The following is a 144,179-nucleotide window of genomic DNA, read 5'->3' as shown; positions in this document are numbered from 1 at the left end:
TGGAATAAAGACTGCAGGGAGAAATATCAGTAACCTCAGATATGCAGATGATATACCACTCTAATGACAAAAAGTGAAGAAGAATTAAAGAGTCTCTTGATGATGGTGAAAGACGAAAGTGAGAAAGCTGACTTAAAACTCAACATTCAGAAGACTAAGATTCTAGCATCCAGTCCCATCACTTAACGGCAAATAGAAGGGAAAGTGGAAGCAGTGACAGATTTTATATTCTTGGGCTTCGAAATCACTGCAGACAGTACCTTCAACCAAGAAATTAAAAGACGCTTTCTCCTTGGAAGGAAAGCTGTGACAAACCTAGATAGTATAAAACTGAACCTAGAAAACTGCAGCCGCTGCGCTTTAGATTCCAACACTAAACTAAAGAGCAGTTCGCCCCCTGCTGGCCATATTAGAATTGTTCGGTTCAGTTCAGTCACAGCCGTGTCCGACTCTGCGACCCCACGGTCTGCAGCACGCCAGGTTTTCCTGTCTTTCATCATCTTCCGGAGTTTGCTCAAACTCATGGCCATTGAGCCGGTGATGTCATCCAACATCTCATCCTCTGTCGTCCCCTTCTCCTCCCTTCTCCTCTCTTCAGTCTTTCCCGGCATCAGGGTCTTTTCAAATGAGTCAGTTCTTTGCATCAGGAGGCCAAAATATTGGAGTTTCAGCTTCAGCATCAGTCCTTCCAATGAATATTCAGGACAGATTCCTTTAGGATTGACTGGTTGGATCTCCTTGCAGTCCAAGGGACTCTCAGCAGCCTTCTCCGACACCACAGTTCACAAGCATCCATTCTTTGGCTCTCAGCTTGCTTTATAGTCCAATTCTCACATCCATACATGACTACTGGAAAAATCATAGCTTTGACTAGATGGACTTTTGTTGGCAAAGTGATGTCGTGGAATAAGCTGGTCATGGAATAAACGCGTTCCATGTAAGATTTGCTGTTGTTCAGTTGCTCAGGCCTGTCTGACTCTTTTGTGACCTCATGGACTGTAACCCACCAGGCTACTCTGTTCATGAGATTTCCCAGCAAGAATACTGGAGTAGATTGCCATTCCCTCTTCCAGGGAATCTTCCCACCAAGGGAATGAACTTATGTCTCCTGAATTGCAGGCAGATTCTTTACTGCTGAGCCACCAGGAAATCTCCATGTAAGATTAAGTGGTTTTATTTACCAAGATATTTTCTATAGAGACACTCAACTCCCAGAGCCACTATGTATAATTATTAACTTATCATTTTTCCATTTCTTAACGTGAATATACAGTTCATTTGGGGATAGCTTGCTCATCCTCCAACTTTTATTTAACCCTAACAGGTGCCAGGAACTGTGCTAAACAATTTTCAAAGATGACATTGGTGTGGATCTAAGTTTGACATCTAATAGAGTAACATAGACATGTAAATTATTAAATGAAATTTAATATCTAGTGAGCCTAGAAAACTGCGGCCGCTGCACTTGTTAGATTCCAACACTAAACTAAAGAGCAGTTAAAGTTTACACCAAAAAGCAGTTGAGTTTACATCAGTAAAGTGTTATCAATGTGGTGGAAGTTGTCTGTGTCCTAGAGAATAAGAATGAAGACATAAAGAGGTTCAGCAGAAGTGTAATTAGTAAATTGGATTCCTATCCTTAGAGTTCTCTAAGACGAAGTGATATGACCGTACAGATACATTAGTTATATATTTTAATATATTCTCCATTTTGTCTCTAGTTGGATTTTCCAAGAAGAGCTTTTATTTAGAAATAATTGCAGAGTCGCAGGAAGTTGCATAAATAGTATAGCTAGTACCCTGCCTCTGTCACCCGTTTTCCCAGTGATTGGGGCTCCAAGACAGAAAGCTGATAATGATATAAAGTGTGTGCATAATTCTGTGTCAGTTGTCACATGTTTAGATTTGGTAAGCATTGCTGCAATCAAAATCGGGAAGTATTCCATCACCACAGACCTCCCAGTGCGGTACAGTCTCAGAGAGCCACACCCACCTCCTCCAGCATCCCTCACACCTGACAATTGCTAATCTGTATAAGATGGCATTACCCCTACATCATGTCTAATAGCAAGACACAGACATGGAAATCATGGAAATCAAGTGAAGGAAATATACTAAGGTATTTTGTCATTTCAAGAATGTTATAAATGAATTCATATAGTATGTAATTTTTTGATGTTACCTTTTTTCCCCCACACAGTACAATATCCTTGAGATCCATCCAAGTTGTTCAAGTTGTTGCATAAATCACTAGTTTGTCCTTTTTAATTGCTGACTGGTGTTCTTATTATGAATGTTCAGATCTACTTACTCATCTATTATAGGACATTTGGTCATTTCCAATTTTTAGCTGGTACATGTAAAACTGCTATGAAGAATCATGCGTGGGTTTTTGTTTAGACATAAGTTTTGATTTCTCTGGGATAAATGTCTAGGAAGACAATTGTTGGGTTATATTGTAAGTGTATGTTTAGTGGTTTTTTTGTTTTTTTTTGAGAAATTGCCAAAATATTTTCCAGGGTGGCCATATCATTTTACATCACCACCTGTGATGTATGAAAGATCCAGTTTTCCTTCATCCTTGCCAACAATCTGGGTGTTACTATTTCTTTTGTCCTGTTTTGACAGATGTGCAATATCTCATAGTGATCTTAATTTGCATTCCCTTATTTGCTAATATGTTTAATGTGTTTTAATGTCCTTATTTGCCACCTGTAAGTCCTCTAGTGCAATATAGTTCATGTCTTTTGCTTATCTTTTGATTGAATGGTTTTGTTTTTTTTTACTATTGTATTTTGAGAATTCTTTTAAAATTCTGGATATGAACTCTTCATCAGATATGTAAGTTTGGAAATATTTTCTCTCAGTCTGTAGATTGTCTTTTTCACCTTAACAGGGATTTGTTAAGAACTTTTGATGCATTTACTTAGCAAAGTTAAAATGCTTTTAATTTCAATCAAATCTGATTTATCCTTTTTAATGAATCATGCTTTTGGTGTCAAGTCTAAGACCCCTTCACTAAACATTTAGGTCCTGAAGATTTTCTCCTGCGATTTCTTTGAAAAAGCATTACCATTTCATGTTTTACATATAAACCTATGATCCAAAACTTTGAATTAGCTTTTGTACAAAACGTGAGTTTAGGTTAAGGTTAATATTTTTGCCTACAAGTATTTAGTTGCTCCAGCATTATATGTAGAAAACTGTGTCCTTCTTCCATTGCATTCCCTTCATACCTTTGTCAAAAACCAATCCGGTGGATTTTTGTGACTTTATTTCTGGGTTCTCTGTTCTCTCCCATTGATCTAGGTGTCTAGCTCTCCATCAACACAGCGCAGTTTGTTTACTGTACCTATACAATAAGACTTAAAATCAGGTAGGGTGAGTCCTCCCATGTGATTATGTTTTTTCTTCAAAATTGTTTTAACTACCCTAATTACTTTACTTTTCCAAATAATTTTAAAATAACCTTGACCTTACTAAGAAAATATCTCCTGGAACTTTTACAGAAATTGCAATGAACGCATGGTAGCACTGGCGGTAAAGAACCTGTCTGCCAATGCAGGAGACATAAGAGATGGGGGTTCAATTACTGGGTCAGGATGAGCCTCTGGAGTAGGAAATGGCCATCTGCTCCAATATTCTTGCCTGGAAAATTCTATAGACAGAGGAGCCTGGTGGATTACTGTGTGTGGGGTTACAGAGAGTAGGAGGCTGGTGAACACACACACATACACGCACACAAATCAATCTGGAGAGAATCGACATATTTTCCAATCCATGACCACGATATGCCTCTTCATTTATTTATATCTTCTGGGTTTTTTCTAACATATTTAGTTTTCATCATGTCCTTTGTAGCTCATTCGGTAAAGAATCTGCTGCAGTGCAGGAGACCTCAGTTCGATCCCTGGGTTGAGAATATCCCCTGGAGAAGGAAATGGCAACCCACTTCAGTATCCTTGCCTGGAAAATCTCATGAACAGAGGAGCCTGGTGGGCTGCAGTCCATGGGGTCGCAGAGTCGGGCATGACTGAGTGAATAACACTTACTTACTTATTAGATTTACACTCAGATTTTTTTCTACCATCTGTAAATAGTATTGTGTTTAAGATTTTGATCTACAAATGTTCATTGCTAATGTATAGAAACACAATTCGTTTTTGTATATTGATCTTGTATCATGCAATTTTTCTGAACTTTTTAACTAGTTCTAGGATTTTTTCAGATAGATTTCTTGGAATTTTTTATGTAGATAATCATACCATCTATAAAAGAGAACAGTTATATTTCTTCCTTTCCAACCTGTACTCTTTTTAATTTCCTTTTTTGCTTTATGTGTCTGACTAGAACTTAACAGTATTATGTTGAATAGCAGTGGTGAATGGGTATCCTTACCATGTTCCCAATTCTAACAAGGGAACATTACTTTTTCACCCTTAAAAATAACGCTAACTGCAGGTTTTTTGACAAATATTGGTTGATAGAAATGCCATTTTGTTTGATTTTTCTCAGTCAAATTAAATCTGAACCTTAGTTGCTATGTTTATGATGAGGATCCGTTTTGTGTGTGTGTAAAAACAGTAGGTTTATATAAAACAATTAGAAAAATAATAAACAATACTGTTATGAAAAATTTTCCTTTACTCTTCAAAGTTTCTTTTAGCTCATCTAATAGTCAAATTAACATGAAAAACAGGATAAACAGGAGAAAAAGTGGAACGTGAAGTAGCTCAGTCATGTCTGACTCTTTGTTGACCCCATGGACTGTGGCCTACCAGGTTCTTCCATCCATGGGATTTTCCAGGCAGGAGGACTGGAGTGGGTTGCCATTTTCTTCTGCAGGGGATTTTTCCGATCCAGGATCGAACCCAGGTCTCCCGCATTGTAGGGAGATAGTTCAGCATCTGAGCCACCAGGGAAGTCCTAAAACAGGAGAAAAGCAAAATTTAATTTTAAACTTATGGGGGCTCCATGAACATGAGCAATTCAAAGACAGAAAGGTAAAATGAAATCTGTATGCCATTCCGAGTTAGGGGTCTGGGGCTTCCAAGGACAGGATGGTCATTACAGGACAATAAGAAGAAAAGCAGATGTGGGGTAATTGGATGTTTGCCCTGCCACATATATGGGCCACTTAAATAAAATTGATCCCTTGCCGGGGTCCAGCCTAGGCAGGATCCAGGGGATACCCTCAGGATGAATGGCGTCGGCCAGGGAGAGAGAGAAGACACGTGAGACCAGCCTTGATAAGGCTAAGTCTGCGAGGGAGAGAGAGAGAAAGAGAGAGAGAATGACCAGACGGGGGTGTTTGCAGGGTCTGGCAGAGTCTGGCAATGCTTTATTTTTTACCGTGGCTTTTATACCCTAAATTAGTACATTTCTAAGAGGAAGATAGTTTAACATTACATCAGCTTGTTCTTCAGGAAACCAGGGTGTTTTCTGCATACTTCTTTGTTTATTAGGGTCTTGTACATTATCTTCTGGCCTGGGGCCTATTGACATTTTATGACCTAGGTGAATGCAAAGCTGTTTTCCGTAATCTATTCTTTCATTAACACAAAGGTCAGTCCTTTTGCAGAAGTTATCAGTTAAATTTATCTAAAAGGTTTACCACACAAAGACCCTGCAGCTCTGGTGAGGCAGCCACTGTTTAGCATTCCTGGTTAAAATTAACAATTCTAAACTCTTATTTTTCTAAATCTTTAACTATAACCACTTTTAGAGTAATATTTTTATGTTCTCTAATAGGGCTTCCTCACCCCCGAAGGGCTCTGTGCCTATTAGGGCCTTTATGTGATCAGGTTCTTTATGCTGTTTTATGATTAGGGTATTATAAGCAATCATGCATATTAGTACCAAGGGCATAAATGCATTTGCCAAACAAACTAAAATACCAGCAAAGGAGCTTAAATTAAAACACTCCTTTCACCCTGGATAATCTCATAAAATACCACCACCTGGGAAACTTTTTGATTAAAGTTCTAAATTGATTCTTATTTGGAAAGAGATTGGGGAAGGCCTTCTGCCTGTGTCACAGAAATTAGGGAGTAGTCTATTGAAGCAGGCATCAGAAAGACAGATATCATCTTTAAGGTGAGTGCTGGGGGCAGCTTTTCGGAATCCCTGAAAACCTGATCCACTTTACCCGTCAGGTTTTCTCCTCATGACCTTGTCATGGGTGGGATCTCGTGTGCCGGCTTCTGGCAACACCTGGCAATAATTCTAATTCTGGGAAAGACTTCTAATTTAAATGCTTCTAACCTACAGAAGAGGCAAAATTTCTCCTGAATCCACAGAGTCTCCATTGCTTTTAGTACAAAATAATCTACCCACTAGAGTGGGGGGATTCACTGTGGGGACAATCATTGTGAACCCCTTCAGTACAAAGAAAACACACTCCTGTGTTTTCTCATATAGTGACTATATGAAAAGTAGTGATCACATTAACAATGACTTGACCAATTGCTTTAAAAACATCTTTTGTATTTTCTCTTGGTTATTGTCTTTCTTCTTATCACTAAGTCTTCATCCTTATGAATTAGAGTAAGAAAAAAAACCAAATCACCAACTATAGTTGGCTCTTGCCATCGTGTTTATGTAGAATTGATAAGCTGTAATCACTTTGCCAAAAAAAATGAGGTGACTGGCACTTTATTGATAGGATGAAGTGGAAAATCAAAACTTTTAAAATATTATTAGATCTCTTAGTGAAACAGAGTGAAATATCATCATAGGACCTCTTCACTTTAGGAAATATTAGGGGCATGGGATGCACATGAACTAGATATACAGAGGCCATGGGAATTCCCTGGGGAGCATTGCCTGGCATTTCGAGTATCCATAAGAGCTCTGAACACTGAGAGGAGCTGTTTGCCAGAGTATCCTGAAGAGACGCCTTCTCCAGCATCGCAAGAGTCACTGAAGCCTCGGCCAATCAGTGGAGACCTTCCCCAGGCACGTGGAAGCTCTCGGAACGGCCAGCGATGGCTGCCGATCCCACTGGCACATCTCTCTGAACGGTTTGTACTATCTTTTTTCTACTGGCGTTTGCTTTAACAACAGTGATAAACAGAGGACAAACAGCCCAGAAACGCTAGCTACATAGAGTTTATTTGGTTCTTGATATAGTTTGTCCAGCAGCAGTGCTTCTCTTCATCCAGCAGGTGGCGCTAAGTGATTATGAGAAGTACTATAATCGCCCTGACGAACCTAGTACCTTGGGCTGTTTGGAAAAGTAATTCTAAGGGTGTATTGGACATCGTGCTTTTCTGAAGTTATCTTTTAATTTGAATATCTCCTGAAATATTTTTACTTGGTGCCTCTAAACTAGTAAAGTGGTACCTTCAAAGCATAAAGCGGATTTTCAGTCGAGCTACTTTAGTTGAAGGGGGGGCATGATGCCACTCTCCCGTAGATGCAGCAGAAATTTGTGGCTTCGAAGACCCTGCTTTGGCTTAGCTTCTCATTGGAACAACTGACCAGTAATTCTAATGACTAGGTGACTAACCTCCATCTGAGATGTCTGACAGTCATCTCAAATTTAGTATGTTCAAACCAAGCAGTTATGCCCTGGGTCCAGCCTCAATAGCCTCATAAAAGCTGATTAATCATTTGTCAGAGATTTGGCGTTGACTTTACATTGGTAACTTGAAATTGACTATCATGGAAACAATTACAATAGAAACTTTCTATTGCTATAAGCCAGTGCCTTCCAGCTGGTTGCTAAATATTCACCAATATCACACTTCTCCAAACATGCTTGCTTTGTTCCTTAACCACACCTCTTCTCTTGCTTACACATCCTATCAATTCCCAAACCTCTGATTATTTCAGTCTCCAAAGTCCAGTTTAAATTCACTTCCTCCTATGCTCAACTAATATTTGACAAGGAAGCTAAAACTACCCAATGGAGAAAAGATATTCTCTTCAATTAATGGTGCTGGGAAAATTGGGTATTCATATTTTTAAAAAATGAAACTGGACCCCTATCCTACACTACTCACAAAAATTAACTCAATATGGATTAAAGACTTAAATATAAGACATGACACCATAAAACTCCTATAAGAAAACATGGAAAAAGAGCTTCTTAACATTGGTCTTCACAATGATTTTTATTAGATGTGATTTCTAAAGCGCAAAATAACAAAAGCAAAAATAAGTCAGTAGGACTCTATGAAATTAAAAAGCTTTGGCACAGCAAGAGAAATAGTCAGCAGAATGAACCAACCTACAGAATGGGAGAAAATATTTGCAAACCACATATATGATAAGGGTTAAATAGTCAACATGTACAAGGAACATGTACAATTCAATAGTGATAATAATGAATAATAAAATAGTAAAATCCAATTTTTAAAATAGGCCAAGGACCTGAATAGACATATTCCAGTGATCAACAGGTACATGAGAAGGCGCTCAATATCACTAATTATCAGGGAAACGCAAGTCAAAAACACAATGAGCATCACTGTCATCAAAGAGACAAGAGATAACAAGTGTTGATGATGTACAGCTTTTAGCAGCTGTATAGAAAACAGTATGGAAGTTCCTCAAAATAAAACTATTGCATGATCCAGATATCCCACTTTTGGGTATGTATGCAAATGAAATGAAACAACAGTCTGGAAGAGTTATCTGCATCCTCATGATGGTTACAGCATTATCTACCATGGTCAAAACACTGAAACAATCTTTGCAGTGGATTGATGGATAACGTGGTGTAAATGTACAATAGAATGTTATTTGACCACAAAAAAGGAGGAAATCTTACCGCCTGCAATAACATAGAAGGACTTTGAGGGCATCGTGTTAAGTGAAGCACTTCAGACAGAAAAAGACAAACACTGTATGAATTTTAAAAAAAACTGACCTTACAGAAAAAGAACAGATTGGTGGTTGCCAGAGTTAGGAACTAGGGGAAATAGGTGAACAGGGTCAAAAGCTAAAACCAGAAAAAAAGAATTCACCTCCTCCGCCAATGACACTGAGCTTGCTTCTCCACCCGTATCTCTCCCCTTCACCCCTAACCCCATGCCTCTGGCTTCCACCCCTATCACTCCCCTTCACCCCTAACCCCATGCCTTTGGAAGATTCTGACTTGGTTTATGCCACAGGGTAAAATACCCTTATTTTATAATAGGTGTTTCTCAGGAGTCTAGCGAGTAGATATTACACTGTGGGTTTCTAGTGGGGACTTTGAGCCCGCGTCTGAGACATCATGGTATCCTCACTGGCTATGGTCGAACTTGGCACATAGTATATACTCATATGGCTGTGGTTTTGGTTATTGCCACAGAGTAAGTTTGCTTAAAAGAAAAGTTGGCTTAAAGCTCAACATTCAGAAAACTAAGATCATGGCATCTGGTCCCATCACTTAGTGGGAAATAGATGGGGAAACAGTGGAAGCAGTGTCAGACTTTATTTTGGGGGCTCCAAAATCACTGCAGATGGTGATTCCAGCCATGAAATTAAAAGACGCTTACTCCTTGGAAGGAAAGTTATGACCAACCTAGATAGCATATTAAAAAGCAGAGACATTACTTTGCCAACAAAGGTCTGTCTGGTCAAGGCTATCTATGGTTTTTCCAGTGGTCATGTATGATGTGAGAGTTGGACTATAAAGAAAGCTGAGCACCGGAGAATTGATGCTTTTGAACTGTGGTGTTGGAGAAGACTCTTGAGAGTCCCTTGGACTGCAAGGAGATCCAACCAGTCCATCCTAAAGGAGATCAGTCCTGAATATTCACTGGAAGGACTGACGCTGAAGCTGAAACTCCAATACTTTGGCCACCTCATGCGAAGAGCTGACTCATTGGAAAAGACCCTGATGCTGGGAGGGATTGGGGGCAGGAGGAGAAGGGGACGACAGAGGATGAGATGGCTGGATGGCATCACCGACTCGATGGACATGGGTTTGAGTAAACTCCGGGAGTTGGTGATGGACAAGGAGGCCTGGCGTGCTGTGATTCATGGCGTCGCAGAGTCTGACATGACTGAGTGGCTGAACTGAACTGAAGTTTGCAATTCTTTTACACTGATCATTTCACCCCAACCAAACTATTAACATCACTTTTTATTTCTCGTCTTCATTCACCCTGTATATTTGCTACATTTTACTCAAACCAGGTCCCACGATGCACCCCCACGGCCGCCCCCCACCACCCCATCTTTGTGTGTGCTCTGCCCCGTCCCCCTGGGATGTCTTCCCCTCAAGGTTTTACTCAGATGCTGCGTTTCTTCTGTGGTGCTTTCTTCTCTCCTTGTTCTTTCAATTCCGCCACTCTAAGTAATCTGATCTCTCCACAGCATGTCTCCAAACTTGTCCACTAATTCCTAAAATTCCGTGAAAAGGGGAAACTGAATTAATCCACTGTGGTTGACTGGACCACATAGAGGGATGCCAGAGTTCATGAAGAATATTCTGAGAGCCTTGCCAAAGTCACTCCCTTGTCCAGACCAAACCGGCGTGTGAGTGATGGATAGAGATTTCGGATGTGGGGTATAATGCAGGGGAGGAGGGCAAGGCTGGCAGGACGTGAGTTCTGTCTATTTAAAGCAGCTGCCTGTTTGGCAGCCCTCCCTGAGGCGAGAAGGCCTTTTGGGCTCTCATCCATATCAAAGGTACGGTTAACACCCTCCGGCCAGGTCTGTTAGCCTTCCTCATAAAAGCGTGTTTGGAGAGCTATCTCTGGGGAGGGAATTTGGGGTGGAAACTGGAAGAAAGCAAGCCTGAAACTGAATTGGGAAGTAAGAGATATATCAAGGGGGAAAAGGCAACAATTTTGAAGTGGAAAATATCTCCTGGAGTAAAAATAGTAGCTTTTAGGTGGCATATGAGGCAGCTGGGTTGCTAACGCTCTCATTAGTCGACTTCTTGTGCCCCCGGGACTGTGCTCTGAAGGCCGATTGCTGTCTTCAGCACTTCTACCCAGCGGGTATCACTATTCTGACCTTGGATTCTGACATTCCAGCAAGACAGGTAGCTTAGCAGAGTTAAAGAAGCTTTGTTTTGAAAAAGCTGATTTAGCAATCATTTTTCAAGAATTTGTTGGGTATCTGCTAAGAACAGATACTAAGTATCTGTCAAGAGCATCTGCTGAGTGTCTGCCAAGAACAGTGACAGGTGCTAGGAGAGCCAGAGATACAAAAATAAACACGTGATTCAAATTCTGTTTTGCTTTTTTTTCCCTTTGGTGCTTTGGATAGAGTGAATGATTTTCATCTGGAAAGACAACATAAAGAATGAAGTGGTTGCTTATGCTAAAAATGATCCTACCTAGTGATTTTTTTCCTGGCCTCACTGTGAGGCATGTGGGATCTTAGTTCCCCAACCAGGGATTGAACGCGTGCCCCCTGCACTGGGAGGATGGAGTCTTACCCACTGGACCACGAGGGAAGTCCGTACCTTGCGGCTGATGACCTCCGAGCTCACTCCTCTTCTTCATTTCAACCTAGCACACTTTTAGTAAACTTGTACCCTGTGCTAAATACTTTGATGGGTCCTAGGAGTATACATTTGAGTCAAGCATCATCTATTTGTTCTGTAAGAAGTTCACTGCCTAGTGCTGGAGGCAGATTTGTAAACTTCTAACATTATCCCTAGATCAGTTATAATTGATGGAGGTACAAACTGCAGGGGAGACATGTCAGAGAGAGTAAGCTGAAGGAGGCATTATGGAGGACTTACAACAGTTTGCTGCTATTTTTCTCTCTTTCACTCGTATGCTTTTTCATCACACACTTGCTAGGCCCTGGCATCCCTGATTCAGAGAATAAATAGAAAGAATTTTCCAGTAGGAAGAGAACACTTCCTGTGACAATTAGGCTTTTCCACTGAGCCTCCAGAGTCCTCTGAACACAAAGCCCGGGGAGCTATTCAGAGCCATTGCCGTTTGCACAGGACAGAGACCGATTTTTCCCCTTGGTCTCCCTCCTGAAATGATGCTCTGCTCCTCCGTTCCTTTAATTCTTACCGGTCTAAAATTCCTGTTTTTGTGCCTAACATTTCGTGATGAAAGATTATTTCAGGCTTTGTAATTTTAAATTGTGAACTTATCTTCATCCATGGAAATTCTCCACAGCCTGGCTTGGGAATGCACCATTCCAAACAGGTTTCCAATTTGCTTTAGTCAGGCACACTGAAGATATTAGCATTTGGGGACTAACTTTTGTGTTAATCTCCTAGCTTAAGGGTTCCCAGATTAAATAATTTCAAACCTGTTTCAAACCTCGAACTACTTATGAAAAGACCCACAACTTTCAATGTCAGAAGAGAGGTTTTTTCCTATCCAGGCAGACAAAGCCATTTATCCTGTGCTAGTAGTTTGATTTTTTTTTTTTTTTGTAGACCATCCTTTCAAGTGTTCTTGCTTTACTGGGTGGGGAGCTTAGGGTGGTGATCTTATTTTCATTTCTACCTCTTGGCTTTGCGCTCTGTGTTCACGTGGATGCTAAGACCCCAGACTTATGTTTTCTGGGACCAGAAACCCTCCTGGACAGCCCCAGTGTTATTTTATATTTATAGCTTTAGTTTTTAATATCTTATTATTTGAAGACAGTATAGAATTCCTTTTTTTCCCCTTGAGAGCGCAACCATGCATTTTAAAGATTTTTGGTTGCATTTTACCCAGAATTTCTTGGTTTAGACATGGTAGGAGAATGTTTAAGTTGTCTATCGCCCAGAAAGAGAAACTATCCAGCAAACACTTAATACCTAACATCAGTCAAGCCATCCTTAGCATCCATAGACACACATGAAAACAGAGTGGGGCCTGTGACAATGTCTGATTATTTCGGCCTCTACAGGTTCTAGATATAGAAGGCTGTGTCCTGCCTTCTACTCCTTATGGCAGAAACAAATAATATATTAATAGTTCAGGCATGAATCAAATCAACAATTTTTAGTGTACAAATATGGTCACATTTCTTTATTTTTTATAGAATCACTTTAAATCCAACTGCCTTTACTGAAAGAGTCTAGTATCTCTCTGTCAAGGCTTCACCCTCTCCAGAAAATGATTCAAGAACTCCTAGGTATTATCCACTACGAAGGGAGTCAGCCTCTTTAAGACCCAGACAGAGAACTGCCCAGCCCCTCCGCGCGGCTATGCCGGTCTCTGACACGCGGGGTCGCTGTTGAGCCGGCGTCCCGCTGCGTCCGGGGCTGGTCGGGTTACTGCTCCACGTTCTTCCCTGCTGGTACCCTCTTTTGGACAGCAAGGTTACTCTACAGCTCCTTTAGTTCATTCCCAGATCTTCAGCAGCTGTTTCCTAAAGTTGTGACTGAGCGGCTGGGCCTGAGGGCCTTTTTGCGTCAGCCAACCGCTCTCCCCCGCGGCTCACCTCACTCATTCTTGCCTCCTGTTTTGCAACCGTGCTTATACTGTGTATATTTTTCTCAAGGGCATTAATTAAGCTCCCATTCTTTTAGCTTCCCTCTTATACTAAAAAAAAAAAAAATCAAATTTTATTAGTATGGTGATTTGCAATCTCATAATTTACCAATACTCAAAACTCACCTTATGCAGGTAATACTGAGACCCAGAAAGAAAAAAAAAAAGTCTTTCCCAAGAGAATTCTACCAATTAATGGAAAAACTGGAGCGCCGCTGTTCTCTGTACAAATAGCATATCTTTCAGACACTAACTCTTGCCACACAGTAAGCGGTTTGAGGTAAAAATCAAGCAACCCCTGTATATCTTCAGAAATCTTTTCTTATTTAAGTATGCATGCTAAGTCGCTTGTCATGTCAGACTCCGTGATTCTGTGAACTCTAGCCCACCAGGATCCTCAGTCCATGGGATTTTCCAGGCGAGAATACCGGGGTGGGTCGCCACGCCCTCCTCCAGGGGATCTTCTCAACCCAGGGATGGAAACTGTGTCTTCTGCCGCTCCTGCATTGCAGGTGGATTCTTTACTGCTGAGCGACCAGGGAAGCCCTGTCTGTTCGTTCCTCTCACTAACTGTCTGTTCTTCATTGCCGTTAGTGCAGGAGTTGCAAAGTGAAAGTGAAAGGCACCCAGTCGTGTCCGACTCTCTGCGACCCCATGACCAAACAGTCCATGAAACTGTCTGGGCCAGAATACTGGAGTGGGTAGCCATTCCCTTCTCCAGGGGATCTTCCCAACCCAGGGATCGAACCCAGGTCTCCTGCACTGCAGGCAGATTCTTTACCAGCTGAGCTACAAAGGAAGCCACAGCACTAATATTTCTCAAAGTGTGGTCCTCAGACTAATAGGATCAGCATCACCAGGAGACTTGTCAGAAAAGCAAATTCCGAGATCTCACCCAGACATGCTGAGTCAAAAACTCTGGGTGTGGGGACCGACAGTCTGTTTCACTGCCTTATAAGAAACTCTGTCAAACAACACATATGGTCTTTTATCTGTTAGATACTCTGATACAGTGCTTGACCAGGTACCTAAGATTTTGAAGGTCTTGAAAAATGTTTGCAATTTGAAAAACAAAGTAATCTCCAAGTCACAGAAAGAAAATACCCAACTGTAAATCAAAATTAACAAATAGGTCACTATCTACAACACAAACAGTATTGCAGTCAACTAAACCTAAATTCTTAAAACTACTTATATGTTTAATTAGAAATGTAGGTGCCTTTTAATATGGTATGTGTATCTTCAAAATAGGTGCATACTTTGGTCTTGTTTTGTTGTTTAATTCTTGAACGTAGAGATTCAGTTTCTCATATGGCATCTTTGTAGATGAACATTAAATAGGCAGGAGGGACATCATCAATTTCCAGACATGTGTTCAGATGACCACAAATATTGGCGTAATTAAAGGAAAGAGAAAATTACTATGCTGCAGTGAACTCCCACTGAAATGGCTTCTTAAACTAAATTGTTATAGACAAATGAAATGAGAAAGAAAAGACAAACCCAAACTATATAGCCCTAAAGGTTTGTTACGGGAGGGTATCATGCTTGATTTCTATTTTCTTCTTCTCTCTGCTCATTTACCTGTATATTCTTTAATGTAATGACATGAGATATTTAAGTAACATGAGGTGGAAAAGAAGGAATATTTATTGATTGCTTACCGTACATCAGCTTTTGTTGCCTGCGTGCTCAGTCATGTCCAACTCTGCAACGCCGTGGACTGTAGCCCACCGGGCTCTTCTGTCCATGGGATTTCCTAGGCAGGAGAACTGGGGTGGGGTGCTATTTCTTCCTCTGAGGGATCTTTCCAACCCTGGGATGGAAACTGTGTCTCATGTATCTCTTACATGGTAGGTGGATTCTTTACCGCTGAGCCATGGGTGAAGCCCATGTATCAACTACTATGCGCCTCCTACATAACAAATGATTGGGAGAACTCACTGAATGCAATACCAAATTCAGTATTCACATTAAAGAAGAAGGCATTGACTATTGTTTATTTTTACAGATGGGAAATCTGAAGTTTAGGAAGTTTAAATTACCTTCTAAGGCTGCACAACCATAAATGTGGATCCAGGATTTAAATATCTTTGAGACACTAGACACTCATGATTTTTCCACCTAGCATACTACCTCTCTGAAGAGTAGTGTTAATAGTGAATATCAACTCTGGACAATTTTTACTATACAAGACATATGGGTGCCATTTATTATTGTTTCAGGATCTGGAAATTTGTGAAGTAACTAAGCCTTTCTATGCCAGCATATGTAGGCATATGTACAAAATAACTATTCTTTATGTATGAGAAGTCCATATTTGCTATATTTGAATTGAACTTCAGAAGTTGACATTTAGGGGAAAAGTTTGTTATAATAAAGTCTATTTTGAGACTTTATTACTCCCCATTCTCTTATAAGACTTTAAACACACCAAGTTCCATCAATCTGTTTTGTACTGGTTGCTTAGAGGCAGCCTGTGGCTACATCATGATTTGTCAGCTCTACAGAGTCATCTCCTAAAAATAGTGCTATTGCCTGGCTATGAGGTTGTAAGAGAATAGCCCATGGCTACTATTGACAGACAATATGGTGTTATTGTTACTGGGACCACGGCAAGTGTAATATGAAAGGCTTAGCTCACAAACACTCCTTTCATCCAAGTCTCTACTCTGGTTCCTAAAAAACATATCTCATTGAATGCTCAGAGCTCCCCCGCCTGCTAGCTCTCTGTCATCAATAGTTTAAGAAAGAAGTCTAATTAAGGAATGGAGATTCAACTCGTATAATTTGCTCAGCAATAAGCTCACCCAGCAAACAAAGATCTCATTTATTTTAGTCCCGATGAGATTGTAGATGAACATCTATTCATATGACAAAATGTTCTTGACATTGAGAAGTGGAAAAAACGTTATTAAAAAGTTTACATAATATTTGATCATTAAAAATTATGTTTATTCAACAATCCAGAGCAGGGGTCCCCAGCCTCTGGAATCTAATTTATGATCTGAGGTGGGGCTTATGTAATAATAATAGAAATAAAGTGTACATAAATGTAAAGTGCTTGAATCATTTGGAAGGCCCCACACCCCACCTGCAACCCTGGTCCATGGAAAAATTGTCTTCTATGAAACCGGACCTGGATGCCAAATAACAAGTCATACACAAAAGTTTTCCAAAAGTGAATTGTGAATGTCAATTTTAAACTTAATTAAAATTAAAATGAAGTTCAGGAAGTAGTTCCTCTGTTACACTAGACTCATCTCAACTGCTCAGTGGCCTCGTGTGGCTAGTGGCTGGTATGGTTGTGATGTTTTCTTATGAAGTCTCAAATTGCATGATCACATCCAGACTCAGAGGATGATCTTCCTGTTCTGAAACTCAGGACAGTTGAGGCTGCCTTTATGTTTCGTAATGAAGAAGAGATGAGATTAGACCTGGGAGTCAAACTCAAAATCTTGGTCCTCATCAACCAATGTACTGAAGGTGAAAAAACATTTTTATAAATATATGAAGCAGTGGCTAGATTCCAGAAGTTTTCTTGCTGGAATTAGGGGAAGAATCACCTGATTTATCATTAAGGAGAAACCATGGAAACAATTGTACTAATTGTATACTAATTATTTTTGCTTAAGAAATCAAGTGGAAACCTAGTGATATCTACTTCAGGCTGGAAACATGAATTCAGTGGGAAATAAAATATATCAGAGGGCCTAGGTGCTCCATCATAGTCCCAGAGAAATCCATTCATCATTGAGGTCACATGGCTCTAAGAGTAATAGAGTTTATGTTGCAGAGTAATACAGTGAGAGCAGGATATGAAAATCACTGAATCTTGAGAGCAGACGTGCAGCTTTACCCCTGAAGGAAATTACCTCAACAACTGAACAGTTTCCATTAGACAAGTTAAATTGAGAGGAATCAAGACAAGTTAAGTCAAGAAGAGGAAATAGGCTTTTCAGGGATCAGAATCAGTGACCCTTCACTGAAAGTTCAGGACAGCCAAATGCCCAAGGGAGGAACCCTGGGGACCATTCAGGCAGAGTTTTGCAAGGAGCCCAGAAAGGCAGCCACGGACCTTTTGGAAAAACAGACAGGCTGAGGATGGTGTCAGTTCAGGAGTTCTGGGCCTGGGAGGGGGCAGTCATCTGGGGCCAGAAAGTTGAAGGCACATTTTTGCCCTGGGTCAACCACAAAAATGTGCTAAACTTAAAAGCCAGTTTTTCAGCAGCTCCCATCTCCCCAGAGGCCAGCGTCTGCAGCCATCAAACTGTGAAGGCCTCTCTTTCCAGGCTTCTCCCACTCAATCCTGTTCCTCAGGTTTAATCTCAAGTCTCTGGCTTTTGTCCTGCTGTCTTACACATAGTTCTCTTCTTTGATCTTTGGACATTATCTGACTTTTAATTTCTTCTCAAAACTGTCTCTGGACTCCATGTTTTGAGGTTGTGTTTTCCCTCACCCAGAATAGCTTTAGGATAAAGCATTTAATCCATTGGGTAGTATATGCACAAATCCTGGAATCTATGAACATTTTAGAGATTACCCGCACCCCTAGCCCAGCAGAATATTTTAGTCCTGGAAAAAACACTTATGGCTCAGAATAATATAAGACTGCAAAGTTGAAAGTATTAAGTGCCCAGGGAGCTCAGCTCAGTGCTCTGTGATGACCTAGAAGGGTGGATAGGGAAGGTGGATGTGGATGGAGGATGCGAGGGAGGCCCAACAGGGAGTTATGTTCTTGTACAACAGAAGCTAACACAATATTGTAAAGCAATTATATTTCAATGAAATAAATTTTAAAAATAAGATTTACAAATATAACACTATGTCAATTGTATTGTCAAATTTAGTATTTATACCAATTTTCACTACCTTTGAGTATAATTTTAGAAGTTGGAATTTCTTACTCTAAAACATCCCCTACATATACACAGTGATAACTGACAGACCGTAGTCAACCACAAATCAAATGCTATCTGTAGCAAAATGGTTTCAAAGGTAGAATTATAAGCATCGTTTCAAAAACTGTTTGCCTGCAAATTGTCTTTGGTGTGGGATGGGGGTTTGTTTTGATATGTTTTATATGATGCAGAGTGAAAGAACTCAGCATCTATCAAGGCCTTAAAATGATCTTGAGAACCCATCTCCATCCAACCTATTCCTGGCCTTTCCTGTTCCTGGATAAGGCAAGTCCATATAGCAGGTAACACGATGTGTCCACAGGGTCACAAAGAGTCAGACGCGACTGAGCGACTGAACGACTGATGCTGTATCAGAAATTCTGTAAAATTCACATCCTGGACACATCAATTTCTAGCAGTGAGAAGGTTGACAACTTCTTTAGCCTCTCAGACCTTCCATTTATGTGAATATTCAGAGATTTCTGGGAGAATTATAGAAAATGACAATTGGGCTCAGTATCTAGTAGGTCAGTAGGACAGTGTAGAAAGAGAGAAGATGGATTAAATCCCTGTGTCCTATAGGGAACAGAAATAGAGGGATAAAATTGAACTCAGGAACAAGGACTTAACTTAGGAGTTAAAAACTACAGGTTTCAGAACTGCAAACCTTACAAAATTCAGCATTATTTATTGGGAGAAAGAGAGACTTAAGGTAAGAGCGCTAAGTGGCTCTTGTGGTCATTGCATCATTTGTTCCCGTGACTCATCCCCTTCCCTGTAGGATAATTAGCATTCTCACCCATTTTCATGGAACTTGTTGAGCTACCCTAGAGGCTGAATACTCTTGGCCACCTGGTCAACTTGGTCACCTGGCTTGTTTCAGCCAATGCAGTGCAAATGCCACATGCAGATAATAGCTTTAGGGGCAGTGGAATGATTTGGCTCTCCCTCTTGGCTGTTTCCATTGTCCACCATAATGATGCAGTGTCCCAGAGAAGGGCTGCTCTTCTTGATTTGTTCCTGGTATGAGAAAGCACATGGAGCAAAGCCACAGCCCATAGCCATGGTGGAGCAGCTATCCTGGGACTCTGGGAGAAATAAACATTTGTTGTTATAAGTCACTGAGATTTGGGACTGCTTTCTCACCACAGGAAAGCTGACTGATATAGGAATTTAGGAGGCAGACACCCCCAAGTAAGAGCATTACTCTCCTCCATCTTATTACTCTCCTTCATCTTTTATGAATCTAATTTGAAAAAGACAATTTTTGCATTAACCAGCAGTAAAGAAAACCAGCAGGTTTCACTCTTCCCAGAATAATGCTGTGCATACTTATGATAATTAGCACTTTAACAGAATTAGTACATTAACATTAAAGGTATAATCCCTGCACCACCCATGTCAGAGACCACACGGTCACATGAGGAGTTTGGGAGTGGAGTCGCAGAGAGATTTGAACACCAGAAAAGTTACTTATTTGTCCCTAATGACATCTTCTGGGATTTACTGATGTAGGTATTTTATATCTTTCAGTTATAAGTGTGAACTATTCTTTCTTGCCAATTTTGCTAGTGTTAGGAGTACTTCTCAAGATTCTTTCTGTACTTAGAAAATCAGCATTAATTAAATCAACTCATTTCCTAAGAGCTTAATATAGCACACTACTTTTTCCTTTGTAGTGTGAATCTGTTGTTTTTTCTCTGAGTTCTAGATAAATAAAAGTACCTTGACTCAGGAGAACATAACCTTTCATTAATTAAAGCAGTCTTGGGGGAGTGTGTAATTTCCTCTGTTCTGTCTTGCTGCAAAAAAAATTTGAAGTGATGGATGCATCACTGTCTCAATGGACATGAGTTTGAGTCAACTCCAAGAGTTGATGATGGACAGGGAGGTTTGGTGTGCTGCCGTCCACGGGGTCACAAAGAGTAGGACTCGACTGAGTAACTGAACTGAACTTGAAGAAGGAATTCATAGGGCCTGGACTCCATCTTAGGCCTATTCATGCTGATCATGCTCGGCCACCACTCCAATGGACTCTGAACTCTGGGTTTAGTGTCTATGGAAACGACAACAGAAGGATAAGACCTCCTCTGGACAGGGGAATCTTGAAGATGGTATCCAGGTCACTCATCACCTAAGAGAACACATACACTAATCACCCCTTCCTCCAGACAGGCCATAAATTTTTCTGTACCTATCAGGAGTGTAACCTCGGGCTTATTGATTATTGGCTAATTGTTTAACTGTCTGAGCACATGGCACATGAGTTTTGGGATTGTATTTACCCTTCCTTTGTTTATGTAAGTTTCAAGGAATTTGGGGTGGTGGGCTTGGACACGTACACATGGGGTATAAAAGATTCTCACAAATGCTGGTCGGGGTCGTTGGCTAAGAGGAGACTCTGCCTTGGGCCCGCCAGTGTAATAAACTGCACTCCACTATCTGCATTGTCCTTCTGAGTGAGTTTGTTTCCCGGAGAGCGTGGCTACAACATTTGGTGCATGGGCCGGGAAACTCCTCACTTTGAGGAGACAGGTCTCATTTGAGGCCACCCGGAGGCTTTGTGGCTTGAATCTCCTAGAGGGGGGCAGGTGCCTGGCCCTTCTGGAAGAATTCGGCCTTTCAACGCCCGGTTTCTTCGCTCTGGCAGGTAGTGAACGGCAGCAAGGGAACTGAGCGCTCAGGTGGGGAGGAGCCCACCGGAAGGGTGGAAGAGGGGGCCTGATCACCCCCCGGGAGGGACCAGAGGGAGCCGCGTAGGACACTGGTTTAGGTTGGCGACAACAGCTGCTCGGCACTCAGGTCGACGGCCGTGCCAGGGATGAAGAGAGGGAACTTAGGGTTTAAGAAAGCCAGCCAGGAGGTGTGTCCACGCCGTCCTAGAGAACTTGTGGAGCTGTCGCCACAGGGTTTTTACAAAGAGGATATCGAATTCCGCACGCTCATATTCTGCCCTCCCGCAGGAGGCACCCATCTGCTGTGTGACCCATCATCTCCCCTGCCAGTGGAAACAGGTAGATTGGCTTCTCGGGAAGGCCCCGGAACGTGGGAGTCCAGAGGTGAGAAAACGGGAGAAAGCGAATCTAAAACTAAGGCCACTGTATTGGAGAATATGATTAAGAATTTTAAGAAAGGATTCGATGGAGACTACAGGAGGAAAATGCCACCCAGCTGGCTCCGGACCCTTTGTGAAGTTGAATGGCCTTCAGTGTGGGTTGGCTGGCCACGAGAGGGAACTATGGACTTACACCTGATAAAGACAGTCTATGCTATAGTTACGGGAAAGCCAGACACCGTGAACAGTTCCCGTACATAGACTCTTGGCTGGGAATAGCCCAGGAGCCCCCTAGATGGGCCCGTTTCTTCGCCCATGGTGGGGGAGGAAAAATCTTGATGGCCCAAAAGGTAACCAAGGACAAGAAGGAAATTTTACAGGACCCTGAAGGAGATGAACTTCCCCCACCACCGTATTGAATGATGATCCCGCCAGTTAGTATCACCGCGGCCACTGGAGGCCCAACCGGAGGAACCAGCTGGAGACCCGTAAGCCTCCGGACTCCTCAGCGGCCCCGACAGCTCCAGAGGTTGTAGAGCCACCCCCACCCCGGCAGGCTGCAGCCTCGGCTGGAGGGACTGTGGGCTCACGAACTCTATCACCCTGGCTGCTGCCACTACATTCCCTAAACTCTACCCTCCACTCCCGGTAAGTACTCCCAGACAAGCGGGAGGAACCACTGGAATTAAACAAAGGCTCTGCTCTGCCAAAGAGCAAGAAGAAAGAATACCCTTGCAGATGCCTCCTGGAGAAGTCCAGCAACCTCCAATGACAGGGGAAGATGATAATTATCACCAAGTTCCTGTAGCCTATTACTATCAGCCCTTTTCATCAACCGATATACTGAACTGGCAAAAACACACCCCCTCTTGCTTGGTGGAACGCCAGGGCATGACTAGACTAATGGAGACTATTTTCCGCACCCATCGACCAACCTGGGACGATATAATGCAATTACTAGCATCCCTCTTCAGTACAGAAGAGAGATCTAGGATCAACACTGAGGCGAGGAAGTGGTTACAGGAGCTGGTTCCTGAGAACACTGCTAACCCAGAGACATGGATAGAGCAAGCCTTTCCCACTGACAGGCCTAGTTGGGACTATAATACAGAGGAAGAAAAAATCCAATTAGACAGATACCGGACAGCGATTATACAAGGACTTAAAAGGGGAGCCCGGAGGCCGATGGACATGTCAAAACCGGCCGGAATAGTTCAGAAGGAGAACGAGTCACCTTCTGAATTTTACGAGAACCTTTGTGAGGCCTACAGACTCTACACCCATAGATCCAGAAGCTACGGGCTCCCAGATTGTTATCAACTCGGCATTTATCTCGCGAGCATTTCCTGACATAAAAGGAAAGCTTCAAAAGACTGAGGGAGTTCTAGCCATGTCTAGTTTTTGGCTGATTCAAATAGCAGATAAGGTGTTCTGGAATAGGGACACAGAAATAGAAAAGAAATACAAGAATAGGTATAAAGACGAGCAGAGGAGAACAGACGAAAGGTTTGCAATGTTGGCTGCTGCGCTTGGAAAATCTTACGAAGACTTTTCCACCGCCGAAGGAAAGACCCCCCCCCCCCCAGCTTCGAGGTCAGGACAGCCCTCCAACCAGCCCCAACGGAGGCCCCGGGCCCCATTGCAGCCAAACCAGTGTGCCCTATGCCGAGTTTTGGGCCGCTGGAAGAATGAATGTCCTAAGGCAAGGAAGGAAGAGGAAGCTCCCACAATTGTGGGCCTTGCTGACTTGGAAATTAAATAGGGCTGCCGGGGCTCAGAGGTATCAGGTCCCCGAGAGCCCATGGTAACTGTAAAAGTGGGGGACCAAAACATTGACTTCATGGTGGATACAGGAGCAGAACTGTCGGTCGTAACAAAACCTGCGGCACCACTGTCCAAAAAGATTACCGATGTAACTGGGGTATAGGGAGAAGAGATGATTAAATCATTTTGTCAGCCCAGAAAATGTCAGATGGGACATGAATCACCAAGTGATTCATGGATTCCTCTACGTTCCTGAGTGCCCAGTACCTCTGTTGGGAAGAGACTTGCTCTCCAAACTAGGAGCACAAGTGACTTTCTCCCCGGAGGAGAGGCCCACCTTCCGGATGGGCACTATGACTTATTTGCTCTCTCTCAATAACCATCAAGATGAGTGAAAGTTGCATGAGCCTCTGAAGGAAGAACTGGGTGGGTCAGAAGAGCATGAAAGAGAGCTAACTCAATTATTCCCTGAGGTCTGCGTGGAAGACAACCCCCCCTCCCCCCAGGATGGCTAAACATCCCGCCCCAGTGATAACAGAACTCAAACCAGGCACCATCCTGGTTAGAAAGCGCCAGTACCCGCTACCAATAGAGGCCTGGGCCAGCATGCTGCCCCACAGCAATAGACTGAAACAAGCGGGCATTCTAGTAGAGTCCAGTCGGCTTGGAATACGCCGATCCTGCCAGTCAAAAAGGAAGGAGGACAGGACTATAGGCCTGTATAAGATCTCAGGCTAGTCAACCAGGCTACTGTGACTTTACACCCCACTGTTCCAAACCTCTATACCTTACTCAGCCTCCTCCCACCGAGGACTAAAGTTTATACTCGCCTAGATCTCAAGGATGCCCCTTCTGTGTACGCCTCGCCCCAGCGTCACAGCCCATCTTTGCCTTTGAATGGGAAGATCCAGTCGGGAGCACCAAACAACAGCTCATCTGGCCTCCCCACAAGGGTTTAAGAACTCCCCAGCCATCTTTGGGGAAGCCTTGGCTTCTGAACTGAACTCATTCCATCCGGAAGAGTATGGATGTCGGCTCCTACAATACAGGGATGACCTGCTGCTGCCTGCTGAGACCAAGGGAAAATGCTGGAAAGGGACAAATGCACTGCTCCAGCTGTTGATGGAAGCAGGTTACCGGGTGTCGAAGAAGAAGGCACCGATCTGCAAGAAGGAGGTGAGGTATCTGGGGTTTGTTTTAAAGAAGGGCTCAAGGTTCCAGATCCTAATTGGGTCCTATATACTGATGGCACTAACCTGATAAAACAAGGACAATGGCTGTCAGGTTAGCCAAAGCAGAAGGGGCCATCAAGACTTAAAAGGGATGGTGGGAATTGCCAAGTGGCAAATTATTGGTACCGGAGGAGCTGGCACACACTCTGGTAAGCCACACACACCAAGAGACCCACCAAGGCCATGCTGCCTGCTCACAGGTTAATGCTGCCTCTCAGGTATTCAGACAAAAACCTCCAGGTATTCAGCTGAAAGGCATGCTGCCCTTTAAACACCTGGGAGTGGACTTCACTGAAATGAAACCTCACCTTCACTACCATTACTTGCTGGTCGTGGTATGTACGTTCTCGGGATGGGTAGAAGCTTTTCCTACTGGACTGAAAGAGCATCAGAAGTAGCCCAGTGCCTGCTTAGGGAAATAGTTCCCAGATTTGGACTTCCTACCAGCACTGGTTCAGACAATGGCCTGGCTTTTGTAGCTGGTTTAGTACAACAAGTAAGCAAAACTTTAAACATCAAATGGAAACTGCACACTGCATATAGGCCCAGAGTTCTGAGATGGTGGAATGAACCAACTGGACACTTAAGGAGACTCTCCAAGTGGATCAGAGAGACTGACTGCTCCTGGGTGGACTTGCTTCCGATGGCTCTGCTCAGACTCAGGATGACCCCACAGTCCCAAGGCTATTCTCCATATGAAATTGTGTATGGGAGGCCCCATAATAAACAGGTGTCAACAAATTTGCCTCAGGTAAGGGGGGATAGGATTTCACAGCAGATGGAACTGGGTAAGGTAAAAAATCAGGTAACTAAATTTGTACAAGAAAGGGTGCCACTCCCCTTTCGGGAACACATTCATGAATTTACACTTGGTGACCAAGTATGGGTCAAAGATTGGAAACATGATTTGCTAGCCCCTTGGTGAAAGGGCCCTTATGTTATTCTAACTACCCCTGCTGCAGTGAAGGTTGCAGGTATTGTCCCTTGGATCCATCATACGAGGGTGAAGAGAGCATACCACACAGATCCAGAAAACGCTGAGTGGACTGCACAGAGGGACCCCACTGACCCTCGAGAGACTAAGACCATCCTTAAGAAGAAGGAAAAGAAGATCCCGGACGAGCCCCTTCAGGATGAAGCCGCACAATCAACTCCTGCTGCTTGGCCTCATCAACGTGATTTTGAATTTCACTTCTGTTTCAACTCAGGACAATATTTTCATCTCATGGGCACATTCCTACGTGGACTTTCACAACACCTCCGACTGCTGGGCATGTGCGGCTATGCCTCTGTCAGTGATGGATGGACTTCCCTGGTGGGTGTCACTGCTTTGCCAAGGAGATTTTAAACCTCTCTGCTCTTTTCTGGGATGACAAAAACAGACTTTCCTCTCTCCTGTCAATTATAACCTCTCCTTGCTCTCTTGGTGTAAGACCTACAGTCAATAGACTCGGGTCATGGGGTTACATTTGATATAAAAGCCAGTGTAACAAAAGCCTAACCTACAACAAGCCCTGGTAAATCTACCTTATTTACATGCTAGGTGGACAAGGTCTGTGTTTCAATGGTATGAGTATATTGCTGCCTTATTCATACCCTCTAGAGGCACAACAGATATTATGATGAACGTAGAGGCCTTGACTAATTTCACAAAACAGGTCCCCCTAGATAGAACAAAAGCCATCCAAGCCTTAAATGAAGAGAAAATCCATATGAGAAAAGTAGTAATTCATAATAGAATGGCTTTGGACATGCTCACAGCTGCTCAAGGAGGGACCTGTGCTATAATTAAGGTTGAATGTTGTGTATATATTCCTGATGTATCTGGCAATGGATCAGTTGCTTTAGATGACATGAAAACCAGGTAAAAGCAATGTCAAGTGAAAACATTCCTTTCTGGACTTTGGTCCTATCTCGGGTGAAGTGTGATTGGTGGAAAACTATATTTACCACTGTTATAGTTGCCTTGATAGTTCTGCTCTGTGGACCCTGAGTTTTACAATGTTATGAACTTTGTAACCCAGAGGTTACAAACGCTATCGCGTTCTCTAATGTGGGTGGCCGGAGGGCTAGGGTACAATATATCACAATAAATGATGCTCATTACAGTAACTAGGAACATCAAGAGCGGGGAATGAAGAAGGAATTTATAGGGCCTGGACTCCAAATTAGGCCTGTTCATGCTGACCACGCTTGGCCACCTCTCCAATGGACTCTGAACTCTGGGTTTAGTGCCTATGGAAACAACAACAGAAGGATAAGACCGCCTCTCGACAGGGGAATCTTGAAGATCTTATCCAGGTTACTCATCGCCTAAGAGAAGATGTACACTAATCACCCCTTCCTCCAGACAGACCATAAATTTTTCTGTACCTGTCGGAGTGTAACCTCATGCTTATTGATTATTGGCTAATTGTTTAACTGTCTGAGCACATGGCACATGAGCGATGGGGTTATTGGGATTGTATTTATCCTTCCTTTGTTTATGTCAGTCTCAAGGAATTTGGGGTGGTGGGTTCGGACATGTACACATGGGATATAAAAGATGTTCACAAATGCTGGTCAGGGTCCTTGGCTAAGAGGAGACTCTGCCTTGGGCCGACTGGTGTAATAAACTGCACTCCACTATCTGCATTGTCCTTCTGAGTGAGTTTGTTTCCAGAACGTGTGGCTGCAACAAACTGAACTGACGGACCATTGGGATCACAAAGAATCAGAAATGATTGAAAGACTATCACTCATAGACAAAAATAATCCCAAAGCTCTGGGATCTACCCAAAATGTAAAGAAATAGAGTACAAAATACCTTCCAAAAATGTCTAATGGCTAGGGGTTGGAGCATGGGTGAGAAATTAAACTAAATCCTAAGTGTATTCTTCTGAATTCAATCCATTCCATAAGCTATTTGCACATTTCATGGTTGATTTGTTTTGCATTGTAGCTTTGGGATTTAAATGCAAAATATCAACTCTTTAAAAAGATATTTAATTTTTAAATATTATCTACAAATAAACATTAAATCTGATTAATTTATTTTAAAGATATAACCCAGAAAAACATCTATTTCTGCTTTATTGACTATGCCAAAGCCTTTGACTGTGTGGATCACAATAAACTGTGGAAAATTCTGAAAGAGATGGGAATACCATATCACCTAACCTGCTTCTTGAGAAACGTATATGCAGATCAGGAAGCAACAGTTAGAACTGGGCATGGAACAACAGACTGGTTCCAAATAGGAAAAGGAGTACGTCAAGGCTGTATATCGTCACCCTGCTTATATGGCTTATATGCCGAGTACATCATGAGAAACGCTGGGCTGGAAGAAGCACAAGCTGGAATCAAGATTGCCAGGAGAAATATCAATAACCTCAGATAATGCAGATGACACCACCCTTATGGCAGAAAGTGAAGAGGAACTAAAAAGCCTCTTGATGAAAGTGAACGAGGAGAGTGAAAAAGTTGGCTTAAGGCTCAACATTCAGAAAACTAAGATCATGGTATCTAGTCCCATCATTTCATGGCAAATAGATGGGAAAACAGTGGAAACAGTGGCTGATTTTATTTTGGGGGGCGGGGGGGCTCCAAAATCACTGCAGATGGTGATTGCAGCCATGCAATTAAAAGATGCTTACTCCTTGGAAGGAAAGTTATGACCAACCTGTCAGGGAATGTTTAAGGAATTGCATATGTTGTTTTCTGTTTCTCAAGGGCCCTCTGTTCCTTATCAGTTCCTGGAAAACAGGAATGAGCAGAGCTGCACACAGTTCTCAGGACTGAGGCCATGAGGCGGAACACATACTTGGATTCCTTTCAGTAACCTTTTTACTTTTCTGTAAAGTTACTTAGTCATGTTCCTATTTCCAATGCATGGATTGTCTTTTGGCTCTGTGACCATTGTTATTCCCTAGTTACAGTTGTTAGGGACCTATGACTGTTGTTATCCCCTTAGCTACTGTTGCTATGCGTCTGGTTTCGGTGTTTTATACTCAACTCTATTTTTCTGCCTAAAGCTTCCTTGTATAACAATATATAAACCATGAGTTTGGTTTATATATATAAATATATATAACAATATATAAACCATAAAATATGCCATGAGTAAAGCATCCTTGTTCCGCTAGAGACTTGGGTCCCCCGCATCCTTCTTTTCATTGACTCCTGTCCCCAGGTTCTGGTCTGTCAAGAAGACCATAACACCAACCTAGACAGCATATTTAAAAGGAAAGATATTACTTTGCCAACAAAGGTCTGTCTAGTCAAGTCTATGGTTTTTCCAGTAGTCATGTATGGATATGAGAGTTGGACTATGAAGAAAGCTGAGTGCTGAAGAATTGATGCTTTTGAACTGTGGTGTTGGAGAAGACTCTTGAGAGTCCCTTGGACTGCAAGGAGATCCAACCAGTCCATCCTAAAGGAAATCAGTCCTGAGTGTTCATTGGAAGGACTGATCCTGAAGCTGAAACTCCAATACTTTGGCCACCTGATTTGAAGAGTTCACTCCTTGGAAAAGACCCTGATACTGGGAAAGATAGAGGACAGGAGGAGAAGGGGATGACAGAGGATGAGATGGTTGGATGGTATCACTGACTCAATGGACATGAGTTTGGGTAAACTCTTGGAGTTGGTGATGGACAGGGAGGCCTGACGTGCTACAATTCATGGGGTTACAAAGAGTCAGACACAACTGAGCAACTGAACTGAACTAATAATTAAATAACCCACTTAATTCAACCCATGTTTACTAAAACTCTTCCATGTCAAAGTTGAACCTCTGAACTCAAGAACTTTGAAGCAGATAGGATCTACTAGTATCCTGTAAAGCAAATCTAAAGTACACAATTAGAATGGTGCTTTTAAGTATAACTTTCTGTGATGATGAAAGTGTTCCACATCTATGCTGTCCAATATAGAATCCATGAGCTTCTGATCATTTGAAATAACGCTCGAGTGAAAGAAAAGTTGAATTTTGCACATTATTTAATTTTTCATGCAAATTTAATAGCTACACTTGTCTATTGGTTTCCATCTGGACAGCAAAGAACTAGAAAATGGGTAAAACTGACATAAGTGACATAAGAGGTTATAAACAGTATGCTTGCTAGAATGTTTTAGGAAAAAATAACACTACTGACTGGTCAGGGGAATTAGGAAACCATTTGTGCAAGTGACTTCTGGGAAGAGTTTAAAGATGTGTAGTATTGGTTTATATATAAATGTGTGTATGCACACACACACATACACATTATGAAAGGATCAGGGGAAGAATTTTGCAGGGAGAGGGACTAGAGTGAATAAAACAATGTGTGGAAACTATTTGGAAACTGGTAAGGCCAGCTTGGTTTTGGCATAAAAGTATGTACAATAGTAATATGAAATTATTCTGGGTAGATTCTTTGATGTTATTTTGTAGATCTTGATTACCATTCTGAAAAGATGGCATTTACCTTGGTAATAACTTTTGCATCTTTTCTGGAGCACCAAATTTATGTGACCAGAGATGACAATCTGATGGCAGTAATTAAGAAGAATTGTGGAGGGACAGGAAAACGAAAACTTGTACTAGCAGACTCATACAAGTATTGCTGGCAAAATAATGAAATATGTAACAAGAATGACAGAAATGGAAATTTTGAGATGGTTTAGAAGTTTCTGTGTTTGGAGGCATGTGAATAGAAATTGGTACCTACCATTTTTCTTTGGAGATTTGTGATGATAGGATAGCATGCAGTGGTACCTTTCACCGTCAAAGTGAGAAGGGATTTTGGCACCTGGGAATGAGATGGAGGGAACTGAGACCTGATAACAGCTTTATGAAGCTTTCAAAGAGAAAGGAGAGGGGACTTCAGTTTCCACTGGTCACCAAAGCATCTGAGAGTTTAAAGAAGGTGCAAAAGTAATAGAACTGCCCAGAGATTGCTTTGGCCCCCTTAGGAAGCCCTACTTACAGAACCATCCTGTTGAAAATATTTAAAAATTTCTCTTGAGTGTCCTTCTTTGACTCATGTGTTACTGAGAAATGTGTTATTTAATCTCCAGGTATTTGGGGATTTTCCAGCTATCTTTCTGGTTTTGATTTCTAGTTTAATTCTATTGTAGAGCAGACATGATATGATTTCAACTCTTTTAAACTTGTTAAATTACATTTTGTGGCCTAGCATGTGAATATATACTGGTGGATGTCCCACATGAGCTTGAGAATAAGGTTTAATATACCGTTGTTGGATCAAGCAGCTTATAGATATCAATTATGTCCTATTGATCAATGGTACTTCAAGTTCATTTGTGCCCTTACTGATTTTCTCCCTGTCTGTCCAATTCTGGTAGAGAGGTATCAAAATCTCCCTCCAAGAATAACAGTGGGTTCATTTATTTATTTTTATTGTTCTGTAAGCTTTTGCCTCATATATTTCAATGTTCTATTGTTTAGGTGCCTGCACATTAAAGATGGTTATGCCTTCTTGGACTACTGACCCCTTTATTACATACATACACAATGCCCCTCTATATCCTTAACTTACCTTATTCTAAAGTCTGCTCTTTCCAAAATTAATATGGTTACTCCCGCTTTCATTTGATTAGTGTTACCACGGCATACCTTTCTCCACCTCTTTCCTTTTAATGTACATATGTCTTTATAGATAAAGTGGGAGAATTTTAGACAACCTATAGTTGAGTCTTGTTTTTTATTCATTCTAATAATCTGTGTCCTTTAATTGGTTAGAACACAGACTTTTAAAGTGTGTGATCTATACTATGTGATTCCATTTTTTGTCCTTTCTTAGCTCATCAGTTATATTTCTTTTTAAACATTTTTTAGTAGTTGCCCTAGAGTACACTACACATTTAAAAAAAATTCAAGTCTGTTTTCATATAACACTCCATTACTTCATGGGTGAAAGTGTGTTAGTCACTCACTTTGTGTGACTCTTTGTGACCCCCTGGACTGTAGCCCACCATGTTCCTTTGTCCATGAAATTCTCCAGGCAAGAATACAAGAGTGAGTGGCCATTCTCTTCTCCAAGGGACCTACTCAACCCAGAGATCGAACCTGGGTCTCCTGCATTGTAGGAAGATTCTTTACCATCTGAACCACCAGAGAAGACTTTCATGGGAGTACTTTAATAATAGCAGAAGAAATCCAAATTCCACCCTCAATCTTTTGGTGAGCTTGTATCCCTGTGAACATCACCAGTCCTTCTCAGTGTCCTCAACTTTGGTGTGACCACATAGCTAGAGGGAGCTGAAATTAAGTCTCTTCCTTCCTCCAGACAGGCTGTTCTCAGTCACTCAGTCACGTCTGACTCTCTGTGGCCCCAAGGACTATAGCCCATCAGGCTCCTCTGTCCTTGGGATTTTGCAGGCAAGGATACTGGAGCAGGTTGCCATTTCCTGCTGCAAGGGATCTTCCCGCCCCAGGGATTGAACCAGCATCTCTTTCTTCTCCTGCATTGGCAGGCGGATTCTTTACCACTAGCACCACCTAGGAAACCCTCCAGACAGGTTAGGCTCTAAAAAAACCCCAATAGGTTAGGCTCTAGTGAAATAACTTCTCCTTGGGCTTGGCCTTGTTAAGAACAGAGTGCTCTGGTATATTTTTAAATGGTCACTTTGCCTTTCCCCTGCTTGAAGCAAGAGATAATTTTCCTCCAATATACATAGAGGTCCTGGAGATGAATCACAAAAGCATGGGACCCCCCTTAGGATTGGGTCTGGGGCTACTTTCTCTGTAAATGAATCTCTAAGTTGAAGTTAAAATATTTGAGGGTGGGTAAAAAGAAAGTGGAGGATTCCATGACAATGGAGAGTTCCCACCTGGGTAACACTTAGATTAACAGTGCTATTAATAGAAATGCAGAGTCACATGGAAAAGCTGATTTTGAGGGAAATTGTGATGTTCTCTTAGTGAGGAGCATAATAAGACCAATAGTATTTCTCTTTTTTTCCTAACATCAAGGATGATTCACCAAACCATGTTTATACAAAACAACCACCTCCCTCAAAAAAATCTTCAAGTAGATGATCCCCAGACCTAGCTCTCTATTAAATACACCCAACGGTGCCTCCAGTCAACATCTCCCAGGGGAGCCTCTTGGCTGTTGTTCTTGGCAATGACCCCTTCTTGGCCACTACTTCCAACAGTGGTCAGCATGAATTTCCATAGCTGCACCTTCCAGTGGCCACCCATATTGTCACTGATCCTAGCCGGCGGCAACATCTCCGGGTAGGTCTTCTATCTGGTGAATAAGACTGCCAGAGATTGGCAGCAGCTCTTGACCCCTGTATCCCTGGAATCCCTTTAAATTCCAAAAGGTTTAATTTTAAAGGAACTCAATCCCAAACATCTTAAAAGGCTTATGGTTTCCCTCAGTGACTAATGGGCACATTAGACTTCCAGCATCACTCCCCAAGGCCAGCTCTCAATAGGCTCCATATTAAGCCCTTAAGGGGCTGTTAAGATGCCACATTATTCTTTTAAAGTTCTTTATATCTCCATTGGCTACTCTACATACCTCTAGCAGAAAAGTCCCATGGGCAGAGATGTTGGGATTCTGGCTTGAAAGACTGATGGGTGTTTTCTCACTGTGGGATCCTCTGGGTACTCCAGAGAGCTGAGCAACCTGCGTGTGGGAAGGAGGTCACTGGACAATCATGCTTTGAGCAGGGCAGCAGAAAGACTACCACAAAAAGATTGTTAGAAAATTGACAACGACTCGAACCCAGAAGAATGAAAGCCGTCAGAAACTGTATGGGTGAACTGAGAATGTGCATAATATTCTCAGGAAACCATTTTAGTTGCTTTTCCCACTCTCTCTCACTGTTCACTAACACAGATCCATGAATTGGCTTCTCTGCAGCTTGAGCAAAGCTCCTGTCTTCTTTAAAAGGTATCTCTCTGGGTCGGGAAGATTCCCTGGGGAAGAGAATGGCTACCCACTCCCGTATTCTTGCCTGGAGAATCCCATGGACAGAGGGGCCTGGGGGACCACAGTTTGTGGGGTCACACAGAGTTGAACGGGACTGAGTGACTAGCACTTTCACTTTCACTCTTACCAGCGGCCTCCTGGTAAAAACCCACAACTCCCTCCCCACATCCAGGGAATTCTAGTGTTTGGCTCATGGCCCACATGGCTCCCTTCTCTCTCCACAACCCTCTATCAAGATGTCTATGCAAATGGACTTCTGAGAATTGCCTCAAACTTTTCAGAGCTCCTTAATGTAAACATGGAAATGCCTTGAATTACAAATGATCATGACATGAAATAAATTTCACACTGAGAGTCATCAGCTCAAACTACGGGTAAAGGTTAAAAATCAGCAAATAAGTAAAATACAAAACAAACAACAACTTCAAACTCAGTCATGTAGAAAATATTTCCCAAATCCCTGCTTTTAATGTCATTTTCAGCACTCTATAATAGCTCACTACAGAGGATACAACAAATACTGACCACAGATCAGAATGAATTTAGGTAGAGAGAATTCAGATTGAGGAGAAAAATAAGGAGTTGAATCTATTCTTATTAAAAACAAAACAAAAATCCCTCTGGAATGGTATAAAAGAACATTTGAAAAAAGAGTAAAACTACCTTTTTTTTTTTTTTTTAATGCTAAGGGTTTTCATATTAGAGGATTTCAATCACAAACCTAGAATAAATCAATACACATTGGATTGAAAAATAGTCGATATTGTTAGCAGTGCATGCAGAAGTATAAATTTAAATTTTGATCTCAATTTCCCAATTTAAATAGCTCTACAGATGGTAAAGAATGTGCCTGCAGTGTGGGAGACCCCGGTTTGATTCCTGGGTCGGGAAGAACCCCTGTAGAAGGAACTGGCAACTCATTCTTTCACTCTTGCCTGGAGAATCCCCTGGACAGAGGAGCCTGATGGGCTACAGTCCTTGGGGACGCAAAGAGCTGGACGTGACTAATAGACCCTGATTCTTGGATTTCATATGGTTTGTTTTAAAACGACCTGTGTTTCCTAAGCTGTGTAATGACCTCTTTGTGCAGAGGTCATCGTATCAGCTCCAGGTTTGGGCACTTTCTGTGCTTTCCATATTGTTTTCATAAACATGATGATTGACAGGACGTCACTTGAAAATATAAGATAATAAATATAAGATATTCTTAAACCAATTGGATTCATGGGTCTATTATTATTATTCTCTTGGTCTTTATTATATTTAGGACTAAAATGTAATCACTATAGTATTTATTTATAGCCCAGCCTTTTCAGGGAAAAGACCCAAGGTACCATAAGTGATGTTCATGAAGCCTGGTTGAAAATGAAAATGAGCATGAAAATGAGTCTGTACGTAGCAACTACTTTTTAAAGATCAGACAGCTGAGTTTAGTTTGAAATTTGCATTTATTCACACTGAGTAAACATGATTGAAATTATTACCTCCTCTCTTCTCTTAGTCCCTTCTGCTGTGTCCCTGGATGCTTTATTAGGTCATCTCTAGCTTTTGTTTTGTTGTTGGTTTTAATTAGATAAAGGAAATTATTGTTTTTCATAAAATAGTATTTGCCATTCATTTGTTTGTCTGTATCCTGTTGAAATGTACCACACATAATAAAGTGTTGATAGATAAGACCAATACAGTATGCTAACGCATATATATGGAATTTAGAAAGATGGTAATGATAACCCTATATGCAAAATAGAAAAAGAGACACAGATGTACAGAACAGACTTTGGGACTCTGTGGGAGAAGGCGAGGGTGGGATGTTCTGAAAGAATAGCATTGAAACAAGTATACTATCAAGGGTGAAACAGATCACCAGCCCAGGTTGGATGCATGAGACAAGTGCTCAGGGCTGGTGCACTGGGAAGACCCAGAGGGATCGGGATGGAGAGGGAGGTGGGAGGGGGGATTGGGATGGGGAATACATGTAAATCCATGGCTGATTCATGTCAATGTATGACAAAACCCACTACAATATGGTAAAGTAATTAGCCTCCAACTAATAAAAATAAATGAAAAAAAACCAAAACCCCTCTTAATGGAAAAATTTCCATTCCTTGAACAAGTATAAAAGGTACATGGAACAGTTCTTTCCTCAAGAAGATAAAAAGTTGGGGGAAGATGAAATTATGAAGTTGCTTGAAAAATGGCAGAAGATAGTGAAACAAGATGGTGAATACATTGTCTAATAAAGATCTTAGTGAAAATGAAAAAAAAATAAATAAAATGTTGATAAACCTTACTGCTGAAGTAGAACTTACAGAATGAGAAGTTATTTTCCACAAGGGACTTTAGACACCTTAAAACTTGTTGTGCACTCTAATTAAATGGTATTTATCAAGTCCCATTAAGTATATGTCAAATATATAGTTCCATGATTTCTAATAGTTAGCTTCATTTTGGAATTATGTTTTAATGAAAGAGCCTACTGATAACTTAATAAAAAATGTTGGAAAAGATCAATCTGTCCTCTGAGATTAAATAAAAGTTGGCATGAATACATTTGATATTGAAAGAGAAATCCAATGCCTCCCTAATATCTTTGTGCAGTTTGAGAAATACTTACAAATAATTCTAGCTTTGAGTTTCTATCTCTACTAATTTCTCAATTTCATTTCCCATACATATCAAAGGGGCTGTAGTAGTTTTGTTACACTGGACTTGTTATATGCACTATGCATTATCTTTCAGGAGCTCATTATCTGAAATATTAAAATGAAGGCTTTTCCCCCTACTATATAGTGATGACTGTTTTTTGTAGACAATTTGGAAAGTCTAAAATATTATGAAGATAGAAAAAAAAAACCCCAAATAATCCCTTTTAATGTCTTGGTAGTATTCTTTTTAAAAAATTGCCTAAATCCATTTACTTATTTTAAAAAATTTCAATTGAGATATCATGTACATATTAAAAATGTATGTGAAGTTTTCTCATGCTCCCACCTCCAAAATGACCACTATTCTGAATCCCATCACTGTTGATTAGTTTTGCCTATTATTCAATGTCATTGTAAGTAGAAATATGTAGTGTATGTGATTTGTATGTATTGGTCTCTTTCATTTAGTATAATATCAGCAGTTTTTTTTATTGATATATACTATTCTATTGCATGAATATTCTATATTTTACTCATTCTCCTGTTAATATATATATATGGATCATTTTCAGCTTTGGGGATGGATAAAACTGCTTTCAGAATTTTGCATGCGTGTATCGATCATTTCTTTGGATCTATACTAGGAGTAAAAGTTTTCTATGTAAAATGTTTAGGTTTAGCAGATTCTGCCAGACTGTTTTTTATTGTTATTATGCTTATCTAAGTTATACTATTAACAGTGCTGACAAAGATTGTGTTAGAATTTGTTAACCTAATGCAAGTGTAAATTTATTTTACCTTCTTGAGACATAAATTCTAATTAATAGATGATATTCCACATTTCTTATTAATTTTTGTCTTTTAAATATCAAAGGAGATCAAACCAGTCAATCCAAAGGAAATCAACCCCAAATATTCATTTGAAGGACTGATGCTGAAGCTGAAGTTCCAATACTTTGGCCACCTGATACAAAGAGCTGATTCATTGGAAAAGACCCTGATGCTGGGAAAAATTGAGGGCAGGAGGAGAAGGGGGCGACAGAGAATGAGATGGTTGAATGGCATCACCAACTCAATGAACATGAGTTTGAGCAAACTCTGGGAGATAGTGAAGGACAGGGAAGTCTGGCATGCTGCAGTCCTTGGGGTCACAAAGAGTCAGACACAAAAAGTCTAGCAACTGAACAACGACAGTGTAGAAGAGTGTCTCTATGTCTATTGCTTTGTATCCTGTATTTAGATTTGGAATCTGATAGTATTTTAAGAATATATTTTATGTTTGCCTTATTCTTAGTCTTAGCAACAGTCTATATATAATCAGTGTGATTCATGAGATAAAAAATAGCTATTGTAAACTTACCAAAGAAAAATCTTGCATGAGTTTATTTATGGAATTGGAAAATGAAGTAAGAATATACATTGAATTTACATGAATACATGAATTCCATAGAGTCTCTATGTGTGTTGCACATGCTCCTAGGCACTTGGCAAATTAAGGAATAGTGACTTGAATGGCTTAGTCATCTGTTTCTTTTTTTAATAGAAATATACTTGATTTATTACAATATTATATTAATTCCTGTTGTACAGCAAAGTGATTGAGTTATACATATACATACATTCTTTTTTATATTCTTTTCCATTATGGTTTATCATAGGCTATTTAGTCATCTGTTTATATACTGTGAACTGTTTATCTAAATCTGAAATTATGAAAAACTTGAACACTTTGGCATATCCTTTGCTACTTTTTTAAAATGAGTTAAAAGATTTGTTTTTAAACTCTTTTTCTGATTATAAAATATTGCATATTCATTTCTGGAAATTTGGAAAATTACAGAAAATTATTTTAAAAGAATATAAAATTGTTTTAAATTGAGTATCATGTGATGAATATTAGAGATTAATTTCTTTTAAAAGTCATCTATGGATTATGTCTGGGGTTGGTACAGATTGGACCAATCTCTTCTGAGGCACTGTTAGTTATGGAGAACAAGGATATGACACAGAAGTCATCATGGAAATATTACATTTAGTGTATAATGAATAGATTCCCTATGATTATCAGGTGACCAATTGGGTTTTTTTTTTTTTTATTTAATTGTCATAATGAGGTAATGAATTTAAGTATAGGTGATAGGCTTAATACACTGATTTTTATTGTCCTAAGAAATTCAAATTGCCTCATCTTTAGTAGGAGTCTCTTCAGTTTGGCTCTTGAATGATTTCAAAATGGTTTTAATCATCCTTGTGAACTTCATTATTACCTAATATATAAAGGTATTCCCTGCATAATTGTTTTTAACTTACACAATTTTTGCTCCAGTCCTGGAATCAGCTATTCTTCAAGAAGCTCTGGCTGTTTTGGTTGAAAGTAACATTACAAGGGTACAGTTTGGGCCTAGGGATGCTCATTGTTTTTGAGTTGTCATTGTAGTTTTTTCAGTGAGCAGATGTAGCAAAATATATGTGTGTGTGTGTGTGTGTGTGTGTGTGTGTGTGTATATATATATATATATAAATATATAATTGTGTGTGTTTTACAAAGATGATTTTACTTATTCATTTATTTTTGACTGTGCCAGGTCCTCACTGTTGCACGGGCTTTTCTCTAGTTGTGGAGAGGGGGGATACTCTCTAGTTGCAGTGAACAGACTTCTTATTGCCGCGGTTTCTCTGGTGAAACATGGGCTCTAGGGTGCATGTGCTTCACTAGTTGTGGCATGTAGGCTCATAGTTGTGGCTCCTGGACTTCAGAGCACAGGCTCAATTATTGTGGTACACAGTGGGCTTAGTTATTCTGCAGCATGTGGGATCTTCCTGGATCAGGGATCGAACCCATGTCTCCTGCATTGGCAGGCAGATCTTTTATCACTGAGTGACGAGGGAAGCCTTGTGTGTGTGTTTTAAAAGATAAAATGCATCATAAGTTTATGCTGATATTTCTAATCCAAATTCAGGACTACAGAATCTAACTTAACCACTTTAAAAAAAAAAAAATTTAGTTGAAGGATAATTGCTTTACATTATTGCATTGGTTTCTACCAAGCATCAACATGAAAGAGCCATAGGAACTTAACCACTTTTATATTAAATCTGTATTTTCTGACTTTCTTACTAAGAATCCCAGTATTTCACCACCGCTAAGGATAGTATTAGAATGTCTATAGCAGTTAATTTTCTTTAACCTGCATTATACACTCCATTATCTCAGAATAACAATACCATCCCTGCTACAACCAATGAGAGCGTGCATGTGTGCATGTGTGCGTGCATGCTCAGCGGCTTCAGTTGATTCTGACTGTAGCCTGCCAGTCTTCTCTGTCCATGGGATAATCCAGGCAAGAACCCTAGAGTGGGTTGCTGTGCCCTCCTCTAGAGAATCTTCCTGACTCAGGGATGGAACCTGAGTCTCCTACGTCTCCTACATTGGCAGGTGGGTTCTTTACCACTAGTGGGGAAGACCCTACCACCGAAAAAGTAGTGAAGTGTGTGTGTAAGAGTGTGTGTGTGTGTGTGTGTGTGTGTGTGTTGGGGGATGAGTGTCATATGCTACTTTTATTCTCTCCCCAAAACTTTATGGTTGCATTCTACACTGTCAGAGTGTAGGGCTGCTGTATACTGCACTTTCTCCTCTTTCGTCTTTACTTAGTCTTACTTCTAAAGATAAGCTATGTTTAATGCCCACCACCAGTCCTTAATATTAACATTTCTCAGACATTTTTGTTTTTTGAGCCTGTCCAGTAGGCTCTTTCGAAAGGGTTCATAAGAATATTATGTCCTGAGATCTTATATGCTTTTTTTTTTTTTTTAAATATTATTTTATTAGTTGGAGGCCAATCACTTCACAACATTTCAGTGGGTTTTGTCATACATTGACATGAATCAGCCATATAGTTACACGTATTCCCCATCCCGATCCCCCCTCCCACCCTCCCTCTCCACCCGACTCCTCAGGGTCCTCCCAGTGCACCAGGCCCGAGCACCTGACTCATGTATCCCACCTGGGCTGGTGGTCTGTTTCACCATAGATAGTATACATGCTGTTCTTTCAAAACATCCCACCCTCACGTTCTCCCCCAGAGTTCAAAAGTCTGTTCTGTACTTCTGTGTCTCTTTTTCTGTTTTGCATATAGGGTTATCGCCACCATCTATCTAAATTCCGTATATATGTGTTAGTATGCTGTAATGTTCTTTATCTTTCTGGCTTACTTCACTCTGTATAATGGGCTCCAGTTTCATCCATCTCATTAGAACTGATTCAAATGAATTCTTTTTAACGGCTGAGTAATATTCCATGGTGTATATGTACCACAGCTTCCTTATCCATTCATCTGTTGATGGGCATCTGGGTTGCTTCCATGTCCTGGCTATTATAAATCTTATATGTAAATCTTATATATAAATCTTATATGCTTTTAATGATTTCTCTGTGGCCTTTATTCTTGAGTATCAGTTTTGAAGGATAAAAATTCTTTGGCTCACATTTTCTTTCTTTCAGTACCTTAAATATGTTATTGTAATTTTTCTGATATGAAGTGTTGTGGTCATTATCAGAATGATGAATTACTTTTCTTTTACTTACAAGGTTCATGTTCTTTTTGCCTAGATGTTCTAACAATTTTTTCTTTTTCTTTATATTCCGTCAGTTTTACTAGAATATGTCTCAGTGTTGGTTGATTTTATTAGTACCTTCCTGTATCACTTTCAAATCACTTTTTATTTCAGTTTTTTTTTAATTGATAGTTTTTGGGTTTTTTCTTCATCAGGAATTCCTGCTATCCATATGTTGGACCTTCTTTGCCTATCTATAATATTTACCACCTCTGAAACTTTTAAATTTTTTATTTAAAAATATTTTCCTCCTCCTCATCAACTACTCTTCTTAAGGAATTATCTGTTGTGTTTGTTCACCCTTGTGTCCCATGTAGTTTTCTAACATTTCTTTAATTTCTAATTTCTTCTTGAAATTATTTCCAAGTTTTACTAACTCATTTATGTTGCTATTTAATGTCATTAGTCATTTCCTTTTAATTATTTATTTCTAGTGTTATTTTCTTAATGTTCTCTCGAAACAGTAGATTATAGTTTTGGCATGTTTTCTGGACATGTATTTCTGGCAATCTCCTTTTATCCGTAGAAATGCTATTCTATCCCCTATTACTATTTTTTCATATAATATCTTCGTATGGATTTGGCTGTGATGACTTTGTTTTTCTATTTTTTATACAAAATTATTTTTCCTGAACTTTATTTAGGAAGACAGCTTGGTTTAAATAGCTTTTCTAACTACACAGAGTTCCCTCTTTTATTGTTTTCATGTGTTAAAAATATGGCCATCTGCTTCTTGAGCTTTTGAACCTGTTTTCTTCTCATTTTTATCTGGACCTTCTCTCAGAATGTCTTTGTTGTCTCTGACTTAATTTTGATTTTACTCCTAAGAATGTGGAGTCCTCCCTTGGGAGACAGGCTTGGTTTGTAACTTTTGTTGGAATGGGCAAAACAAAACTCTTACCAGTTTCACAAGTTATCCTCAGATTGATCTGTATTTCACTGTTAGCTATTTTGAAGCTCTCCTCTTCTCAGATGCATCAAATACTGTTATATTCCTTTGCTTTTTCTCACATTTTATTCTGACATAGTAAAAGTCTTGTGGTTGATTTCCCCCAACTCGCATCTTAGGGTGCAAAGGATGTTTTGCCAACTAATTTTGTTATATGTCTCATGGTGTTTTGATTTCGCAATCTAATTTCTGTTTTTATGTGGAAATTTGGAAAATCTTAAAATCTATGCTTCCATTCTTACTTCTGTCTTTCCAGAATTCTCAAATTCCTTTTAAAACAGTCAGGTTCATTTACCATGGCCCTTCATCTTTGCAGCTAGGAGTCAAGTGACAGAAAGGAAATGTGCTCTGTGTTGTGCGTGTGCGTGTGTGTGTGTGTTTGCACGTGGATTTATTTGGGGAAGTGGGGCACAGCTACTGGCTGTGTTGCTATATACGTATGTGGGTGTTTCTAAAAGTCCAATGTTTTGACCAGAAATACTTTTCACATTTTGAACACGGGAAGTTTTCCCTTTGGTTTGTGGCATGGGCTCTGTTTGTAGAACTAGCCTTTATTTTCGGATGTATTTTTGTCTCTTAGAATGACTCTGGCACTACGACATTGCTAATTACCTTGTGATGGCTTAGTCTGTCTGCAGCTATTTTTTTCCCTAGAATCCATAGCTATTCTTATCTAGAAAAAATGGGCTTCCAGTTGTCTCGGGAGTATTCCTTTTGTCTGCCACTTATGTTAGTTGATTTTTCAGTGGAGACCTGGAGAGATCCAGTATCATTTCCATGCAGGGCTTCTTGAACAATTTCATTTTGTCAAATTACTTAATGAACTATTGATCTTGAGATCTGATATAGTGAAAACTTGGGCAAATGGGAGTTGGTTTTAAGGCAAATTTCTGTAATACAAATGAATGGAAGGTTGATTTATCCTTCTTTTCGTACTTATCCCATCATCTATTTGTGATTGGTTATCATGGTAACTGAAAGCAGAATTATGCAAAATAACTTATTTTTACAGATTTAATAGTAAGATACTGAAGCTCAGAAATAGATCTACAGTAAAGCATACAAATTCAAAAAATAGTTAAAAATCTTCTATGTGCAAGGCACATGTAGGCTAGTTTATGATGATTGGTTGGAAACTAAATGCCTACAACAGCAGAGTGATATTAAATATAAACAGAATCAAGCATAGTAACAGGGATTGGTGGAAACAAATAATCTGAAGAGAACTGAAGTATTTATAAAGTACTGTGAAGACATTGAAAAATGCCTGTATGCTCAACAGTGTGTGTGCCTGTAAATTTGTGACACCTGATTCACTGTGAAATGTTTATGTAAAAATCCTATTGAAAGGATCAACCAATTGATAAGAAAAGATGAGAAAAGATATTTAGAAAATTATAAGTGCATAGTTCTAAGACAAAAACTTCCCGTTTAATAAATGAAAAACCAAGCCCTTTATAGAAAAAATATATACTTTATTTTCAACTAGAAAGGTGCAAACATGTAACTTTTGGTCACACTCTCAACAAATAAACTGTCCAAAAAACAGTCATAGTCAAAGTAAAGACAAATGCTTCCAGGTGGAAAAACCAATCAGCTATACAGAGCCACTCGTTTTTAATAAAGCTCATTTGTTCGTTAAAAGTGAGGCTACCGTGTTTCCAACCTACAGATCAGACTTTGAAGGACATCACTGCCTCACCTTCAGCAAACAACCTGTTTGGATGGACTGTTGCTCCAACTGCCCAGAATTTCTATTTGAATATCCATTTCATGCTTTGAATTATCAGACAAGCTTTCCATCCTACCTATGGTGTTCAGAATTGAGGCTAACACTTGAAATATCAAAGCATTAAAAACATAAACAAAAAGGCACAAACAACTTTAAATTAACTTAGATAACTGTACAAATATATATATATACACACACAATATTTACAGTATCAATAAAAAATTCTGGCTTGTTACAGGCAAATTAGCTTGCCACAAGCTGTCCAGTCTAATAGAATTCTGACTCCTGAACAATGTCATCAAATCAGAATGTCATAGCTGAATCTGCTGTTCTGACTTAAAAGACGAACTTGACTCAGCCTCATGATGGCTGGAGAACGCACATCCAAGCTGTCGCTGGAGCTATAGGCAGGTCAGTGAGCATGCTAAAGTTTTCCTTTTCAGTGACACTCCAAATAGCAGTCACATCACTACCCCTAAAGATGACAAGGCTTTCTACTGGCCTCCTCCCACTGCTCCTAGCATACATGCTGGCGCTGTGCACTAATACAGTCCTATGGTCAAGTGTCAATTTCTTCAAACCAGTGTCTGGGGTTGACGGACTATTCGTTTGAGTATCACATGGCACAGTATTTTGAATTTGGTGGGAATTTTTCTTTTCCCCAGTTAGAAGCACAGATTTAAATAACTCGTGCCACTGAAATCATGTGTACACAAAAATGAGATGTGAATCGATTCAAGTGCCGGCCTAAAATGGTCAGGTGTCTCACTTTCTCTGGCTTTAGGCCATGTCTCCGTACATCTTCCTGTAATACAGTGACTCGAAGATGTCATTGTCTCCGGGGCAGTTGTAATGGCAGGCACAGGTCTTGATGAACATCATGCTCTTCTTCATGACCTCCCCATCAGGACACTTGAAGTCCACGGGAAGGGTGGTGGTTCTGTGCGGGGTGCAACACCGCCCGTCTGTGCACACTCCGCAGAACTTGGCTCGGTATGTCTTCACGCTGGTGCAGCCAGAGAGCTCAAACTTGATAGGCTTGGAGATTTTGGGGGTCCGGATGCACTTTTTGCCTTTCTGAGGAAGACAAGGGAGGAGAGAGAAATCAATGACTCTGCAAGGGGTGTGACTTTCTGCAACCTCTGTGTGTTCTAGTCTCCGCGGCATCCAACTTCTGTTTATATTTTGAGGAGGGAAAGTTTGAGTCTCATTTGCCAGTTTTCCAAAAATAGACACGGCCTCTTTGGAGGTGTCTTGAATGAAACAGGGCTGTGGAGGATTTCCTGGTGGAAAACTGGAGGTTTCTATTAGGGAAGGTCTCATCCCAGTAAAACAGCTCAATGGTGTTTTTGGAGATAAGAGGCCTCTGTAACAAGGGTGATAAGAGAGCTAGCTCTGGGCCAGTCCACTCTTATTCCATGACCAGGAGTCAACAGAAACAGAACAGCATACCTTAATGTTCTCCTCCAGGTCAGCTTCGCAAGGCCTGACCATGCAGAGGCGGCTCTGCTTCTCCAGCCTGCACAAGGCGTTGTCATTGGTAACGCGGGTGGAGATGCCCATTCCGCAGGTCTTGGAACAGGCACTCCACTCTGTGGTCTGGACCAGGCAGTTGGCTCGGAGCATGGTTGGGTCTGGGCCAAACGTGTCTTCCGGCCGGTAAGCTATGAGAGCAGGGCACACGAACACAAGTTGAGACGCCAGGCTGAGACACTTCCCCCTGCCCTCGGCCAAGTCAGGACTCGGCCCCTGGGGGAGAACCACGGGCTGACTTAGGGGAGGCTCAGCTCACCTGCGAGGGCAGGGCCGACCACCGTGTGCTCCTTGGGCTCGTCACACACCCACTCCTCGCAGCACTTCCCGGGCAGCTTGACCCTCCGCGTGAAGGGGCAGTTGGGGCTGGGCAGGCGGACGTCCATGCCGCACAGGGGCACGCAGCCCACCGCCCCGTCCAGGCACGTGCACCGGTATTTGCAGCTGCTCTGGAAGGACTCTCCGCTCCGGTACACAGTTCCTCCGAAGACGCAGGGGGCACCATCTTTAGCTGAAGGAGAGGAAGGGAAAAAGCGGGGGGTGCAGGGGTCAAGCATCATTCTGGAGCCTCCAACAGGAAGCGCATCGGAGATGCGAGCTGGGAGCAGGGCTCCAGGGGGCAGGCTGGAAACAGCCGAAGGGGAGGAAGGGACCCAACTCGAGCGGCGTTATTTTCCGGTGGCGGGAAGGTGGGTGTGAGGGAAGAGGTTATCGAGGGTTGCCCCCGCCCGGACCCACCCGGGACCCCACCTTCGGCGAGGGTTCGGGGAGGTGGGGAGGTGGCGGGGGCTGCAGGTCTCACCGGTGCACACGCCGATCTTGCGGTTGGCCGGGGAGCCGAAGTCGCAGAAGAGGCCCTTGTGCGGGTCGCAGGGGTCGCGCTCGGTACACAACTCGCTCAGCTGCTTGGCGCACACGCGGCAGCAGCCGCAGCCGTCCAGCACCAAGCTGACGCCGGCGGGGCAGCGCGGCTCGGGGCCGGCAGGGCATTGGCACGGGGCGCTGCAGTCCCGGCCGGAGGCGGGCTGCGGAGGGAGACGGCGGTCGGCCGCTGCACGCCCCTCGGCGCCGCGGGGCCCCCTTCCCGCCCTCCGCGTCCCGCCCCCGGCGCCGGCCGCCGCGGGGTCTCCGGGGCTTACCCGGCTGCAGAGGGCGAGCAGGAGCGCGAAGGCGCAGCAGACGGGGCCCAGGCCGGTGGCTGACATGGTCGCGGCGCGGCGGGCGGCGGGCGGCGAGAGGCTGCTGGCCGGGCGGACGGCGCGGATTCGGGCCGGAGGCGGGGGCCGGGGCGCGCCGGGCTGCGGTCTCGGGAGCTGTCGGCCGGGGCGGCTGCCGTCGGGCTGGAGGAGGTGGGTCGCCGGCGGTGGGAGTCGCACTGGCTGCCTCCGCTCAGCGGGGAAGAGTTGTTGTGTGAGGCCGGGGCGGGCGGCCCAAAGCTTTTATACGCTCCGGGCGGCCCCGGCTCGCCAATGAGCTGAATGGAGTCCTACACAAACAGGGACATTCCTCGCATTCCTCCCCACCTTCCTGCCTCATCAACTCACACCGGATTGATCCTGACCCCTTGACACTCAGCATTCCTCCCGTCTGAAAAAGCTGGCACACTCCAGCTCACCAAAAAAAAAAAAAAAAAAAGCTCAGTATTTCCAGCCACCAAATAGGATTTTCCCCCCTTGCCTCTTCGCACTATTCCTGACTTATATCATTTAAAAACATACCGGCAGTGATTTTATCGTTATTTTTATACCACTTTTTTTTTTTTTTTTAAATACCACTTATTTCTAATAGTTGTGCCTGTTCTACCCACTGACATAAATCCTTTGTAGGAGATAGATAGCTGAGAAGAGGCTAACAGCAGGGATTCCTGAAAAATTCGAAAGGGTTTCCTTTTTATTTTTTGGTAATCACTTTTAGTTTTAGAGGTTGTCTGCCTTTGAAACTCTTCAGAGGGCACAAGAGGGATTCATTGTTTGTAACTGCTTGAAATTCCCAAGAAGCAGAGGCATACCTGCAAATCTCTGAATTCCATATGTTGGGGATGTAGGAAATTGATCATTTGTCGTATGAAATAACGTGGGTGCCCATGACCAGAGTAGAAAGAGAATTAAAGTCAGGGGTCTGAGGATGGATGCAGTTTTGTGGGAGAGATTTCCGCACTCTTTCTTCGTGTTCTCTCGATATGTAGCAGTTTTAGTGTTGGGGGCATAGAGAGGGAAAAGCGATGATTGGGCATCAACACTTCAGGAAATATTGGTCTGTTGTTATGACAGAATAACTGATTCTGTGCTGGGTAGGTAGAAGCCCCGGGTGTTGGGATGTAAAAAGGGGTGGGAAGACAGGAAAACCTTGACCAACATGAAGCTTAGGGTTTACTTGGGGAGTTTTAAACACAGTCATGGGTTTTTGAAAAATGAGTGATTTTTCTTATACTAAAACCTATAATCTTTGAATGTGAATTGGACTTAGTTTGTCTGGCAGTATAAAAAAAAAATCCAATTATATAACAAGAACACTGTATACCGTTATATTTGATTGTAAACTGAGTGTCAGTAAATAATATATTTTAGTGACTTTCCACACACCTATAAATAGTGATTGTTACTTCTTATTACCCTAGGAGTCTGAAGCCTAATAGAGTGAGATTAGATCAAGGCAGGAACAGGTTTTATTCCCTGTGCTCCTGTGCAGATGTCAAATATGGTCAATAAAATCTAAACATATGTCCCTTTCCTAATATTGCTATCTAGCTTTACTAAGGAGTCAGGTAATTAACCGTGCTTCCTTTTAGAATCTATAGTTTAGTTGCTTATTTGTTAATAACTCCAGTTTCCATTTAATGGAAAGAGAATAATTCCAGGGCTATGCCATTTTTTCCTGTTGTAATGTCACATTGTTTGATGCTGGTGTTACCCATGAGCAGATTCATTTTAGCCGTTGATTATTTCGTGTATAAGTTGAAGATTAACCTATCTGTTTAGGATGCAAAAGCAAGCTTTCAGAACATTATAGATTATAATTTGAAAATAGCCTGTTTAAACGGGCCACATTTTTTTCAAGTTTCATTTTTATTCTGTTGAAAAAGAGCCAAGAAAAAAATAACTAACTTCAGCACAAACCACATCATCTGTGCACAATTACCTTGTTAAGCAATCCACATGTTGTACAGTGTAGTTGCATGTCAACAGTATGAATGGCCAGCCAGCAATGGGGGCCTATGAAGCTGAGGAAGAATTTTCATCATTGTTATTTAATGTTCTTTCCAAGCATTCCTCAAAGAGAAGAGGCCTTAAAAATTCCTATTTAAAGAAGGAACATTCCAAGTTATGTTAATAGCCACATGTGTATTAAAGGCAACTTGGTCCCCAATTTTTTCTTCCCCCGTGGATGATTTTAAAAGTCCAAAATATGTGGGAAGCCACAGTGAAATCTTTCAAGACCTAAACCTCCAATTATATCTACCACTAATGGCTGGAAAGGTGTGGTGGATGGGGAAGGGTAGGGATGAGAAGCTGGGACCTCGCCCAAGGTGGCCTGCGGCCTAGGCCATGAGCCCTCGTGGCTTGCAGGGTGAGAGAGCTGGGAAAACCAGTTGGGGATTTTTGAATCCTCTAGAGGTCCTAAGAGCCACCACCACCACCAGCTTCATGTCCAGCAGAGTGGAGACTCATTCATGGAGGGGCTAAATTGCAAGACTGGGTTCCAGATGGGTGACCTGGGTTGTATTCTTGGAACTGCCATTCACAAATTTTAGGGAAGTCACAAGTAGGAGTCATATTCTTAAGTTTCTACTTATAAAGTGATGGTAATAGTAAGACTATTTTATTTCATAGGGTTTAAGTATAATTAGATTATAGTTTTCAGAGAATTAGTGCTTTATTTTATTTATCTTTCTTGATTTCCTGTTTTTGCAAAAGCACATAACAAGTATATTCCTATTCTGCTGTGCTGTTAAAAAAAATTTTCAAGACATATTATAAAAAGAACTTGGTTTTACTGTAAAATTCACGTGGTCTTTCGAAGTCTCAAAAGTCCACAGTTAGCTCCAATTGGATGGCTTTAGTATTGGCTAAAAGAAGACAGCATATTGAAATATACAGAGCATGGAATCTCAGAATAGAAAAACATGCTCTGCATGTAAGGTTAGATTGGGGCTTTATGATCAAAACTCTTTTGAAAGGTTTAAAACAAAAGATTATGAAGAGAGTGACAGAAAGAGAGGGAGAGAGAAAGAGTGAATACGCCCAAGACATTCACAGACTCAAAAGTATGTTTATATTGTGATACAGATCATCTGGTGTCAGGAAATTCAAAGGGAAAGGCTGACACTCTGTCCTTCACTCATGCCGTGGAATCTGAATTCTTGTACTATTATAAATGACTCAGCAAATGTTTGTGTGTGCCTGGTAAAGTGGAAATAGCGGCTTCTTACAACTTCTTCCAGCTCTGACTTATCCCAACGCTTTTGACTGACAGCAGGTCAGAAATGGAAGAAAAAAGTTCTTTGAATTTGTGTGCAGAATGGTTAAGATGCACTAATTTTGTCTTGTAAGCAAGTGTTTATCTGGCCAATGCTTTTTAGAGAGCATTTTTTTTCCCCTGGTAAAATGAGGAATTCACTGAGATGACCACTGAGTCCTATTTACAGAGCTATATAAGGTATGCGTGAGTCTACTCAGGCATCCTTTGTACAGGTCGTTTGGTTAAGGCTTGTAAGATGTTCAGCTGCGGATGTACTACATTCCTTCTCGTATGTTCTTTGTTGTTTTTCTTCCCCCCTGAAAAAAAGATAAGTGACTTGATCAGGTATCAGACACAGAAAATCTGCCAGGACTATAGGAAAGTGGCCAGACTTGGAGTGTTTGTGTGCTTAAAGAAGAAATCTTGCACACTTCAACTTTCAGTCGTAGACATTTTCTTATAAGAGCAAGCGGGAGTCTGTGCCAGCCCTCAAAGCGGAAATCAAAGCTCCCAGGGAATGTGACTCAGAGCCAAGAGCCATACGCAATGCATACACTGAGCTGTCAGATTTATAGGTAGTCTGGCCGTATAAGGACATCTGGACAGGGAGTGATTTGTCGTGGGTTGGGAGTGGGCTCATGATATTTCTGACATGCCTCAAATCCAATCAAGTAAATGAATTCCAGCAAAAAAAAAAAGAAAAAGAAAAAAAAGAAAGAAAAGGAAAAAAGGTGTGCCAGAGGCTTTTGGAAAAATAGTAATAAATATTATCCTAAAATCTTCTGGGACCCTGGCTTGGCTTACATTTCCTTGTATTTGCTTAAGATGAAGGTTAAAGAGAGGGCGTACTCCCTGGGAGTTCAGAGGTGGGAAAGAAGCAGGGATGTTTACTATTGAAATGACATTCATTTCCTTCATGCTTTCCTCTCCTTATAATTAGTTCTCTGCCTTTCTGAGGCTATTTTCTGATGCAAAGGTATTTGTAAGAAGGTAGTCAAGACTGTTCCATGTGGTCTGTGTTTTATGTTTGCTTGTTCATTTACTTGCTGGTAAATGAAGTTGAGGGTTAGAGGAGTGAGGGAAGTAAAGAATTTTTTTTAAAAATATGCTGTTTCCTTCAGTTTGCTATTTGTCTCACTTATCCTGTTCGTTGAATGAGAATCCTGTGTTGCTTCTAGTCTGCTTGCATTAATTAGTCTGAGATGGTGCTGGAGAATACAGATGCTTCTACATGGAGATGTGTCTCTCTAACACTTTTCCTGACAGGTTAGCAACACAAGTGTATTACCATAACAACCTGGAATATTTACAGCCCTTAGGTAGAGTCTCCTAGATACTTAACGGTGATAAGTGAGTAGGAATGAAAAGAATGGAGGTAACCATTTTTTCAAATGTGTGATTTGGGGAAAGGAAATCAATAGGTTTAAGAGGAAGATACAGTTTAGATGATATCATTTATTTCGGAGAATGGGAGTAAGTGAAAGGATGAATATTTTGAGAAGACTAATGTAGAATATACTTGAATGTGTCCTGAGAGATTTTGCTGGGGAGCTGGAAGGTGGGGGCAGATGAAGCCAGAGCCATCAGTTCATCCTTTGAAATGTATTTCCACCTCCTGTCAACAAACCTGAGGCCCCTTCTCAAAACTTCAGGGCTTCCTGGAATACTTTTTGAAAATCACTAGGTAGGACTCAGAGAACTGGCTAGGCTTCCCAAGTGGCTCAGCGGTAAAAAATCCTCCTGCCAAGCAGGAGACTCAAGTTGGATCTCTGGGTCAGGAAGATCCCCTGCAGCAGGAAATGGGAACTCACTTCAGTATTCTTGCCTGGGAAATCCCATGGACAGAGGAACCCGGCAGGCTGCAGTCCACGCATGGGGTCACAAAAAGACAGACCCTACTGAGCGACTAAACAACAACAACAACAACAAAACTGGCTGGGAACTTGGAGATGTGAGTTCCACGCCTGCTGTTTACCTTCCATGGGAGCTCAGAGATGGCCCTGATCTCCGAGTACTCAATTTCTCACCTGCTTATAGTGTTTTTAGCCCAAGGAGACCATGTTTATGAAATTACTTTTAGATAATGTCTGGCAACTTTAAATGTACCCATCTCTTCTTTCTGTGGCTCTTGCTCTTCTTAGGACTAAGTCCAGCTGAGCTTTGATTTTTAAAAATTCCATCACAGTTTGACTTGATAACACCATTTATCTTTACAGGGATTTCTGAGTATTAAAGCTGTGCGAAAGCTTAGAGAAAATCAAATCTGACTTCATTTTTTAGCCTAGGTGCTCAGAATTGGTAGGGACATTTAACAAATGAAGTTTTAGGTAAGAATATCGAATGAAAATATTCAAGACACAACTGAAATTTTCTTATTTCCTGTATCCATGATATTTTCTTTAGGTTATTTATTTCTCAGAAAGCCAAGATGATATTTTATGCTTAACATGATGCCACATACATTTTACACTCTACATATATTTGGACTGACTTTCTTCTTTCATTTAATTTATAATGCAAACTGTGCTACCATGAGAATGACAAGCAGATTTTCAAATTAAATGGGAACTGGTAGCCAGTACATTCTACACTATTGAAAACTAAGTTGTTCAAGTTGTTCAAAGAGTTTCTAAATATTCCCCTATGTGTGAGTTTTTAAAAAATTGTGCATATGGGAATTGTATATTAAAACCTCGACAGATGGGTAAGGCTTTTTGCAAAGGTATCAGAGCTTCTAGGTCAGAGCTTACACCATAAAGGAAGAAAAGCCACTCTATTTAAACTCTTGACACAATCAGATTTGAAGTAAATGTGAACTAATGCATTGTTTAATTTGACATTAGAATGCACAATGCCAATTTTGTCTGATCAATTTAACAGGAATGCTTCTTAGCGCTCTGTCTGTGTGCCTGAAATGGATACCCTCTATGGCTGTATCGCCTTGTGTTTATGTAGAAATTTTAAATTTTTACAAAAGCCCTTTTACCTAAACGATCTCGCTTCAACTTCGTAACAACCATGTGAGGGATATTGCTCCCATTTTGTAGGTGAGGAAATCGAGGTCCAGGAAGACTGAGTAACTTTACATAAGCGTGGGCAGAGGTGGAGCAGGGACATGTGAATTTAAATTCAATTTTAAAGGGAATACCCTCCCTCTTCTTGCAAACTCCAGTGCCTCTTTTCTTTGCTTTTTATATACACTAATCTCTGAGCAGTGCATGTTCTTAAAATAGTTATTTCAGAGCTTCTTAAAACTCTGGAAGCATACACCCTAGAAGGCATATAAAACACTGTGGGATAGTTAGCAGAGTTAGCATTATGTTGCTGAGATAAGCATGAAGTAGAAAGATAACGTTTACTGATCTGTGTTAGGAGAGACTCTTGGGCTTAGACAAAGATTTTTTTCCCGGACAATTAAGATTTTTGTGATTTTGCTGTGTAGGCAGATGTGTTGCTTCTTATCCACTAACAAACTAATGTAGCTAAAAAAGGAAACATGAATCAAGATGATGGGTATGCTTTGGGAGGCTTAATATCAGGGTGTGTACTACTGTGACATCAGCTTCAGCCCACACTGAAAATGTTCAGTCTCTAACTCAGTGCTGTCTTGTTTAGGCTGAGACTAGGACCAACCACAGGCATCAAAAAAATATCTTCTTGAATAATTGCATCATTCCCTGATAAGCTACCCATATGAATAGATACTATGACAGAGCCTCAGACAGGCCATGAACACTGAAGCAGTGTCTACCATAGTCTGATTTTTCACACTTGTTACTTAGTAGGTATGTCTCAGCATGTTATTAACATAGTGCTTATTTTATGGACTTCATCTCCAGTGAAAGTGCACTTTCCTCGCATTGAATCCAGTGTGCATTTCAGGCTTACAACTTTCCCGTTCTTTCTCGATGGAATGATATATGATTTGAATCCTTTTGAGTTTCATGTTGTCCATGGAATGAGATCTGTGTCATCACCACACATGGCAGAGATTAAGAGTGTTGTTGTCTGGGAGCGGCAGGTTTGTAATGTGGGGATTTTCTTATTGACCCATGTGTGTGTATGAAAGCTAACAACTGCAGGATAAAGTTTCATGTAACCACAGACTTAACTTGCTCATGTCTGGAAATATTTTACCATTAAGCCATTTCTCACATATAGATGATGAAAGCTGATTTCGCCCAAATGAATCTTTGGTGGTATCTTCATCATTTCCCACTGGTCTCCGTTGATTCTTCTTGCTCATGTGTTTTACCCAGCTGTTTCCAAGTGTGGCGGATCCCTGAGACTCCCACTGCTTGCTTTTGACTCTGTAGGTAGGCAGGCAAACTTCCGGCCTGTCTTCACGTAGACTGGGAGCCAGTTTTACTTTGCAATGAGGTGAGGCACTGCTGGGCGCTGTGGCGGGTGCTGCCGCAATAGAATGGGGCGCAGACCCTCCATCACACAGGCCTCTGCTCGCCAGTCCCGCAGAGTCCACCAGACCAGCTTACGGAGGAGCTGCCAGCCAGGGGCTGCCACGGCATGGTGGTACCTCTTACCCTTCTCTGGTGTTCTCTTCTTGCTCACGGAAGCCTGGTCTTAATCTCAAGGGAGCTCAGGAATGCCAAGTTCCTGTATTGCTCACATGCAACTTTCCAGGAAGGGAAAATGACCTCTTATTGAGTAGAAGTGGCAATCTGTAGACTTCTGCCTACAACTGCCAAGGACTGGGGGGTTTCTCAGACTCTGTGTGAGGGCAGGTGATCAAGTCATTGAGGGTGCATCACGTGGTGTCCTTTTAGAAATGCACTGCTGAAGGTCACTTGCTTAGGCTCCTTCTTTTTAACGGCAATGATGGAGGTAGGGAAATTTTACTCTTCTGTTATTTCAGGCCGCCCAGTATTCAGACACGCTTAGGAAAGCAAAGGGAAAAAACCAAAGAAACCAGTAGAGCATGTTTTGAAAACCTTTGTTGCTTACATTTTAAGATCTCAAGAATAAAGCCTACAAAGTAAACTTGATTTGTATTTAATTAAAGTGACTTTCAACAATTCTTTTTTGAAAAGTTAAAAATGTAGTTTACTGAAAGATACACATCTTTACAGGCTTCCCAGGTGGCGCTAGTGGTAAAGAAATGACCTGCCAATGCCGGAGACTTAAAAGATGTGGTTTCGATCCTGGATTGGGAAGATCCCCTGGAGGAGGGCATAGCAACCCACTCCAGTATTCTTGCCTGGAGAATCCCATGGATAGAGGAGCCTGGCGGGCCGCAGTCCATGGGGTCATAAAGAGTCAGACATGTTTGAAGTGACTTAGCATGCACGCATGTGTTTTACAAAGAGTAATGGTGAACAGTCCAATTTAGAAGTTTAAATAAATGTAGATGATTTTAATACTAACAATATATATATAAAGGTGAAGTCACTGCCTTTGAATAATTTTTGATATTCTAATTTTTGATATTCTAGTATGAAATTTTATTGCTTTAAGTAGGTTAATTATATAGTTTAAAACAGTTCCTATAATTAGCCACTATTGTGGATTTAACTAGGCTGACTTTTTGTTATCTTGATTTCAAATGTTCTATTGATAGAAGTAATACAGAAGTGATGTGAATATAGGATTTGCTGGACTTAGTATTTCTATTTTTGACTGCTTCAGGAGAGATTTTCTTTTTCTTTTTCTTTATTATTTCATTAATCAGCTGTTTTATTAAATGTGTGACATAGTGCAAACTAACTTATTTGAGCCTCAGTTGGCACCTCTTGGAGATCTACTAGTACCTACCTTATAAGATTGTTGGGACAGTTTGAGGGAATGAAATCTCCAAATCTTGTAAAGTACCAAGGACAATGCTTGTCACAGTATAAGCACTCAATGAATGCTCGTTAAAGGAAAAGAAAACTTTCCTTTTAGCTCATATCTAAATATTTTCAGATCTAAATTTCCGCATTAGGACCCTGACTGAGTATCAGCCCCTTAGCCCAGTAGGTTTCTGGGCCATGCTGTCTGCATATTGCATGGAAAGAAAAGAATGTGCTAGTAGTTTCTGTTGACAGCCCTTTTCCAGCAAAACACATACCATTGTTATGTCACTTGTGAATGATTTATGACTTGTGATTCTGTCCTTAAGATCCCTTTTTTTTTTTTCTTTTTTGCCATCAAAGTGCCACAGGGGGCAGGGTGCGGGGGGGGGGTGGGGAGTATAAATTCTTGAAAGAAGTGAAGAATACAACTAACGAATTTGATACCAGTTATTATTGAGTGTGCATATCAACAACATCTAAGCAGATTATTTTAATATACATGATAAAGTAAAAGTATTTATGCTAAAATAATAAACTAGGCTGCTGTTCCCTCTTGGATTTTGTTGCAAAAACAATGCCTGGGAAATGTCTCTGTGGGACAGGAGATGTGTGTGTCTGTGTGTCTGTGTATCCACGTGGGCGATACTGACACTGCAGGAGAGGGAAGAAACTTTAAGTTTCTAGTTTTTGCTGTTAAAATCATGAAATGAAAGAGAGGGAAAGAGAGAAAGAAAGTCTAATATGTATAAGATGAGGATGAGAATGGCTTGGCTACAATCATATGACACAGCCACACATCATGAATGATACTGAGTCCCCTCTGTACATATGGGAAAATTTAACTTTATGGAATTCAATTGCTAGAAAAGACAATGTCAAAATAGAACTGTGCAAGTGGAAAATGAAATATCCCTTTGGATGATGCAGTTGCACTTCATGGCCATAAAAGAGGTGACCTAATTTTATCATGCTAATAGTAAAAGATGTGGTATTTCGTCTGCCTCTTGGGAGAAAGTAAGGCACAACGAAAGTGTTAGGGAAGCCTAAAGATTTAGATAAAGTGTTAGAGAAACCTAAAGATTGGGTAGGTTGGTGATGGTACCATGTGACTCTTCCCTGTTGGAAAGTAGTCATCTCGGCAGTGGTTGGTCAGCCTTCTTTGTCTCTCTCTGCTTTCCCCCAAAGCCCGCCTTCAGGATCCTGATATGCACAGATGAGAACTCCTTCCCCACACTGCCTCCCTTTCCCCCGTCTCCGAAGTGGTGCAGTGTTCTCAACAACCCTGTCCTGAAGATGCTTATTCTTGTGATATATCTTCCTGTGTGTCTTTACAGCACACTTAGAGATTTTCTGACTTGTTGGGGGCTCTGTACCTGGCTCCTGCCCTTCCACTGAGCCCTAAGTCCTGTGAACATCATGGGTTTACTCCAGTATCCACCGGAAAACACTTGCAAGTTCTTGTTGCTTGTTTCTTTGAAGCCAGCCAAACAAAACGCACCGCCCTTTGTCCTGCACATCCTTCTATAGAGTGTGTTTTTATACTCTGAAGCTCCTAAAACACACGTATACTCATGGCACACAATCACACACACACACACACACACACACACACACACACACACACACACACACACCCTGTCTGTTTACTGTCTCCAAATATTTACCATACAACCCACTGTAATAAGGTTTCTGATTTTAGCACAGTGATTTGCCACCAATTCTTTGTCAAATCTAGTGGATTCTTTTCCGTCCTTATATATAACCTGATTTCTCTTGGGTTCTGTAGTTGAGTCTCATCCCCTCTCCATCTCTTCGACCATTTCCTTTAGTCTCCCTCTGAAGTCTCATTTCGCCCTACCGCAGACGCCCGATAGTCTTTTGTCCCTGGTCCTCTTTTTACTTGCATGTTCTTCCACTGCCTTGTGTATGTCTGGATCTTCACCAGAAACGTTCTTGCCATGCACGAGACATTAATCTGAATGTCCTACGCAGACCTTCAAGTACTCAAAGCCACCCCCAAACCCACTCCCTTTAAGTTTCCCGGTCCAGTGTCACTCCATATTGAAGCCTGTACACTGATATTCCTTTTTCTCTTTCGTGTCCTATGTCTAGTCAGCCCCAAAGCTCTACGGACTCTACCTTTCATGACATTTTCCCAGCGTGCCATGCCATTAGCATCTTTCGTCTGAACCCCTGTGTTGGTCTTTTTGTTATTAACTGCATTTTGACCTACCTTGTTTGCCCTTTCTCATTTGCTCCTTCCACTGCTGCCAGAAGTGCTGAAAAGTATTTACTGACCTGCTTAAAAGCTTCACATGGTTTTCATTGCCTTCAAAATAAATTCCTTTGTCTGGTTCCTATCTTTCCCATTCTTATTTCTCAATACCTGCCACCCCTGCCCTGTTTTCATTTCATGTTTTGTTCCAGTAACTTAGTTTCACTATACTAATCATGGCCTTTTTACGTACTCACCTCGCTTATCCAACACCTGGAGGAGCTGTAAAGTGTGTTTACTCCAAACACACACTTTCAACTGTATTGGGAGCTTTTTTTTGATCTACATTCACACATACACATGCATTTAGTGAAACAAAAAACTTATAGAAACAATATTTATTGTTACCATATGTGATACTTTTGGTACTTTAAAATGAGTTCTATTTCATTTTTTAAAAATGTTGATTTTGGCCTCAGTGATGCTGTGATTTATAAGAAATATATGATGGTCTTTCAGTGGTATATGTATGCTTGGTCTTTGTACCATTTCTGTCTCACAGCTTTCAGAACGCTTGAAATTTCCTAAGTGTTGAGAGTGATAAAGGTGTCTTTTGTTATATGAATGAGGTAACCTTTGGAAGCACTTAAGGACTGCCATTGGCACCAGCCTTGAGATTAGAGGATTGAGCCCTCCTTTCCCCCTCTTCCCACTCCCACCATACCAGACCTCTGGGGAGCTGCAAGAGGTTCAATCAATTGCCAATGGCTGATGCTTTCATCAGCCATGCCTATGTGATGAAGCCTCCATAAAAGGACAAAAAGGACAGGGTTCAGGAGTGTCCGGGTTGGTGACCACGTGGCGGTTTAGGAGCCTGGTGTGGCTGCAGAGGTGTGGAGCTCAGCACCCTTTCCACCTGCCTTGCCTTATGCATCTCTTCCATCTGGCTGTTAAGTAGAATGTTTGTTCGAGTTCTGTGAACTGTTCAAGCAAATTAATAGAAAGCAGGGAGGGGGTTGTGGAAACCTTTAATTTATAAGCAGTCAGTCAGAAGCACTGGTAAGAGCATGGGCTTGCAACTGACTTCTGAAGTGGAGGACAGTCTTATGAGACTGAGCCCTTTAATTGTGCAATCTGAATTGTTTGTTAATGCAGAGAAGTCCCCCACCCCCCACCCCGCAACACACACACTGAAATTGGATCTAAGAACCCTTTCAATATCTAAGCTTATTTTACTGTCTCATGGAAACCACACATTAGAAATAAGGTATATGGATATAACTTTGCAATCCCAGGTTATCAGGATAGGCTATCTGAGTAAGCATTGGAAGAAAGGGGAAGATCATGTGAGGATGTGAGGTTTGGGGATGCTGTAGACATTTTAGGATCATCAAAAGAGCACCTGTAGTTTCTGGGAGAAGAATATGTGGAGTTCTAGCAAAATATAGAGCAGAGATGTAGAGAAAACCCAAGTTCTTGATACTCAATCAGTTTTGTCAGTTTCATGAGCCAGTATGTCTAGCTCTCCTTTTTTTAAATGGGTTCCATATCCGTTCAGTTCAGTTCAGTTGCTCCATCATGTCTGAATCCTGCAACCTCATGGACTGCAGCATACCAGTCTTCCCTATCCTTCACCATCTTCCAGAGTTTGCTCAAATTCATGTCCACTGAGCCGGTGATGCCATCCAACCTTCTCATCCTCTGTCGTTCCCTTCTCCTCCTGCCTTCAATCTTTCCTAGCATCAGGGTCTTTTCCAGTCAGTTGGCTCTTCATATCAGATAGCCAGAATATTGGAGTTTCAGCTTCAGCATCAGTCCTTCCAATGAATATTCAGGATTGATTTCCTTTAGGATTGACTGGTTTGATTTCCTTGAAGTCCAGGGGACTCTCAAGAGTCTTCTCCAACACCACACTTCAAAAGCATCAATTCTTCATCACTCAGATTTCTTTATAGGCCTACTCTCACACATACATGACCACTGGAAAAACCATAGACTTGACTAGATGGAGCTTTGTTGGCAGAGTAATGTCTCTGCTTTTTTAATATGCTGTCTAGGTTGGTCATAGCTCTTCTTCCAAGGAGCAAGTTGCTTTTAATTTCATGGCTGCAGTAGCATTTTGGAGCCCAAGAAAATGAAGTCTGTCACGGTTTCCATTGTTCCCCGTCTATTTGCCATGAAGTGATGGAACCTGATGCCATGATCTTAGTGTTTTGAATGTTGAGTTTTAAGCTGGCTTTTTCACTTTCCTCTTTCACTTTCATAAAGAGTCTCTTTAGTTCCTCTGCTTTCTACTGTAAGGGTGGTGTCATCTGCATATCTGAGGTTATTGATATTTCTCCTGGTGATCTTGATTCCAGCTTGTACTTCATCCAGCCTGGCATTTCACATTGATGTAGTCTGCGTGTAAGCTGAATAAACAGGGTGACAGCCTTGATGTACTCCTTTTCCTATTGGAACCAGTCTGTTGTTCCATGTCCGGTTCTAACTGTTGCTTCTTGACCTGCATACGGATTTCTCAGGAGGCAGGTAAGATGGTCTGGTATTCCTATCTCTTTAAGAGTTTTCCACAGTTTGTTGTGATGCAGACAGTCAAAGGCTTTGACCTAAGCCAAAATAACGCCTAGTTGTGGATGTGACTGGTGATGGAAGTGAAGTCCGATGCTGTAAAAGAACAGTTTTGCACAGGAACCTGGAATGTCAGGTCCATGAATCAAAGTGAATTGGAAGCAGTCAAACAGGAGATGGCAAGAATGAACATTGACATTTTGGGAATCAGTGAAGTAGAATGGGCCGGAATGGGCAAATTTAATTCAGATGACCATTATATCAGCTATTGTGGGCAAGAATCCCTTAGAAGAAATGGAGTAGCTCTCAGAGTCAACAGGAGAGTCCGAAATACAGTACTTGGGTACAGTCTCAAAAACGACAGAATGATCTCTCTTTGTTTGCAGGGCAAACCACTCAGTATTGCAGTAATCCAAGTCTATGCCCCAACCACTAATGCCAAAGAAGCTGAAGTTGAATGGTTTTATGAAGACCTGCAAGATCTTCTAGAACTAGCACCAAAAAAAAAAAAAAAAAGAAAAAGAAAAAGATGTCTTTTTCATCCTAGGGGACTGGCAAAAGTCAGAAGTCAAGAGATACCGGGAGTGACATGCAAGTGTGGCCTTGGAGTACGGAATGAACCAGGGCAAAGGCTAACAGAGTTTTGCCAAGAGAATGCACTGGGTTCCAGGTATCATACTTCAAAATGTCCTGGCTGAAGCAGACTTTGCCAGTTTGAGAGACAACAGTTTTACTTTCATATTTATATTTTCTAAAGTAATTACTTATAATCTTTTCCAATTCTATCATAGTATTAGGATATAACAATGCTTTCCAGGCAATCCCTTTTTAAAATAACATAATGGAATACATAGAAAATGATAGTATGATATGATGTTTTGGGGCAAAGGCTTTCTAAAAGTTCTAAAATTTTGGACCGGTAAAGGTATAGAAATTCCTTTGGTTTAAAGATATCAAAGATCATAGGGAAGCTTACTGGAAACTTGCTGCTTTTTAAAAAAAAGTGTTGAGGTAATTTAAAGTATTTCTTGGAAACTGATTTCTTAGTATTTGTGAATAACCTCTCACATAGCATCAAGTACAAACAAATCTACCATTCAATGAATTCCTTATATAAAGTTTGAGAACTGGTTTGAGCTTTAAAATATTCTATAAATATTCTGTGTTTAGCTAAAACTGCAAATTTACTAAGGTATTAGGAACTATGGTGATTTATATTTATATAGCTTATTTCTGTCAACCCATTTATTGATCATATAAATAAAGTATCTGAGGCTTATGTATTCATATCTTGTAAACTTATGGTTTTCAGAACACTGGGGAATACAATGTTTATTGCATTCAAGCCATAATTTATTGAAGTAAAGAATTCTTTAGAAAATTGGATATGATGAATATAAGAAAAGTTGCTGGTTGATGTATTGTTAGCAATTAATGCAGTTGTCAAAATTGCTTAACCTTAGGCATAAGAACTTAGTGGAAAATTCTTCCAGGCTAGTAAATTTATTCAAATGCTCTCAATTAAACAAATAGACATTTGTTATTGTTTCCCTTCCAATGAAATAAGTAATTCACAAATATTTTGAGCATTTGATATATTTCTGTTTCAAACACAGTGGGATATTAAAAGATATCTAGTTTTTGCTTATGAAGAGGTTATGATCTATTTGCAGAAGCAGGTTATAAGTGTTAAACCAATGATACTCAGTTTTCTGACATGGGAACCACCTGACACTGAAAATTCTGGAGGATTGGTGTGATGTAATATTTCATGACCCCAAAGTTTATTAGAACTTTTGAAGAACTTTGAGGTATAGATTATGATAGATCCGCATGCTCTGAGGCTTGAGAGCTTTTTCTCAAGTGCCGCTCGTTCGGTTCTGAGTCCTGAAGTGGTCATGAGCGGATATAGCCTTAAGTGTTCTGTAAGTGAAGAGGAAGGAGAAGTAACCAATGTGGAAAACCCCACGTGACTTTTTAATGGCTACAAGCTGGGTTAAAAGATGAGGACAAGAGAAACAGCAAGGGCTTTCCAGACCTTAGGAATGGTGAAATCAGTTGACTTTGAGAATGTTGTGACGTATATGGAAGAGAATAGGTGGGCTGTTTGGACCTGAACTCACAGGAATGAAATGGAAGTATTAAGGAAGGAGCTAAAGTGTAGGAACTGCAATCCTAATGTCTTTCTTTTACTCTAATGTTAAATACTTCAGTTTTAGTCTTAGTCCTTTAGTCCTCTTGTCTTTAGAACACATATGGCAATACCATGGACTGTAGCCCATCAGGCTCCTCTGTTCATGGAATTCTCCAGGCAAGAACACTGGAGTGGGCTGCTGTTCCCTTCTCCAGGGAATCTTCTCACCCCAGGGATCAAACCCAGGTCTCCTGCATTGCAAGCCGCTCTGGCCTTAAGTAGTATCTATTATTTTTTCTGTCTATAGCCTGCAAAGCACCAGGAATATGAAAAAACATAAAGCACAATAAACATTTGTTGAATTAATGCATCTTTCTTGAGAGCAGAGATTATATTTCTTCTTTTTTTGTCATTCTCCGTGACTCCTATATGTTGTTTTACATGCAGTGGACTAACTATAAAGTACTGAAAATGTTTATATTATTGAGAAACAAACATGACTGAAGCCAATATTACTTGGTCAAACTGTCTCATGCATTCTTTCATTCATTCAGCCATTCAGTCATGAGTACATTCACAGGAACTGTACTAAGGACTATTAGTCTGATGGTGATTTTATGCCTTTCCTGGTAGATCAGTGGTAAGGGATCTGCCTGCCAATGCAGGAGATGTGGGTTTGATCTCTGGGTTGGGAAGATCACTTGGATGAGTAAATGGCAACACACTCCAGTATTCTTGCCTGGAAAATTCCATGGACAGAGGAGGCTGGCTGGTTACAGTCCATGGGGTTGCAAAGAGTTGGACATGACTTAGCAACTAAACAGGCTGTCCGACTCTTACTGATCCTTCAAGTCTTAGCTCTCTTGTCACTTTGTTTAGCATTCCAGACTGAATTGGAGTTGGGAACCATTTCCTTCTCCAGGAGATCTTCCCAACCCAGGGATAGAACCCGGATCTCCTGCATTGCAGGCAGATTCTTTACCGACTGAGCCACTAGGGAGGCCCTTAACTGTTAATGAAAGGGTGATATTTATTCAATGTTTAAATAAATAATGACTATCTCTTTAAATAACCAAATTAAATAACACTCAAAATTTCTTTTTGACAGTCTCAAATCAAATAAGTAACAATTATTATCTTTAGATTTGAAGTAGAGACTGATGAAATTTAAAATATTTGTCAAAAACTTAGCAATATTGTTTGTAACAAATAAAATGGAATCCACTGCTGCTGCTGCTGCTAAGTCGCTTCATTCGTGTCTGACTCTGTGCAACCCCATAGACGGCAGCCCACCAGGCTCCCCCGTCCCTGGGATTCTCCAGGCAAGAACACTGGAGTGGGTTGCCATTTCCTTTTCCAATGCATGAAAGTGAAAAGTGAAAGTGAAGTCGCTCAGTCGTGTCTGACTCTTAGCGACCCCATGGACCGCAGCCCACCAGGCTCCTCCATCCATGGGATTTCCCAGGCAGGAGTACTGGAGTGGGTGCCATTGCCTTCTCCGGGAACCCACTAGTATGTCCTTATTTATTTGATTGTGAGCTTTCAGTCACCACCAGAAATTTTTGAGAAAAAATAGAATCTATATTTAAGGTAAAGTTTACTTTATAATCAGACTTGTGCCTTTACGTGTTTGGAGGTTTGAGACAACTCACAAGTCTTGGATTGGGTAAAGGCAACGATGTCATTTCATCTTTAGAACACTATTTGGAAGAGAAGTTGAAGCAAATGCAACATGAGGGGGAAGGCTTAGCACAAGTGGATTTTTGTCTCATGAGATTTGCTGAAATGTATTATTTTTCCTAGAGATGCCTTAGGCCCAGGTTATGCTTGTTTTAATTTTCTCCATACCCTTCACAGGTTACTTTGCACATTAGTAAGTATGAGTTGACTTGAACTGAATTTATCTTGTTTGGACCCACCTGCAGTCAACTGGTACCCCCAAAGGCATGATGATAGAGCATTCCTTTTCAATAATTAATCTGTGGAACAATTTCCCATTCTATAGAACTCCTGGAATTCTCACAAATAGTCACATAGGATGGAAAACAGCTGGATATTAAAGCAGGACATTACAGACCCAATAAGCCAACCTTATCAGCTTTCTTTCCCCTTCACTCCAAAGTATCTGGAGTGAAAATTTCAGGAATTATGCATAAACTCAAAGCCACATCCTACTGTTAAATTCTTGGCATTATTTGGGTCAAGATTTTGTCTCTTTTTTAATTCCAAATGTCCTTTATTTCCTTTTGAATTATATTATTTCTAACAAATCTTTTGGTCTTTTATTTTTGGCTGTGCTGGGTCTTCGCTGCTGCTCACAGACTTTCTCTAGCTGCAGCGAGAGGGGGCTGCCCTTCACTGTGGTTCACAGGCCTCCCCTCGTGGTGCCTCCTCTTGTTGGCGAGCACTAGCTGTAGGCGCTCCGGCTCAGTGGTTGCAGCTTGCAGACTCTAGAGCGCAGGCCCAGCAGTTGTGGCCCACCGGCTTAGTTGCTCTGCGGCATGTGGAATCTTCCCAGACCAGGGATCGAAGCTGTGTCCCCTGCATTGGCAGGAGGACTTCTATCCACTACTCCACCAGGGAAGTCCAAGAATCTGTCTTTTATGTGGTGTGTTTACATATGGATGAAAGTAGTGAAGTCATTTTCATTGAGAGCGTTACCAGTTAGAGCCTGAAGGCTCTGAAGGTGGTGATTGTTATTATCACTCAATCAAGAGAAACAATTGACTTAGAAGGTGAGTGGTAAAACAATATAGAGTCAGTGTTTCACAAGTGTATTTATACACTGCTGTATTCAAAACTGATAACCAACAAGGACTGCATAGTGCAGAACATGGAACTCTGCTGAATGTTCTGTGGCAGCCTGGTTGGAGGGGGTTGTTGGGGAGAATGGTTACATGTATGTGTGTGGCTAAGTTCTTTTGCTGTTGACCTAAAACTATCACAACGTTGTTAATTGATTATTTGTTGTTGTTGTTCAGTCACTAAGTCGTGTCCGACTCTTTGCGACCCCACAGACTGCAGCATGTCAGGCCTCCCTGTCCCTCACTATCTGCTGGAGTTTGCCCAAGTTTATATCCACGAGTCAGTGATGCTATCCAACCATCTCATCCTCTGATACCCCAAAACAAAATAAAATGTTCAAAAGGAAAAAATAAGTTTAAAAAAGACCTAGGACATTAAATCAAAAGTAAACCCAACTGAAAATTGGTAGTTTTAAAATTTTATACCCATATAATTTGTGGAATAATTGTTGATGCATATGATTAGCCAAAAATTGAAAAACAAATGCAAAGATCAAATTCCTACCTCCACTCCCTAATCCCAAAGAAGGGAGTTGAAAAACTAACTTACACATTTTACTGGGTTGACTTATTTAAAGCACAGCTACCCTAAATGGTTATAAATTTCTACATATATAGGTGTTAGCAGATATTTTTATGTGGGCAAATCCTGAATAGGAGGGGAAAGTAATTTCAATTTTGGGCTACAACTAGCAAATTTAAGAATAGGCGTTTTCTTTTCAGCTTTTCCTAAAAATAACACCATGACCTTTCATTTCAGGTAGCAAGATGAAGTGACTGCTAGAGCCTGACTTCCCACTATGAAAAAGATAAGGTATGGAAGAAAGGAACAATCCTAGTGGAAAGCCTAGCATAAGATCACATATTGACCGAATCTTACTGTTTAGTATTTACACTTGTAGACTAGATTTTACTCAACATAAATAGATAAAAAATATGTGCTTTTAATTTCAGCTTCTTTTTTTTCTGAAAAATAAAAGGCAAAGCATCTATCCTATAAGATGTATCAACTTAAATAGTGTTTGCTAAGTACTGGCCTCTCTAGAGTTTATTTAATGTGGTTCATCTTCTGGAAGTTGTAGAGTAATGAAGAAGAGTCATACAGGAAGTAGTGACAAGTTCAGTGTTATCTTTAGGAAAAGTTCCATGAAACAAAGGAAGCCATTTTTAAACTGTCTTAGAATAGGTTTTTTTTAAAGCTAGTTTAGGATCGTATAATAAAGCATGCCTATTATTTACAGTTATTCCTTTAATAATAATTTTCACACATGTTTTGGTGATTAACAATACTATTGATATGATTCCCTAAAAGTCTCATGAGTTTTATGTAAAGTTGTTAGATTTGTTGTTTTTTTTCTCTGAAGGCTTGGAATAGATATTTAAAGACTTGTGCAAAGCCACATAAACCAGTTAGAGGCAGAACTGATGTTAAGGGCAGGTTTGCTGACTTTTGCTGCATCTCCATTGTTTTGTTTTGTTTTTCTCATTACTTCATCCTATCTTATTTAATTTACTGTGGGAAAATATATTCTGAGAAAAATAAACATAAATGGAAAAGAGTAATGTGGATTGTGACTTACGGATGTTGTTTTAGTAATCTTCAGCGTCTTGGTTTCTTTCATTCCCAGGCTGTTAATGTCCTGCAGTGGATGCTGACATGCAGGAATGTGGTTCCAGACTTGGGCTCAGGAGGCAGGTGTTTGGGTAGGGCTGGTTCTTCTCACTAAATGTGAGAGTTTATGTCTCAGCTGCTCCTTTGAAAAATGGAGAGTGGAGCAAAACCTACCTTTGAGGTAGATTGTGAGAATTCAATGGAGTATTGTTTATTTAAAGTGTTTGTAATAGTGTTGATGTATATAGTACGTGCTCCCCAAATGTTAAATACTATTATATTTACTTTAATTTTAAATGTTATCAAGGAAAATGAAAGATTTATTTTCCCCAATCAAAATACTAAAAAATCAGGGACCAGGAGAAATTCAGTTTTGGAAAAAATGCTTCTCAGTGCTCCAGTGATCTTGCTCATAAGCCTTGTTAGCTCATGGTAAGGGCCAATAAATGAGAAACAGAAGGATAATGTTTTCAATTAGTAAAAACTTCATAAGTGAGGCTAATTAGCAGCTTAGTCACTAAATTAAATTATCACGCTTTGAAACTCAGGCTTTATTCTGAAAAAAAAAATTTGTTAAATAGACTAAGAAGTCCCTTTAGATGTGGCATTAGTCCTCAGGATAGAAGCTTTGTGATGAATTCTAGGTAAGTGAATTTAAGATGTGGATTAAATATTCACTAAGTATGTGAGTTTAAAAATTATGAAAGTCTTGAGAATTTGTCTTAGAAAATCTGCCAAAAGTAAGTACTATAAAAGTAATAGTTTAATTTTTGGCTCTGATTATAGAAACTGGCGGTTTCTTTTTTTCTCATCCAGTTTAATATATATAACTAGTAAAGTTGGAAAAATATTTTTGATCATGTGGTCTTAAGCTTCACAGAATTCTAATCTAGCACCTTACTGCACAAATGGAATCTATAAAACCCAAAAGGAGCACCTGTGGTGTTGTAAGAACGGGGGGCTAGAGCTGGACTCACTGTTTCTGCAAAACTCACCACTCCTGCAAAACTCATGAGTGTACCTCTTCTGTTTTTGTTGTTGAACTTCCCTGATCTGGGTTTGAACCTGCGTGCCCTGCAGAGGAAGCATAGTCTTAGCCACTGGACCACTGGGAAAGTCCCACATACCTCTCCTTTAACTGGTGAGGAAACTGGCTCCATAGATGTGTGTGCCTTGCTCAAAGACACTCCCAGATGGACAGTGGCAGAGCCAGTTCTTGAATACATATCTTCTCCTTTTCTGCTCTTTTGATTGTACCATATATCCTTCCTAGCAAAGAATCTATAAATTAGAGCCCTTTAACAATCCAGATTCTTTTCTCTTCTTCACTTTTATTACAGAGGTATACCTGACAGAAAGTCCATTTAAGTTGATATCAGCATGATGGACATCAGTGAAAATCCTCCCAATGTTTAACTGATTAACTCGTTAATCGTCTTGACCACCTGCTCTGTGTACCTACTAGGCACCATATTACTCCCTGGAAATATCAAGCTGATGGCAATGCCATCATTTCCCTCATAGCTATAAGAGAAATATAAAGAGAGATACATGAACAAATACTATGTATCTTGAAGTGGCTTAACTAGAAGGAAAAAATTGTGTGAAAATGTTAATTCCTTAAACATTAAATATTTATCATTATATAATGCTCTCTTCATGGTAAATGAAATCCTTATGTACTAGAATGGCAGGATATTAACTACTTTTTATTTAGACTTAAAATGTTATTTATTTATTTGGCTGTATTGGGGTCTTAGTTGTGACACAAAGGATTTTTCTTGTGGTGCACAGATTCTCTAGTTGTGGTGCCTTGGCTCACTCATTGCTACTTTTCAGAAGCCTTCTACAATACAAATTCTTCAATGTCTTTGGGAAATGGGGAAAGACAATAGTTCTATAAATTTCTGCTGACCTTTAGAAAGAAAAGATGAATACCCACAGGTGGTTTGACAATTGACAAGCTCAGGAAAATGTCCTTGGGAATGTGCAATAATGGTTTGTTCAGATTGACCCATCCTGAGTCAGAAAGGGCTTTTGCAGATCCACAGTTATTTCAGCTGTCAACCCACAGGATGCCACGCACTAAAGCATGTTCTGTGAGTGTCAGGGTCATGGGAGACAATTTTTGGAGTGAGTCTCACGTTTCTCTGTCTTGTGAGCAGAAGAAATAACTAACTTTGTTCCATTCTATTATATCCAGACTGTTTGCACAGTGAACAGCCTTAAAAATGGAGATACTGTCTCCCTTCAGAGCAAAGAGCAGGCATGCTTACTGCCCGGTATAAAAGATTCAGGTTCCCTAAACTCAGAGTCCCTCTCCTATAAAGCTTATTATATATGTCCAGGTGTCAGCTGACCTTCTATACTGATCTCCTGGCTACCATTAGTGCTAAGAGAAATAAAGTCAGTTGTCTCTGATGTAGGCATGTCACGTCTTCTTCCAGCATCTATAAAAGTATGTATGACAGGCTGAATGTTAGTTTGCAAATAGCCTTCCCAGCACAGTTCTGACAGCTGACAAGCCATCTCTTCCCTCTCCTAATCTCTGGTCTAGTGCAAAAAAAAAAAAAAAAAAAAAAGCACAAGACATTTTGGGTCCATGAGTATGGTTTCCTGAGTTGTGTATTTTTAGCAGGGTGATTCTGGCATCTCAGAATGCACATTGTTTGTGGAAACCAGATATGTAGTTGGTGGAGACTAATCAGCCAATCATGACATTGCAGAGAATTTGGAGACTTTTAGATAATTCACTTCTGCTCCTCTCCTGTGGACTTCAGCCTCTTTAAGACCAGCCTTGAGCAAACCTGGGGTATAAGTGTTTGGTCTAAGAAACTGCTTTTACTTTTTCCTTTCATTACTTAACATATTTAGAAATTATCCTCACTGTTCCTCAGTGGGCTGGATTTTCATCCTTAACTGTGTACTAGACTTCCATTTCTGAATACACTTGAAATGAATTCCATTTCATTTTTGGATGATAATTCTTGATATTACCATGAATGATTGACATTAACACAACAAACCATTTCTGATGAGATTTAAGATCATTTAAGATGTGGATTTTTTTCTATAGTATTGTAGATTAAGTGGGAGCTGGTCATGGATAAGAAAGTTCTCCAACCTTGACATCTCCTCTCATGGAAAGTTAATACAGTTTTCTAAGATTTAATGATGCCCAACAGAGAAGGCAATGGCACCCCACTCCAGTAATCTTGCCTGGAAAATCCCATGGATGGAGGAGCCTGGTAGGTTGCGGCCCATGGGGTTGCTAAGAGTCAGACACGACTGAGCAATTTCACTTTCACTTTTCACTTTCACATATTGGAGATGGAAATGGCAATCCACTCCAGTGTTCTTGCTTGGAGAATCCCAGGGACGGGGGAGCCTGGTGGGCTGACGTCTATGGGGTTGCACAGAGGCAGACATGACTGAAGTGACTTGGCAGCAGCAGCAATGATGCCCAAAGACTCTGAGGTTCACTTCTGTACATGACTCATTTTGTTTATACTCACTATCTTCAGAGTTTGTTTGGTTGGTTTTTTGTGCCATGTCACATATCGTGTGGAATCTTATTAATAGTTTCCCAAACATGGATTGAACCTGTGCTCCCTGCAGAAAAAACACGGAGTCCCAACCAGTGGACTGCCAGGGAAATTCTTGTCTTCAGGATCTGGACCTCAGTTTGGTATCATTAACTTATGGTTCACTTATTCTTCATCAGCTCTACCCTCTCCCTTCCAACTTCTCAATAAGTCACCCATTTGATTCTGGGAGCTGGTCAACCCTGATGCCTTGCAGAAGCTCAATAAACATTTGTAGAATTATTCAATGAAGGTATTGGATCTTTTTTATTTGAGTCTTAACCAGTACTCTTCAATCTAACCAGTTCATTGATTTCCAATAAAATAATACACGGAAAGAGTGGTAATAATGCCACAAATCATATGATAATAACAACATTGACTGAGAGCTTATGATGCTGTGCCAAGTGCTTTAGATATTAATATATAGCCTTATTTAATCTCCACAAAGTTACTGTATTATTATCAATACATCAATTATTTATTTTACTGATTTAAAAAATGGGCACAACAGAGAAAGTTTGTAATTTTTCTAAAGTCACGCAGTGACAGAACTGAGATTCTTTTCTACCTTCTAAAAGAGCCAGGGGCATCTGGTGCACATATTCTATGGTTGAAGAGGAGAACTGAACTTTTACTTTTGGCCAAAGCTGATATAAATCAGCCATAAAATTGTCTTCTTTGTCATAGGATCAGGTAAAAGATCAGAGCCAAACTAGAGAAGCTGACCTTTGTTGAAAGCAAACTGTGCGTATTCTCACCCAACTGCTCATTTACACAGCTCCCCTGCATATTAGTTGGATGATTAAAAAGAATAAAAATTTCTCTATGAAAATTTCTATGGTACATTCATGGTGGTGTACTTCTGGCTATAATGAAAGGCATTGGCATTTTTCCCTTGCCTTATCAGAATTGTTCCTAACTGAATGGCCTGTGGCACAAACTTACTTTCCCAGCTCTATTATGTGATTTGGGTGCTGAATAATTTATTTCATATTATTTGAGGTCTTGTGAGTATTATTAGAATGAGAGGAAACCATGAAAATTACGGGTTCTTGGTTCACTACTTTAACAAATATTTACTGAGGGCCAACAAAAACAATATTTACTGCATGAGCGGAAAACAAAAAGACACAGTCCTCGCCTCCTCAGACTTGGTTGTTGAAGGTTTGGTTTGATTGTTTATATCAAAGAGCCTTGCAAATAAATATAAAAATAAAGCTGGGATAGGTACTTAGAAGGAAAGTACGTAGTAGTTTAACTGTAAGCATTAGGGGGAGTGGGTTAAGTCGGGGTGGTCAGGTAGTGTCTTTCTGAAGAAATGAAGGCTGAGCCAAGGTCAAGTACAGCTTTCACCCAGATGGAAGGAAACCAGTGATGGGAATATGAAACAACATGGTGTAGTTCAGCTCATTGAGTATTTACAGAATGCCCACCATATACCAGACATTATGCTTAGATGTTGGGAAATAAAAAATGAATGGTTTTTGCCCCAGTCGATAACTCACTATCAGGGTTTCATCTTCAGGTAGTTGAGAAATTAGGAGAGTCACATCATTTCTGATTTTTTGGCTTTTCTGCGTAGTTTGAGTTTCCTTTGTTGTCAGAATTCCCTCAGCAAGGCAAGTCCTTCTCAGGAAAACGAACATAGTTTTTTGTCATGGAATCAGGGTTCAGGATGGGGAACACATGTAAATCCATGGCTGATTCATGTCAGTGTATGGCAAAAACCACCACAATATTGTAATTAGCCTCCAACTAATAAAAAAAATGAATATACATAGTCTTCTAGTTCAAGCCAGCAATACTATTCTAGGTTTTACCCTCAATTGAATGTGGCCTCACAATGGAGCACAGGCCAGTTTCAGAGCCTGCCGCCAGCCCTGTTCCAGGAAGGAAGCCTGACTGCCCCCAAACAAGAAACCTGTTATTTCTTTATCTCTCTGTCTTTTTTAACCATTGACTCAATTACTCAATTGAGTAAAATTGCTCAGTAATTAATCCAGCCATAGAAACAATGAATAAACACACTGTACGTGCACTTGATTAATCTGTTTTCATGGTAAGTGTCACTCACATCTGGAGTACAAACTCCTCAGGATACACAAGTCACACACATATGAAGTCAAGGGTGTAAACAAAGGGGAGAGACAGCAGCTGTGGACAAAGGGAGATTGCCCAGAACCATAGAAACAGGATGAAACAGGACACTCCAGGGCTGGATCTCTGCCCCAGGCTCTGGGACATGTCCTCAATTCTGGTACCCACCAAGAGCACATTCTAGGCATGCTTCCCTGTTCTCTGCAAAGGGCTAGGCCCTCTCATCATCTTTGAGCCTGTGATTCTGGCCTAGCTCCCTATTCCAGAATCTGTGGGCTCTTTTCCTGCTTGGCTTCATACCCTAGTCTTGAAGGAGAACTTTCTCCAGGGCCACTTCTGAGCAATGTGCCTCTGCTCTTCTGTTTGATCTTGATTGGGCCACTGCATGACCAAGTTCTAGACACCTGGGATGCCATCCTGACCCACCCTGCTTAGCCTGCTGCTTTTTCTAGGATGGACAGACCCCCACACAGGAATGGATCAGGAAGATAATGACACCCAGACCAGTGTCTCAGTTCTGCTATCTCATTTCATTTTTTCTTACTTTTCACTCTTCTTTGCAAGGACTCACAAACTTCATTTGTAGTTAGTGTCTATGTATTATGCTACTGAGGCTTTCTCTTCCTGGATGCAAATCCTAAACACTTGTTTTCTTTTTCTGTGTTTCATTATTATTAATTTTTTTTGTTCTTTTTCGTCTTTGAGGATTGATCTGCTAGGGGACAAGTAGTATTTCTAAGGGGACCCTTAGGTATTGCATCACTAAGTGACGTCCAACTTCACAATGTGCCCTTGATTATGGAGCAATCAAGTAGAAAAGGAGAACAGCTCTCTAATTTTCTTTCTTAAGTGAGTATGCATAACCAATATATATATTAACTAAGTGATTTTTTTTTTAACTAAGTGATTGAATGTTAGTAGTTTGAATTTACCAACTAAGGAGTTTTAGTTTTGAAGAGTGAAGGAAATTAAATTACAGACAATGTCATTAAGTGGCCTTCTGGAAAATGCAAAATATACCTCTGTATTCACAATCCATGAACATTTTGAGACTTTGCTTTTGAAAATGCAGTCTGTGTTCTGTCTAACAATTCCACACTCTTCTTGTGAAGAGCTATTATCAACCCTGTTGATGAGAGCTGTGATTTTTGCCTAAAATTTCTAAATGAGTATGGTGAATGTCTACCAAGTTGTTTGTCTATCTGTCTAGCAAGTTGTTTGCTTCATCTCGTTTCCAGATTATTCTGAAAATGAAATTTACATTTGCACCATTTTATCCCTTGAACAGTTATTCAAACTGTTTCTGCTTAATTTTTTTTTTCTGGAAATATTATTAACAATATACTCCAGTAATGATCTAGCCCAAGATGTTCTTGTGTTATTTTGGAGCTAGTTGCTAGTGACTCATAGCACGTTGGATGTCCAAGCTATGGTTAACTGGTGGTCAAGTTAGGAAATTCTGTTCCCATTAACTCTCCTTTTCTTAGCCCAGAACACCTCTCTACTCATTTTTTTTTTTTTTTTTTTTTTGATTCGTCATGCTCATAGTCTCTGCTTGGTGTTTTCAAACCCAAAGTAGATGCAATGACATGCCATAATGAGTATTGTTCCTACTACACTTCCAGCTTAGCTAAAAACAGGAAATACAGGCCATTTCATGGAAAAGCCCACTTCTGTGATATTTCCAACCCAAAAGTTTTGGATCAACTTTGAATATCTGAACTTTTGACTTCTTACTTACAGTAAATCTTCTAACTTCAGAATTTTAGCACCATTTCTACTTATAAGATGATGCCTTCCATATTTAGACTATGCTGACACATGAACTAGTTTGCTTTGAAATCATTTTTATTTAATGTTAGGATGTACTTGTAGCCAAAAAAATCGACATGAGAAAGTTGTGTGAATCATAAGATTTAGAGCATAATTGTAGAAAGAGATACACTTCCCATAGTTTCAAGACTTTCCTTATTTATTGGACAGTTTACTTAAAACGGGTCTATTTTTATGAGGTTTTACCCATTAAGTGAATATTTGATGTATAAATTTGTTATGTAAAATAAACTCAGAAGGAAAAATTCTAGTTTAGGTAAAAACAGTCTGACAGCTCTTTTGGTGAGGATTATCAGGCCCTACCAGGAAGTAAATCTAAATTACTTTGCCCTTTAATAATCAACCAATTGACTTTTAGTAATCCCAGGAGGCAGAGGGAGTTTAAAGTTAAAACTTCTTGTGCACTGTATTTTTTCAAGATCCAGTGAGGTAAAAATCTCATTGGGTCAATTAAGAAAATAAATCACATAAGGTTATGTTTATTTGATTCCAAAAAAGTAGAATGGCTTTGGACAATACATTATGTTATTTTTCAGTGTCAGTGAAGGGCCCATTTTTTCTTGGTTTCTTCCATATTATGTGACTGTGTGCACTGACTGTAATGAATTGGATGGGTTGCATTGTTACATTCATCCTCTTCTGACTTAGCCATGTACTGTAATCTTACAAAAACATTCATCATGATTTTCAAGCATGATAAATGGTGGCATGAACTATAATTGCAGGTTGAGTTGTTAAATAAGTTTATTTCATTTGCCTTTGTAAGATATAATTTGCTACATTTCTATTTTCACCTTTCATTTAGTTTTAAAGTCAAGTCATCTCAAGGAAGGGAGATGAAAAAAATAATAATGTCAAGGAACATGGCGGTTAGAGATAACAGAAGCATTTTCAGAAGGATCAGGGCTCTCTAGTCTTAATTTTTATTGAGGAAAGATTTTAACTCAATGTTTGTTGAAGTTCTGAAATGACCAAATAGTAGTTTCTTTTATTCTGTTTCTTGCTGCTATTTAGCTGGAATGTACTGGACAGGATTAGAAAAGACTGTTCTTTCTTTCTTTTTTTATGATTCAGACAAAAAGGAGAGTGCCAGAGTTCTTAAAAATAATCTTTCTTTATGAGATTTCAACCCTTTGTGTAGACTCAGAAAATGGAGACAGTATCTAGGTTATTAAAGAGTTTATCAAACTGTACATAACGTACTAAACTTTAAAAATTTTGCTCATGATTGAGTTGACAATATAATCTTCCATCCCAGGTCAACCCTCCTCCCCTAAACCTTCTTCCAAAGCAAGAAAAATAAAGTAAAAGATGGCTAATACCTGTTAAAATGCTGCAGAAGCCAAGTATTTTTCTATTGTGTCTGTATCACATGATATCCATTCTCCTCTGCATGATTCTTGGAATAATATCACTCACAAGTTAAGATCTTACATTTAAGATTTTTAAGCTCTAGCTGAATAATGCTGGATAAGTTAGAAAGTCCTAATAGTGAACTTAAAAAGAAATGTTGACAGGGCTTGGATTCTCATCGTGCTGGTGGGTACCATGATTATAATGGTTTCCTTTAAAACTCTTCCATTTAATGTTCCAAACATTGGAATTTGTAGTTTTTCCTTTGGTCCAGAGATCAAAAACATGAACAATTTTATATTTCTTAGACTGGACGGCCTCTGTGTTTCCACAATTTCTGTGGGAAAGCAATCCACTCTTTCTCAATTTTATTAAAACCACCATCTTGGCTCCACTAGGTGCCATTACAAGCACTTTCATTATGTCTCATATCTCCTTTTAGGAAGTTGAACTCTGATTATTGCTTTTCTTTTTTCCTATTGGTTTTTAAAAACTATATACTGTAAGTGAAAAATGGTTTAGAAATCGAAGATAGGGTAACACATGAGGTTGAAAAAGTATTGTGAGAGACAGATTATTTGAGGTCAAACCCTTCTGCCATTTAGTATCTTTGTGAGTTAGGCAAGCTGTGTGACTCTAGGCCTTATTTCCCTCATCTGTAAATTGCATATATTAATAATATCTGCCTTGTGAGGCTTTTGTAATAATTAAATAAGGTAACAAATGTGAAGTGACTGGATCACAGTAAATTCTCAACAATTGGTGCCATTACCAGATTATTTAGTTATGTATTTAATTGAGGGGTATATTCATGGGGCCAGACACGACTGAGCGACTGAACTGAACTGAACTGATATTGGACTGGGGAGCTATTCCCTTCTCTGGGGAATCTTCCTGAGCCAGGGTTCAAACCCAGGTCTGCAATGCAGGAGACCCAGATTCAATCCCTGGGTCAGGAAGATCTGCTGGAGAAGAGAATGGCAACCCACTCCAATATTCTTGCCTGGAGAATTTCATGCACAGAGGGGCCTGGCAGGTTACAGTCCATGGGGTCACAAAGAGTTGGACATGATTGAGTGACTAACACACACACACACAGTTGCTCTATGATATTGTGCAGGCTTCTGATGTACAATAAAGTGAATCAGCTCTGTGTAAACATATATCCCCTCGCTCTTAGACCTCTCTCCCATCCCCCTCCATCCCACTCATTTAGGTCACCAGGAAGCAATGAGCGGAGCTTCCCGTGCTATTACAGCAGATTCCCGCTAGCTATCCATCTTACACACGATAGCGTATCTATGTTGTTCCATTTATTTGGAAATATTACCTAGTAGCAGTTACTGTCTTACTCAGAAAGCTTTATTTTATAATAGGCATATTTTAGTGTTTTTGTTTTCAAATAAGATAAATTAAACTATATTCATTCAGCAGCTCTTTATTGGGTACCTACTATGTGCCAGTTGACTAAACACACCTTCTTCTGTTATAAATTATGATGTTTGCCTTTGGCTTTTTCTGTTTTGTTGTTTTTGTGGTTATCAGATTATGGAAGTTTGTCAGTATTCCTAATTTGCTAAAAAGTTTTTCTACTGTGAATGAACATGAGTTTTATCAAATGATTATTTTTTCCTAGCTCTTTTGAGATGACCATATGAGTTTTCAGGCTTCCATGGTGGCTCAGTTGGTAAAAGAATCAGTTTGCAATGCAGGAGACACAAGTTTGATCCCTGGGTCCGGAGGATCCCCTGGAGAAGGAAATGGCAACTCACAAGAGTATTATTGCCTGGGAAGTCCCGTGGACACAGGAGTCCATGGGATGGCAAAGAGTTGGACATGACTTAGTAAATAACAACAACATATGAGAAAACATTTCTCTTTTTCTTTCGTTTGTTGAATTTTATTAAAAGATTTTAAATATTAAATCACCTGGTCACATTTAGTGGAGATAAATCTTAGTTTTGGTATTTATCCTTTTGATTTACAACTGAATTTAATTTTGTGCTTATATTTTTGTGTCATGAATTTTATATATGTGTTCAGAGGAGAGATTTGCTTGTTATAGTTGTATTTCTTTCATACAAAATTCTTGTTCAATGTTGATATCGCATGCTGCCCTCACAAAATGAGATTGGAAATATTTCCTTATCTCTTTTTTTCTGGAAGTCTTTGTGTTAGATTGGTGTTATTTCTTCCTTGAAGGTTTCAAGGCATCACTGATGTAACCCAGGTCTAAAGTTTTCTTCCTGAGAGAGAAATTAGAGATTTAATTTCTTTCACAGGTACAGTGTTATTGAGATTTTTCATTTTTTGTGTGTGTGTCAATTTTTTTTCCTTTTTTCCTTCCTTCCCTCCTCCTTTCTTTGGAAGACTAGTAGTTGCTGGTTTTGGTTCAGCGTCTCAAGGGTATCAAATCCAAGGTCTTTGTGATTCTCTTCGTATTTTCTTTGTGGTTGAGTGGTGGCTGTTGTGGCTGAAGACACCATATTCAAGTCTCAGGTTGGAAATTAGTGGAAGCAACTCATAACAACTAGTGGAGTCCTTATGAAGAATGCAAAACTTTCTTTAAAGATTTAGGTTTCTGTCTCTCTGGCCAGAACTGTGTTTCATGGCCCTCAACTTACTGCAAGGAACGCTGAGAAATGCTATCTGGACACATTTCTGTACCCACAATAATGCAGGTTCTGTTAGGAAGGGAGAAAGGAAAGCAGATTGTGTAGACAACTATCTGTGAAGTGTGACATTAGATGTGGTTCTTAGGAAGATATCTGTGGGCACTATCAAAGGTGATTTGGAGCTAGATGACTTGGTTAACATATTCTCCTAAATTTAGTGGCCATGATATCTAGAGATTATTATATTGATGAAAGATATGAAGGTGATATTAATGATGACTTATAGTACAGTGATACCTCTGGGATGTTTTAAGTTTTTTTCTATTTGAAAGAAGTTACTAAGAAATAATTAACAATAATAATAACCATCTAAGAAACATGTCTTGGTAATGTTAATTCATTTCATTTCATTCATTGCTTCATCATCACATGTTTATTGGGCACCTCTGTGTGCTAGGGGCAGAGCAGTGAAAAACATAGGCCAGTCCTATTTTCACAGACCACAGAGTCCAGCTGGGAAGACAGGTAGTTAACAGGGGACCCAATCAGAAAGATTATTATGTTTTGTACTGTGGGAGTTCCCTGGTGGCTCAGTTGGTAAAGAATCTGCCTGCAATGCAAGAGATCCAGGTTCAATTCCTGGGTTGGAAAGATCCCCTGGAGAAGGAAATGGCTACCCAAACCACTATTCTTGCCTAGAGAATTCCATGGACAGAGGAGCCTGGTGGGCTATAGTCGTTGGGGTCGCAAAGAGTTGGACATGACTGAGCGACTAACACTTTCACACATGGGATGCTAGGAAAGACAGAGTGATGAGATAAAGTCACTGGGGTGTGAGGGGTCAGGTGCTATTTCAAATAATGTCGCCAGGCTGGAAAAGCCTGTCTGCAAAGGTCTTTGAGTTGAAGGGTGAGAGTGAGCTGAGTGTGAAAAAAGCCAGAGTGTATGTGTTAGGGTGAAGTGAGAAGAACAGATGCAAAGACCCAGAGGCAGAAAAGAGCCAGAAATAAGGATCTGAGGCTGGTGTGGGTGTGCCTGGGAAGAGTAGGGGGGTAACCGGTGGTGAAGGAGGTGGGGGTCTTTCCCAGAGGGCCCATTGGGCCATTGTGTAGGAGCCAGCGGAAGACTTTAAGTCATAAAGTCGGCAATCTGGTTTATGTTTACAAAGGTCGTTCCGATTGTCATCTGAGAAGGACTGGAGAGAGGCAAGGAGGTATGAAGGGAGACCAGTTAGTTAGGAGGACCAGTTAGGGGGTTAATGCTCTGGCCGAGGAGAGAGCTGGTGCTCTGGATGAGAAGGATTTCAGAGGAAATGGGGAACACCTGGAAGTGTATGGCGGGGCAGAAACGGATGGTGCTTGCCTATGGATTACACAGTGAATTAGGAAAGGCCTTGTTTCTAAGTATTTTTAGAACTTTTTAGTTTTGTGTTCTCTGTAAACGCTAATGGCAGCATCATAACTGGATTCTTCCAGTTCTTCTTAACTCAAACTTCATACATTAAAATGTTAATATCTACTGGGATAACTCTTTTCTTTTATCCTTTAATTAAAAACAGCAACAACAGCAGAAAAGGATTTTTAACAGAACAATGATTCCAGCTTGGTATTTGCCCTTGAAGATCTTGCCTGTGTCCTTTATCCTAAGGGAAATTCCTCCTTTCCTGTTTTTTTCTAGTTTATAGAAACAAATATCCATAAAAAGATATATCATAGTTTTTTTTTTAGTAGAAAAGAGATTAAAAGAAAAGAGCAACAGCAACATCTTTCTCATATTATTTGTATATATTACTGTAGAATTTAGTGACCTGAAGAAAAAGCAAGTGGTTTTTTTACGTAACTTTATTTGAAATAAACTTAATCTACACTAGTGAGTCCCTCAATTTAATGTGCACATAAATCACATGGGGGTCTCGTGGAGATGAAGATTCTGACTCAGTAAGTCTGGGTGGGCCAAGGTTTGCATTTCTACCAAACTCCCATCTGGCCCACAGACCACACTCGAATAGGAAAGATGTTAACTTTACTCCAAATGGGCATTGTCCCTGCTCTTAATCACCTATAATTTTATTCTTCAGGGTTCCAAGATCATCAGATTGGAGAAACTGACCCATTGGAACTCAAAACATACTTGGTAAGTAGGAGAAACAAATAAGGAATTTTTTTCCTTTCTGGAATTTATTTCTAGGTTTATAATTCACATTCTGTTTGGCCTAAGAAAGCCTGGCATATTGATTGTTGTCTGGTATGTTCTTTACCCTAATGACTAAGAGTTTAATTACATTCCAATTGTGACTATTTCCCTAAATATTCCCAGCTGCTTTCAAGATGAACTCTATAACATTACTAGAAATAGGCTCTGTGGCCTTTTTGGGAAGTCTGCAATATGATCATATGATCCCAAATAGCTTTATTCAACATGTGATGTTAAGAAGACCACAGAATTTTAGAGTATCTTTTCAAGTTAGCATTAATCATATGCGGTTTTCTTCTGAAAGCATTTCTTTCAAAATGACCCACATTTTGAAAAGAAAAAAACTCGTATCAGTTTAGATGAGATATTGATGGAGAGGATTTGATTCAGAAACTTTATCTAGAAATAATAGGCTAAATTTTTTCATTATTTTTATTATTATAAAAAAGCACAAACTACTGAAAAATTAAACTTTTTATAGAACTATATTGCTTACAAAATTAAGTTAGGTCTAATCCCAGTCCTAGAGATGTGTGTATGTGTGTTAAGTCGCTTCAGTCGTGTCTGACTATTTGCAATACTTTGGACTGTAGCCCACCAGGCTCCTCAGGCCATGGGATTTTCCAGGCAAGGATACTGGAATGGGTTGCCATTTCCTCTTCCAGGAATCCTAGAGGTAATAAATGTTAATACTCTGGTGTCTATTCTTTTTCTACATTTCTTCTTCTATGCATTACTAATATTAAATGAGTATATATACATATAAATGCACCTATATTTTCTACAGGAATTAGACTAGGTCATAATATTGTTCCATAATTTCCAGACAGCAGTACTGAATGCCTAAAACCACAATAGATGAAATCTTTGGTATGTTTTCTTTTCACATGGAAATAATAGAGTTTAATATTTTCTATGTCAATAGTTTTTAGGTATATACTATCAAACTACTTGTAAATCAAAGGGGAGGGCTTATTTAAGTAATAAGCTTTATTACTAAGTTACAAGTGCCACTATGATATACAAGAGTACATAAAATTGAAGTCAAAACTATTTTATCAAAATATGATTTTTACAAATTGCTAGTTTTTGAATACCCAGAATATCATTTTTAACAGAAATATGACCTTTGAAAACCTTGTAACTCCAAAAAGTAGGCTAATTTTAAAGGCATTTGATGACCTAATTATTTAAATGCCATTCAAATTGGGATTTACAAAAATATATATTTAGCCAAGAAGTATTTACTTAGCTGAAAACAGGAGCAAGAGATTCTTCCTGCTATTATAATATTATTCAATTTTTTCTAAGCCCTCTCCATTTTCTGCCTCTTCTACATTTTATTTTATACATACAAAATTTTCTGTAAATGTAAATACTTACATAGTACATTTTAAAAAGTATGCCTATGAACCCATCATCTCTGTAAGAATTAGAAAAATGCCAAATATCTTTTTATTCTTTCCTTATCCATCTCCTGTTTCTTTCTAAGAGGTAACCTCTATGCTGAATTTTTCATTAATCATTCTCTTAAAAATTACCACATATCCACATGAATTGAAATAAGATATAACTTATACCTATATTTTTTAAGCTTTATAAAAATGGTTTCATACTTACCTTTCTAGTCTTTTTCTACTTGATATTATTTCTAAGATAATACACATTAGTGTCTGTAGTGGTAGGTCATTTCTTTTCATTGCTGTGTGATATTAACTTTGTGATTGTATCAAAATTTGTCATTTTAGGAACAGAGATTTGATTTTCCAGTTTTTACTGTTATTATGAAACATACTTCTCTAAACATTCTAATACACTTCTCCTGATGCACAAATAAGGAGATTTTTTTAGGTTGTTTATATTTTGGAATGGAATTGCTGAATCATAGCAAGTGATCAGCTTCTCAAGATAATATGAAGTTCTTTTCCAAAGTACCATTTTTTGTTTCTACAAGCAGATCAATTCCCATCGATCCATCTCTTGGTTTTGTTATTTGTCTTCATTTTTTAAAAATAGGTATAATTTTATTATCTTAATTTGAAGTTACTCAACTATTGCTAGAGTTGATAATTTTTTATACATTTATTGACAATTTGTGTTTTCCCCTCTACTAAATGGTGGTTTATTCATTCTTTTGGTCATTTTTGTATTGAGTTATTTTTTTTCTTATGTTTCATTTTTCATTTAAGGACTTTATTATTTACTTTTTTCCCTAATTTTTAAAAAGGGAATGCATAATTGCTGTGTTAGGTATGGATTCTCCTTCTAGTAATGGTAGAGTAACTCAGATCAGATCAATCATTCCAATGAGAACGTTATACGCATAAACAATATATACATAAATCTGTAATATATGCATAATTTTATATCCACACATGTAGTTGCATACACACATATTGTGTGTGTGTGGTTCTGTGTATGTGTGTATGTGTGTGTATGTGCGTGTATATATATCACAACTATCTGAAGCTATTTGAAAGCAAAAAAAGGTGGGCAGAAATGAAGATATAGTGATACTTCAAAGAAGCATTAGGTGAGTTTCCCATATTCCCACTCAGCATTGTTTTCAGGGTTACCATAGTGACTGGGCTTCCTAGGTGGTGCTAGTGGTAAGGAAGCCGCCTGCCAATGCAGGAGACAATAAGAGATGCTGGTTAGATCTCTGGGTTGGGAGAATCCCCTGGAGTAGGATATGACAATCCACTCCAGTATTCTTGCCTGGAAAATCCCATGGACAGGGGAGCCTGGCGGCCTACAGTCCATAGGGTCACAAAGAGTCGGGCATGACTGAAGTGACTTAGTACTTAGCACAGAGATTGGAGAGTGAGGGTGAAAATCTCAGAAAGGAGAGAAACACATTGGGAGAGCTCAAAATTCTTTGTGTTAACTCTATCCGAATATCTGGTTGGCCTCTGAAGTATGCGTGTGTGGTAGAGGGCAATCCTAATGCTGAAAGGATTGGACAGATTTTAGCAGTTGACCGCCACAGGGCAAACAGAATTTGGACTTTGAGTTTTCCTAGGTATTTTCCTGCTAAAACAAACAAACAAATCATTTCTACTCTTCAGAGAAATGTAACATATTCTCTACAAGAATCAGGATGCAAAAGACAATGACTAAATATATGAAGAGAACAGAGAAGTGACACCCATACTCAGAAAAAGTAATCAGTAGAGCCTTACTCCAAGAAATTGTAATCTGCAGACAAGATTTTAAAGCAACTGTTATAACCATATACAAATGTAAAGAAAAATGTGATCACAATAAGTCAGTAGAGGAAGTTTCAACAGATAAATACCAACCCGATTTGAACAAACAAAAAAGAACCAAATGGAAATTAGAGAACTGAAAAAACACAATCTGAAAGGGAAAATAAGCTGCCAGATGGGCTTAAGAGAAAATTGAAGATGACAGAAGAAAAAGCCAATAAACCTGAAAACAGCTAATACTAATGATTCAATTTGAATCTAAATAAAGAGAAAAAAGATTTGAAGTAAAAATGAACTAAGACTCTGTCACTTGTAGGATAGAATCAGAAGGTCTAATGTGAATAAAAGTGGGGTCTGAAAAGGACATGGGAAACAATGCAGGAAAAAGTTCCTGCAATGAACTGAAAAGTTCCCATATTTGATGGAAGATATATCCTGCCAGTTTTGTTGTCAGAAATCTCTATGAATGCAGCCTCTCTTTACCATTCTCCTACCTTAGTTAGCATATTAGGTCTCTAGATCAAAGAGAATGATGGGAGACACAGCAGTTTCTCTTTGGTGATCAGCAAGCCAACTGTCGTGGGTTGAATTGTGTTCAATTCTTGGAACCTATGAATATGGCTTTATTTGGAAATCAGTCTTTACAGATGTAATCGAGTTAAGATGAGTTCACACTGTGTCAGTGTGGGCACTAATCTAATGACTGGCATCCTGGTAAGAAGAGGGAAATTTGGACCCAGACACAAACAGAGAAGAAGGCTGTGTGAAGACAGAGGGAGAGGTTAGAGTCATGCATCTGCCGACAAGCCAAGGAATACCGAGAATTGCCAACAATCTCCAGAAACTAGGAGAGACTAGAAAGGACTCCTCCCTTAGAGTCTTCAAAGAGAGCATGGCCTTGAGAACACCTTGATGGACTTCCAGCCTCCAGAACTTGAAGGGAATACATTTCTGTTGTTTTAACCCACTCAGTTTGTTATTCCAGTCGTAGGAAACTAACACTTCAAGCAGTAAAAAAAGAATCATCCAAGTTTTAAGATGCAGACAAGCAACCTTTTCTGCTCCCAGATCTTTTCAGATCTAAACAGGAGCTGTCTCTCTCCCAGCCTCTAGGACAGGTAGCATTTCAGTCTTCTAGTACAGTCCTTCCTGTGCAAGCGCTACAGAACAAATAAGGCTTCTGTCATGAGACACGGGCTGGCAGCTTCCAGCCTTCCCCAAGGGTGTCCACAGGTCTCCTGGGGCAAAGTCTGCTCAGGCCCTGCAGAGTCCAGGTTGTCACCCAGCCTCCCCACCTGAGGCCTGCGTGCCTGCCAAGACGAGGACACAGTGCCTGACCTCATATGCACCCAGCTCTTCGAGCCTGCCCTCTGCAGCTCGCTCATCGTGTCCCCAGAATGGAAAAGTGAATTATTGACTAGGAAGGAAGAAAGTACTTTGGAATAGGATAGGACTGTACTTTGAAATATATATGCACACAGACATATATGCTTGCATATATGTGAACATGAATTTGTATATTTTACTTCCTTCTTCAAATGCTTTTACAAGCTTCCTATTTTTTTGGTGAATAAAATCTAAAATAAACTCTAAGCTTGGCATTCGAGATCAGCTGCTCTGTTACCTGGCAACTCCTTTTATGTATTCTGTAATCTAGCTGAACTCTTTGATTAAGTGCTTCCCATCTTTCAAAACCTAGATTCAATACCAACCTCTGCAAGAAAGCAGTCTTTCCTCATTTTTACACCCTTTTTGGAGGGACCACAATACTTTGGCTTTACCTCTCTAATTGCATTATGCATTGTATTATGTATTGTTTTTGTTCATTTGTCCACCCATCTTTCCTGGCAGGAAGAAAACTTGTTGCTATTAAAAATTAAATTAATGGCACAGTATATTTGTGAAAACTGAAAGCACAGAAATTCTGGAATGTTTTCCTATGGGTCATCATTGTCACTGCCACCATTGAGGAAGCTAAAACCTCCTGAGCGTTTATTCTGTTATAGGCAATGAACTAAGCAATTAATAACATAAATTATTTCACCTCTTTCCACTAATGCATGCTGATTATTAATTTATCTTTGTCTCCAACATAACCCATGGCACAGTTGCAGATACTCTGTGTTTGCTGAAAGATGAATCTAGAGGGCAAATATATGTAGAACAATGAGATTTTGAGCTTCCTCTCTTGATCTCAATAGATGTATCATTTTAATGAAAATTTTGGCTGAGTTGATCCATTAGGAATACTACTCCAATGAAAATATCTTAGAGTATACTCTATAAACTAAGGAGGATATTTATGAATGATGATGTGATACTGAAAAAATTCTGAATCCTAAATTGTTTTCTTTTATATTTAATTATGTATCATACAAATGTAAGATAAACTATTTTAAACCATGGCCCTTATGACAGTGCAGGAAAACACACTGAAAGCAGTGTTTAAAATGCAGAGTTGGATTGTCTTATATGTTTAATTCCATCATTTAAGATGTGAACTTATGGAGAATTAATACAGCTATGAAGTTCCTCTGTAATAACTGAATTTGTTGTTTAAACGCTAGTTTGGGAAGTAAGCACATATGTTTTTAATAACCTGTGTTTTTTGTCACTTAACAGCATTGTGAGCTTGGTTACTGGTGAGTGTGATTAATTTAAACCATAGTCCTTATGATACATGCAGAAAAACATACTGAAACTAGTATTCACAATGCAGAGTAAACTGTCTTGCATGATTAGTCTTACCATTTTATGTGTGAGCTTATGGAGAATAGTGGTCGTGTTAGTCACTCAGTCGTGTTTGACTCTTTGTGACCCCATGGTCTGCAGCCCGCCAAGCTCCTCTGTCCTTGGAATTCTCCAGGCAAGAATACTTGAGAGGGTAGCCATTCCCTACTCCAGGGGATCTTCCCGACCCAGGGATCAAACTCAGGTATCCTGCATTGTAAGCAGATTCTTTACCATCTGAGCCACCAGGGAAGCCCTAACACAAAACTCTAAACCACAGCTGTGAAGACTTTCTGTAATAACCGAAATTGTATGTTCAAATATTAACATAAAGAGCCAAGCATGTATGCTTTTTAATAGTATTTTTTTCCCTACTACCTCCCAGCACTGTGAATTTGGTCACTGTTGACTGTTTAGAGCTCAACACAGCTCACAGGAAGCCCCTGAAAACCAAGCCTCCTTGTGGATTTGACATTAAATTCAGACAACTTTGTGAGGCAGTTCAGATCTTCTGGCTTTTTCTTTCTTACTTTGTATTTCTTTCCGTAAGAAAGCAAAGTCTGACCTATTTTTAGGGTTTGGCCCATGAAATTGAACTTGGTGGTTTTAGTTTCACTGTTGTTGTTTTTCTTCTTTTAGGTAAAAAAATAAAGCATAGAAGTCCTGGCTGCAATGGTTAGAAAGGCATTAAAGCTTTCTTCTTTTAATTATAAACTTAAAGGCATATGAGGGTAGACGTGTGCTTTTTATTTCCTGGAAATTGTGGGACTTTAGTTCCCCTAAACCCTTTTAACCTCTCCTTTTAAATAACTCACTGACTTCTAATGGCCCTTGAAAGAATGACATCATCAAAACACCTAAAATAATCTACCTGGATATTAATTTCCATTTTGTTTTTGGGGATTTTTCACCAGCAAGAATTCTGTTTCTCTTTTTTTCATGCTGTTATTCTCCATCTTACTCTTTGTCTGTCTTATAGAGTCCTTCTCTCCTTAGCTGAAGAAGATTGACATAAATTCCTTTACCACACCAGGATCTTAGCGTGAACTTAAAGGAGATCATTGAATATTGAGATTTTTCCATCCTGACAGGATGGCTCTTATTCCCTTTCCACACTCTCTTGAGTCTCCTGTGAATTCTTATTAGAGTAAGTGTGAGAGGAAACACATGATTTATTATCAAGTGCTTCTATTACTGAAGTTAATGAATATTAAATATGTAGGCTTGAACCCGTTTTCAAATCTGGCAGGGTTTGAATGCACCTATATGTTCCATTGCCTTAGGCAGTTATAGGATTTCAGTTCTGGAAATAAGGATTATAAATATAAGGAAAACAGGATAGACAATTAAAATGTTTATTCACCAAAACTCTAGAAATTAGGGCAGATTGACCTCCTCAGTAGGTTGAAGAACCTCAAACTGAGTACCAAAAAGTAATGTCATCACTTTTGTTCCAAAGTTTGTTTTAGAGGTTCAGTAGCATCCACTGAACTTTTCCCCTGACTATCTTAACACATATTTTTTGTTTTTGAGAATCTGGCCAGGATTGGAAACAGAGGTGTGAAAGAATTACGACAGTGGCTGTTTTTGCAGCACTTTTGGTTAGAAGTAAAATAAGCACGAAAATCTCTAAAATGTCTTTAGAAAATTTGTCCCCAAGGAAATTCTAGCTTGAATTAAAAAAAAAATTACAGGGTTCAGACATTTAGGTTCATAGTCAAATAAGCATTGTGCTGATATGAATACCAACAGTAATTGCAACTATTCAAACATCTTACTGTCTATAGGGTCCCTTTCTAGGATTTCCATTGTTCTTTCACACGCTTTTCCCTCCTCTGATGGCTGCACAGCACCAGGCAGAAGAGTTTGGTGGTATTCCTTCCGTTTTACAAATGAGAAGCTTAAACACAATATTCAGGGCAAAGTTTATTTGTTGCTTTGCATATAGTACAATTTAACGCATAGGCATCCATAAATGCTTTTAAGTTCCTTGATCTAGCTGTACATCAAGATTATTCTGAAATACAGAAGTGCTGAGGTCTGTTCCCAGTATCATTTATGAATACTCCTCACTTTATAAATAATCTAAAAAAAGATGTATTCAGGCTTATCTATGCAAGTTGCTGTGCTTGGTCTGTTCTTTCCTAGAATTAAGATATTCAGTAAGTTGTTCTGCTGTTTTTGACTTTATGCTGCTGCTGCTGAGTTGCTTCAGTCGTGTCTGACTCTGTGTGACCCCAGAGATGGCAGCCCACCAGGCTCCCCCGTCCCTGGAATTCTCCAGGCAAGAACACTGGAGTGGGTTGCCATTTCCTTCTCCAATGCGTGAAAGTGAAAAGGGAAAGTGAAGTCACTCAGTCGTGTCTGACTCTTCGAGACCCCATGGACTGCACCCTACCAGGCTTCTCCATCTATGGAGTTTTCCAGGCAAGAGTACTGGAGTGGGTTGCCATTGCCTTCTCTTATACAGAATTATAATTTAATATTTATTTGAAAGTAGAGAAGCAGTCAGATAAATCCAAATTCATGGAAAAATAATTAGTTTATGATTAAAATTAAGTAGGATTTGTATCCCAACATTTATAAGAGTGATGTGGATACCTATAACCATGGCAAATGAAAGTAAACAAACTGAATGCATTGCTATTCATAGCATTTGACTGAATAGAACTCATTAGCTTAAAACCTGGTTTGTAAGCACTCTCTCATATTTTTTAGTATGATGAAATTTCAGAGACAGTATTACTATATATGGTAATCCTTGGGGCTTCTCTGGTGGCTCAGATGATAAATAATCTGCCTGAAATGCACAAGATGGGAGTTCAGTTCCTGCATCAGGAAAATCCCCTGGAGAAGGGAATGGCAACCCACTCCAGTATTCTAGCCTGGAGAATCCCATGGACAGAGGAGCCTGGCGGGCTGTAGTCCACGAGTTTATACTATGTTTGACTCAATCTAACAGCACTTTCTAAATATTTGAATATCATTCTTCATGAATATATGTGTATACCATATACCTTTTACTTACTGAGTCACATATCTTAAAGTATCTGTACAAAATCCACATGAAAATGAAGATATTTATGAGAATATTTAATCTATGTTGTGTGTTTCATAAAATCTAGGTGGTGGTTGTTGTGCTTCTTGGTTTGAAGCCCAATGTGGAAAGTAGAACATATAGAAGATGTAGTTTGAAACCATATAACTTAAGAAATGATGTCCTTATAGTTATCAGGGGGAAAGGGGTGGGGGGAAGGATAGCTAGGGAGTTGGGGATGGAGATGTACACACTGCTATATTTAAAACAGATGACCAATAAGGACCTACTGTATAGCATAGGGAACTCTGCTCAGTATTATGCAATAACCTAAATGGGAAAAGAATTTGAAAAAAATAGTGTGTGCTCAGTCATGTCTGACTCTTTGCTATCCTATGGAATGTAGTCCACCAGGTTCTTCTGTCCATGGGATTTTTCCAGGCAAGAATACTGAAGTGGCGATACTCCTGCTGGCGACCTTTACAACATAGGGATCTAACCTGCATCTCCTGCATTGACAGGCAAATTCTTTACCACTGCATCACCTGGAAAGCCCTGAGAAAAGATCAGTCATTTTACTGTACACCTAAAACTAACACAACATTGTTAATCAACTATGGTGGTGGTGGTGGTTTAGTTTTTTCTTTTCTTTTTTTTTCATTTATTTTTATTCGTTGGAGGCTAATTACTTTACAGTATTGTAGTGGGTTTTGTCATACATTGACATGAATCAGCCATGGATTTACATGTATTCCCCACCCCGATCCCCCCTCCCACCTACCTCTCTACTCGATTCCTCTGGGTCTTCCCAGTGCACCAGGCCCGAGCACTTGTCTCATGCATCCCACCTGGGCTGGTGATCTGTTTCACCATAGATAATATACATGTTTCGATGCTGTTCTCTCAAAACATCCCACCCTTGCCTACTCCCACAGAGTCCAAAAGTCTGTTCTGTACATCTGTGTCTCTTTTTCTGTTTTGCATATAGGGTAATCATTACCATCTTTCTAAATTCCATATATATGTGTTAGTATGCTGTAATGTTCTTTATCTTTCTGGCTTACTTCACTCTGTATAATGGGCTCCAGTTTCATCCATCTCATTAGAACTGATTCAAATGAATTCTTTTTAATGGCTGAGTAATAGTCCATGGTGTATATGTATCACAGCTTCCTTATCCATTCATCTGCTGATGGGCATCTAGGTTGCTTCCATGTCCTGGCTATTATAAACAGTGCTGCGATGAACATTGGGGTGCACGTGTCTTTTTCAGATCTGGTTTCCTTGGTGTGTATGCCCAGAAGTGGTAAAAAATAATGAGAAAACAGAGAAATTAAGGAAACAATACCATTCACCATTACAACAAAAAGAAGAAAATACTTAGGAGTATATTTACCTAAAGAAACAAAAGACCTATACACAGAAAACTATAAAACACTGATGAACGAAATCAAAGAGGACACCAACAGATGGAGAAACATACCGTGTTCATGGATTGGAAGAATCAATATTGTCAAAATGGCTATTCTACCCAAAGCAATCTATAGATTCAATGCAATCCCTATCAAGCTACCAATGTTATTTTTCACAGAACTAGAACAAATAATTTCACAATTTGTATGAAAATACAAAAAACCTCGAATAGCCAAAGTAATCTTGAGAAAGAAGAATGGAACTGGAGGAATCAACCTGCCTGACTTCAGACTCCACTACAAAGCCACAGTCATCAAGACAGTATGGTACTGGCACAAAGACAGAAATATAGATCAATGGAACAGAATAGAAAGCCCAGAGATAAATCCACGAACCTATGGACACCTTATCTTTGACAAAGGAGGCAAGGATATACAATGGAAAAAAGACAACCTCTTTAACAAGTGGTGCTGGGAAAACTGGTCAACCACTTGTAAAAGAATGAAACTCGAACACTTTCTAACACCATACACAAAAATAAACTCAAAATGGATTAAAGATCTAAATGTAAGACCAGAAACTATAAAACTCCTAGAGGAGAACATAGGCCAAACACTCTCCGACATAAATCACAGCAAGATCCTCTATGACCCACCTCCCAGAATATTGGAAATAAAAGCAAAAATAAACAAATGGGACCTAATGAAACTTAAAAGCTTTTGCACAACAAAGGAAACTATAAGTAAGGTGAAAAGACAGCCTTCAGAATGGGAGAAAATAAGAGCAAACAAAGCAACAGACAAAGGATTAATCTCAAAAATATACAAGCAACTCCTGAAGCTCAATTCCAGAAAAATAAATGACCCAATCAAAAAATGGGCAAAAGAACTAAACAGACATTTCTCCAAAGAAGACATACAGATGGCTAACAAACACATGAAAAGATGCTCAACATCACTCATTATCAGAGAAATGCAAATCAAAACCACAATGAGGTACCATTACACGCCAGTCAGAATGGCTGCTATCCAAAAGTCCACAAGCAATAAATGCTGGAGAGGGTGTGGAGAAAAGGGAACCCTCTTACACTGTTGGTGGGAATGCAAACTAGTACAGCCGCTGTGGAGAACAGTGTGGAGATTTCTTAAAAAACTGGAAATAGAACTGCCATATGATCCAGCAATCCCAATTCTGGGCATACACACTGAGGAAACCAGATGGTTTAGTTGTTCAGTCATGTCCAACTCTTGCGACCCTATGGACAGTAGCCTGCCAGGCTCCTCTGTCCATGGGATTTCCCAGGCAAGAATACTGGAGTGGATTTCCATTTCCTTCTCCAGGGGATCTTCCCCAACCAGAGATCGAATCCCCATCTCCTGCATTGCAGGCAGATTCTTTACCACTGAGCCACCAAGAAGCTTACATACAATTTTATTTTAAGTCTTGATTAAAAAGTTGTTAAATTCAATATAGTAAACCTGCTGTAGAGAGATGTAATTATGTAAAGATAATCAGTTTTCATGGTCTACAGTCAACAGTTTTAGAGACATTGATTTTAACTTAGGAGAAAGAACCTTTTGGTGAAAATAACTGTTGGGTGTTTCATTTGACTGCCTCAGAAGTAGTAAATTTCCTATCAGTGGAGATGGTCAAACAGATGTTGTAGTGGGGATTCCAGCATTGGATTAGGTTTGACTAAGTTATTTTGGAAGTCCCCATGATTCATAGCTAATGGAGGATATTGACTTCGAGAGAGGATCTCAGAATATTACTTCTGGAAAGAACTTAAGAAACTGTCTAGTACCACGCCTTCACTTTTCAGTAGAGCAAGCACCCCAAGGGAATGCAAACCTCTCATCCAAAGTCAAATAGCTAATATGTTTTAAGGGGTTTATTTGCAGGGAGTTTATTCTTTTGATTTTATTTAGAGCCTAGTAAATGTAACTGTATTCTTAGTGAACTGTCTGCTTGTATAATGTAGGGAAAACTGGACTCCTGCTGAATGGAGAATGTCTTTTATTTCAGGTTAGTAATCTGACAGGTACAACTCACAAAGAATCTGTGTTACCTGAATAATTGAAAATATTAATTTTAAGCTTATATTCATTTAAAATAATTCATGTAATACTTCTGTAGCAATGGAAATGGGTCTCTTAGACTTTATAATGTAGGGATCTTCCAGAAAGAGCAAAGGGGAGGGTCATGATTAAGTTACAAAGGAAAGGTGAGTATTTAAAAGAATTCTAAGTTCACTTTGCTTTGTTATTAGCCATTCTGTATGGGATATGAGGCAGGCAGATACCAGTTGGTATGTATTCAGTACTAGAAAAATCACTGGGTTGGTTAAAACTAAGTATTCCCATGCTGAGTGGTCATTTGCCATTTCCTTGAGCTGTCTGAATGTCCCACCCTCTACCAACCCTTCAGCTACGCTGGCTGCCTCACTTCTACTTAACACATATATCTCCTGATGTTGTAGCAGCTGAAAGGTTAATGTCTTATTAGTTGATTGGATACTGAAAATTAATTTCTAGTGGAAATGATATGACTTTTGTTCAACAAACTTATTTTAGTCTACCAAAGGCAATCTCTAGAATCTATTCTTTCAGTGAGGCAGTTATTTGGTAACGACCATAAGAGAGAAAATAATTTCTTATGAACCTCTGCCATACAGTCTGGGGACATGTTTATGAAGGCCTTTTGTTAAGTCTTTAAAGAATTTTTTTGTATTGAAAAATAATTCAGAGCATTTTTGAGGTTAGTTCACAACCAGGTAAATCAGATAATAGAGTGGTTGTTGTTCAGTTGTTAAGTCATGTCCAACTCTTCACAGCCCCATGGACTACAGCTTGCCAGGCTTCCTCACTGCAGCTCCCCTATTCTTCACTGTCTCCCTGAGTTTGCTCGAACTCATGTCCATTGTGTGAATGACGCCATCCAACCATCTCATCCTCTGTTGTCCCTTTCTCCTCTTGCCCTCAATCTTTCCCACCATCAGGGGCTTTTCCAGTGATTCAGCTCTTACATCAAGTGTCCAAAGTATTGGAGCTTCAACTTCAGCATCAGTCCTTCCAATGCATATTCAGGGTTGCTTTCCTTTAGGATTGGCTGGTTTGATCTCCTTGCAGTCCAAGGGTCTCTCAAGAATCTTCTCCAATACCACAATTCAAAAGCATCAATTCTTTGGCACTCATCTTTCTTTATGGTCCAACTCTCACTTCCATACATGACAACTGGAAAAACCATAGCTTTGACTATGCAGATCTTTGTCAGCAAAGTGATATCTCTGCTTTTTAATACGTGTCTAGGTTTGTCTGTCGACTTTATCAGCTCATAGTGATAGAAGAGGATACAAAGCTCATCTATTTAATGCCAGTGGGAGTTGTAAGGAATCAGAAGCTAGGCTTCATCTCTGTCTTTCAAGAACATCTGGGCCTGGGTTCCTTCACAGGTCATAGCTTAATCCAATCCCTGTCCAGACCCTGGTTCAGGATTTGGGCATATTTCCAGGATCTTTAGCCCTGTAAACTCAGCCTTGGTCCCAGAGACTCCAAAGTTAGAGTGTAATTTATCAATCATGGAGCTCGGTAACCCTGTCTAGAAACTTCAAGGCTGGACTATTTAGGAACCCATAGAGCTGAATAATACCAGCATGATGCAGGAAAACCACTGTAGCTTAGAATGTCCTGTTAGTAGCCCAGTATCTTGTTAATAGTACAATATCTTGTTAATTTCATCATTGGTTAATAATTGGTCCTACCACACCTTCCTAATTAAAGTTAGGTTTAGGAGTGGGAGTACCATATATTCTTCTTTTCTTCCTCCACAGATTTATTTCAGTACTCTAATAGGCATTCAAAAATATGTGTGAATGGATTTATTTTATAGTTTTAAAAGGAAGTGCATCATGGGGTCGCTAAGAGTCGGACACAATTGGAGCAACTTCACTTTCACTTTTTACTTTCATACATTGGAGAAGGAAATGGCAACCCACTCCAGTGTTCTTGCCTGGAGAGTCCCAGGGACGGGGGGAGCCTGGTGGGCTGCCGTCTATGGGGTCGCACAGAGTCGGACATGACTGAAGCCACTTAGCAGTAGCAGCAGCAGCAGCAACATTATGGTGTGGTAGTGATATTCAGAGAACTCGGGGAGATTTTTGTGATAAGTAAAGAAGAATTCAGAAATACGTTTTAGATTCATTATTCTTTGGAGTAAAGGAAGGCAGTTAAGCTTACATTTGATTTAAGGAAGGAAGAAAGGTTCTTATTCACTAAGCAACCATGTGCTGAGTCATTTAAAACTATATTTAAGAACTCATTCCTTCTTTCTAGGATGCCTTAATTTACTTCTGTCATGCTGTAGTAGTCACTGAGTAAAACCAATGAAACCAGCTTTCCTTGATGCTGTCCAGTGTGTTTATTTTTCTGCCAGACATCTGGAGGATATGCCTTTGGTAGGACTATGTGCCAGTCAACTCTGAGGAGCACAATTTCTAGCAACATTTTACTTGAGATAAGTAACAATGAATACTGCCATGAACTCCCAAATTCCAACAGCTTCACACAACAATAAATGTACTTCTGGCTCACACCCGATCCAGAGTGGATCAGTGAGCAGTCTCTTGTGGTCCTGCAGGGATCTCATCTTCCTCCACCAATTTTTAGGACTTCAGAGTCTTCTAATGTCGCCTCTATAGCCAGCCGGAAACTAGGGTAATAGAGAAAATCTCAAGGGAGGTTTCTTAATGCTTCATCCTGAATTATTGGGTAGAATCATGCAAGGGATTCAGTCATGTAGCCATGCATACAGACTCAAGGGGAATGGTGGTGTCATCTAGCTGCGGGCTGAGGAGGCAGAAGAAAAAGAATTTTGGTGAATACCGAAGGATCACAGCCACCAGCCGAAACCTGTTGTTTCAACTGCAGTTAGCTTTAACAGTGCTGTGCTTAAGAATTGAGAGTTCAGAATCATAAAGTAGCTCATTAAATAATTCTTTGCTTTGGCTTCTCTTTAGTTTCTTTCACTTTTGTTATAAATGAGTTTTCCTTCAAGTTTTAAAAAGTGAATTTCACAAGTCTAAAGACTCTCCCTAGAGAAACATACCATGTAGCTTTTGCTAATAAGTTTGCAGAATGTAGGAATCTTGGTGCCAAAAATCAAATAAAAACCCAAGTTATATGAATTGAAAAAATTGAGGAAAAATGGCTTTCTTATTGAGTTTGTTCATATAGTACTTCTTAGTCTTAATATTAAAGAAGGTAGAGGATTTTTTGTTGCTTTCTTCTATATGATTCTCTTAGGAAGTATGCTTTTAAGAAAAGATGTGTCAGCCTACCAAATGGGAGAAGTATTAGCAAATCAGACATCTTTAAGGGGTTAATATCCAAAAATCTATAAAGAACTCCTATAACTCAATAGCAAAAAAGTCCAAACAGTCCAGTTAAAAAATAGGTAGACGATTTGAATAGACATTTTTCCAAAGAAGACATACAGATAGTCAACAGGAACATGGAAAGATGCTCAGCATCACTAATCGTCCAGGAGAATCAGAATCACATTGAGATATCCCCTCACACTTGTCAGAATGGCTGTTTTCAAAAAGGTAACAAGTAGTAAGTGTTGATGAGAATGTGACAAAAAGGGAACGCTTGTTCACTGTTGATGAGATGTAAATTGCTACAACTGCTATGAGAAACAATATGGAGGTTCCTCAAAAAATTAAAAATAGAACTAACTTGTTCTCCAGCAATTTCACTTCTGGATATTTATTGGAAAGAAATGAAGACACTATTTGAAGAGATATGTACACCGCATGTTAATTGTGTCATTATTTATAACGGCCAAGAAAGATATGGTAGCGACCTACGTGTTCATTTATGTGTGAATGGATTAAAAACTGTGGTATATATATTTTACAATGGAATATTATTGAGTCTATAAAAAGGAAAAAATCTTGCCATTTGTAACAACATGAGTGGATAAAGTATCATGCTAACTGAAATTTCAATGCTGTTGTTGCTGTTGATCAGTAAGTCGAGTCAGACTCTTTGCGACCCCATGGACTGGAGCCCACCAGGCTCCTCTGTCCATGGAATTCTCCAGGCAAGAACACTGGAATGGGTTGTCATTTCTTTCTCCAAGGGATCTTCACAACTCAGGGATCGAACCCTCATCTCCTGCATTGGCCAGTGGATTCTTTACTGCTGAGCAACTTATCATACTAAGTGAAATGTCAGATCGAGAAAGACAAGTACCATATGATCTCATTTATATGTAATCCGAAACAAAGAAAACCTATCCAAACTCATAGGTACAGAAAACAGATTGATGGTTGCCAGAGATGTGGGGTAGGGGTCAGGTGAAATGGTAAATGTAGTCAAAAGATACGAATTTCCAGTTATAAAATAAATATCATGGGAATGCAATTTATTGCATGGTGGTTTTAGTTAACTAAGCAATATTGTGTATTTGAAAGTTGCTATGAGAGTAAAAGAATAAATCTTAAAAGTTTTTATCACAAGAAAAAAAGTATCTATGGTGATGGATGTTAACTAGACTTATTATGGTGATCATTTTGCAATAAACACAGATATTGAGTCATGTTGTACAACTAATATAATGCTATATGTCAATTTTACATCAATTTTCAAAAGAGAAAAAATGGTTTGCTTTACACTGATAGGCAGATCTATGAGAATTTCTGTAGCAGGGGTCCTTATCCTGGCAGGTGTCTGAAACTAAGTCTGGTAATTAAAAGACTTCACTTTGTATATTTTCTGGAATGAAAATTATTTCAGAGATATCCAAACAGGAAATCTTGACTAGATAGAAACCATGATGCAGTTAGAGGAGTAAAACAGTACCATACCTAGCAAGCACATAAGCTGTTAGTAAGCTGACCACATTTATTCATTCAATTCATTTATTGGACCCTGTGTCCTAAGCACTATTTCAGGCGAATACAGCAGTGAGCAAAATAAATATCCTGTCTTCATGGGGCTTAACATGGAATACAAACTATAAAAATTGTTATATGATGGTAAATGTTGTAGAAAAAACTGAGAAAAGTTTCCGGGAGAGTGTGAAGGGCTGAACTTTTATAACTAAGGGTTCAGGAAAGGTCTTATGGAGTGAAGATTTGAAAGAAGTGCGATAGTGGACCGTGTTTCTTAGATACAAGGGTATTCTTGACAATAGGTAATAGCAAGTACAAAGATCCCGAGAGGAGAGTGAACCTGAATTGTTCCAGAAACGTGAAATCGACCTCTGTGGCTGGAACACAGCCAGAGAAGAGCCGTATTAGGAGAGAGGAGACTTGGATGTGGCAGGGGATGTGAAGGGACACTCCCTAAAAGCATAGTAAAGATTTTGCCCTTCACTTGAAGTGACAGAAGGAGCCAATTCAAGGTTTTAAGCAGAGAAGTGACATGATTCGACATGTTTTATGAGATCAGTCTGTCACTTGTGTTGAGAATATACTGAATGAAGGGACGGGGGTGTGAATAGGAAGGCCAGTTAGGTGTCTGTTGCAATAAGCCAAGTGAAAGCAGTGTGGTGTGGACCTGGGTAATAGCAGCAGAGGTGGTAAACACTGGTCAGACTCTGTGTGTATTTTGAAACTAGAGCCAATAGGGCTTTATGATGAATTCACCATGGGTAGGGAAAGGAAACCAAGGAAGACTCTGGGGTTTATTAACCTGAGCCAGTGGATAGATGGAGTTGCCATTTACTGAGATGGAGAAGACTATGGGCAGGTTTTGGCAGAGTTGGCAGAAACTGAGTTTATGCCAGTTACATTTGTGATCCCTGTTAGATAGCCCAGTGAATGTGTCAAGTATGTAGCTGGTTATTAAGTCTGGAAGTCAAAGGAGAGGTTAGGAAATATGTATTTGGGAGAACTGAGAAAATGGATGACATTAAAGACGTGGGATTGGATGAGATGACCTAGAAAGGGAGTTAACACAAAAAGGAAGACCATGGTCTGAGGCCCGGTGAGCTGCCTATTTGGAGAGATGATGGAGCCAGAAAAGAAGACTCAGAGGTGGATAATTAGTGAGGAGGAAAACCCAAGGTGTGGTCCTGTCTTGGATGTCAAGTGAGAAAAGTGTTTCCGGGGGGAGACAGTGATTGTCAGATGTTGAAAACTGATCAAGTAAATGAGGATTGAGGAATGACTATCAAAGTGTGGAGGTTCTTGGTGCTCTTGACCCAAGCTGCTTTGTGGAGTAGTGGTGGTGTGACAGACTCTGAAGTGAGACAGGAAAGTAGGAGGAGTTAATTGAAGGCATAAATACAGACAGTGCTGGAGAGGGTTTTTGTGACAGAGGGAAGAGAAATAAGGTAGTACTTGGAGTTGTTTAGTCACTAAGTCATGTCTGACTCTTTTGCAACCTCATGAACTGTAGCCCACTAGGCTTCTCTGTCCATAGGATTCTCCTGTCAAGAACACCAGAGTGGGTTGCCTTTCCTTTTCCAGGGGATCTTCCTGACCCAGAGATTGAACTCAAGTCTCCTGGATTGGCAGGCAGATTCTTTGCCACTGAGCCACCATGGGAGACCAGTACTAGAGGGTAAGAGCTATTAAGAGAGTGTTTTGAAAGATGAGAGGACTAAGATGTTTGTTTTTTAATAATGAGTAGAGCGGCGAAGATGGGTGCTGAAGGAGAGAGAAAGGAAATTTGGACAAGAGATGGGAGCTGGGCACAAGTGGAAGGGTTGGCCTCATAGATAGGCAGCTCATAGACTGATGTGAATAATGGAGGAATGGAAATTTAAGAAGAAAAATGGAGAAGATTCGAAACAATTTTTAATGCAAGAGAATAAGAGAATCTACATATTAAGGAAATATGATAGATTGATTCCATTGTGATCCAAGGATTGTTGGAGTCAGATGTCTTGAAGCAGTAAGGTGAAAATGTAGGATGGTAAATAACTGTCTTATAAATTGAATGGCGGAGTCTGTTTCCAGCTGAAATTAATAAGGCTAAAGAGTATTGAAAATTTCCCTCAGATGTAGAAGTATCATGAGACATTTTTGGGAACTGTAGGTTTGTGCATTTAGTAGAGCCATGTATACTTATCCGGGAAGGCCAGATTAACATTGACATAGACTTCCGCACAGTATGTGGCAAGACTAAATGAGTAGTCTTGGCCAGTAGATTTTGCAGTTAAAATGCGTGCCAGTGAAGGGAGTGGGGCTAGTTGGATAAAATACAGCCCCTAGGGAGGGTTTGAGCAAGAGACCTGCACATTATGCCTTCCAAGCCTGAAACGGGAAGTCAGGTTTTAATAGCTTTGACTTATAAAATTAATACCCTCCAAAGAAAATTCACCTGTTGCCAAATCTAATGCCAGGGTTTGGATGCTCCTAGTTCCTTCAAGTCCCGTGTTTGTTTTCCTTTCTTTCTTTTTTTCTTTTTCTTTTATTATTCTTTTTGCCAGAGTTCCCTGAAATTTTAGGGATGATTACTGAAGGGCCTGTAATCTTTCTTCTTGCTGAATTATTTAATTAGAAAGCCAAAAGGAAAGAACACAAGCAAAATTTTAAATATTTTGTAAAAAAAAATGCTTTTCTCCTGGCTGTGGATTTCCTTGTGTACATATAAATATACTGTTTATGTCTTGTAATGTGACCCACTTGTTTCGAAACCCAGCTCTCCAAAACATGCCATTTTAGTTAGGTAAGGCTGAAAAACAGCAGTTCTGTCAGAAGAAATTCTGTTGACCTAGGTGCCAAAGACTTCTTATTTTTGTTTCATATATCTTCAGTTTTAGAATTAGATACCCCAAAGTTGCTAAACTTGATCTATCACACCATCAGATGTCAGTATTTAGCAAATGCTGTTGCCACTAATGGTTTTAACACTTGAGTTGTTCCACAGAGTCTACTTTTAAATCTTGTGAATTAAAGTTTCCATTTAATATCACCAACAAAGACTCAAGAAATATAGACATAATTTTCTCATAAAAGGGACATAAAAATATCCCTTACCCATACACATTTTTGGTGTTGGCTAGTGTTAAGAGGAAAAAAATTTAAAGATCACTCTTAAGATTTGGCTGAAAAAAATGTGACGGGACTTTGATGCATGAGAGTTGAAATGTATTCTATTTATTCCTCATTGCATATCTTTTAAAATGAGTTATCTTCTTGAATTTATTTATATTGCTTTGAGTTTTGTCTGAGCTCAAGAATAGGGAAATGGAATATGTGCTTATGTAAAACATTCTCTCAGCAGAGAAATGCATAATATAAACTACAAGGAATAAGTTCACCCCACAATCCCACCTCCCAAGATAACCAAATTTAGCGGTTCAATTTGTATCCTTTCAGGTTTACTTCTACATGTGTATGTCCTTAGTTTTTAAAACAAAATGAGCTCTAATGTTACCATTTTAGCCTCTGTTTATTTTGTCAGTAAATTATGAACCTATTTCCATATACGATTTTTACCACATTCATTTTATTGTATGACTGAGCTAATATTTTTCCATCATTCAAGAAATTATTCACACTTCTAGTTTTTACTATTACAAGTAATGCTGCTATTCACCCTTCTATACAATAGGATAACATCACCTATCTCATAAACTTGTCCAAATGAGTAAATAAATACACTATTAAATTTAAAGTGTCAAAAAAGTACGTGACACCTAAGACTTTCAAAAAGTAATTTATTTTTCTATTTGTTCTTCGTTACTAGTGAATATGTTTGTGTGACAGACTCCTAGAAATGAAATTATTCAGCTGATAAATATTATGAATTTGCCCTTGAAAAAGGTTCTGCGAAGTCATATTCCTTTTCTTCGGTGAATAAAGAATTCTTGTTTCCCAACACTATTCAAATTTTTCAATAGTAGCATAGCATACATATAGAAAGACAAGGTACTCGATGAGTATTGACTCAACAAAGTGAATTTATATATGCAAGCAGGGTCCAGCTCAATTCAGAGTACATTTCCATCCGAGAAGCTTCCCTTGAGTTGCAACCCATCCCTTTGCCATTCCCCGCCCAGAGTTAAGCACTCTCCTCCCTCTGTCACTCTGGATTGGTTCTGCACTGTTACATATACCTTCTTTCACTCACTGTTGTCTGTTTATTAGATGGTTGCTGTTTAGTCGCTGAGTTTTGTCCAGCTCTTTTGCGACCCTATGGACTCTAGCCCGCCAAGCTCCTCTGTTCATGGAACTTTCCAGGCAAGAATACTGGAGTGGCTTGCTATTTCCTTCTCTAATCAGATGATTGGAACCATTCATATTGTTGCCAATATCAATGGTTCAATCATCTCCATGGTACCATATTTTAGACTATTTTGTAAATTTTTCATTGTATGGTTGGTAGACATTTTATGTGTTTGACTGTTTTATGTTTGTTACAGATAACACTATTTGGATTCTTCTACATTCCTTTTGGTGTATGTGTGCATGTATATATGTATATGTATGTATGTTTACACACACACACATAACATATACATGATATATTACACACACATAAGCACACACGCATACATGTTTCTGTTGCAAACTTACCTCGGGGTAGAATTGCTAGTTGCCAAGGAAAGTTTGCATTTGGCTTTAAAAGTTTTTGAAGTTGCGCCAGTTTATCGCAGTAGTGGCAATGTATGCTAGTACCAGTTGTACGTCCTGGCCTATCCTTGATATTATTAGCTTTAAAAATTTTGTCATTCTGATGGGTGTTTAGTGGTATATCATTGTGATTTTAACAGTATTTTCCTGATAATTAATGAAATTTAACACCTGTTTGTATGGTTATCAGTCATTTGGATATTCTGTTTTATGAATAAATCTTTTTTCAAATCTTTTGACCATTTTTAAAATTGACTTGTCTTTTTCTCACTTATTTTAGTGGGAGTTTTTCTTTTTCTGGATGTGTCTCTTGAGATATATATATATATATATATATATATATATATATATATATATATTTTACATATATCCTCTTAATATATATAATTAGTTTTTGAATGTTGAGTTTTAAGTCAGCTTTTTCACTCTCCTCTTTCACCTTCATCAAGAGGCTCTTTAGTTCCTTTTCACTTTCTGCCATAAGGGTGGTGTTATTTGCATATCTGAGGTTATTGATATTTCTTCTGGCAATCTTGATTCCAACCTACGCTTCATCCAGCCTGGCATTTTGCATGATGTACTCTGCATATCAGTTAAATAAGCAGGGTGACAATATGCAGCCTTGACGTACTCCTTTCCCGATTTGGAACCAGTCTGTTCCATGTCTGGTTCTAACTGTTGGTTCTTGACCTGCATATAGCTTTCTCAGTAGGCAGATAAGGTGGTCTGGTATTCCCATCTCTTTAAGAATTTTTCAGTTTGTTGTGATCCACACAGTCAAAGGCTTTAGCATAGTCAATGAAGCAGAAGTAGTTGTTTTTCTGGAATTCTCTTGCTTTTTCTATGATCCAACGGGTGTTGGCAATTTGATCTCTGGCAAATAGATGGGGAAACAATGGAAACAGTGACAGACTTTATTTTCTTGGGCTCCAAAATCACTGCAGATGGTGACTGCAGCCATGAAATTAAAAGATGCTTACTCCTTGGAAGAAAAGCTATGACAAACCTAGACAGCATATTAAAAAGTAGAGATATTACATTGTTGACAAAGGTCCGTCTAGTTAAAGCTATGTTTTTTTCCAGTAGTCATATACGGATGTGAGAGTTGGACTATAAAGAAGCTAAGTGCTGAAAAACTGATGCTTTTGAAGTGTGCTGTTGGAGAAGATTCTTGAGAGTCCCTTGGACTGCAAGGAGATCAAACCAGTTCATCATAAAAGGAAATCAGTCCTAAATATTCATTGGAAGGACTGATGCTGAAGCTGAAACTCCAATACTTGGACAACAGAGGATGAGATGATTGGATGGCATCACTGACTCGATGGACATGAGTTTGAGCAAGCTCTGGGATTTGGTGATGGACAGGGAAGACTGGCGTACTGCAGTCCATGGGGTCGCAGAGAGTCGGACATGACTGAGTGACTGAACTGAACTGAATGTATATGATTAGAGATATTTTTCTCTTAATCCTGTTTTTAAATAAATGAGTTGTTTATTTTAATGAGCTTTGCCCATTCAGCCTTGTCCTTTACTGGGGTGACTTTTGTTTCTTGTTTAAGACATCTCGGCCTCCCCAAGGCCATGAAGGCATTCTCTGTTTTTACTAGAAGTGTTGTCATTTCACTTTTTTTCCGGTTAGATTTATAATCCATTATAAGTTGATTTTGCGTGGTGTAAGAAAGTAGCCCATCCTCTTATTTCCCTCCTGTACATGTGCTCAGTCGTTCAGTCATGTCTGACTCTTTGCAGTCCCATGGGCAGGATTGTATGTAGCCCCCGAGCTACTCTGTCCATGGGCTTTTCCCCGCAGAATTACTGGAATGGATTGCCATTTTCTTTTCCTTCTCCAGGCTCTTCTGTCCAAGGGATCTTTGTGACTCAGGGATCAAATTCGTGTCTTCTGTGTCTCCTGCTTTTACAGGCAGATTCTTTACCAGTGAGCCACCTGGGAATTTGTTTCCCCATATAGAAGTCAATTTTCTGCACTATTTATTGAAAAGTGCTACAGTGGCATCTTTGTTGTAAATCAGATGACCATGTATATCTGTTTTTCTGGACTATTCTGTTTTACTTGTTGATTTATCTTTTTGTCAAAACTACATGCTTGAGACAAGTCCTCCTGTCCACTAGTGCAGCCCCTCTACATTTTTATTCTACAGGATTGTGTTTGCTACCCCTGGCCCTTTGGTTTTTCATATGCAATTTAAAATACGTTTAGCACTTTCCACAACAAATCATTTTTGGATTTTGATTGAGATTACACAAATCTTTATTCCAGCTTAAGGAGAATTTTCAGTTTTACAGGACTGAGTCCTCTAATTCATAAGATGGTACAACCCTCTATTTATTTAGGTCTCTCAGTACTAGAGCTAGTAGACGTCTTGGATACATTTTATCATATTTATTCTTAGATATTCAATGTTATTTATATTTTATATATTTATTTGTTAAAATTTCAGCTTTACTGACATCTATATACAAATAAAACTGTAAGATACTTAAAGCGTACATTGTGGTGACTTGAATATGTATGTGTTGTGAATGGATTCCCACTTTGAGTTAATCGATATATGTCACCTCACATAAATTTGCTTTTTTTTTCTTTATGAGAACTTTTAAGTTCTACTCTGTTAGCAAATATATGTGTTCTGCTAGTATATAACAATTAATTGTTCTTTTCTATGGTCAGTAAACATGGTGTGATATCATCCCTTTGAAAATTTGAGACTTACTTTATGACTGAGAATATGGTAAGTTTGGGGGAATGTTCCATTTGCAGTTGTCGAGAATACATATCTTGTATGGAATGTTCTATTGACATTCCAAATTGCTGATCCTGTGATTACAATCTGTACCTCTATTGATTATTTTATCAAATATTAAGTCAGCTATTGAAAAAGGTGTTTAAAATCTGCATTTATTGTTGTAGATTTGTCTATTTCCTCTCTTCTGTTTGAAGTTTTTGCTTTATACATATTGAGCCTATGTAACCAGGTGCATTGTATGTATTTTGATTGTTCATTTGCCTTGGATTATCATTAAAAACTATAGCTTTCATTTAAATAACTCTACTCCTTTTAACATCTTTATCTTGTTAATACTTATATGGATACACCAGCTTTCATTGCTTAACTTTTTCATGGTAATATCTTTTTCATTGTTTTACTTTATCCTTTTTGTGTCCTTTATTTAAGACATGTCTTTTAAACAGTATAAACCTGAACTTTAAAATCCATTTGACACTATCATGGATTAGAATATTTAATTTCTTAATATTAAATTAAGAAATATTATTAAGTGTGCATGCATGCTCAGTCATCTCCAACTCTTTACGACGCCATGGACTGTAGCCCACCAGGCTCCTCTTGTCCTCGGGGTTGTCTAGGGAAGAATGGACCCTGGAGTAGTTTGCCATTTCCTACTCTGGGGGATCATCCTGACCCAGGGATGGAACTCACATCTCCTTTGTCTCCTGCATTGGCAAGCAGATTGTTTACCTCTTGAGCCACCTGGGAAGCCCTTAATTTATTCACTTTAAATAAAATTATCGATATATTTGGATTTAAATCTACTATAATTCCATTTTTTTGTATTCTTTGCTTTTTTCTCTTTTATCACTTTTAAAGATTAAATATATCTCCTTTTTCTTTTTCTCTTTAGCATGCTATTTATGCCTCCTTTTATCATTCTTTTTGAAGTCGCCCTAGAACTTACAACATTCATTCTTAACTTAGTAGAGCTACAGCATTACCACACTGTGGCAATGTAATGAACTTAAAACAGTTTAATTCTACTTATCATCATTCTGGTCTTCTGCTTTTTCTTTTTTTCAGGAGTCTTAGATCCTCAATTTCTGTTTTCCTTTGATAGTTCTGAATACCAGTGCTTTGTCTCATTAACACTATTAAAATAGGAAAAGGTTTTTTTTTTTTTTTTTTTTTTTTTAACCACAATCACAACTTTCTGCTTGACCTCAGATCTCTGCACCAAGTTTTGACTTATTTGGTTGCTTTGTGACATCTTCGAGCTGTTTTCAGATGCATTTTATCAATCTTATTTAGATGTTCTTGATACAAGTACTGGTCTGATGGCAATTACTCCATCATGATCAGAAGTTAGACATCTCTGTATACTTTTATCAAGTGTAGTTGTTATATACTTTTTTTATGATTTGCTAATTTCAAATGTTTAAAAAAATTAGCATACTTTTTCCATCAGTGATATGGTGGCCACCATCTTGGTTCAGTTCAGTTCAGTTGCTCAGCCGTGTCTGACTCTTTGTGACCCCATGAACAGCACCACGCCAGGCCTCCCTGTCCATCAGCAACTCCCAGAGTTTACTCAAACTGATGTCCATTGAATTGGTGATGCCATCCAACCATCTCATCCTCTGTCGTCCCCTTCTCCTCCTGCCCTCAATATTTCACAGCATCAGGGTCTTTCCCAATGAGTCAGCTCTTCGCATCAGGTGGCCAAAGTATTGGAGTTTCAGCTTCAGCATCAATCCTTCCAATGAACACCCAGTACTGATCTCCTTTAGGATGGACTGGTTGGATCTCCTTGCAGTCCAAGGGACTCTCAAGAGTCTTCTCCAACACCACAGTTCAAAAGCATCTATTTGGCGCTCAGATTTCTTTATAATCCAACTCTCACATCCATACATGACTACTGGAAAAACCATAGCTTTGACTAGACAGACCTTTGTTGGCAAAGTAATGTCTCTCTGCTTTTTAATATGCTGTCTAGGTTGGTCACAACTTTTCTTCCAAGGAGTAAGCGTCTTTTAATTTCATGGCTGCAGTCACCATCTGCAGTGATTTGGGAGCCCCAAAAAACAAAAGTCTGCCACTGTTTCCACTGTTTCCCCATCTATTTGCCATGAAGTGATGGGACCAGATGCCATGATCTTAGTTTTCTGAATGTTGAGTTTTAAGCCAACTTTTTCACTCTCCTCTTTCACTTTCATCAAGAGGCTCTTTAGTTCTTCTTCACTTTCTGCCATAAGGGTGGTGTCATCTGCATATCTGAGGTTTTTGGTATTTCTCCCAGCAATCTTGATTCCAGCTTGTGCTTCTTCCAGCCCAGCATTTCTCATGATGTACTCTGCATATAAGTTAAATAAGCAGGGTGATAATATACAGCCTTGACATACTCCTTTTCCTATTTGGAACCAGTTGGTTGTTCCATGTCTAGTTCTAACTGCTGCTTCTTAACCTGCACACAGATTTCTCAAGAGGCAGGTCAGGTGATATGATATTCCCATCTCTTTCAGAATTTTCCACAGTTTATTGTGATTCACACAGTCAGAGGCTTTCGCGTAGTCAATAAAGCAGAAGTAGATGTTTTTCTGGAACTCTTGCTTTTTCAATGATTCAATGGATGTTGGCAATTTGATCTCTGGTTCCTCTGCCTTTTCTAAAACCAACTTGAACATCTGATAATTCATGGTTCATGTACTGTTGAAGCCCGGTGTGGAGAATTTTGAGCATTATTTTGCTAGTGTGTAAGATGAGTGCAATTGTGCAGTTGTTTGAAGATTCTTTGACATTCCCTTTCTTTGGGATTGAAATGAAAACTGACTTTTTCCAGTCCTGTGGCCACTGCTGAGTTTTCCAAATTTGGCCTATTGAGTTCAACACTTTCACAGCATCATCTTTTAGGATTTGACATAGCTCAACTGGAATTCCATCACTTGCAGTAGCTTTGTTCATGGTGATGCTTCCTAAGGCCCACTTGACTTTGCACTCCAGGATGTCTGGCTCTCTTGGTTCACTGTGACTCTATCCTTGAAGTCATATTTAATTGGTTCATTGTGGGTACCTATTTAGAGTTATTGTCAATGAGTCCGTTCTTTGAGATTTGGGGCTTGGAACCAGAGAGAATGTGAAGCTCTGAGTGTAAAACTTAGGGGCTACTTGACATATGTTCTTTTTCTACCCTGTGAGAAAATGTAGTAAAGAAAAATAAAATCAGTATGCAGAGAAATTCAATGAAAAGGCATGGAAAGAAAGACTGGGCTATGATGGACTTCTTGATTTTAGTTATTCAGTAATCCCCAATACATCTGCTTTTCCTTTGGATTTTTTATTATGGTAAAATAGGTATCTATGCTGTATATGTGTCAGAATTTATTTCCTTTTTAAGGCTAAGTAATATTTGATTGTATGAACATTCCACATTTTTGTGTATCCATTTATTTGTTGATGGACACTTGGGTTGCTTCCCCCTTTTGGTTATTGTGAGTAATGCTGTTAGGATTATGCATGTATGTGGATTGTTTTTTTTACATTTTTGGATTTTTTTTTTTTTGATGCATTTTCTGTTTTGCTTTAAAAAATTAGAGTAAGAATGCTGCTTGTAACCAGTAAGATCTCAATTAATATGCATGAATCTGTTTTCAGACTCCCTGTAAAATTCCTTTGATCTACCAGACTTTTTCTGGATCAGTACCACATTATCTTAATTATTTTAACTTTTAGTACATATGTGTGGTCTGGTAAAGGAGTTTTCCCTCTTTACTCTTTTAGAAAAATGTTTTGATTGCATGTTCAGCACGTTTTTTTCAGATGATCAATTGTCAGCTTTTAAAAAGAAAACGAATGGAATTTTGTTTAGTATTGCATTGAATTTTTAGTTAAATTTGGGAGAATTAACATTAATTCTTTTAAAAGTTACATATGTAATATATTCTTTTGTAAAAGAGGCAGATAATGTTAATATTGGCTCCCTTTTCCAAATGTTCCAACCCTTTTCCAGCTTGATGTTGTCTTGGAAGGACTCCGTTTTTTCCTCTCCTTACAGAATACTTTACATATGACCGAAACATGTGTGATGTTTACCTCACACAAAGCAATTCTGTGATATCAACTGAGTGTCCTACAATTCAGTTAAATTCTGACACTAGGCTTAGTGTAGATCCCATGGGTTAAGGGATGAGTCCTGCAAAACTGCCTCCCCCTAATTTTGCTTCTGACTTACCAATTATAAATTGGGATTCCTAGGACCCCTTCCTTCATTTCAGTGACTTGCTAGAATGACTCACAGAACTCAAGGAAACATTTATTCATGTTTACTGGTTTATTAGAAAGGATATAGTAAAGGGTGGGCTTCCATGATGACTCATATGGTAAAGAATCTGCTTGCAATGCAGGAGACCTGGGTTTGATCCCTGAGTTGGAAAGATCCCCTGGAGAAGCGAATGTCTACGCTTTCTAGTACTCTTACCTGGAGAATTCAATGGACAGAGGAGCCTGGTGGGCTACAGTCCATGGGGTTGCAAAGAGTTGGATACGACTGAGTAACACTTTCACTTTCAAAGGATGCAGGTGAATGGCCAGATTAAGAGGTACAGAGGGTAGGGTCCAGAAGAATACCAAGCATACTTGCATCTGTCCCTGTGAAGTTAGAGTGTCCTACCTTCCTAGCGTGTGGATGTGTTCACCATCCTGGAAGTTCTCTAAACCCTGTGCTTTTGGGATTTTTATGGAGACCTCATCATCTAGGCATGTTGATCATTGATTCAAACTTAGTACTCTTCTCTTCTGGAAGATGGTGGTGGGGGGAGGGTGTTGGTGAAGGCTTAAAGTACCAAGCTTATAATCATGATTTGGTCTTTCTGGTGTCCAGCCCCCATCCTCAAGCTATTACAGAGCCCACAAGAGTTACCCCCTGAGAACAAAACAGACTCCTGTCACCCAGGACATTCCAAGGGATTTGGGAGCTCTGTATCAGGAACCAGAGGCAGAGAACAGTGTATATATTTTCTCTTGTTTCACAGATGTATGGTGTGGGCAGCCATGGTGTTAGTCACTCAGTCGTGTCTGACTCTTTGTGACTCCATGAACTGTAGCCCACCAGGCTCCCACCAGTTCTCCAGATCACGAATACTGGGGTGGGTTGCCATTCCTTGCTCTAGGCAATCTTCCTGACCTGGGGACTGAACCTGGGTCTGCTGCATTGCAGGCGGATTGTTTCCCATCTGAGCCACCAGGGAAGTGTAGACTTCTTTATACTACTCACCTAATTTTTTTTAATATCCTTTTTTTAAAAAGCTTGGATGATACACAGCATATGTTTTCCCTCAGCATCTCAATTTTGAGATCTATCCATGTCTATATAGAAATAGCTTCTTTATTCTTTTTATTTGCCACTGGGAGTTCCACTATAGGTGTACTTTATTATCTGATGGTTAGCCTGTTGACTGACCTTTAGGAAATTGCCACTTTTCAATATTATAACAAAATTGTCATGAAACTTTAAGACATACTTTTTATTCACATTTTTCTAAAAAAGAAGCTACCAAAAAGTAGATTGATAGGTTTAAAGATGTGCACATTTGAATTTTCAAACTATTACCTCAATCTTATTGGGAATGCATTGTGTTTATAGATTAATTTGGAGGCAATTTACATTTTTTATAATAATGAGACTTTTTATCCTGGAACAATGTAATTCTATTTATTCAGGTCTTTTTGTGTGTAATTCATTAATATTTTATAGTTCTTTTTTATGTAAGTTTTGCTCCATTTATGCTAAACCTATTTCTAGGCATTTAAATTGTTTTTGTTAGTGTGAATGGAAATTTTCCAGCTATTCCAGTAGCGAGTTATTTCTAGTATAAAAAGAAAAACTGTTAACTGTTAAAAATATTTATCTTCTGCTGAGTGAAATAAGGCAGAAAAAGACAAATATTGTATGATATCACTTGTATGTGGAATCTAAAAAATGCAAAAGCTAGTTCAATAACAAAAGAAAAATGGGTCACAGATACAGAGAGCAAGCTAATAGTTACCAGTTGTGGTTGGGAAGGACAGTATAGGGATGGGAAAGTGGGACGTACAAACTGTTGGGCGTAAGATAGGCTCAAGGATGTGTTGTACAATGTGGGGAATATAGCCAGTATTTTATAATAACTAAATGGAAAGTTGGAGAGGGAAATGGCAACCCACTCCAGTATTCTTGCCTGGAGAATCCCATGGGCAGAGAAGCTGGCAGTCTACAGTCCATGGGGTCACAAAGAGTTGGACACAGCTGAAGTGACTTAGCAAATGGAAAGTAACCTTTAAAAATTGTATTAAAAAATAAAGACTATTAAAAAATTTGTCTTAAGCATGAGGAACTTACTGAAATGAATTTTTATTTGATTCTCATAAATTTTCTTGGTGTATAATCATAATGTCTGCAAAAGTGCCTTGTCTCTTTCCAATGCGTATACTTTTATTGCCGTCTTTTTGCATTCACCAGAATCTCCTGAATAAGATTGAACAACCATGTTGATAACATATGTTTATGTCTTTTCCTGTCTTTAATGGAAATGCCTTTAATATTTCAAACTTAGCATGGTGTTTTTTGTTAGTAGCTGATAAAGAAATTTTATACTTTGTGTATGTACAAATTGTTTATGTCTTAACACAGCCATGGTAGATGTGAGCATATCAAAGTCTAGAATAAAGAATTGAACATGATGTTTTGGAAAGACCTCAGCTCTTAGAATAACGAGATTGGAATTCTGGCTCCATCATTTACTGACAGTATGCTAATGAGAATGATACTTTACCCTATGAATCTGTTTCTACTTCTAAAATAGGAAGATAACAATGTATACAAGCATAGCTTTGTTATGAGCAAGAAAAGAGATGATAGGTATATATGTAAACAAGCTCCCAAAATGCTTGATGTAGGTTGGACTCAATAAATCTAGGTTTTTATCTGGATCCTAGAGGAGGACTGGGAGAAGGCAATGGCAACCCACTCCAGAACTCTTGCCTGGGAAATACCATGGACAGAGGAACCTGGTGGGCTACAGTCCAAGGGGTCACTAAGAGTTGGACACGACTGAGCAACTTCACTTTCACTTTTCACTTTAATGCATTGGAGAAGGAAATGGCAACCCACTCCAGTATTCTTGCCTAGAGAATCCCAGGGACAGGAGCCTGGTGGGTTGCCATCTATGGGGTCACACAGAGTCGGACACGACTGATGTGACCTAGCAGCAGCAGAGGAGGACTTGGGCAATGGAGAAAGCCAAGTAAAAAGCAGGGCACCATTTAGTGTATTTCTTCTACCTTCTCGCCCTTTGTTGAGAGAACATAACTTATTAACATAATGTATTGCACATTTGGGTCTTCTCAGGTGGCATTAGTTGTAAAGAACCTGCCTGCCAATGCAGGAAATGTAAGATGTTTAATTTTACTAAACTAGAATCTCTAAGCGGAGAAGGCAGTGGCAACCCACTCCAGTACTCTTGCCTGGAAAATCCCAGGGATGGGGGAGCCTGGTGGGCTGTAGTCCATGGGGTCGCACAGAGTCGGACACGACTGAGCAACTTCACTTTCACTTTTCACTTTCATGCATTGGAGAAGGAAATGGCAACCCACTCCAGTATTCTTGCCTGGAGAATCCCAGGGACGGGGGAGCCTGGTGGGCTGCCGTCTATGGGGTCACACAGAGTCGGACACGACTGAAATGACTTAGCAGCAGCAGCAGAATCTCTAAGACTGGCTCCACATTATAGGTATTAGTAAATCAATTATACAGCGATTAAGTGAGTCTAGGAAGCGCAAATTATTTTAAATTTACAAATACATCAAAAAGAAAAAAAAATCCTGTTAGAGTTTTATAAAGTTGATAAACTCTGTATATCCATAAATGGAAAAATATATCATTACACTAACCCTTTTTATTTTAGGTCCAAATGGCTTCACCCAGGTTTGAGAAGTCATTCAAGAATGTTTGAATTCAAGGTAAGGGTCACTTTATTATGAAGGCTAATTAGTGTTATTAAGGACAAGTTACTGCTAAATTAATAAACAGAATTAAGAAAGAAGCCAATGAGCTTATTATGAAGTACTTCATAGATTTTCAAATTTTGTTAACTAAGAAGGACAGATGCCAGTCCCCACATGGACCAAAGCTAAGTTCTTCTACTGAGCTCCAGTCACAGCTGATAATCAAAATTCTCTGAATGGCCACACACATAGTTTTTCAAATTTGGGCAGGTTCCATCCTGTCATTTGTAACTTGGGTGGCAAATATATACACTTATACCCTGTTATAAGGGGTTTTATTTTTCAGCATCAGATGGAGCTTTATTTTTTCTTCTTTCAGTTTTATAGAGATGTGATTAACATACAGCACTGTATTAAGTTTAAGGTGTACAACAAAATGATTTGACTTATATACCTCATGAAGTGATTTCTAAAGTAAATTTAGTGACCTTCAATGATATTGTCTTTTTGTGGCTTTCATAGAAATGCTCATTTCTTGCAAGTCTCAGTTTCCAAATATAAAAAAACAGGGAACACATGAAAAATGTTTTAATCCACCTAGATAGGTGGCAAGTCCCTTTGAAGCACGAACCATGCTTTCTGTGAGTTGTATTGCCATCAGAGTCAGCAGAGAATTCAGAGCACAATATGTGCTTCCATAGGTTTTTAGTGGAAGTTAATGAAAACAGTCTGAGTGGTTTAGACTTTGAATGGCAAACTTTATCATGTATAATTTTGAAGTTTGTTTTTCCGAAGAGATTTTTATGTTACTTGTTGATAAGTGTGTAAATTACTCATTTCTGTAATAGCAACAAATGCTAGTTGAGTGAGTGAGTGAAAAACAACTGTTTGATGGTTAAACTTTACTGAGTGAGCTACAACTGAACAGAAATAGGGTAAAAGTATAAAGTATAAACTTAAAAGTAAATAATTCCTTTTGTAAGAAGATAAATTAGCTAATAAACAGGGGAATTGAATATACATCTTGTTATAAAATTGTTATGTAGATGAGTAGCATCTATAATGGTTGACAGTCCAGCTTTAAAGCTTTAGTGGGCAGTGGTAATGCCTTCATGTATCTTCATGTTCAGAAAGCTTGATGATCTTCACTTTGAGTGGTGGGGCCATTCCCTTTTGCTCTCCAAGTGCACAATCCTAAATACTGAATTGGAACCTTTGAGATTAGTAACTGTGTCAGTGTCAAAAGCCTGAGACCAGTAATTGAAGTGAGTATTCTGAAAGCCAAATGTGTTTTAAAAGAGTGCAGTGGGTCCTTGAAGTATGGACGCTGAGAATATTTTAAGGTCAATGAGCAAAATCTCCAAGGGAGAAAAAAATGGCTTTATTTTCCCCATAACCTTTCAAAGGTGAATTTTGCTGTGTCTAAGAAATCAAAATGATTGTAGGTGGTGACTTACTGTTGCAGAGACATGTGTGTGTGTGTGTGTGTGTGTGTGTACACATCAGCAAGACTTTTCTCTTTCCAAGAGGAAAGCTATTTCTATATTCACTTAATGTGAGACTTCTCATTTCCTCAAAGCTCAGTCCAAATGGGAAGTTTCTCTTTTTCCATGCATCCCCAGACACAGGAGAAGGCTTAAGCAGAGTGACGCAGGCAGGGGCCGGCGGCCTGCTGCTTGCCTTTCACGGCCTGCTCCTGGGGCCTGGCCTGGTGTGCGGCTGCTGTTTATACCTGCTGAAGTGCTTTCTCTGTTTGCATTGGCGCGGCCACCTTACACGCTAGAGCCCCGAGCTGTTCATGAGGTCTGTCCCAGAGCTTTGAAACCTATGAGCTGGCGGCTGGGGCGAGAGCATGTCTCTCTCAATTTTTGGGTGAACTCCATGTCTTTTCCCAAAGCTTAGATCACTGTCCGCAATCCAGGCTTGCTAGACAGAATGTAACAGTGACTGCTGGAGACATCCTGAACTTTTAAGGGCAAAAGGCGGAGGGGGAAGAGAGAGAAGAAAAAGCTCAAGGTCAACTTGACAGCTTGAAAGTGAACATTTTTACATCTGGTAAACAAAGATTTTTACGGAACTGGAAAACTTTATCACCAAGGAAGGAAAAAAAATGTCACTTCGTGTTATGGCAAGAGGCTGTGTTGTTCCAGAGTTCCCAATTCCATCCCAAGTCATGTTTGAGACCAGACCAGATTAATCAGTGGTTGTGGCAGGGGTGTTAGTAGGAGTGATGTAATTTTTGTAGAAATTTACCTCTCTCCCTGGTTCTTTCATTGGTCCCTAATGACTTTTAGAAGATGTATCTTCTTCAAAAGTGGCAAAATTAGGAAAATTCTGACCCCTGTTTGTCCTTGCCCACCAATCTTGGTTCTTCCTTCCCTATGCCCTTGTTTGTCATATTAGGAATATCCCAACAGATTTTTTGGCTAAGATTTCTCCCCCTCTTCTCTTTCCATGGGAAGTCTTGGTTGGTGGGAGAAATTTTATTTTGGTTATATAAGCTTGTGAAGAGGAGGAAGTGGCAACCCACTCCAGTATTCTTGCCTGTAAAATCCCACAGACAGAGGAGCCTGGCAGACTACTGTCCATGGGGTTTCAAAGAGCCAGACACGACTGGGCACATATAATTCTAGCCTGAGTGTGGCTAGAATTGTATATTTTCCTTCTATTTGTGTGTGTGTGTGTGTGTGTGTGTGTGTGTGTGTGTGTGTGAATGAGCATGATATAGATGTATAAAGGACATCATATATGATAAACTAGTAAATTATTAAAGTGTTTTGCAGTAAAGTATAACAAATCCAATTTAAAAAGTCGACACTTGGAAGAATTAAAGTTTAAGGCTGAATATGATGACTTCCAAGGTTCATAGCGACTTTGTTTATAGGAAAACATAAAAGAGCCCTTGTTACACCCTCTTCCCCACCTCCGACCCCCTATGAAGTACAAGGTCTGTGCTTTTATAAATATGTGAAGAATTTCTTCTGTAATGTTTGTCTGTGAAGAACATAAAAATGCCTTTGAGTGGGGTAAATGCCGATCTTATTTCACTGAGCCAAGTAGGAGGAAAAAAGCCTACTCTTTCTTGGTTTCCACCTAGAGAGATGCTAGTGAGAAGTGAATAAGCTCTCCTAGACTCTTCGAGATAGTGTATTTATTCTTGGGTCCAGCTCAATGGTCTTCCGTTTTACAGTGACGGCCTCTTTCCACCCCCTTCTTCATATTTCATTCCCCAACCTGATTCATGCTTGTTTGCCTGATAAGGCTGAACGATATCTAAACTGAATGTTTGACCTTGCCTGGAAGTAATGCCTTGGGAGACTTACATTAATTTTAATGTTATATAGCTTTTCCAACATATGGGATGGCTTTGTTTGTCATTCAAGAGATTTATTGATGCAATGTGTATCCCCTGGTCCTTTCATGAAAAAATGTTAAAAAAAAAAAAAATGTTTATACCTGTGGGCATGACCAGATGGCAGTGAATGACTTGCATTCATGGGAACAGCATTCAGCAATTCATGGTTGCCAAGGTAAGCAGCAAAGGCATGCCCTCTGTACTCTATTGCCTTGTAAAGAAACAGTCTCTAAGGTAACAGGCTAGCACCCTTGAGGCCAGAGATCCCTAGTGTTTTAGACTTGGTGGGGAGGGGAAGGGAAGAGAAGACCCAGAGGGACAACATGAAATAATACTAATAAAAGAACCTTTTGTTAATGTCCTGGAAATTTAAAAAGGGGAAGGAGTTGAGAGCAGAGGTAGGGGCTCTGAATTTTCCACTTTGGGTCTCGGTAGAGATTTGATTCAGATTTGCCCTGTGCTTCATCAGCGTAATGCCCCTTTCATAGGTTAATTTGAGGGACAGAGACAGCTAATGGTCCAAGGCATGACCCAACGGACAAGCTCTAGGCCATCACCGACTGTGATTGTCAGGTGGTGAATAAGCAAGCACTCTGATTCTCTTGGAATCTGTGGCATTTTTAGGATCGATTTGTTTTCAGTACTGTAGCCCCTTAATGCTATCATTGCAATGATAAAATTGTCACCTGAATGACTTCTCAAGGAAGTATTGCTGGCTGGATTAACAGTCTTGATGGGGAGTTTTTCACTGGATTACCTTCAAAAGCAGAAAATTATCAGGTGACAGCTTCTAGCTCTTACAGCCAGCAGTAGTGTAGATTGTGAACTCCCTAGGTAATACTGGGATGTTATGTCCTTTATAGAATTTCGTCTATTTATAGAATAGAATTCTACTATTTATAGAATGGTAAATGGTTACTATTTCTTGTTGTTCAGATGCTCAGTCATGTATGATTCTTGGCGTACCATGGACTGTAGCATGCCAGGCATCCTTGTCCTTCACCATCTCCTAGAGCTTCCTCAAACTCATGTCCATTGACTTGGTGATGCCACCCAACCATCTCACCTTCTGTTGTCCCCTTCTTATCCTGCCTTTAATATTTCCCAACATCAGGGATTTTTTTCTAATGAATTGGCTCTTTGCAGCAGGTGGCCAAAGTATTGGAGCTTCAGTTTCAGCATCAGTCCTTCCAATGAATATTCAGGATTGATTTCCTTTAGGATTGACTGGTTTGATCCCCTTGAAACCCAAGGGACTTTCAAGAGTCTTCTCCAACACCGCAGTTCAAAAGCATCAATTCTTCGGTTCTCAGCCTTCTTTATGGTCCACCTCTCTGTGGAGGCCTGGACCTGGCCCGCCATAGCAAGATCTTAACCATAAGGCGCCCTGGAAACTGTCAGTCAATTCTAATGTCAAAATGCTATCCATTCCCCAAGAAATAGTATTAGGTAGAGGGAGGGAAAACTAAATAAAGCCTTCATAAGGCCTGTGAAAAGGGAAGTCTAGAGAGAAACCCTCATAAGAACCTGATTACTAAACCCCATATAAAAACAGAATAATTGGACTGAAAGTCACCTCATAAGATTCATTGAGTCTGACTTTAAGCAGGTGACTAAGTCATCCAGAAAAGAGAATTGTTCCTTTCTCAATATTTTCAGAGGGAAACATTATATGACACATAATCCCCTGAAAGTTAATTTCATATTTTGGCCCTGCAAAAGATATCTTGTGTGAAATTAAAATCCTAGCTTTCAAAGTCAAACATTTCTTACTATTCAGGAGCTATGCATAAAAAGAACAACCTATAAGTCTACTCAATACAAATTAGACATATTCCTAAAATTTTCTATCAATTGAATTTACAGAAATCACTAATTTGTTTATGGGTTCCAGTTCATAAGGGTGTTTGGAAATGTTCCACCTATGTAGAAACATTTTAAATAATAATAGTAACAGTATTTGATACATGCTTACCATGTGCCAGATATAGTTCTAAGTGCTCAATATATATTAATTCAGTTGTTCCTCTTTAGTAACCATATTAGGTAGGCACCATCTTTCACAGATTATCAGGACTGAGGCACAAGAAAATGAAATAACTTTTCTAACGTCATACTGATAGCAAATGGAAGAGTAAGCGTTAAAGCCATCCTGACTTGAGAGCATAATGTGCCCACGTGATAGTGATTCTGTCACTTGGTAAAGACTGTGTTTTTTAAAGTCCTCAACCTCACCTGAAAGGGCCTTTCAGATATATTAAGCTCTTGAAATGGAGCATTCCAATTTCAAAATCTATCACTATGTTTAAGACAGTGTGTGTGTATATGTGTTAATACTCTCAGATTTATTCTGCCCCATTCAGAGTTTTTTGTTGTTTGTTTTTTCTTTTACTTAGAACAAGGTATGACATAAAGGGCATGAAGAAACTTCTCCCATAACCTCCTCATCTCTGTTTTGTGGTTTTGTGTGTGTGTTTCTATATAAATCCTAAAGGCGAGACAATGTTGCATATTGATAACAGTTCAGGTTCATTTATTCATTCTGATCCTTTAGGATTAGGGTTATGAAAGTGGAATGGTTTTACATAACACTATTCCACTTATGATCTTCTGTAAAAGTGAAGAGACCTTTTCATTTTAATTATTATTATTATATTTCTAAAAGAGACTAGTGTCCATTGTGTCAATGCTAATAGCAATCAATTACTATAACTGAACTAGCATTTACTGACACTATTTCCAATTATTACTTGAAATAGGTATAAGTAGACATCTTCCAAGGCTTCCTAGGTGGTGCTGGTGGTGAAGAACCCACTTTTCAATGCAGGAGACATAAGAGAAACGAGTTTGTTCCCTGGGTCAAGAAGATCCCCTGGAGGAGGTCATGGCAACCCTCTCCAGTATTCTTGCCTGGAGAATCTCATGGACCAAAAAATAGGTTAATTTTTGCTGATTAGCAAAACTATTTTTGAAATGCCTGAAAAAATCCAGCTATTTCTTTAGTTTCCAGGAAAATCCTAGTGTATGTCTCTTTTATCCCATTGAGAGATTATCTGATTGGAAAATATTTCTCCCATTGCTAAGGTCATATCTCTTATGAGCCCAGTATTTCTATATGTGTAATAAGCACATTATGTTGAATATTGAGCATATTTCAAAAGTCCACAGCTTTGATAGTGCTTCATCCCAGAAGGATGAGCTCCAAATAAACATGTGTGACCTATTGCGCCCAAAATGAATTATGGAAGGCTATAGTAAAACTGATCATCCAGAGGAAATAAAAGACTTCTAAATGGAAAAAAAAAATGTGAACAACTAAATTCCCGAGGTCCAACTTCTGTTCGGTAAAGTAGGTCCTAATATCTTCGATTCAACATAAAACATCTGTCTAGTCTCTTGACAATTAAAAAAATTTATTGTTGAAAAGCCATTATGAAAACATATTAGGGAGTCTGTTATGCTCATCAATAACACCCTCAGAGGCTGTGTCTACAGGTTGATGGACAAGGGAATGAAACAAAAAGCTTACTTCCAAAGAGTTAAAATGCCTGCTTTATTTCGGCTTTCATCATAATTGCTGTCATTTAATTATATTATTGTGGTAGAAATATATAATTATGTAATTTACCAATTTTTTTTACCATTTTAAGTGTATAGTTTAGTGGCATTCTTTACATTATTGTGCAACCATCACCATTATCTATCTCTAGAACTTTTTAAACCGCCTATACTGAAACTCTGTATCCACTGAACTATATAACTCCTTGGGCTTCCCAGGTGGCGCTAGTGGTAAAGAATCTGCCCGCAAATGCAGAAGACATAAGAGATGTGGGTTCAATCCCTGAGTTGGTAAGATCCCCTAGAGAAGGGCATGGCAACCCATTTCAGTATTCTTGCCTGAAGAATCCCATAGACAAAGGAGCCTGGTGGGCTATAGTCCATAATGTAGCAGAGTCAGACACGACAGAAGCAACTTAACACTCATGCATGTAACCCATTCTCTCCTCTTCCCAGTCCTGGTAACCACTATTCTACTTTCTATCTCTTTGTATTTGACTATACTCATTTAAGTAGAATTGTACAACAGTTATCCTTTTATGTCTGGCTTATTTCAGTTGGTATAATATTTTCAAGGTTCATCCATGTTGTAACATGCATCAAAAGCCATAATCAAGTTCTCTAAACTCTGAAAAGCAAAGGATGTTGATAACAAGAAAGATCTTCTGGAAGCGGTGAACATTTGATTTGATAATGAAAATATTTTATTTATTTAATCAGGGACCCTAAAATTACATTTCAAGAGTGATGTCACACTCCCCTTCACATCAGTCAAAAAGAGCAAGGAAGGTCACAAACTCACATCTAACACTATGCAAAATGTGTACTGTGGTCTCTATACTTCCTTGTCTTCTAGATTTTTAATAATCATTGCCAGGATATACCCACTATCTTAGCAGTTTGCCCCCTCAATTTAAAAATGCTTTTAAAAATTGTGTTATTCTGATTTAATTTGAACCAATTGGTATTTACAAGTATTAACCATGAGCTCAGGGCAATGCTGTATTGAGATTGCTTTTAGAGGGAAAAATATACATAAGATATGGTCCTTGCACATGAAGAGATTGAAAATGTTCAGGAGAAATAGCATGCATAGTCATGAAACTGTTAATAATATAACATCATAGAAAAAAATTAAGAGGTAGTGTTGTGATATTGATGGTAAAATGCCTGTAAGCCAGGACCTTGAATCTAATTTGGACCCTGCTCATACATAGCTCAGAGAAGGCAATGGCACCCCACTCCAGTACTCTTGCCTGGAAAATCCCATGGACTGAGGAGCCTGGTGGGCTGCAGTCCATGGGGTCGCTAGGAGTTGGACACGTCTGAGTGACTTCACTTTAACTTTTCACTTTCATGCATTGGAGAAGGAAATGGCAGCCCACTCCAGTGTTCTTGCCTAGAGAATCCCAGGGACAGGGGAGTCTGGAGGGCTGCCGTCCATGGGGTCTCACAGAGTCGGACATGACTGAAGCGACTTAGCAGCAGCAGCAGCGTACATAGCTAGTTGTGAATCCTTCTGCAGACACCACTGTGACCTTGCTATCCTTATTGTAAATTAAAGTTAAGTTGGATCAGCATGAAGGATTCTTCTAGATTTTGGATCAGAAGAGATCATGTGTGTTTCAGGGGAGGATGGTCATTCAAATTTCAGAAAGGAAGCAGGATATAAGCTGGGACTTAGGAGATGAATGGGGGCTGTTGCCATTGGTAGGGGGGCAGGTGTAAAGTGTTAGTGTTAGTTGCTCAGTTGTATCTGACTCTTTGCAACCCCATGGACTATAACCTGCAAGGCTCCTCTGTCCATGGAATTCTCCAGGCAAGAATACTGAAATGGGTTGCCATTCCCTTCTCCAGGGGATCTTCCTGACCCAGGGATCAAACCCAGGTCTCCTGCTTTGCAGGCGGATTCTTTACCATCTGAGCCACAAGGGAAGCCCAGGAGGGGCAGCTGTAACTTTCCTTCTGTTTTGCTTATTATGTTCTCAAGGGTGGGCATAGTGCTTTGTTCAGGTCTGTACCATCCTACAACCTGTGCAGAACTAGTAGCTTTCTAAAATCCCCGAAACACTTTTCCTTAGAAGGGTTAACTATCAGTCCCAAGCTCATCCAAGGCATTCTATGCCCTCAGTTCAGTTGCTCAGTCGTGTCCAACTCTTTGCGACCCCATGGACTGCTGCATGCCAGGCTTCCCTGTCCATCACCAACTCCCAAAGCTGGCTCAAACCCATGTCCATCAAATCGGTGAGGCCATCCAACCATCTCATCCTCTGTCGTCCTCTTCTCCTCCCGCCTTCAGTCTTTCCTGGCATCAGGTTCTTTTCAAATGAGTCAGTTCTTCACATCAGGTGGCCAAAGTATTGGAGTTTCAGCTTCTGTATCAGTCCTTCCAGTGAATATTCAGGACTGATTTCCTTTAGGATGGACTAGTTGGATCTCCTTGCAGTCCAAGGGACTCTCAAGAGTCTTCTCCAATACCACAGTTCAAAAGCATCAATTCTTTGGTGTTCAGCTTTCTTTGTAGTCCAACTCTCATATCCATACATGACTACTGGAAAAACCATAACTTTGACTAGATGGACCTTTATTGGCAAAGTAATGTCTCTGCTTTTTAATAAGCTGTCCAAGTTGGTCATAGCTTTTCTTCCACGGAGCAAGTGTCTTTTAATTTCATGGCGGCAGTCACCATCTGCACTGATTTTGGAGCCCCCCAAAATGGTCTGTCACTCTTTCCATAGTTTCCCCATCTACTTGCCATGAAGTGATGGGACCAGATGCCATGATCTTAGTTTTGTGAACGCTGAGTTTTAAGCCAGCTTTTTCACTCTCCTCTTTCACTTTCATCAAGAGGCTCTTTAATTCTTCACTTTCTGCCATAAGGGTGGTGTCATCTGCATATCTGAGGTTATTGATATTTCTCAACAGCAATCTTGATTCCAGCTTGTGCTTCATCCAGCCCGGCATTTCGCATGATATACTCTGCATATAAGTTAAACAAACAGCGTGACTATATACAACCTTCCCGTACTCCTTTCCATATTTGGAACCAGTGTGTTGTTCCATGTCCAGTTCTAACTGTTGCTTCTTGACCTGCATACAGATTTCTCAGGAGGCAGGTCAGGTGGTCTCGTATTCCCATCTCTTGAAGAATTTTCCATAGTTTGTTGTGATCGACACAGTCAAAGGCTTTGGTGTAGTTAATAAAGCAGAAGTAGATGTTTTTCTGGAACTCTTGCTTTTTTGATGATCCAGCAGATGTTGGCAATTTGATCTCTGGTTCCTCTGCCTTTTCTAAATCCAGTTTGAACATCTGGAATTCATGGTTCACGTACTGTTGAAGCCAGGCTTGGAGAGTTTTGAACATTACTTTGCTAGTGTGTGAGATGAGTGCAATTGTGTGGTGGTTTGAAGATTCTTTGGCATTGCCTTTCTTTGGGATTGGAATGAAAACTGACCTTTTCCAGTCCTGTGGCCACTGCTGAGTTTCCTAAATTTGCTGGCATTTTAATTGCAGCACTTTCACAGCATCATCTTTTAGGAATTAAAATATCACCTTCACCAGTTGATATAACTTTTGATCTATTTGTTTGGAAGGCAGGGATTATGTCTTTAATCTGTTTCCCCAGTGTCTATCATAATTCCCCACCTGTGGAGAAAGCACATAAAATATTTGTTGATTAAATGAATGAATGAATAGATGAAGGCAGAAAAGAAGGTATAAACTTTAGAGTAGAAGAGTGACATATGAAATCATTGCTTGAGGAAAATGAGTCAAGCAGGCGTGTAAGGAAATGATTGCTAATAATAATTAGTAATGTAGTCACATGAACATCAAAAAGTCTGTATTGTGTTAGTATCTTTGTGCATAATATAAATAAATTCTACTAGAAAGGTAGACATTCATTAGGTTCTGTTACACTGTGCTGAAACAGCCCAGTTTTCCCTTTTATGGTATATATCACAGTTTTTACTTATATACTTTTGATCTTTGCATCTAACATAATATTAAACTTCATGCAGGCAGTGACCATGGTGATTTTGTTCACTGGTGACTACCCTAAATCCAGCATACTCCCTGGCATATATTTAATTTTCTATTATTTATCTATTGCAGTGGTATGAGAAAACAGGTTAAGGTAAGGTTATAAATGCAAGTTCATTAAATCTAAAATTTTTTTAAATTAAAAAAATTAAAATTGTTTGCCTTTCGACACACAGGAAATGACACAAACTAACGGTTTGTTTGTGTTTATACCCAGAGGTTTGTTTATACCCAGAGGTACCTGGGGCTAGATTGTTAGGTCTCAACGTAGGTCTTAATTGGTTCCCATTAAACTTCATGAAGGAAAGCAGTTCTAGGTCGGTGTTTCCTGGTAATAACTGAGGATGTATCGGTTGTTGGCAAAAGTATCCACATTTAAAACGGGCCGAGTCTCAGGAGTTGTGGTCCTCGGGTCCTCCTTCCCTCTTCCTCTGTGTGTGTGCTAAGTTGCTTCAGTCGGGTCTGACTCTGCGACCCCATGGACTGTGGCTCCCCAGGCTCCTTGATCCATGGCTTTCTCTCGGCAAAAATACTGGAGTGGGTTGCCATGCCCACCTCCAGGGGATGCTCCTAACCCAGAGATCGAACCCACGTCCCTTAAGTCTCCTGCACTGGCTGCTGCTAAGTCGCTTCAGTCGTGTCTGACTCTGTGCGACCCCAAAGACGGCAGCCCACCAGGATCTCCTGTCCCTGGGATTCTCCAGGCAAGAACACTGGAGTGGGTTGCCATTTCCTTCTCCAATGCATGAAAGTGAAAAGTGAAAGTGAAGTCGCTCAGTCGTGTCCGATCCTAGCGACCCCATGGACTGCAGCCCACCAGGCTCCTCGGTCCATGGGATTTTCCAGGCAAGAGCACTGGAGTGGGGTGCCATTGCTTTCTCCCCTGTATTGACAGGAGTGTTCTTTACCCCTGGTGACACCTGGGAAGCGCTCCCTTCTTTCTAGCAATCCATTTAATTTTATTCTTTGGTGTCAGACTAAGAAGAATCAACTCATATTAGCTGAAACGATCTCTTGGGGATTCTGGCTGGATAAGAAAAGGAAATGATTAAATGAGTATCAACTAAAAGAAAATAAAAAACACCCAAAACTTGTGTTGATTTGATCTTAAAGGCAACATTTTCAACACCTATGTACTTCATTTTTCCCTCATGTGGTAAGAATAATGAGAGGAACAATGCAGGGTTGTTTCAAGGTCACATGTGATGGTAGCTATTGAGCATTTGGAACACTGCCTGGCACAAAATAGGAGCTCAATTAGTGATCACAGTTGTTGTTTAGCCATTAAGTCAGGTTCAGCTCTTTTTGACCCCATGGATTGTAGCCCGCCAGGCTTCTCTTTCTGTGGGATTTCACAGGCAAGAATACTGAAGTGGGTAGCCTATATCTCTTCTTCAGGGGATCTTCCCAACCCAGGGATTGAACCCTTGTCTCCTGCATTGGTGGGTGGTTTCTCTACCCCTAAGCCCCCAAGTAAGTCCCGTGATCACAGTTCCTTTTGATAAATTCAGCTGGCAGAGGTGGAGGGAAGGATGCCTTGGGAGAAGGGTAATGTGAGCAAAGCCCAGAGTCAAGATGGGGCAGGGTGCATTCTGGGAGTTGTAAGTTAGCTATGCTAAACAGGTGTATGGATTTGAGAAAGAAGCAAAAGATAATTGTGGAGATTCTTTGAGGACAGGTCAGGTGGTGAGGATTTCATTCCTCACGAAATAGGGAAATCATTGAAATCATAGGGGAGGAAGTAGCCAAATTAAATTTGTGCTCGATTGGAATCAAATTCTACCTGTGTCATAGTTCCCTACGGAGAAGGACATGGCACCCCACTCCAGGACTCTTGCCTGGAAAATCCCATGGACAGAGGAGCCTGGTAGGCTACAATCCCAGGGTTGGACACGAAGAGTTGGACCCTACTGAAGCGACTTAGCAGCAGCAGCAGCATAGTTACCTAAATGATTTGCCTAACTAGTTCCTTCTTAGGCATAGGGAAGAGAAATTTAAGTTGCTGTCTGTATCCCGAAATCAGGTGAGAAGTTAAAATTATCAGTTATGTCTGTTTTGCTTCTGGGCGAACTGAAGGCCATGAGCAGCTAACTCAGTTACTGACACTCATATGCTCCCTTGGGGTTTATAGTCACATCTGGGCCACAGATATCCTCTCCTGTGTTTGTCTAGCTGATGGATTTAAAAACTCATGTCCAGTGATCTTGGAGCTGGAGGGTGGTTTTTAAGGGAAGTGGGGTTTGAAAGGACAAGGAAGAAGAGAGCGCCTGGAAAAAATAAACAAATAAATGGCATTCAGGATGTTTTTAACCCTCCGCACCCCCGGTAGGATGAGAAAATCATTCCAGCCTTGCCAGTACTTTATGGCAGCTCTTTTAGCCAGACCCCAAATAGCAATCGCCTTGACCATAATTCCTGCATTTGCTTACTTGTGCATGACTTTTTATTACTCGTGGTCAGCTTTTAGACTTTGAAATTCTGTGGTATGAGAATAGCTTTAATATTTCAGGTTTTTTTTTTAATAAGTAAGTCGTAATTTAACTTCATTTTGAATGCTTCCCAATGACCTGAGGATTGGTATCTTTATTACCTCAAAGGGATGTTTGAGGATAAAGTGAGATATATATGTAAAGGTTTTTCAATGTTTATGTGTAGGGAGGTGGTTGATATGTGTATGTGTGTATTTCTTCTGTCTTTAGTAGTTTAGGCTTCAATGAAAAGCATTCTATGCAATAAACCTATTTCAATTGGTTTAGAAGCCCAAGCTGTCTCTGAATCAAACTGAAAAGATTTTTTTTTTCTTGTTTGATGTGGTAATAGGTTATGGTTGAAAGAAGCATAGCAAGGGATGTAGACAGGAATGTTTTGATGTCTTTGGGGAAAAAAAAAGAAAAGAATAATTTTCTGTTCGTAAATCTTCCTATCTCCCAACTGGCAGAGTTGGAAGTTTTAAACTCTGGAATTTTTTTGTTTCAACAATAGCAATATGGCACCCTTGAGGGATGTCTTTAATATCACTGTGAAGAATATGCTAAAAGCAACTTTTCAGATACAAAAATGGGGAAGAAATTCCATAACTATGGCAGTGTTCAAGACGTAGTTCAGGCTCTTCCATTGCTGAAGTGTACTTGAGGCCATTTCTACCAGCTTGAGAATGCAGTTAGAAAGACAAATAGGGGACTTCCTGGTGCTGAGGTGCCTAAGACTCCACCCTACCAATACAGAGGGCCTCGTTCCAGCCCTGGTCAGGGACCTGGATCCCACATGCTGCAACTAAGATCTGCCACAGTCAAATACATAATAAATGTTTAAAAAATATCTTTTAAAAAAGGCAAATAAGACAATAGGATGCAAATTATTCTAGTTATGTACCAATATTTTTTTTCTCTTAAAAAATGACTGATATTCTTCTCTGATTATAAAAGTAACACATTTTCACTAGAACATTATAAAATGTAAAGGTGAAAATGAGAATTGCTCACAACTTCCTTACCAGGCAGGGATAATTGCTTTGACCTTTGCATTTATTTCCTTTTAACTTTTTTTATTCATATGTACTTAGCTTGTTAGCAAAGTTGGGATAAAGCCACACGTATATTTTTATGTAATGATTTCCCATTAATTATAATGTGAGCATGTTTCCACATCGTTAAAGAGAGTTTGCAACGATGTTAATGACTATTTCATGTTCCATTTTATGGGTAGAAGTGTGAGGTCATGTGTGTGGGAGTGAAGGCCATGGACCCTGGAGTCAGACTGCCTGGGTTTGTCTCCAGTGCTGCAGCTTGCCAGTTGAGTGCCCTTGGGCAAGTTACTTACCCTCTCAGTATCTCAATTTCCTCACCTCGAAAAGGTATAGAAATAGTGGTACAAAGTTGATTGTTGTAAGGATTAAATGGGTTAATCTGTATTCATCAGAAAATTCCTGGCACAAGGTAAATATGATTGTCATTATAATAATAAATTAAGTAATCCACTATACATTATTGTTAAAAAGCCATTATTATTAACTAGTAATAAAATAAACCATCATTATCATTATTGCATGATTAAATGAATATAATGTTGGATGGGCTATTTCTCATTTTTGTCATTAAAACTTAAGCCACAATGAACATTCTTGTAACTCAGTCTTTTTCCACCTTCTGGTTATTTCCTTTGGATAACTTTTTTAGAAGTGGAAGTACAAGCCAGAAACATTAAATAAATGACAAAATTGCATTCCAGAAAGACTGCAGAACTTTACCTTCTCACTTCCAGCCAAAGAGCTTCTCTGTTTCACCACACTGATGACAGTATTGAGAATTTCTATGTAAAACTTTTTGTACTAATAATGTCTTAATTTAAATTTGTCCTTCTGTGACTACTATTCAGAATAATTTAAAATATTTTTTATTATATGTTATTCCCCTATAAGTTGTCTCTTTCCTTTTCCCATTTGCTTGTAAAAATTCTTGATTTTTCAAGAATCTTGAAATTTAAATCTTGAAAAATTCTTGATTTTTCAACTTGTGATCTGTCAGGTATTTGGCAGCTGTTGTCCTCAAGTTTTCTTTAAAAATTTTGTTTAGGATATTTTTTGTGATCCATACATTTTTTGTTTTTTCAAAGACAAAGTTGCTTACCTTTTATCTTTGTGGGTTTTTTTTTTTTTTTTTTGCCTTAGCTTTTGTACTTGGTAAGTCTAAAACTCAAGATCTCTGACCTATCTTTTCTTCTAGGCTAAACATTAAACATCTAGAATGTATATTGACGCTAATTTGTGGTGACAATTAATGTCATATAGTCTCCAAATAGCTAATCTTTTTTCACAGGATTATTTATTAAATAAAGCTTCCTTTTCTTTTTTAAAAAAATTCTATTGTGATTGACTTACAATATTAGTTTCATTGTACATCTTAGTGATTTGACACTACTTCCAGAGGTTATATACTATACAAGTGTGTATGTTATTCGCTTAGTCGTGTCTGGCTCTTTGCAACCCCATGGACTGTAGCCCGCCAGGCTCCTCTGTCCATGGAATTCACAGGCAAGAATACTGCAGTGGGTTGCCATGCCCTTCTCCAATATACTGTTCAAAGTTATTGTAAAATATTGGCTATATTTCCTGTGCTGTGCGTTACATCCTTGTGACTTATCTAGCTTGTTTATTTTGTACGTAGTAGTTTGTACCACTTAATCCCCTTCACTTATTTTGACGCTTCCTTCAACCCATCCCCTCTGGTAACTTCTAGTTTATCTGTGTCTTGAGTCAGTTTCTGTTTTGTTGTATTCATTCGTTTTATTTTTTAGATTCCACGTATAAGTGAAGACAAAACACAGATTTGTCTTTCTCTGACTTATTTCACTAAACATATCACCCTCCAGGTCCACCCATCTTGTTGCAGATGGCAAAATTTTATTCTTTTTATGGCTAAGTACTATTTCACTATATACATATATATACATGTACTATCACATCTTCCATATTCACTCATCTGTTGATTGACACTTGGGTTGTTTCCAGTATTCTCACATAATGTTCTTTAGACATTAATAGGTATTTCTTGAAAAAACAAGTTATGGTCATGTTGAAGTGGCATGCTCTACCCTTCTAGATACATCTTGTACTTTAGCTTATCAGAGCAGTTGACTTTAAACTTGTTAATATTGTTTAATACAGTATTCTCAAAACCTGTATGAGCATACAAAGCCACTCCCTCTTTTCCTTTTATAAAGAACACTTCCTAGTGGGGCATAGCATTTTAGGAAAGACCACCATCAGGATTGTAAACCATTTTTCTTTTGCCAGGTAAATGACTAAAAATGTAGAATTGCATCCACTTGATTCAAATTATACCTCTCTGATTAATTACAAAAGATGTGTTCCAAGAATGAATTGACTGGTTAGTTCTCTAACAGTTTATCATACCATATTAATTAATTACCATACCATATTAATTAACCCACGTACAGAGCAACTACAAACAATATGAGTCAAATTACAGGTGGTTCCATGTTTTGATGAAACTTAGACACTGCCCAAGTAAGTCTGTCTTCATGATCTTGAATTTCTCCTCTTTTACTCTTGTTTCCATTTAGCCTCTCTATCCCTTGCCAGTCCATATTGGATTAGTCACCACTGCCAAATTCTTCGTCTGTACTGTCACTCCTTGGCAGTCACTATTGCCAAATTCTCAGTCTGTATGTCTGCAGTGGGCAAGGTTCAGTTGAATAATTCATATTTATTGTGAAACACATTTTATGAATGATAATTTTTGTTCTTAAAATTTGTTCTCTCTGCTAACTATACAGAGATGAAGGGGAGAGGTATTTGCGTCCTATGTGAAAGTAATTTCAGCAGAACATTTGCTTATAAAATTTCTAGGCATGGTCTGCATAAGAACGTCCATGACTTCCGTCCCATCTCACATCGGTTGAGACTTCCCCAGGAGACTCTCCACCGTTCCTCAGAAGGTTGTGCTTTTGTAAGGCAGCTTGCAGTCTTCCTCAGAAGGTTGTGCTTTTGTAAGGCAGCTTGCAGTCTTCCTCATGTCCTATTCTTTTTTCTTACTGCAGTAACTGGAGATGAAGCTCTGTGTTTACTGTGATGTAAATACTTAGGATGCTAAAATTCCAGATTTTAGAAAACTAGATTTTTTAGTATATACCTTCTCAGTTACATTGCATTCAGGCGTGCTAAGTCACTTCAGTCAGGTCTGACTCTATTTGACCCTGTGGATTGTGGACCGCCAGGTTCCTCTGTCCATGGTACATTATGAGGCATTTAATCAGAGATGCCTGATGATGTCAAGATAGGGACCTGGGAAAAAGGCGATGAAATGGCTATCTATTGGGAGGTAGTAGTTGGCCAGCCTTGCCATTAACCAGCCTGGTTATGTAATTTCAAATAATTGGGTGAGGATTGTGATTTATTAGATTTTAGAGGAAGGCCTAATGTAGAGACCTCTGCATTGGAAGCCATCTAGTGTATTTGGCCATAGATGGGACCAGCCTAAGGACTTTTTCTAAAGACTCTGCAACAATATACACATGTTGTTTTCAGGGTGAATAAAATAGATGTTTTATAAATTAGATGCTACAGGAATACAATGGCTAAGATACATAGGATCCCTGCCTTGGGAAAGGTAGACAATAAATACATAAACAAGAGAAATAGCAGATAAAAATAAAACTGCTATGCAGAGGATTAAAAGAAGGCAATGTGATAGAATAATAGATAGGCTCTTTAAATTGGGTGGCCTGGGAAGTCCTTTCTGAACCCATGTCATTTAAACCAAGATCTGATGATTAAAAAGAAGAGCATGTGCAGACCTATAGGAAGAGTATACCACATGGAAGTCAATGAAGGTAATGGTCCTGTGAAGGCTAGAAGTTTGATCTGAGGATCAGAAAGACAGCTAGAAAGTTACGCAGGGGCCAGACCATGAAGGTTATTGTAGGTTCAGGTAAGATGTTGGTATTTTATTCTTGGTTTGGTGGGGAAACATTGGAAAGCTTCAATAAATTTGTATTTTACAACTTGATCAGAATGAGTCTGAAAATAATCACTCCTACTTATGGTTTTTTCGAGGGACAAGTTTGGAGGCAAGTTTAGTAGCCTGGTTGTGAAGTAATATTTTTAGAGTAAGAACACTGACAAAATTATAGTTAACATATTCTGTACATTCTGTGCAGGTACCGTGCTAGGCATTGTGTGCATTATCTTGTTTAATCTTACACGTATTTTTTTGAAATATATGAGTGGCTGTCATCATCCAAAAGAACATAAAACTGATTAAAAATTTCTTAATCATAGTAGTTCTTGTCACCCAATTAAAAATACTGAAATTGTAGTTACACATAGAAAGGTTGGAGCAATTTCTTGACCTTAAAGTGGCCTTTATATTTGAAAATACTGGGAGTGAATCTGTTAGGTGGAGAAAAATATTCAATCCTGTGTGTGTGTGCTAAATCTCTTTAGCCATGTCCGGCTCTTTGCAACCCCATGGACTGTATAGCCCTCTAGGCTCCTATGTCCACAGGATCCTCTAGGCAAGAATGCTGGAGTGGGCTGCCATGCTGGAGGGATCTTTACTGACCCAGAGATCAAACCTGCATCTCATGTCTTCTGCCTTGACAGGTGGGTTCTTTACCACTAGCACCCCCAGGGAAGCCCTGGTTCAGTCCTACTCAGCGTCTATCAGGAATGGCTCCCAGGGACTTAAGTATACATTTCTACAGCACAGTGTAGAAATGGAGAGGCACATAAAGGAACTAGTTGAGCAAACAAGAAGTAATGGAGACAGGGTACTATATAGATCCTGCCAACTCAACAAAGAAGCTACAACTGATGAAAACCCAAATTCACAGGGAGTTTAGTAAGAATGTCATTCCAGTGCAAGCAAATGCCAACCTCTGATGTTAGAAGACCTTGTTTGAGAATAGCGGGGGACTAGGTTTTGGGAACTTTGTCAGCAACCAAACCCAAGACAAGTGCATTTTGAGTCGTTAACTGAGAAAGGTGGTTTGACTTAGGGTCAAGAGAACTGGAGTTAGATTTTAACTCTAGGAGGCAAAATATAATAGAAGTGAAGAAGACCCCTAATCAGCTATCCCTGGAGGACACTGTAGAGTGCCAACTAGATACTAGAGTCAGGCACATAAAGAGGTCCAGAGTGGGAGAAACAGGACCAGTCAGGTCAGGAAGGTCAACTGCACTTTCCAAGGTAGAGCTGAGGGCCTACTCAGACTAAGTTGATCCTAGTGCCTTAGGCTTCATGACTCTGGCTTGTTGGTGATGAAGGTGTCTGGGACTTAAGTATACTTTGGAGGAAAGGAAATACCCTTCTGATAAATTCTGTTGGCTCTAGGGGCAAAGGTGGTTGGCATGAGTGATGTGCTGGAGCCAGCTTATATTCAGTAGCATCATCAAGGTGGTACATTAAAATTAACTAAGGTGGAAAGATTTATACCATAGCAATCAGCAAATACTACAGTCAGCCTCTCCTCCCACCTCCCTCTCCTCCCAGCTCTCTCAAGAGCTGGTATTGCAGCTTACCACTGGTTGGCATAATTTACAGGTAACTGGATATGATACAGCAATGGTATCTGATTCCAGAAGATATAATATGTGAAGATTGCTCCCAGAAGTTTTGTGACAGCTTAATGATTATTTCCGGAGAAGGCAATGGCACCCCACTCCCGTATTCTTGCCTGGAAAATCCCATGGATGGAGGAGCCTGGTAGGCTGCAGTCCATGGGGTCGCTAGGAGATGGACACAACTGAGCGACTTCACTTTCACTTTTCACTTTCATGCATTGGAGAAGGAAATGGCAACCCACTCCAGTGTTCTTGCCTGGAGAATCCCAGGGACGGCGGAGCCTGGTGGGCTGCCGTCTACGGGGTCGCACAGAGTCGGACATGACTGAAGCGACTTACCAGCAGCAGCAGCAGTGATTATTTCAGATGACTGACACCGCTAGGACAGTATAGCAGGATTGATAATCCACTCTATCATGAAAATAATATCAGAAATCTACTTTCATATTATCTCCCTTAAAATAAGTCATGGTGAAACTATGTTACAAGCATGAGAATCAGTCATGTAGCCTCAACTGGAATGGCATGGTGTTGAGTGCAGTGTGTATCTGTGGCCAGGCAGTATTTTCAGGCTAACAGAAAGTCTGACTTTTTCAAATTCAAGAGTACAAATTGATGTTATCAGGCTTCTTGCTTTTAAACTTTGAAAGCTGGTTTAACAAAAGACATAAAGAACTATATTACTATACAGCTGAATATTTCCACAAGATTGTAAAAGTGGTTTGACTGCTTTTCTGTTATCAACTCAAAGTTTAAGGCGAACTAGTTAACTTGACATTAAAGTGTTGTAAAGTCCGTGGTGACAGGTAGAATTTCCCAAGATGGTGTTCCACGTAAGGTGTTAATCTGATAGGTAATTAAAATTGAAACAGAGCTTCAACAGGCAATGTTGAAATAATTGAGTTCAGATAGTTACAGGTTTCCCTACCTCTTTTGAAGTATTGAAAACAAACTGCTCAATTATAAAAACCCTTCCTCTGACGGGATTTCCACTGAGTGGGGTCAGCTTTCTGGGAAAATTAGATTGAGTTCAAGAATTTTGAAAGCTGAACTTCAAGCTTGCTGGATTTCCATTGGGTTTCAGGTTTTCTTTCAAATGTTTTATTGCACATTGACTCAGCATTCTCAAGAAATCAAAATATAGTAATAAGGGTAACAGGTATACTATGTAATGGACACCCATCTGGAATTCAATTTATTCTGAAAGAGCCTATCTTCCATGTGAAATATAAAGCATTACAATACCACTAAAGTTTTGGAAAATCTTTTGCTTGAATTATAAATTTTAACTATTTGAGTCTTTCTGTTTTTCTTCTGTGAAATATTTAAAAATTCCTCTCGATAACCAGGACGATTTCTTTGAAATTTGATAAGACTCATGTGTCTCCAGTCACTCATCTAATACTCAGAAAATTCTTTCTTTTCCCCTCCTCTTTATACCCTTCCATTTGCTCTTTTTGAATATCTACTGCTGAATGCACCCGTTCTGAAAGCCCAGGCAATCTCCTGTTCCATGCCTTCCTGCCCTTGATATGGATACCACGGCAGGCTTTCCTTCACCCAGATTCCTTTTCAGCCACAGTAACCATGAGAGCTTAACATCCGTTTTTACCTTTCTCTCTTCCTTTGGTCTTCGAGCCAGGTATGAGCTATAAATTGAGGTAGAATGTACAGCTGGGTCAATAAAGAGTGTGTGTGGGGGGATGAACTAGATTTCCTATCATTTTTCATGAAGTTAAAAAACAGAGTTGGCAAAGAGGAAAAAAATAAAACAGGAAGCAGGATTGCACCTATAAATTAAATATTTTCACCCCAACCCTTTTTAGATAGCCCAGGGGTATTGGGAGGGTGTGTGTTTTGGATGGGCTCAGCAAGCATTCCAACAGTAAATGGCTTCCTGTTCAGCATGTTCGAAGTCAAGCTGTCTTTTGGGGTTGGTTAAAAATATGTGTGAAATATGTACTTTCATTTCAAGCCAAGTCAAATGTTTTCAATCATTCCCCCATACTTGCTTCTCCTCTCTTCCCATCCTGTCATTTCTTGCCCCCCAGACAGTAAAATATACCCCCAAATATGTTTTCTTTCCCAAAAGGAAGTTTAGTGATTAATTATGAGTTACATGTAAACATATATTATTGCCCTCGAAGGTATTCACGAAGAACCTGGCCAGTGTCATTCCTGGCTGGCATTTTTGAGCGTTAGATCTTGGTGAATAGAAGTTAGGGAAGCATGCGAAGAAACCAAGTATTTGGCTCGGGCACAACAAGGAACCAATGGATAATTGAGGGTGAGAAATGGTCTATAACTTTTCACCCCAGTGTGATGAACCTATAATTCCCAAATGTTTGTGTAATTTTCTATTTCTACCACATCAGTGACAAATATTATTTTGTACTGCATGTTCCTTGTGGATTTTTTTTTCTCATCAGCAAAGTCCAATTAGGCTTTGCTGCCTGAAAGGAAAATAAAATACCTGGTCCCATGGTACCTGGCAAGAAGTGCCACAGATGTACCCAGGAGGAAAAATATAGCCTTCTAGTGGAAGCCACAGAGTCCCTTCTGCAAAACACTACTCTGATGTTGATAGACTTTAAAAATATATGTCATGTGATCTAATTAGAGGACACGCTCAGATATTCAAATTCAACATCAGGCTGTCGAGGAACCATTTATATTTGGCGTAGGCTACTGAGGCTACAGTGCTCTGTACAGAAAGTGCAGGCAGTGGCTTTGTCTTCCCACTCCCCCAGTTGACTGAGCCTGTTTCAATTCAGGCATGTTCTTAGACAACCTTATTTACTAATGGTGTTAGGTGCCAGAGTTTAACACTTTCCATATTTTAACATTTCTTTAGTGTAAGAGGTGATTAAAAAAAAAAAAAAAAAAAAAAACTAGTGTGAGTTACATGGCTTGTGTGGGGGAAATAAAATAGCCAACTTTTCCAAATTAATCTCTAAGGATAATTTTTTCAAAGAATGTCTCTTGACATGTGCTTCCAGGTTTCTGGTGTTTGCTGTTTTCAAATCGGTTTAACTTAGCAAATACTTATTAAATTGTTGACTGTACAAAGCTCAAGGCTAGGTGCTGTTTACAGGATGTTAATGACCTGGAAGTAAAAAGTTTAACATCCTTGATTATAAAAAAATCTCAGAAAGCTAGGAATATAAGGGAACTTCTTTAACATGATAAAGAGGCATTTATATTAAACAAAATCAAAACAACCATAGCTAACATTAGACTCAGTGGTGAAAGACAAAAAGCTTCCCCATAAAATTCCTACTTTGATCACTGGTATTCAACATTGTTCTGGAAGTTCTAGCCAGAGCAGTTAGACAAGAAAAAGAAATAAAAGTTTCAAAATCAGAAAGGAAGAAGTAAAACTCTTTATTCACAGATAACATGATCCTATACATAGGAAATTCAAGAAACTACTAGAGCTAATAAATTCAGCAAAGTTACAACTACTGCTCCATTTTTTGGTCACAGTTCAGCACATAGCATCCTCACCAAGTAATCTAATTGCTTGTCCTCAGATGAACATTTAATGTTTTAAAAAGTGAATATGGGAAAAACAAAGTGAATGTAGAAGTTCCCTTATTGTATGATGAAAAGTAATTTCATTCACTACCTCAATATGAAGCTTAATGTGTGAAATCCTTGTAAGATTTTTGGGGGCAGAAGTTCAAATTTTGGTTAAATTCTTAATAGAACTTATACAAATTAAATTTAAAGTGGAAAACATATATGACTGGGCTTCCCTGGTAGCTCAGACGGTAAAGAATCCACCTGCAATGCGGGAGACCCAGGTTTGATCCCTGGGTCGGGAAGATCCCTTGGAAAAGGGAATGCAACCCACTCCAGTATTGCCTGGGAAATTCCATGGACAGAGGAGCCTGGCGGGCTACAGTCCACGGGGTAGCAAATAGTGGAACATTACTAAGTAGCTAACACTTCAATTCACATGTATGGCCATTAGCACACCAAACTTCTTTATGCCTTGAAAAAGGCTCGTTTCTTAGGCTATCTCAGGGGAGCAGAAGTGTGTCTGACTCTTCGACCCCATGGACTGTAGCCCACCAGGCTCCTTCGTCCACGGGATTCTCCAGGCAAGAATACTGGAGTGGGTTGCGTTTTCCTTCTTCGGGGGATCTTCCCAACCCAGGGAACGAACCCATGTCTCCTGCATTGCAGGCGAAGTCTTTACCCTCTGAGCCACCAGAAGTTACTGGCTAAAGAGATAGAAAGAGAAGAGTGAGGACTACCTGCCAAGTAGAGTCTAGAAGGAGGGACAGAGACAGGGGAGAGACTTCAAAGGAAAGTAGAGAAAGGAGGGGCAGAAAGATCCACAAGCAAAAGATACCATAGACTTTACATTGTTTTATGGTTTTTTTTTTTTTAATGGTAGCCATGAGCCACTTCTGACTACTTAAATTAAAATTAATTAAAATTAAAGAAACTTAAAAATTAAGTTCTGTAGTTGCATTAGCCACATTCCAAGTGTTGCTTACCGTGTGCCACTCTGACTAGTGTATTGGAAAGCAAGGGTATAAAATATTTCTATCACCCCAGAAAGGTACTGAATAGCATCCTTATTTCCCTCAACAATATATGAAGATAAATGTTGTTTTCAAAAATGATCTCAAACTCAATTTTTAATGATTGAGTAGTATTTCTTTTACACAGTTGGGGATGGAGAGAGTGGGATGAATTGAAAGAGAGGCTCTGAGTTTTTAAAAAAAAAAACACAACAGCTTTGTAGCAGAATTTTTGCATTCATCTTAAATTATTTATTTAGAATAAATTCTCAGAAAAAGTGCTGGGATCAAGTGTTATAAACATATTAAGGCTTTTGATATGTTGTGACCAAATCCAGAAAGCTTGTCTTTTCACATACCATAAACATAAGTGATAGGAGATTCATTTAATTTTGAAAGAAAAAGAGAATATTATCTGGAAAAAAAATGAAAGAAAAAGAGCAGAAACCAAAGCAAACACAGCAGCAGTGTAACCGCCTCTGGGAAGAACAGAACTCCAGATTTGGGTGGGAGCAGTTGTACACAGGTAACCTCTGATACACCAGGAAAAAATAATAATTAGCAAGTGGTTGTGAAGTACTGCCGGGTGGTAGGTACTGTTCAGTCATCTCATAGGTTAACTGAATCCAGGATAGCCTTGCTGTTATTGCCTTCCTGTAGGTAGGCAAAGCTGAGGTACTTGGAGTTAAGTGACTTGCTTGAGGTCATATACACTAGGCAGCAAAGCTCAGATTTAAATTCACCTGGGTTCATCCAGGGGCTTCCCAGGTGGCGCTAATGCAGAAGATACCTGAGACAAGGATTTGATCCCTGGGTCGGGAAGATCCCCTGGAGGAGGGCATGGCAACCCACGCCAGTATTCTTGTCTGGAGAATCCCATGGACAGAGGAGCCTGGTGGGCTACAGTCCATAGGATTGCAAAGAGTTGGATATGACTGAAGCAACTTAGCACGAATGCTCCCATGGGTTCATCCAAACTGGTTAGGATTCAAGAGCCTATGCCATTAACCACTCTATCGCATGGTCTTTCAACCATTTAATTCAAGTCCCAATGGAACCAAGTATTTCAGATTGAATTTTGTCTCTCAAAAATACATGTTGAAGTTTTAATCTCCAGTACTTCAGAATGTGACCTGATTTGAAAATAATGTTATCATCAGTTCAGTTCAGTTCAGTCGCTCAGTCATGTCCGACTCTTTGCGACCCCATGAACCGCAGCACACCAGGCCTCCCTGTCCATCACAAGCTCCCGGACTCCACCCAAACCCATGTCCATTGAGTCGGTGATGCCATCCAACCATCTCATCCTCTGTTGTCCCCTTCTCCTCCTGCCCTCAATCTTTCCCAGCATCAGGGTATTTGCAGATAAGTTAGCTCTTCGAATCAGGTGGCCAAAGTATTGGAGTTTCAGCTTCAACATTAGTCCTTCCAATGAACACCCAGGACTGATCTCCTCTAGGATGGACTGGTTGGATCTCCTTGCAGTCCAAGGGACTCTCAAGAGTCTTCTCCAACACCACAGTTAAAAAGCATCAATTCTTCTGTGCTCAGCTTTCTTTATAAGTCCAACTCTCACATCCATACATGACCACTGGAAAAACAGCCTTGACTAGATGGACCTTTGTTGACGAAGTAATGTCTCTGCTCTTTAATATGCTGTCTAGATTGGTCATAACTTTCCTTCCAAGGAGTAAGTATCTTTTAATTTCATGGCTGCAATCACCATCTGCAGTGATTTTGGAGTCCAGAAAAATAAAGTCAGCCAGTGTTTCCACTGTTTCCCCATCTATTTGCCATGAAGTGATGGATAGATGTAGTTAATTAAGAGGAGGTCTTACTCAAGGTGAGTGGACTCCTAATGAGGTTTGACGTGTCTTTATAACAAGATGGCCATGATGACAGATGCAGGGGAAGGACCATGTGATGGTGAAGACAGAGATTGGAGTCATGCTGCCACTAACCAAGAAACACCAAAGATTGCCAGCAAACCACCAGAAGCGAGGAGAGAAGGAAGGAAAGATCCCCTGCAGGTTTTAGAGAGAGTAGCCCTGCCAAAACCCTCATGTTGGACGTCTAGCCTCCAGGACTCTGAGACAATACATTTCTGCTGTTTTAAGCCACCAGGTTTGTGGTATTCTGTTACAGTAGCCCTGGGAAACTAGTGCACCAAGTAACTTAGAAAGACATTCCAGGGTCTGTCCAGACACTCATTTAGCCCATGAGTCTTCTCACCTAGTCATCATTTTGCTCCTGTCACATCAGTCAGATAACTTGGTACCCAATCATGTGGGCTGAAGGCCAAGGACAATATCTTTGCCACTGATCCTGTATGTCTTGGAAATACCTAACAACATTCTGACTGACTCACAGTGAATAGCTTATTGAATTTGCCAATATTGTGTTCACTTTCTGGGAAGTTAATAATTGTATATTTTTGTTCCTCTTGGAAGGGCAGTGATTCATAGTCTGAACTATGCTGCTATCATGTGACAGCGTTTAGATGTGCCTACCTTGTAGGAAAAACTGTGAGGTTTAAACAAGTATTAATAATCCACAAATTTCTCCTTTTATCTTGATTTTCATTGCCATATTTAGTGATATTGTAGATTGTTGAATTTTGGAAAACCCAATATGCTTCTTGGCTTAAAAAAAGTAAGCCAAATTTATAGTTTATTCCAAACTTTGCTTAAAAAGTATTTTCACTAAATAACTGTTACGTTGAATGAATTTGTGAAATATGATTTAAGACCAAATTTTTTCTTTTATAATATCATCTGAAGTTCAAATTAAGTTATGCTACAAGGTCTAGTGGCTTCCCAGTTGGCCCTAGTGGTAAAAAAAAAAACTCGCCTGCCAGTTCAGAAGACGTAAAGAGATGTGGGTTCAATCCTTGGGTCAGGAGGATCTCCTGGAGGAGGGCATGACAAGTATTCTTGCCTGAAGAATTCCATGGACAGAGGAGCCTGGCGAGCTACAGTCTATAGAGTCACAGAGTTGGACATGACGAACGACTTAGCACACAGGCATGCACATACGCACAAGGTCTAGTAAATGGCATCGCAGGTTTCAAATCCAGGGCTATATGGATCGCAGTGTGCTTCCATGCCTATGCTCTGTTGTTTTCCTGGAGCAAGAATTTGAATTGCAGAAGATAGGGTCTTGAAAGGGGAAAAAGAAAGGTGTCTCACTGGGGAAAAGCGAGGAGAAGAGCATTAAGGACCAAGTGCTGGCATCTTCTAATTTTGTCTGGAGTCTTCCCTGGATCATCTAGATCCACTCTATTGTGGTAGCATCTATGGGACTACTTAGCCCTTGAAATGAGATTAAGACAATTGAGATGTGCTAAAAGTACACAGGCTGCAGTCCATGGGGTTGCAAAGACTCGGACACGACTGAGCAACTGAACTGAACTGAGAAGTACACGGTGCACATGGGGTTTGAAGACAGTGTGAAAACAAGAATGCAAAATATCTCATAGTATTTTAACATTGATTACATGGTGAATGATAATATTTAGAAATATTGGATTAAATAAGATGTAATATTAAAATGTATTCTACCTGTTTCTTTTTACTTTTTTTAATGTGGCTACCACAAATTTGAAATTATATATATGACTTCCATTATGTTGTCATTAGACACCACTTTGGATGTTCAGATAATCTGGATACCCTGAATAATATTAATTTAAATGAAAAAAAATGGGATTTGACATTTTGAGAAAGAAAAATAGTACTACAATTCAAAACAAATACAATTTTTAAAGCATACAACATATTATTTTTATCTTCATGATACTATTGTTCAAATTTTAAATTTGATTTCTAAAAAACTAATTATGAGAGATGAAAGTTTTAGTCTTTGTGGTAGATTTGTATGCAAAACTGAACTTGATTTTTCTCTCCTTTTATTTGAGCTGCTGGGAAGCTTTTTCTTAGTAGGAAGTGGTATTTCTTTTCATACTCCTTAAATTTTCAATCACAAGACTTAACCTTGTGAGATGCTTGTGCCAATATAATATGTCAGAATGTTGATGCACTCATTCTAGGCTTAGACATAAACAGAGCTCACACTCCCCTCCCTCTGCCTCTTGGAATCCTACCTACCTTTCACATGAACAGACCTTGAGAGAGCCTGCTAGAGGATGAGGGACCACTTACAGCAGAGATACACTGTCTCAGATGAGACCATCTCTATTAGTTTTCTATGGCTAATATAACAAAGTACCACGTGTTTAGTGGCTTACAACAACCCTAGTTTATCATTTAACAATTCTGTAGGTCAGAAGTCCAACACAGGCCCCACTGGGTTAAAATCAGAATATCCCCAGGACTGTGTTCCTTTCCAGGAGGTCTAGCGGGGAGTCCTTTTTCTTACCTTTTCTAGTTTCTAGTGGCTGACTGCCTTTCTTGGCTTATGGCCACCTCCTTTATCTCCAAAGCCAACAACCACTGATAAAGGTTTTCTCACTTCACATCACTATGACCTCCTCTTCTGACTCCCTCTTACATTTTTAAGGACTCTTGTTATATTAGACCAACACAGATAATCCAGGCTGTATTTTGTCATCCTGATTATTTAACTTATATACAGAGTACATCATGTGAAATGCTGGACTGGATGAAGCACAAGCTGGAATCAAGATTGCGGGGAAAGATATCAATAACCTCAGATATGCAGGTGACGCCACCCTTACGGCAGAAAGTGAAGAAAAACTAAAGAGCCTCTTGATGAAAGTGAGAGAGGAGAGTGAAAAAGTTGGCTTAAAGCTCAACATTCAGAAAACTAAGGTCCTGGCATCTGGTCCTATCACTTCATGGCAAATAGATGGGGAAACAGTGGAAACTGTGGCAGACTTTATTTTCTTAGGCTCCAAAATGACTGCAGATGGTGACTTCAGCCATGAAATTAAAAGACGCTTGCTCCTTGGAAGAAAAGCTATGACAAAACTAGACAGTGTATTAAAAAGCAGAGACATTGCTTTTCTGACAAATGTCCGTATAGTCAAAGTTATGGTTTTTCCAGTAATCATGTATGGTTGTGAGAGTTGGACCATAACAAAATATGTGCATGCAAAGTTGCTTCAGTTTTGTCCTACTCTTTGTGACCCTATGGACTGTAACTGACCATGCTTTTCTGTCCATGGGATTTTCCAGGTAAGAATACTGGAGTGGGTGGCCATTTCTTCCTCCAAGGGAATTGATGCTTTTGAACTGTGGTGTTGGAAAAGACTTTTCAAAGTCCCTTGGGCTGCAAGGAGATCAACCCTGAATATTCACTGAAAGGTCGCTGAAGCTGAAGCTCCAATAATTTGCCCATCTGATGCAAAGAGCCGACTAATTGGAAAAGACCCTGATGCTGGGAAAGATTGAAGACAGGTGGAGAAGGGGATGACAGAGGATAAGATGATTGGATAGTATCACTGGCTCGATGGACATGAGATTGAGCAAACTCTGGAAGATGGTGAAGGACAGGGAAGCCTGCCATCCTGCAGTCCATGGGATCACGGAGAGCTGGACATGACTGAGTGACTGAACTGAACTAAACTGAACTGAGATAATCCAGAGTGATCTCCTTATTTTAAAATGAACTGATTAGCCTTAGGGCTTCCCAGGTGGTGCTAGTGATAAAGAACCTGCTTGCCAATGCAGGAGACATAAAAGATGCGGGTTCAGTCCCTGGGTTTGGAAGATCCCCTGTAGAAGGAAATGGCAACCCACTCCAGTATTCTTACCTGGAGAACCCCATGGACAGAAGAGCCTCGCAGGCTACAATCCATGGGATCGCAAAGAGTCAGACATGACTGAAGTGACTGAACAGGCACGCAGGATTAACCTTATTTCATCTGCAATCTTAAATCCCTTTTTGCCATATAAAGTAGCATATTCTCAGATTATAGGGATTACGATATGGCTGTCTTTGTGAATTCTGCCCATCACACCATCCTTGGCCAGCCAGTACCTAACTAACCTCAGAAGGTGATTGGAGATGCATAAGTGAGCCTGGCTGAGATAGGAACTTCCCAGCTGAACCCAGTCCAAAGAGCTGACCTACAGAATGATGAAGTCCATTAAGGTTTGTTGAACACCTTATCAAAAGTTGGGTGGTTTGTTGTGAAACAAAAGAAAACTGAGAGTCCTTGAAAAGGTCCAACAAATGCTAACTGACTTATGTTTCTATAAAATACAACAAAATCTAATTTCTGAAAAAGTCCTAATAATCTGAGGCACTCCATTTTTATTTAATGATTTCATTAATATTTTTCTCTTTTTTTTTATAAGGTAATACTAATATGGTTAGATCATACTCTGTCTGCTGAAGATGAATTTTTAGCAGTAGAAGTCATATTTACCCACCCTTCCCTACCAACAGTCTCAACTTTGCTCTTAGAAAATAACTTTTAACAAGAGGGAGGCTTAATATCCAAGTTCTTGCCATTTGAGATAATAGTAACTGTAGCCTGGGCCAAGTTTCCATTATCGAATAAAAAATATTTTTTAACAACCTCTCCAGCTGTTTAATTATACTTTTAGTTCTCTTTTAAGTGGATTTAATATGTAGGAAGTTACTTTGGGTTTGCACTCTGTGGTACAGATTACATGGTCAACTTTTGGAGGAATCAGGGTTATGTTTATGGTCAAGGGAACGCTTTGATATGCCTTATGATGCAAATTTTATGTTTCAACTGTGAAACAGAAAGGGAAAAACAGTCAAAATGGTTTTTTGTTAGAAATCACATTTTATTCTCCTGCAAAAATTCTCAAAAAAATTGGAACTTTTAAAACAAGTTTCAAATGGAAAATATGAACTGAGCAAAATAATGTCTACTTGAGGCACTTGAAGTTTTCACCTTGTAATATTTCTGCTTTATAATGTGTAACCCAGAATGTCAGG

General features: G+C 39.6%; 1 protein-coding gene, 1 long non-coding RNA gene and 1 pseudogene across 2 annotated transcripts; 2 read left to right on the top strand and 1 right to left on the bottom strand.

Moving 5' to 3' along the window:
* The first annotated feature begins 24,014 nt into the window (after window positions 1–24,014).
* LOC136164181 (endogenous retrovirus group PABLB member 1 Env polyprotein-like) lies at window positions 24,015–26,442 on the top strand (annotated as a pseudogene).
* Window positions 26,443–42,938: 16,496 nt separating this feature from the next.
* CCN2 (cellular communication network factor 2) lies at window positions 42,939–46,174 on the bottom strand. Its single transcript, XM_065931333.1, has 5 exons — window positions 45,889–46,174; window positions 45,552–45,774; window positions 45,009–45,260; window positions 44,669–44,880; window positions 42,939–44,293 (listed from the first exon to the last, which is right to left on the bottom strand). Exons 1-5 carry the CDS (start codon window positions 45,952–45,954, stop codon window positions 43,997–43,999), a joined length of 1,050 nt encoding a protein of 349 aa, XP_065787405.1. The 5' UTR covers window positions 45,955–46,174; the 3' UTR covers window positions 42,939–43,996.
* LOC136165228 (uncharacterized) lies at window positions 45,416–112,708 on the top strand. Its single transcript, XR_010662476.1, has 4 exons — window positions 45,416–45,438; window positions 65,478–65,531; window positions 79,892–79,947; window positions 112,674–112,708. It is a non-coding gene; the product is annotated as an uncharacterized lncRNA (long non-coding RNA).
* Window positions 112,709–144,179: the final 31,471 nt, after the last annotated feature.

This window comes from Muntiacus reevesi, chromosome 3 (assembly GCF_963930625.1).
Source record: "Muntiacus reevesi chromosome 3, mMunRee1.1, whole genome shotgun sequence".
NCBI lineage: Eukaryota > Metazoa > Chordata > Mammalia > Artiodactyla > Cervidae > Muntiacus > Muntiacus reevesi.
Note: the sequence above shows the minus strand (reverse complement) of the source record. Positions and strands in the feature narration are given on the sequence as shown.

Excerpts from the sequence above, each read along its gene's own strand:
- CCN2 (XM_065931333.1), bottom strand. The coding sequence starts at position 45,954 with ATGTCAGCCACCGGCCTGGGCCCCGTCTGCTGCGCCTTCGCGCTCCTG. Across the intron at positions 44,881-45,008 it reads GGTCGGCCCTGCCCTCGCAG|CTTACCGGCCGGAAGACACG; the intron begins GTGAGCTGAGCC and ends CTGCTCTCATAG. Across the intron at positions 44,294-44,668 it reads ACCTGGAGGAGAACATTAAG|AAAGGCAAAAAGTGCATCCG; the intron begins GTATGCTGTTCT and ends TGTCTTCCTCAG.